This window comes from Miniopterus natalensis, chromosome 18, assembly GCF_054644295.1.
Source record: "Miniopterus natalensis isolate mMinNat1 chromosome 18, mMinNat1.hap1, whole genome shotgun sequence".
Classification (NCBI taxonomy): Eukaryota; Metazoa; Chordata; class Mammalia; order Chiroptera; family Miniopteridae; genus Miniopterus; species Miniopterus natalensis.
In genome coordinates, this window is record NC_142098.1 from 36,630,062 (window position 1) to 36,764,983 (window position 134,922).

Sequence of the window (134,922 nt, forward strand, 5' to 3'; positions counted from 1 at the left end):
GCACACCACTGGCCTGAGCCTGTAGCTATGTCACCAATGAGGAATAGGAAGCTACCTCAAGGGACACCTCATCATCCTAGGTCTCTGTCCCACTGGTGGGAGGGGAAGGTGTGCCAGAGAGGTAGAGTCCAGCCTAGGATAACCCTCATCTCCACCTGGCTCTGGCTCTGACTCTATGTCCTACACATGCTCCCGGCTCTGCTCAGCTTCCCTCATCAAGGGGCTCATCAAGTGGCCCTGAAATGACCCTAAGGCAGCCTTCCCTGTGCCAGTGAGACCTAATTAATTCATGCTGGGGGCGGAGCCACAGCAAGTGGAGTAGCTGGCTGAGGTTACCTCAGACACTGCCCTCGGAAATGCCAGCTCCTGCCCTGCCCACAGAGGTGCAGCCTTGGGTATGGGGACAAGGACCTGGATGCCCTGAGGCCTGGGTGTTCTCCATCACCTGAGTCAACGCAGCACATCCGTCCTTCATCTCCCTAACTGGGCCTCGCCCACCACCCCCGCAGCCCCTCCTGCCCTGGGGATGCCAGCCATGAGGCTGCCAGCTGATGCTGCTGACTCCCTGGGGAGAAAATGGGCTTGGCAGAACAGGGCAGGCCTGGTCCCCAGTTCTTGCTGAGCCAGGGAGACCAGGGCCTAAAGACCAATCAAGGGCTTTCACACTTTCATTTATTGCACTTGAACTCTTCAGTGGTCCTTTGGCCGCTTTCCGATACTGGCACTATTGTCAGCTACTGTCCACAGCTCTCGCTGGCTCACAGATTCACCTGGGGAACGCGGCCACCACAGGCCTCTTTCCCAACACTGGACCCTGGGCCTTGAGCCTAGTCGGGGCCCTACAGGTGTCCTCATCTGGAAAGAAGGGGAGCTGTTACCCTCTGCTGCCCCCAAAGTCCTTCAAGTCACCACCTCTTGCTTGGATTCCCTGAAGCGCAGGACACTCAAGCCACGGGTCTCGGCTTACTCCTCTGTGTCAAGTCTCGGGGACGGGGTACTTCGTTGGCCTGCGCAGAGTTGTGTCCCGCCGCTGGGTGGCCTGACCGGGCCGTACCAGCAGCCTGGTTGGCTCCGCTGGCGCTGGCAGAGTGGGCAGCCCGGGGGGCCTGGTTGGCTCCGCTGGCGCTGGCAGAGTGGGCAGCCTGGGGAGCCTGGTTGGCCCCGTCGGCGTTGCGGGCCGCCCCGGGGGCGTGGTTGGCTCCATTGGCAGCGTGGGCCGCCCCCTGGGCGTGGTTGGCTCCATTGGCAGCGTGGGCCGCCCCGGGGGCGTGGTTGGCTCCATTGGCAGTGCGGCGGACATCGCGCGCTGGGGACTTGGGCGGGCTGGGCGGCTTGAGCGCTCTGACCGCCCGGATGAGGCCCATGCGGCGGCGGATGGAATGGTCCAGGTTGACCGTGCAGCGCAGCAGGTTCTGCGCCTCAGCCACGGTGAAGGGGAAGTCGGCGCTCAGGAAGCGCTGGAAGAGCTCGGGGTCACCGTCCAGGTCGAGCACGTTCTGCAGCGCCTTGGTATTGGTGTGCAGCTCCTGGCTGTTGTCGCGGAACACATCCCAGAGGCGCGCGCGGGCCTCTGGCGCGCCCCCGGACTGCTGCCGGTCCTCCAGGCACTGCAGCGCCCAGCTGAGGCGGCAGGGCCACTGGTTGGCGAGCACGACCCAGGCCACGGCCTGGCGCGGCGTGGGGCCCTCGAAGTCCCGCTGCTGCTGTTGCAGCAGGCGCAAGGTGATGGGCACGGTGTTGACGATGCGCCGCATGGACACCACGTTGTCGGGCACGTACTCGTAGAGGCAGTCGCGCTCGTCGTGCAGGCAGAAGAGCGCCTCCTGGATGCGGCGGGCCGCCTCGGCGTCGATACGGCTCTGCGTGCGCTCGGCCCCCGCCTGCATCTCCACCGCCAGCAGCTGCGAGCCCTCGTCAGCGCCCGGGCTCGGCGGCTGCAGCTGGCGCGTCATCTCCCTGTACAGCAGGTCGTCGCGGCTCTGCACGGCGTCTTGCAGGAACTGCAGCTTGGTGCGGCGGCCCATGATGGGCACGGAGAAGGGCAGCGTGACCGTGCGGTTGAGGAAGAGGTAGCCGTTGTCGGCCATGCCCTTCATGGAGCCGGCGCATTCGAGGCACGCGGCCAGAATGCTGGGGTCCACCACCAGGATGAAGATGAAGGGTGCGTGGCTGTCAGACAGTAGCGTGTTGATGGCGTTGAGCACGCCCACCACGTGCTCGGAGTAGCACGTGTCCAGCCCGGTGACCTCGAGCACCACGCGCAGCCGGCGCCGCTGGTAGATCTCCAGGAAGCACAGGAAGTCGGTGAGCAGCTCCACCTCCTTCTTCACCTCGCACATGAAACCCAGCTGGCTGCCGAATTTCTCTTGCGACACTAGCCGCTCTATCTTCTTGCGCTGGCTCACGAACAGGTGCTTGCCCACCGAGTACACAGCCATGAGCAGGCCCGAGCCCGAAAGCGTGGTGGCCGCGCCACCGAACACCCGCAGCACGCTGTTGTTGGCGCCACTGTGGCTCAGCGCGTGGGCGCCCAGCGACAGGTAGAGCAGCGCCACGCCGAGGCCCAGCGCCGCCAGCAGCGCCACCAGCGCCAGGCACACGCGGCGCCGGCAGTGCCATTCGCGCTGGCGGAAGCCGGTCGACGTGGCCGGCTTGTTGCCCAGCACCGAGTATACGCTGAAGGGCAGCGCGCCGTAGTGGTGGCGGATGCCCTCGCACAGCGTGGTCACCAGGCCGGCCCACAGCTTGTCCGAGCCCTCGTACTGCCAGGCGCTGAAGCGGATGAAGAGGAACTTCACGTTCCTGCGCCGCAGGTGCACCTCGGTGATGACCGGCTGCAGGAACACCAGGTACCACAGCAGCTGCGGTAAGCCCCAGCCGCGCACCGCCCTCGGCTGCCACTGCACGCGCTGCAGCACCTCGGCCTCGCGCTGCGTCGCCTCCTGCTCCATCAGCGCTGTGGGGACAGAGGGGCGCGGGGATCGGGTCGGCTGCAGAGGGTCGGGGCCAGGCTCGGGCGCGCGCAGCGCTCGGATGTGGGCGGGGCTCGTCGGGGGCGGGGCTCTGGCGGGGGCGGGGCCTGGATATTAGGGTGGGCGGGGCTGAAACGGCCGGGCTGGCGCGGACAGTGTGGGAGGAAAGGCTTGGCTGCGGCTTGGACCAGGAAAGGTCGGAGGGCGAGGCCAGCGAGGGTCAGGGGTGGACATAAGTAGAGCCCCCGGAGGAAGAGGAACGGAGAGTGCAAGGAGGGCTCGAAAGAGTGAAAGAATGGATACGAGGTTCTAACGAAGACAAATGTTGGGCCGCAAGGGTACAGCCTTGATCTGGTTTTCCTGGCTTATTGCTCCTTCTACAGCTCTCAGCTCCGCTGCCTCCTCCAGGAAGCCCTCTATGATTCCCAGACTGGATTAGGCGCCCCCTGGCTCTCCTCCCTCCCCCACCTCCCTCCAAGTCGGCTCACCTACTTTGAGTTGTCACTAGGGACAGGTGTGTCGACCTCTCTGGCCTGTGAGCCCTTGAAGGGGAGGGCCCTGGTTGTCTTGGTAACCAAGAAAGTGCTGGAGAATGTTTGAAGGATGGATCAGGAGAGGCTGGGGGCAGGATCTGTCTGCTCTGAGGTCAGTCAATGAATGAATGGGAATGTGTCAGTCACCTAGCACAGAGGAGGTGCTCCATATGTCATATCCTTTTTCCTTATAGCCAAATCTGCTCTTCTCCCAGGACCCTATGTTACTCCAGGACAACACGGGGCAGAGCTGGGCCTGTTTATTAGGTGCTTGCCAGGCCTGGGTACAGGAAGGTGAGTCACCTCCAGCCCTTTTGGCCACAATTGGAGCTGGGGTCTGAGTTCCAGCAGGGTTTGAACCAGGTCCAAGCTGCTGCAGATCCTGACCAGGTTTCAGCTCGTGTCTTCAGTTGACACCTATCTGTTAGGGCTCTGTGGGCACCAGGCCATGAGCCAGAGCTGAGGAAAAGAGATGGATCTAGGGGGCAAGAGCCTACAGCCTCAGTGAGGAGGAAGCTGGGCTTTCTCCCTACGGTGCTAGGGAGCCATAGAAGGCTTTTGAGCAGGGAAATGATGGGGATAGATATGTATTTTAAGAAGATTCCTTGCAGTGGGTTTGGTAGGGGAGGGGGGCAGGCCAGGAGGTCAGAGAGGAAACTGGAGCAGGGATCTGGGGGCAGAGGCTGTGGGTATGGGTAGGAACCTGGTTAAAACTAAGTTATAGGCATCTGGCCTGGGGCAGGCTGGCCTCAGGGATGAGTGGATCTTGGGGAAGCCTGGGGCTGGGCAGAGACCAGAGTCTCTATTTCCTCTACCCTCACCCCCAACACACGAGGGATCCTCACCCGTGATCTTGTCCAGCATCAGGTGCAGGCGGCAGCCAAAGGGGGCGTAGAAACCCACAGTCACAGGCACAGGCACATGGCAGAGGGTCTTGGCCAGGCAGCTGCAGTAGACATCATCCTCTGTCAGAATATCTGGGGGCCAGGGTTGGGGAGGGGGTAGAGGTGGGGTGTCAATGAGTCTGGCGGGGCACCACCCTCCTCCCACCATCACCACCCTCCAGAGCACCCACTCAGCCCCTCCCTGCACCAGTATCCCCCTCCCAGAGATGACTCAGGTCAAACCTCAGATGGATGGAAGTTATGTGGCTGCAGGCAGCCCCTTCCTCCAGGGCTGCCCAGGGTGAGGTGACTCCAAATTTTCCAGGCAAAGGCAGGGAGGCTAGACTCCCCTGGCTCTAGCCCAGAGACCTGTGCTAATCCACCAGCCCATGACTCCCCTGGGAAAATCCCATGGCCCTTTCTTGGAACTCATGGCCCTTGGATGCTTAAGACACCGCTTTCTGTGCTCCGGGTGTCCGCTCCTGCCAGTTCTGGTAGCCTGGCTTCAGTGTGGACGGGACCCCTGTAACCAGATCCTCTCAGCTTCCTGTCCACTCTGACCCTGACCTCTCTCCCTCTCCATGACCCCATGCCCACAGTCACTCATCCTGCCCTGAGCCCAGGCAGACCTGCCTTTTGGTGCTGGCCCTGTCATCTTTCTCTGCGTGACCCGGGCAGAGTGATGCCTCTGGGAGTGACAGAGACACTGGGGCATGGGTACCAAAGGATCTGGCCAGGGACAGACCCTCAGTCAATGCCATGGTCTGGAATGGCCATTGAGGGCACAGACTTGGGGTTAAGTCCTGACACCATGCGCAAGCACCTGGAGTAGGGGTGTCAGAAAGGCAGGGCTCAGTCACAGGGCTGGGGGGAGTCGCAAGGCCAGCCTTTCAGAGAGGCCCGTGGGCTGTAGGCCCCATCCCTTGCCAAGGGCCAACACTGGGCCTGCAGGCTCAACTGGGAGGGTCAGAGGAAGATGTGCGACGAAGTGGGCCAAGGTGGTGGCCAGGACCAATCTGCTGCCCCTCTTCCTGATAGCTGGTGACCTCACCTCATTCAGCCTCTGCTTGTCTGTGTGTGAATTGCGCATCGTGGACCAGAGGCTCCAGTCACAAGGCTGCTCCTGATTTGTAGTCCCAGTCCCTGCTCAGCTGTTGCTCTATTTTCTAACCAGAGTTGGAAACCAGCTGTGTGTCCCCACCTTTCCCTGAGGTCAGGCCACCAGCACCTCTGGCCTGGACTCCTGCATCCGCCCTCGCCTCCCACAGTCCACTCTCCTGTTAGGTCCGGAGTCAGCTGCCATCCCTTCCACCCATCGATCCACCCGCCCTTTCCCCTCACTGCCTGTGCTGCAGGCACACTGTCCTCCTCGCTGTCCCCCCGAGTCTGCATTTGCTGATCCTGCTGCCACTTACTTAAGAGAACTGCCCCATCTTTGGTCAAATGTTGCCTTCATGATGACACTATTTAATTTGAAAACCTGGATGTTCTCCAGCTCCCCTCCCTGCTGTATTTTCCCCGAGTGCAGTGACACACCTTTGAACTTTCCTATTTCTCGTTTGCTGTACCGGCCTCCCCCAAACACCTGTAGAACTTGAGCTGTGGGAGGGCAGCGGATTGTCTGCCCTGCTCCCTTTGCCCGCCCCCCAGAACAGAGCCTCGCACCCTCTGTAGGCGGTTAATACCTAGTCAGCGAGAGAATGAATGAATGGATGGATGGATGGATTCCGCCCATCGCTGCATTGCTCTCTCCATCCCCCAGGCCACTCCCTACCTCTTGCTGCAGCCGCTCACTTGACCATGTTCCCCACACCAGAGCTGCCAGCAAGCTGGTGCTCGGCACCCTGCCCGTGCCCCTGTGGCCTGTTGGGCCAGTGAGACAGAAAGCAAAGCAAGGGAGTCAGCTCAGGCCCCTGGCCAGCCCAGGATGGAGGCACCATGGACAGGCCCTGCCTGGAAGCCTTGGATCCCAACAGATGAAGCAGAGTGGCCACCCCGAGGCCCAGGGTCAGGGACAAGCGCCCTCTCAGACAGGGGCCCCAGGGAGGGATGGGGACAGGCTCCAGGCCCGGGCAGAAGCGAGGCAGCAGGGACAGAGCCCCAGGGAGGCTGGGTGAGCACCAGAGCTGTAGGAGGCGAAGGGCCCGCAGGCTGCGGGGGAAGGCAGGGGCCCGGCGTCAGTGGGCCTGCTGGGCTCCTGGAAGCCGGTTGCGGAGGGCAGGGCTGGGCCGCTGCTGGCCATGACGGGTGCCTTGGTGGGTGCAGGGGGCAGCTGGGGGGCGCTGGCTGGTCCCATGAGGGCAGTGGTGGTTGTAGGTGGCCCCTTCTGGGCACCGGGAACAGGGCAAAAGCGCTGCCGCAGGGGACTAGGAGGTAGGGGCTGGGACTGCCGCTGCTGCTGTTGCTGTAGGATAGGGGGCTGGTGCCCCCAACAATAGCCCCCGACACCCCCATGGGGGCTGTGGTAGGCTAGCTGCCACCGCACCTGGGGGGGTGGCTGACAGGGCCTGTGGGCTCGAGGGGCCGCTGGGTCATGGTACCACTGGTGACAGCATCCTGAAAGGAAGGAAGTGGGGGTGACTGGGCCTGGGTCCCTGACACCTGGGGCCACTGGCAGGAACCAGGTTGGGTCTTCAGATGGAGGCTGGGGTTGACCCTCAGCTAAGGCCCAGGAGTCAGAGAGACAATGAGGACCATGGGTGGGGCAGGGAGAGGTACAGGGGCCTGGGCTTTAGCTGGGGGAGGGACTGGAGAGGGATGATACCCAGAGTCCCTGCCACCCCAAATTCCTTGGTCCCTAGGGGTCCTCCAGTGAGGTGACATAGGAATCCATGGGGAGCTGGCCTGGTTGGTCCAGAGGAGGCCAGAGTGATGGGAGATGGCCGTGGAGAGGGGACAGGGCAAGGATGGGGCTCGGGGGCCTACATCCAGTCTCCGGCCAGGCTGGTACCAATGGGGCTGCCCTGGGAGGTGCAGGTCACCCTGGGAAGCTGGCCCCTACCTCATTCATACACACTCAGTTGCGGGGGTCGCTTTCCTATCCCTCCCTCCCACCACACTGCTCCCACCAGGTTGAGGGGCAGCCCCCACAGGCCTGGCGACTTGGGGAGGAAGAATTCTTCCCACACTGGGAAGGGGCAGGCCAGGTGGGCCTCCTCTGCCGACAACCCCAGCCCAGGCTCCCAGCTTTGGTCCCCGGGTCTGTGGTCCCGCATGGTCCCAACTGCCAAAGCCTCGCCAGGGAGTGCTGGTGACTTCTCTCCTGGGGCCTGCGCTTCTGCTGCTCCACCATCCACCCTGCAGCCCCCCACTCACACACCAGAACCCCCCTCCAAACTGAACCCCTACCTTTTTGGTGCCCCAACTCTGGGTCCAGGAAGTAGCTCTCGGTGGGGTTCTGGTGGGGCAGGGTGCCCTTGGCAAAGTGGATAGTATAGTTCTGGTGCATGGCGGCTGGGGGCCCACTCCAGGATGGAGATGATGGGCTCAGTGCCCAGCCCCCTGAGGCATCAGCAGCAGGAGCCCACTTCCAGATCAGCTGCCTGTGACCTAGGACAGGTGAGAGACCCCATCCCAGACGTCGGGTCCCAAGTCACCCAGAGGTGCTCTTCAGAGTAAAAATGAGAGGTCAGGCCCAGGAGAAATGGCCAGATGTTGGAAGATGGGGAGAAGCTGGGGGTGCTAATTTGGGGTTGGCGAGATTTCCAAGGTGATTGGGTGTTTGGGAGTCCGTGGGAGTTTCCAAGAGACCAGGGCTATGGGTTGCTGAACAGATGTGGGCTGCGGAAACAGCTGGTGGGTGGGTGGGTGGCTGAGGAAAATCAGGGGGAACTAGGCACCAGGGGTGCGTGCTGTGGGAGGCAGGGGCTGATGCTGTTTGAAGGACATGAACCCAGTGTGCTGAGGGCTGGGGGGCAGGGAGCACTGAATGGCTGACTCTCAGGGCTGGGTCCATTTGGAGACTGAATAGGGGGCTGAAGGGAGGGGAATTCTGGGGAGCAAAAGAAAGTGGGTGGTTCCATTTGGGTCTCAGCAAGCTCAGGATGAGATGAATACCCTGGGTTTAAAATGTGAGGCACCAAAAACAGAAGGGAGGGAGGGATACTGTCTGGGGGGAGAGGGCTGGTAAAGCCCAGGGCTGAAGAAATTGGAGTGGTGAGAGTTGGGGCTCAGTGAGGGTTGGGGGCCAGGTGTGTGGCCCCTGCCCACTGCCCCCCAACCTTGGGTCCCCCTTACCTGATGGCAGCCTCGGCCTCCAGGCCCCAGCTCCCTGCCCAGCCACCAAGCTGCTGTGCCAGCCCCGCCACCAGCAGCGCAGGCCCAAATGGTGAGAGGCCCGGTGCTGGGAGCTGAGCTGCCTGACTGACCGGTTTGCCCGCCCAGTCCCCTCCCCTTCCCCCCAGCTTGCCAGGTGCTCTCTGCTCTCTAGGACTGGGGGCACTGCCCCTGCACTGTACCTGAGGTTCAGGGATGGAAATGGCTGGCCTTGGTGCTGCCTGGAAGGGACCTGCCAAAGGGTCTACGGGGGCCAGCCCCAGGGCACTTCTGCTGTGGGAGGGAAGCTGGGGCAGGGATTGGGTCCAGGCCAAGCCAAGATGCAATCCCGGGTTCAGATGCCAGTTCCACAAGGGCCCCAGCTGTGTGACCTTGGGCAAGTGACTTCACCTCTCTGAGCCTGAGCTTCCTCATTGCTGGGCAGGCCAGTGTTGGTGCCTGCCTCTCATGGTTGTCAGGAGGAGCCCTCTGAGCAGAGCGTGGTATGTAGCGATGACAGCAGCTAGCATGCTGGGGACCGAATGACCCATTTCCCAGGCTGCTCTAAATGCTTCTCATATAATGACCACAACACCACGCTATGAAGGCCTAGCAGGGGCCTCACATGGTCTACATGCCTCTCATACGCTAACCCCATTCTTCCTCATCACGCCCTGGAGGGGGGCATGATGCCCTCCATGGTCCCTCGCAGGGTCACACGGAGGCAGGGTGGGATCTTGAAAGCAGGCTCAGTGGTTTGTGCTCAGGCTCTGCCTCCTGCCTGCTGGTAGATGGGGGCTCCTTAGAGACATTCTTTCAGGGGCGCGGCTGGGGCTGGGCAAGGGGCCTGATGCCATGGGTGCTCTCTGCTCTCCAGGGTCCTGCTTCCTGCACCATCAGACAGTGGCTGCCCGGGGAGATGGGTGACCTGATGGGGCTGGGGGCGGCAACCACGGAACAGTGCCCAGGACAAGGGCGTTCGGGACAGAGAGGAGCCTGAGCTTGGCTCTCTCCTCCCCCAGGCCTTCCAGTTGCTTCTCCTGGAGGGTTTCCTCCCTGTCCTCCACCAATTCTGGACTCGGTCCGGATAGGGGGTGAGTCTGTGGGGGAACCTCCAGGGTGGGCCCCTAAACTTCTTAGAGGCAGGGCTGGATCAGTCCCCCTCCTGCAGGCCCACACACATGGTTTAGCTGAGTAATTATGATTCACCCGGGAGCACCCGCCAGGCTCTGTGCTGGGCAGGGCCGGCACAAACACGACTGGGTGGGCCATCTAGGAGTCTACCTGGGAGGGAGGGTTGGTGACTGTTCCAAGAGGCCTGGTGGCTACTGGATACCCACAAGGGAACAGGAGTTTGGAGGTGGCTGAAGGCAGGGCAGCCTGGGCAGGGAATGGCATGTGCAAAGGCAAAAGCAGGCCAGGGAATGTGGTGCTCAGCTTGTGGGCTGGGGAGGGCAGGCCGCGTCTCTGCACTGGACTCTATAGGGGTGGAGGGGCCCCACGTTCTGGGGTGTTTTAAGCAAGGAAACCCTTCCTTGTTCCATTTGGGTCTCACCCAGCCTCTGTTGGCAGCTCTGAGGTGGAGGTACTTAACCACATTGGGCAGCAGGTGGCAAGGCCTGGGCAACCCAGGTGCCTGATGCTGCCAGTGTTATGAATGTAAATGGGGAAGGCAGGAAAGGGAGGCAGAGCCAGGGCCACTGTCCTGGGTATGACTGGAGTCTGCCAGGCATGTGAAGCGTGTACTGTGTGTGTGGGGGGGGAATGAGGGTGTCTGGCCTGCCCCCACTTCCATCCATTCCCACTCTTGGCCACCTGCCCTCCCGGTGCCCCTGACCCTGCTCTCCAGGGAGAGGTCCATGCTCTGGGCTCACTGGGCAGAGGGCAGCCCCACACTTGCTGACACTGGTGGGGTTGCCGGGCTGGGGCCACCCTCCCATAACAGACATAGAAGCTCCAGGACTCACTGGGGTAAAAGGGGGCCCAGAAAGGGAGGTGATGAGGGGTGGGGAGCCACACAGGATGTTCTGCCCCCCCTCCTGCCACAGGCCCTGTGACACAGTCACTTTACAGACTCTCTTGTCCCCCCAGAGCTCAGAGAGTGACCCCAATCTTCCACTTGAACTTGTCTCCACACACGGAACCTTTATTGAGCATCTGCCGTGAGTGAGGTGTCTAATGGGATCTCTCCATACCAGGCCCGATGGTGGCTGGGATCACCCTGCCCTGCGATACCCCCGACCTCCTTGTGACATCCATTTGTTGAGCATGTATGATGCCCTGAAGTGACTGGACCCCCTGCCTTGCTTGTCACTGCCAGAGCCTGGGATTCCCTAGCAGTGGCCCGGCGGGGTTCGTGGGCCCGGGCAGCTGTGAGACTCAGCTGGGGCTGGGGGCCTGGGGCTCCTCAGAATCTCTGGATCACCACCTGGAACTTACCTAGAAGAGAAGAGCTGGCTTTAGCCTGAGGCTGGGATCTGAGGGGAGAGGCAGAAAGCACCTGAACAGAACAGGCCTTGCACCAGCAGACTGGGTGGCGTCACTGTGCAAAGTGGGCGATGTTCCCACCTACCTAGCCTGCGTCCCAGGGCTATGTGTGACTAAGGTACAAAGGCCAAGCATGTGGGGAAGGGCCTGGCACAGGCTTCTATGGCATGTATTGCCCAGGCCCTAACCACGTGGGCCCCAGGGCCCAGCCATGGGTGGGACTGGGAGCCTGACAGGGTGGGCCCCTAAACTTCTTAGAGGCAGGGCTGGATCAGTCCCCCTCCTGCAGGCCCACACACATGGTTGAGGGAGAATGGGGGAGGGAGAATGGAGGGTTGGGTGCAGGCTGCCCCCAGGTAGGAATGGGCTGCAGCCTGCCTGATGGAGGGCCCTGGGGGTCAGAACAGCCCACCCCACAGGCTGCAAGCTCCATGGGGTCTGGCTGCCTTTGGAGCCTCCATCCGGGTGACTTTTATATCTGCTGGGTTCCTTGCTGGGAAGAACGGTTGAAGCCACTAGACCAGGTCATCATGGGGTGCTTTCTGGCCTGGCACACATCCAGGAAGCAGGCTGGGGGACCTCAGGGGCCAGGGGCATAGGTGGGCCGTACCTGCTATGTGGCCTGGCATGTGACTTAAGCTCCTGGGGCCTCAAATTTCCTACCTGAAAAATGGAGCTCAGTGGCCTAGCCCAAGGGAGTAAGGACAGGGGAGCTCTGGAGTCCCCACCACACTCAGGGATGGTGGGGATCCCCCCACCCCCACGACTCACAGGCTGGCAGAGCTGCCACAGAGGCGGTGACCAGACTCTTGATGCCCAGGGTACTGAGGGTGCCACACAGGAGGCCGCAGGTGAAGGCCAGGAACTGGGGGCAGGGAGCACAGGTCATTGTGGGAAAAGCGGAGGCCGACACTCAGGACCAGGCCACGATGGGCGTCAGGCTTCACAGTGGGGTCCACCCCTTGGCCTGAGGAGAGGCCTCCCTTGTGTTGGGGGATGGATAAGTAGGAGAAGTAAGGCGTGGGTGTGGCCCAGCACTCCTACCTTAGGTGCTTCCTCCAGATACTGCAGGCCTGAGCCCATCCGGACGAGCAGGGGGAAGCTGTTGTCCTGTAGGACATAGGTCCCCTGAGGACAGAGGAGAGGCTGTGGGGGCTCAGGCAGTGCCTGTGCGTTTGTAGTGGGGGGAGGGGAAGCCAGGACTCTGGAAGGATCCTTCCCTCAAAACCACTGTAGCCCTGGCCGGTGTGGCTCAGTTGGTAAGAGTGTTGTCTTGTACACAGAAAGGTTGCATGTTTGATTCCCAGTCAGGGCACATACCTGATCCACAGCCCAGGTCGGGTGCGTGCAGAAGGCAACCCATCAATGTTTCTCTCTCACATCGATGGTTCTTTCTCTCTCTCCCTTGCCCTCTCTCTAAAAATCAGTGAAAATGTCCTCAGGTGAGGATTGAAAAACAAAAACAAACAGGCACCACTGCAGTCATGGCCCTGTCCTTCAGAGCTGCAGAAGGGCCCACAGGCCTCCTGGGCCTGGAGTCCCCCAGGGGTGTGCTGGCCCTGCCCCCCTGGCTGTGCGGTATCTGGGGTAAAAGGCAGACCAGCCTCCCCGGGTTGCGGTGAGAAGCTGCGGACCTGGCCTGAGAAGCAGCCAGTGGGGTGGCAGAGGGTGGACGGCTACTGGAACTCAGACCAGGCTGAGACAGGCAGTGTCATATGAGGCGAGACTGCCAGCCATGGGGTCTGCTGACTCTGGAGCCCCATCCTGGAGGCTCACGGACTCTGGCAAAGCCGGGCCCTGCCTGCTGGCACGGGGGTCCCCTTCAGGAGCTTCGGTCCCACCTCTGCCTGCAGCTCTGCTGGGCCCTCACCTGGTGATTGGTGCGGAGGCTGTCCATCTGCTTTTGGAACACGGCCATCCACAGGTCTTTGCACAGGAACTTGAGGACGTCCAGCTCCTCCCTGAAGGCCAACATCTCCCGGGGCAGCCTGGGGCAGTGGCAGACACTTGGGTCAGGCCCGGCCAGGGTAGGGGAGCCCAGGGTGTTATGGGGGGGGGAGCCAGGCTGGGTTCCTGCATGGAGTAATGCAACCTCCCACCTCGGGTCCCGGTGGGGTGGGAAAGCGCAGGAGGAGCTGGCTCACCTCTCACCCAGGGCTTGGCCCACTCGGAAGCCCATGCCCTCCAGGACCAACAGGTTCATCTTCTGTCCCTAGAAGGCCAGGGAAGAGACACTCAGGGGCACTTGGCCACCTCCAGTGGGGAGCCACCTGGTGAAGCAGCAGCAAGGGGACCAGCCATCTCTCCAGTTCAGCAGTGCCTGGCCAGGGCAGGCTCAGGCCTGGGGAGCAGCAGGCTGGCTTTGTCCCTCCACAGACCCCGGCAGCCCACAGGGCCAGCTCCCCTTTGCTCCAGGAAAAATGGGGATATTCCCCACATGCAGCATCACACCTGCTAGTCAGTTTTTCCTGAGAGCAGCACAACTCCCTAGGAGGCAGCTCTGCGGATCACCCCAGAAGTTCTAGGTGACCTGCCCAAGGGCTCATGTGGCAGCAAGCGTGGGCCTAGCCTGGCCAGCAGGGGGCTGCAAGAGTCAACTATGATGGCTGTGTCTCAAAATATCAGCCAAGAACCCTGGGAAGAGCTGTTCCCTCGGGTGCTGGGGGAAGGCAGTGGTAGCCAAGTGGCATTCTGGAGGGAGGCCAAGGTCTCCCAGTGGGAGAGGCCGAGGCACAGGGAGGGGAATAGCATGGCTGGAGGGCTGCCAACTTGTAATTTTCACTTGGGGAGAGAGCTGAGGGAGGTGCAGATGTTAGAAGTGTCCAAACCTGTAGTGAATTTTTATGAGTTTATTTGAGCCAAACTGATAATTGCCAGGAAGGACTCTCAAGGGGCTGAGAAAATGCTCCTGTCTTATCTTACACGTTACAGTCAAAGGAGGAGGCATAAGGAGGGTTACATGAAATCCATGGGTAGTAGATTTAGGGGGTGGGAGAAAACAAGGGAGGGATCTCTGGGATTGGATAAAAAGTAAAATGGAGACACATCTCTACATTCGTGGATACAGGATAGTCAACATTTACAATACACAGAGATGGTATTCGGGGAACAAGGTAACAATGAGGGGTTCCGTCCTCTCTGCTCTAGTGTGGTGGATGTGCCCTGGGGGGTCCAGTAATCTGGAAATACCAGATTACTCTGACATTTCAAAGGTATATTATCTTAGATGCAAAAAGATGACAGATTCACTTAAGGTAAAAATTGACCTTTGTCAAGAAATCTATAGGCCCAGGATGTGACTACCTGCCGAGCCTCATATTTAGTTAGGAACATGTATATTCAGACCACCCTGTGTGGTTACTCTCAGGCCTCCCCTGAGCTTCTCAGGTTTAGTATGTGGCCCCTTTTTCATCCAGAGGTGGGTCCAGGTTGGGGCATCAGAAATATGTCAGCCTATGGTGTGAGGCTCCAAACTTAAGAGAAAATCAGGCAGAGCCGAGGTGGATGCAGAACCCTGGGAGGGAGGCAGCTAGCTCCTTGGAAGGCTGCAGTGTCCAGGCCTGAACTTCTCCAACCCTTCCCTGCCTCCCCTCCATCCACCACCTTCTCTTGAGAATGACTGTGACAATCTTCTCTCCAGGCCCACACTGTCATGGAGCCCCCTGCATGGTGAATGGGACTTTTCTGCTTATATCCAGCTTAGATAATGTCCAGTCCTCCTCAGCAGGCCTCACACAGCCTTCTGGGACCCAGCCATCCCTCTGTCACCCTCTGCCACCCTACACCACACGCACTTCCACTTACTGTCCCCTCTGCCTGACTCCTGCAAGCCATCTTATCACCCGTCCCAGGGCAGGTTTGCAGTCGCAGCCCTGCCACTCTGCACTGTCACTGAGGACACAGCCGTGTAAGGGTGGGGACCAGGCTGACCCTCAGCAGCCAACAAAGGCTTTGGCACCTGGGAGGGAGGTGCTTAGGAAACAGACACTGGACTGAGTGAAGGGTCAGGATTTGGGAGTACACTGTGCGGGTTCTTTGCATAAACCCTACCCGCAAGGTTGGCTGTATTTCACATCCGAAAACAGGCTCAGAGGGGTACGGTGAACCTTGCCATGGGCACCCTTGGGTCTTGCAAACCTGAGCAAGTCTGTCTCCCAAACCTAGGTGACCAGATGGGTGGGTGGCCAGGGCCCCTGGTGGGGAGGCCCGAGCAGAGATCAGCTGAATTTCCAAGCAAGGTGCCCTCTCCTCTGCCAAGCCACCTGGCACCTAGGCCCTTGCCCACCACTCTCTGCTCCACCTGTGGGAACCGGGCGTGGGTCACGACACAGCTTCCTGCTGGGCCGTTTTGAGGGTGTGTACAAAGGCAAGGCGGCAGGAAAAAGCACGGAGAATGTAGCTTAGGCCACTGCTAACAAGGGACAGTGATGGGAGGCGGGGAGGGGAGCGGGCCCCTGTAGACCAGGATGAGGAGGGTGCGTTTTTCCCTGTGACAAATGCTGCCTGAATGGTCTTGATTGGGGACAGATGGAGGATGACACGGACAGCCCCTGCCCCTACAGAACTGTGCCCTAGTGCGAAGGTCCTAGCGGGAAGCACGCAAGAACCAGTACAATCGCTGGGCGGGTGCCCGAGGAAGCCATGTCTGCCCTGAACCTGAAGGAAGAGTTAAGCAGGGGAGGGAGCGGATGGGAAGGTTGCAGTCAGGACAGCAGCCCTGAGGAGGGGCGGCCAGAGTCAGTGGGGGGGCCAAAAAGGTTTCCACAAATTTGTTTCCCTTCAGTGTGCTTTTCGGACTGCCTGGGTTTGAACCCCGGCTCCGCCACTTACTGGATGTGCGACCTTGGGCAAGCTCATGGCCCGGTGCCTCAGTTTCTCCAGTGAAATGGGGCTGATGGCAGTTGTAACAGCTGAAGTGCAGAGACTGGGCATGGTGGGATCTGGGGAATGAGACAGGGAGGGGAAGAAGTGGGGAGGGACAGGCTGAGGATGGGCAGGCGACAGGTGAGCAGAGAGCAGGGGAGGAAGCAGAAGCTGTGCACCTGCCTTTGTCACAGCCTGTTCCCCACTTTATGATGTTTCGCCTGTGTCCCTGCAAAAGCTCTTCAGAGATTAGGGGTTTATCATTCCCAGGGAAGGCAAGGCAGACATTCATCGAATCCTCTGGAACCCGCCCAGAGCCAGTGTGTGTCTGGGCTCCCACGCAGGCTCAGATGAGTTTACACAACAGCCCCGAGAGGAAATGGGATAATCAGGAACAGAGGGGAACCCCTCGGAGCGCCTTATCAGTGTCGCACCAATGCAGCCACCACACAGCGCGGGTGCTAGGAGGAAGGGACAATCAGACAAAGGGAAGTTCTTGGAAATGAGAAAGATGGTAGCCAAAATAAACATCTGTTAACATGAGAGCTGAAAAACAGACAAATCTGTCGGGCAGATAAAGCCTCCCAGTTGTCCAGAAGAAACCTGAGGCAGGAAAAATGACAGAAAAGTTGTAAGACAAGTGTAAGTGATCCAGGAAGTCTAATATTCCTCTGAGTGGCAAAAAGACACATGTGGAACAAGGCGGGAGAAGAAATAATCAAAGAGAGCCCTGGTCGAGCGGCTCAGCTGGTTGCAGCAGTCCCATACACCAAAAGGTTGTGGGTTCAGTTCCCAGTTGGGGCGCATACAGGAGGCCACCAATCGATGTGTCTCTCTCACATCGATGTTTCTCTCTCTCCCTCCTTCCCTCCCTTCCTTCCACTCTCTCTAAATATGGAAAAAGTATCCTCAGGTAGGATTAACAAAAAAGAATCAAAGAGAGGAAAGGAAAATGTTCTGAGCTGAAGGGAGATTCAAGCGTTTACTCTGAGAAGGAGCGGCAAGGGCACCCACTGGGCCCGGGTGGGAGAAGGCTTGGGAAGCAGGGCTGTTCCTGGCCACCTGCTAGCCTAGCAGTAGATAACAGCTCATTACCTGAGTACACAGGAATTCGCTCCTTTGCCCACAGGCCCCCCTTATCTTCAAAGCCCCTGAGCTGGAGAAACCCCAGCCCCCCCCCCAGTTTTTCCTGCTTTGAGAACAAAGGCCCTTTGACCTGGCTCCTCTGGCCAGTCTTCCATTCCACCTGTAAGCAGGCAGGAGAATCCATTATTTGTTGCTGTTGAATGGATTCTCCTGCTCTCATCAGCACAGGGGCTGTATCCAGTTCCTCAATAAATCCATGCAGAGGACCTACTATGTGCAAAAGGTCTACTATGTGGTGATCAACACAGACCTGGTCCCAGCCCACAGAACACGCAGTCTGGCACAGGAGATGGATGTGAATCAAAGGGTCATACAGATACATAGCTCAGATATGCACTTATTGAGGGTGATGAGGCTGCCAAGGAAAAACTGAACATAACAAGGATACCTAACTTCTGGGGGCTCAGGGTTGGCTTCTCTGAGGGAGGGCCATTTGAGCCAAGATTGGAAGAATTAATAGGTGTGAACACAGTGAAGCTATGACAGGTGAAATGAGCTGGAAGATGAGGGAGGAGGCTGGGACAGGGGCGAAGAGGAGGGAGCCTGGACCAAGGCAGATGAGGGGACAGATGTGAAACATTTAGGCAACAGAATGGGCAGGTCCTGGTTGGCTGGAGGTGATGGAGAAACGACAGGTGTCGGGGACTACTGAGTTTCTGGTTTGAAAGCCAGGATGGATGGGCTGCTGGGACGCTGCAAACCCTACCCTCTCCATCCCCAACACACAGGCCAATGCATACTCCTCCCATGCTTTATCTTCCGCATAGCATTTTCCCAATGTACTACACACTAGACTCACTTATCTTATTTGTCTATCTCCTCCCACTACGACATAAGCTCCAGGAGTCCAAGGACTTTTATATGATTCACTGAGTTATCCCCAGAGCCGAGAGCAGGGCCTGGCACCTCGCAGGTTCTAGTTAATGTTTGTTGAACGAATGAACTCTGAAAACACTATGTTGGCATAACATGCAACACCCTCCCTAGGGCTCCTAAATTGGGAAGAAAACCTAAGCCAATAAAAACGTCTTACACATACATGACGATCATAGTAAGAATAATGAAAAAGTGAGCACAGCCCCCATTTATTAAGCACCCCCTCTCTCCTCCACCCTTTCTTCTTGGTAACAGATTTTGCAACCAGAGTTCCCATGTGTTGAGGGTTGATTATGTCCTAGATACTGCACCAAGAGCTTTAAAGTTGGAGCTTGTTTGTACTTCTTAAGGACCAACTTCCAAAATGCTAACCATGCTCCTACCTCAGGGCTCTGCACCTCTTCCTGGCATGCTTCTCTCCCATTTATCCCTGAGGCTTGCTTCCTTCCTTCTCTTCCTCAGAAATGCTCTCCTCCGTAATCTACCACGCCATACCTTTTCTTTCCCCGATTTTACTTAGGTTTCCTTTATAGGAAATTCTCACTAGTTCTTTATGGTGCCCATTTTGTAAAGGAAGGAACAGGCACACCGACAGAGTCACAACCCAGAAGTCCTCAGTACACACCCAGTAATAGTAATTATTGTAATTACTGCCCGCGTATTCAGTGCCAGAGCTTTACCCCGAGCTGTCTCGCTCATTTCTCGAAGTAACCAACCAGCGAGGCCGGCCCGAATGGGACCCCACGTTACAGGGGAGGAAGCCAGTGCCCCAGATCGCCCAGGAAGGCAGGGGCGGGGCCGAAGTTCAACCCGGGCCGCTGCCGCTCGCTCAGCGCTCCCCGCGACCTCTACCCCGTGACCTGCGCCTCCTCCCCGCCCCGGGCCCCGGCGCTCACCCCGGGGCCGGGGTCGAGGTCAGGGTCGTGCGTGCAGAGCTCCGCCACCATCTCGGTGTGTAGAAGCTCGAACAGAACCGTGTCCACCATTCGTCAGCCTCGCGCGCTTAACTACCACCCAGCGCTCCGTGCTCTCATTGGCCCGGCTGGACTTGCTCCGCCTCCTGCTTCTAGCCGCGAGCCCGCCTACTCTCGCTTCCCTTGCTCTTCCGGACGAGCCCCGCCTCCCTCCCCGGGCTCACGCGGCGCGCGCGTGAACTTGGGAGACCGCGGTCCGTTTTGGGGTCCTCCAGCATAGCCATTGGCCGAATCGCTGATTACACGTGACATAACTCGTTTTTTTTAAAACCCCTATTTGTCCACTTGCCTCGCAGCACAACCCGGAAGCGCAGCTAAAGCGCTTCTCTATTGGTTGTACTCCTTTACACCCGCCCACAAAGTGGGCCCCGAGGACGGCTTGCTGCCTGGTTGGTGGCCGACCGGCCCACGTGATTGGCCAACGTCCGTCCAACCTGCTGCCCTATTGGTTCGGGCTGCCACTCCTCCCTCCGTCCAGACGCCGCACTTCCTCTGGGTACCGCATCCCGCAGGCTCCGAGCTTTCTCGACCCGGTACGGTTTTCGGTGATAGCGCTACCGTCTGTCCCCACTAGTGAGTGCACCCTCCCGAGTCCAGCTGGGGTGTCACTCCTATGGCCCTGGCACAGGTCCCTGAGCAGTTCCTGGAGCCCGTGTGAGCAGCTTCCAGGTGTGGCCTCTGCTAGGAGGCAAAATCGGAAAGAGCCCAGTTTGGGACCCTGGGAACTGCGGCCTCAGAGTCTTGGTCGAGCTGGTCCTCAGTTTCCCTATCAGTGCACTGAAGAGGCGGGGGTCCAGTAGCCCCGATCAGCGCAGGCAGGGATGATGAGTCGCTTTCACAGAAGAGGAAAACAGGGCCCAGGCATGGGAAGCAGATGCTCCCAAATCGCTGTGATAGTGGAGGGGCTGGGAATCCAGAAAATGCGCCTTTTAACCACCGCCGGGCGCCGCGTCACGCGGTCCCTCCTTTTCTCCGTAGCTCTGTGCCATGGCCTCTCAGGGTCGTCGGCGGAGGCCGCCGCGGAGGCCCGAGACGGTGGTGCGGGGAGAGGCGGCCGAGACGGATTCGGAGCTCTCGGCGTCCTCGTCGGAGGAGGAGGAGCTCTACCTCGGCCCCTCGGGCCCGACGCGCGGCCGCCCCACCGGGCTGCGGGTGGCCGGAGAGGCCGCGGAGACCGACTCTGACCCGGAGCCGGAACCGACGGCCGCGCCAAGGGACTTGCCTCCGCTCGTGGTGCAGCGGGAAACGGCCGGGGAGGCCTGGGGTACGGAGGAGGCGCCGGCGGCCGCCCCGGCGCGCTCGCTGCTGCAGCTCCGGCTGGCCGAGAGCCAGGCGCGCCTGGACCACGACGTGGCTGCCGCGGTGAGCGGCGTGTACCGCCGCGCGGGTCGCGATGTGGCCGCCCTGGCGGCGAGGCTGGCGGCCGCCCAGGCCGCGGGCTTGGCGGCCGCGCACAGCGTGCGCCTGGCTCGGGGGGACCTCTGCGCCCTGGCGGAACGCCTGGACATCGTGGCCGGCTGCTGCCTGCTTCCCGACATCCGTGGCGTGACGGGGTCCGAGCCTAAGCAAGACCCGGGACCGCGGGCCTAGCCTTCACCTCACTCCCCACCTGCCTCTTCGTTCTCGGGGAGGCCTTGTGACCTGGCTCTGAACCCTGTATAGCCCCTCTCCCATCTTGCTGTCACCCTCAGGGCGGACCCCACCCCTTGGATAAAGGGGTGTGTGTGGGGGGGTAATGGTGCTCAGCCCGTCCATCCCCCCCTCCCACCTTCTGGTTCCTCCCCTTGGTCCTGGCCCTTCTCCTTGGTTCCTGGCCTGTATCTGAGGCTTGGTCCCAGTCCCTGGGTAACTGGCCATTCCTTGATCTGTCTCCATCTTGGGGGCTCACCGTACCCCATCTCCTTGCACTTGCCTAAGTTTGGTTTTTGCTCCCAGGGGCTGATGCTGCTTCTTGCCACAGGAGCCCCAGCATCTATTGATGGGGGCTGCCAACCCCCTCCCTCTGTACAGACACCAGACTTGCACTGGTAGCACATCCTGCACGCTCCCAGCTTTCTGGCACAGATTTCTTTACCTCCTTGGCTCCACCTCTATGCCTGGGACACTAAAGGAATTTTGACCTCCTGGGCTGGCCCTTTTTTCCTCTCCCCAGGGCTGGCCCTGGTTCCATCTCCTAGTTTTAGCCCTTGCTCTGCCATCTCTTGGCTGCTTCACCTGGGCTTAGCTCCTCCCCTTAGGCCTGATCTGGTCTCCTGGGTCCAGTTCTACCCTTAGTGTTGGTTTTGCTTTTTTGCTTTTCCCATCCTGTTTATACTGCCTGCCTGATCCTGGGCTCTGGAAACCCCCTATTTCTGTCATCAGGCCCTAGATGGGTCCCCCTCGTGACCCAAGGGGTCCTCCTCCCCACTCCAGGCTCAAGATGCACTTTGCCTGAGCTCCAGATACAAAATGGGCCTCCTTCTGACTCTCTGGGCGGATAGTGGCACCCTTCAGGATTGAACTTCGGGTTCAATAAAGACTGCCTGGTACTTTGGGTGCAATACGATACCACTTTGCAGATAAGGACCACAAGCATGGTGTCTGTTTACTGTTGACCCCTGGATGCTAAGAAGACTTGGATTTCTGTTCCTTCTTCTGGCCCAGCCCCAGTCCCTCAGTCCCATTCACATTTATTACCCCTCCCCACTTTTTTATCCCAACCTAAAGTTGAGATCTGAGTCCCCGGGATGGAGATGTGCTGGAGAGCGCTCTATGGCAAACTCATTAAAAGACAAAACATTTACTGAAATGATCAGTTCCTCTTGTCTCCCCACCTGTGCTGGGGGTGGGTTGGTTAGTGATTTCTCTGAGAATGGGGTCCTTCCTGCCTGGCCTACTGAAGGTGAAACTGCAGCTGGAAATGGAAACTGCAGCCTGGTTCTACATATTTTGTTAACATACATTTACTGAGCACCTGTTCTGTATCTGTCCTGTGCTGGACACGGGATGCAACAACAAGTATGGCCCCTTGCCGAGCTCACAGCCCACTGGGAGAGACAGATGTTAATAAAATATTCTCATAACCTAATGGATAGTTTTAATAATTATGATTTATAGTTTAGTTTTGACTTTTCTGGCACCGTGATTAGTGTCATAAAGAGGTACAGGAGTTTTGGGAGAGTGTAACAGATCTTGCTGACCTTGTCTGGGGAGACAGACCGGGGAGGTCAGGTGGCTTTGCTGAGGAAGCAATGAGTGAGTCTGAGCTGAACCCTGAAAGTATAAATAGGTGGAACTGGATTCGGGTGGAGAAGAGTTGGCAGGCAGGAGGAGTAGTATATGCAAAAGCCCTGAATCAGAAGGGAGCATAACCTATTTAAGTAACAGAAGGTGGTGACCAAGGACGAGGAAATGGGCTCTGAGTAGTATGTGGGAGGAGGGCATATAAACATTTAGCAAGGGCAGCAAAAATAGGAATCAGCTGGTGGCAATGGCCAGCTGCCCCTGGAGATTTACAGAGCTGCTTTTTGGAAGGCAGCTGTGCTCACCACTGTATTACCAACATTTATTTTGGGGAGAGGGAGAGACAGAATTGACTCAAGGTATTTTGAGGTGAATTTTTGACTGTCCTGAGATATGCCCCAAGTGGGTGACAGTTGTTTGCACCCATTTAGATCTGGAGACTTTATGGCCTCCAGCTAGTGCCTTGAGAATGAGCGAGTCTATAAGATCACCCTGTTACTGGGAAATTTCAGTAGGGCTCAGGCTGCCTGTCGCTGTATCCAGTTCAACAGAGGCGGGGTTGAATCATATAAGGCATTTATTGGGAAGGCCGCCAACCAAGAAGACAGGGAGCCTAGGAGCATCCAAAACACGTCTTAAGGAGTGGCCTGAGAGATAAGGTTATTCGGAGCAAGCTGAGGCTGGGAATGGAATGCAGCTATGTGCAGCCATGGAAGTCATTCTTTTGATCTTGGTCACCTGGGGATGTCTTGACTCACTGTTAGGCCTGCCGGGCCATGCATCAGTCTTGATAAGACAGTATCTTAAGCCATTGTTCACAGCTGCGCCACCTCCTTAACTGCTTCAGCCCAGGATCACGGGGACTGTAGGGTGCAAAGGCCTAGGAGAAAGAAGCCTAAGGAAAAAAAACCTTAAATCCCTGCTTACATAAGTATATGTGCTCTACAATTTTATAAGTAATATCATTATATTTCAGATTAACCCAGGTGCTCAATCTTTGGAAATTATAAGTGCCCCCTGATTAGGTAAATTAGTTGATATCTATCAACCTTATACTCTGCTAAATCTTAGTCTTAAATCTGTCCTATTGCTGTAGTGCTAAAATCTTTGCTTCTGCCACACAGCGCCTGTCCGTCTTGGGGCAGACAAACCGGCAGGGGCTGGAAAAGAGAGGCAGACATTGCTGACAACTACACGAAATCAGACAAATGACTCTGAAAAGTAAAAAGACCAGGCAGGCTGCCTTTATCCCAGCCCAGCTGGGCAGCCAGGAGGGCGGGCGGCGAGCTCCTTAGTAAAGAAGCCTTCCCCTTGTTTAACATGGGAAAGAGCACCTTTGACTTTCTGTAACTTATGCTCTGTGTGTTCAGAGTTATCAGTTAGACTGAAGCGGCTCCTACCCTTAAAATCATCACACCCCTGACTGTGCCTGAGTAACAGGTAATCAATGGCGGCTCCACGTTCCCTGACCCGCCCTAGTTCCCTGCCCTCACTGGAGTGACAAATACAGTCACAGAGATATATTCAGCCTGGCTGGACAGATGGATTCCCCATCGCAGTTCTCATGTAGTGAGCTCCCGGAGCCTCCGTGGGAACAGGCTTCTGGGTGACATGAGTCAGGCACCGAGGGCACACAGGCTCCAGGGCTGTTCGTGGGTACATAAGAGATGCTGTTATTCCACATAATAAAACCGACCGGGGCAAGCCGTACATGGCCATTTCCATAGGATGCGGAGGAATTCTCCTTTGAGCAGTTCAATTATCATTCACTTTGTAACGACAGACAATTTCTCGGGCATCCTGGAAAATAAACACATTCTCCAAAAGAGGCTACTCCTGCTACCTTAACAGACAACATAGTGCCGTCTTTCTTAGCGACTACCGGACCCAGGCCGTATCAACCATCACAGGTTATATCCTTTGGTAAATATTGGAACGGGGTAGAATTCCTAAGAGTCTCTAGTGGGGTCCCGACCCCTACTACACATGAGGCAAAAGTCTGCTCAACACAGTTTCCTCCTGAGGTACAAAAGTCAGATGCATTCAGTATTTTCCTGCCTGGGAAACCCGAACATCTCACCCCGTTGAAGGGGCCTGAGTCTGCCCCGACAGGGACAGGAACACAGAGGAAGCGGCACATCACTGTTTCCTTAACACGGTCTCAAGGGGCGCGGTGGCTGGGCCCGCAGGGCCTTCGGAGCCTCTGCCCCGGGTGTGATGGAGCCAAGGCCTTATCCCGCCGGCTCCACGGCCCAGCTAGGGGCTCAGTGTTGCGTGCCAGGGTCCGCTCCACTTCTCTTCTAATTCATCTCCAGGTGACCCGACCTCCCACGTCTACAGGAGAACTCGGTCCCCAGCCGAAAAGGAATGAAGAGAACCTGGCAGGGGAGAGACCCGAGGGGAAGCAAGATTGCGAGCAGTTGCTAAGTGTTTATTCAAATGCTCTGCATATTTCTGCATAAGCGCACCTTGGTCTATGCGGGTGTTTCCTGTCTCAAGGAGGGTCTGAAACAGTGGGCCAGAAGCAATTTCATAGGGACTTAGGGCAGCCCCGCTTCGGGGGGGGGGGGGGGGGGGTGGGCAGCTCGGACTGGCAACCGGGCCATCGGCAGCGTCTGGCCCCAGTGTCGGTGAGTTCCTTTGCACAATTTTGCAATTGTCCTTTTCAGCGTCTGATTCATTCTTCCGACCTTTCCTGAGGCCTGTGATGTCCATGCTGAATGGAGCTCCATTTGGTGCACAAAGGCTCCTTACTTTCTGGTTACTCCGCTACAAAGGCAGGCCCCTTATCACTCTGCAGACGGCAGGGAGCCCACAGGGGGATTCTCTCCTGACCGAGCACCTTCACTCCTTCACTTCGGAAGCTCGCTCGCTTTAAGCGGGGAACTCCTCTCCCCCCGAGAAGGTGTCTACCAGATCTTTCCATCATCCCCTTGCTGGCATCTGAGTAAAATCTATTTGCCAGTCCTCCAAAGGGACTTGTTCGTGGTACTGGTGTCCCAGATGCGGTGCATTAGGAAGACTCTTTGGGTGGTTCCTCTGGCAAGTGATACAGTGTGACAGTTTGTCGCACGATCTTGTTCAACCTGGGGCCCGTTATCCGTGGCCTTGTGTGCTCTAGAAGGGCATCCCTTCCATAATGTGATGACCGATGTCCATACTTTAGCACCGGTTCTACTAATTTTTCTGGAAGGAGGATAACTCCGTTCTGATTCCTCCTCCAGCTTTGACTGTAGTTGAGTGTAGCCCCACCTTTGGGCTCTTTGTAAGTCCTGGTCCGAATAGTCTGGATTGAATTCAGTTAAATCAACAGCTGGAAGGAGGGGCAACAGTTTAGACATGACGACAGTCTTAGCCGTTTTATCTGCAAAATTATTACCTCTTGGTGGCCTGCACAATGCATGACTGCTACTTGAGCCTAATAATCAAATAGACATGAGACAGATTAGCAAGAGAAAATTACCAAATTTAATACATTCTCGCGTATGGGACCCCTGCATACCTGTGAGAGTCAGAGAGCCCATACTCAGGAGTAGCTTGGAGATAAAAAGGGAACATCTGGAGCCAGAGAAGAGGTAAGTTGCCTTGGGGCTTCAAAAGGTCATTGCAGGATAGTAAGAGCAGATCTTTAGTAAACATGTCAAAAGAAGTTATCCTCTCTCAAGGGCAAGGCCTCCAACTCAAATTCTTGTAGGTAGTTAAGGTGGGAGGCAGAGCCTTACCTGTTTGTCTCAAGACAATGAAGATGCTGTCAAAAGCCCAGACATTGGCCCATAAGGTGTTTATTGAGGAGGCCGCCAACCAAGAAGACAGGGAGCCTAAGAGCATCCAAAACATGTTTTAAGGAGAGGCCTGAGAGATAAGGTTTTTCGGAGCAAGCTGCAGCTGGGAATGGAACACAGCTATGTGCAGTCCTGGAAGTCATTCTTTTGATCTTGGTCCCCTGGGGATGTCTTGATAAGGTGATATCTTGACACTGTTAGGCCTGCGCTGCCAAGCATCTTAGTCTTGATAAGCCATTGTTCACAGCTGCGCCACCTCCTTAACTGCTTCAGTCCAGGATCAAGGGGAGTGCAGGGTGCAAAGGCCTAGGACAAAGAAGCCTAAGGAAAAAAGAAACTTAGATCCCTGCTCACATAAGTGCATGTGTTCTACAATTTTATAAGTAATATATTTCAGGTTAATCCAGGTGCTCAATCTTTGGCAATTATAAGTGCCCCTGTCAGTATACCTCAGAAAGCATGGGAAGGGCACTGGCAACCCCACCTGGCAGCCGGTTGGACCACATTTTGGCTGTTTGGTCAATTTATGCTTATGACTCTATGACGAAGAAGAAGATGGTTTTCTATTGTAATACTGTTTGGCCTATGTCTGATTTAGATTTAAGGGAAAGATAGCCTTTGTTTGGATGTCTGAATTATTATACTATCCTACAGCTTGAATTGTTTTGTCAATGATCTGGAAAATGGGAAGAGATCCCCCATGTACAGGCTTTTATGGCTCTCCATAACACTGAATCCAAAAAAAGTGCAACAAAGTTAATGGTAAAACTGGTCAGCTGGCCTGCCAGTTGCTTATCTATCTGGAAACTTAGACTCTACTGCCCAAGGCTGACCACCCTGCCTGAGGGTAGTAGCAGCTATTTGCCAGTTATTACAGGACAAATTAGCCAAGGTTCATGTTCCTCATCAGGTACTCGCACTTCTACAGCAAAAAGGAAACTTTTGGCTAAGTGCAGGAAGGATGGGGAAATATCAGGCATCCTCTTAGATAAGCCCAACGTGACATTAAAAGTTGTTACTACGTTGAATCCAACCACCTTACTGCCAGAGCTAAAAGAACCTATCTTAATGCATGACTGCGTAGAAACATTAGGGGAAGTATTTTCCAGCAGACCTGATCTTGAGGACTCTCCCACAGATGGTGCAGAATGGACTCTATTTGTAGATGGCAGCAGTTATATTCAGAAGGGTGAGTGACAAGCAGGGTATGCGGGGGTGACCAGGGGCTCAGGACCAGAAGCCCAGGCTTTACCGCCAGGAACATCAGCCCAGAAAGCAGAACTGAATGCCCTTCCCCGAGCACTTGAGATGGCTGGGGTAGGACTGTCAATGTGTATGCTGACCCCAGGTACGCCTTCTTAGTTTCACATGCACCTGGCTCTATTTGGAAAGAGAGGGGACTATTAACTGCTAACAAGAAAGACATTAAGAATTCCCAAGAGATTCTACATTTGCCAGATGCCGTACACCTTCTGGCTCCAGTAGCAGTCATGCCTTGTGCAGGCCACCAAGAGGTAATAATTTTGCAGATAAAACGGCTAAGACTGCCGTCATGTCTAAACTATTGCCCCTCCTTGAGACAGGAAACACCCGCATAGACCAAGGTGCGCTTATGCAGAAATATGCAGAGCATTTGAATAAACACTTAGCAACTGCTCGCAATCTTGCTTCCCCTCGGGTCTCTCCCCTGCCAGGTTCTCTTCATTCCTTTTCGGCTGGGGACCGAGTTCTCCTGTAGACTGGGAGGTCGGGTCACCTGGAGATGAATTAGAAGAGAAGTGGAGCGGACCCTGGCACGCAACACTGAGCCCCTAGCTGGGCCGTGGAGCCGGCGGGATAAGGCCTTGGCTCCATCACACCCGGGGCAGAGGCTCCGAAGGCCCTGCGGGCCCAGCCACCGCGCCCCTTGAGACCGTGTTAAGGAAACAGTGATGTGCCGCTTCCTCTGTGTTCCTGTCCCTGTCGGGGCAGACTCAGGCCCCTTCAACGGGGTGAGATGTTCGGGTTTCCCAGGCAGGAAAATACTGAATGCATCTGACTTTTGTACCTCAGGAGGAAACTGTGTTGAGCAGACTTTTGCCTCATGTGTAGTAGGGGTCGGGACCCCACTAGAGACTCTTAGGAATTCTACCCCATTCCAATATATACCAAAGGATATAACCTGTGATGGTTGATAGGCCTGGGTCCGGTAGTCGCTAAGAAAGACGGCACTATGTTGTCTGTTAAGGTAGCAGGAGTAGCCTCTTTTGGAGAATGTGTTTATTTTCCAGGATGCCCGAGAAATTGTCTGTCGTTACAAAGTGAATGATAATTGAACTGCTCAAAGGAGAATTCCTCCGCATCCTATGGAAATGGCCATGTACGGCTTGCCCCGGTCGGTTTTATTATGTGGAATAACAGCATCTCTTATGTACCCACGAACAGCCCTGGAGCCCGTGTGCCCTCGGTGCCTGACTCATGTCACCCAGAAGCCCGTTCCCACGGAGGCGCCGGGAGCTCACTACATGAGAACTGCGATGGGGAATCCATCTGTCCAGCCAGGCTGAATATATCTCTGTGACTGTATTTGTCACTCCAGTGAGGGCAGGGAACTAGGGCGGGTCAGGGAACGTGGAGCCGCCATTGATTACCTGTTACTCAGGCACAGTCAGGGGTGTGATGATTTTAAGGGTAGGAGCCGCTTCAGTCTAACTGATAACTCTGAACTCACAGAGCATAAGTTACAGAAAGTCAAAGGTGCTCTTTCCCATGTTAAACAAGGGGAAGGCTTCTTTACTAAGGAGCTCGCCGCCCGCCCTCCTGGCTGCCCAGCTGGGCTGGGATAAAGGCAGCCTGCCTGGTCTTTTTACTTTTCAGAGTCATTTGTCTGATTTCGTGTAGTTGTCAGCAATGTCTGCCTCTCTTTTCCAGCCCCTGCCGGTTTGTCTGCCCCAAGACGGACAGGCGCTGTGTGGCAGAAGCAAAGATTTTAGCACTACAGCAACAGGACAGATTTAAGACTAAGATTTAGCAGAGTATAAGGTTGATAGATATCAACTAATTTACCTAATCAGAGGGCACTTATAATTTCCAAAGATTGAGCACCTGGGTTAATCTGAAATATAATGATATTACTTATAAAATTGTAGAGCACATATACTTATGTAAGCAGGGATTTAAGGTTTTTTTTCCTTAGGCTTCTTTCTCCTAGGCCTTTGCACCCTACAGTCCCCGTGATCCTGGGCTGAAGCAGTTAATTAAGGAGGTGGCGCAGCTGTGAACAATGGCTTAAGATATCGCCTCATCAAGACTAAGATGCAAGGCCGGGCAGGCCTAACAGTGAGTCAAGATATCACCTATCAAGACATCCCCAGGTGACCTAATAATCAAATAGACATGAGACAGATTAGCACGAGAAAATGGCCAAATTTAATACATACTTGGGTACGGGACCCCTGCATACCTGTGAGAGTCAGAGAGCCCATACTCAGGAGTAGCTTGGAGATAAAAAGGGAACATCTGGAGCCAGAGAAGAGGTAAGTTGCCTTGGGGCTTCAAAAGATCATTGCAGGATGGTAAGAGCAGATCTTCAGTAAACATGTCAAAAGAAGTTATCCTCTCTCAAGGGCAAGGCCTCCAACTCAAATTCTTGTAGGTAGTTTAGGTGGGAGGCAGAGCCTTACCTATTTGTCTCAAGACAGTGAAGATGCTGTCAAAAGCCCAGACATTGGCCCATAAGGTGTTTATTGAGGAGGCCGCCAACCAAGAAGACAGGGAGCCTACGAGCATCCAAAACCTGTCTAATGGAGTAGCCTCAGAGATAGGGTTCTATGCGGCAAACTGAGGCCGGAACGGAACGCAGCTATGTGCAGTCCTGGAAGTCATTCTTTTGATCTTGGTCCCCTGGGGATGTCTTGATAAGGTGATATCTTGACTCACTGTTAGGCCTGCCCGGCCTTGCATCTTGGTCTTGACAAGATGATATCTTAAGCCATTGTTCACAGCTGTGCCGCCTCGGTAATTGCTTCAGTCCAGGATCAAGGGGGTATCAGAAATACAAAGCGAGTGCCCCCCAAATCAGCGATATTTGAGAATTTACACACCATCTCAATGTGGAAAGGGAGGGAGAGAGAGGCCACTTATGGGAGAAAAAATAATCTTTTGTGTGAAAGAGAAATGAGCCCTTAGGGACAGGTTATTTGAGGGACAATGTCTGTCTTGGGTGTGCTGCTGACTGCTAGTCTCGTCTCCTGGGATGAGAGTCAATCTTCCCTGGGCAATGAAACTCCTAGGGAGGCTATTTATGACAAGTGAGTTATTTATTTTATTTTATTTTATTTTTTTGAGGATCTGTTTTTAGGCAGATAAGGGAAGTTCAGAGAAAGCCTCGCCCACATTTGTTGATTCTCAAATGTTTTGTCTCAAAATAATCTATGTTAGCACCCACTCTCCAAGCGCCCTTCTCCCTAACACAGAGGAACCACTAGCCACCCAAATAAACAAAAGTTGAGGGAGTTCATTACCACTGGACCTGTACTACAAGAAACGATAAGTGGAGGTTCAGGGTGAAATGAAACAAAGTTAAACAGTAACTCTAAGGTATGAAGACATTAAGACCTGCCAGTAAAGGTAATGCATGGGCAAAGGTAAAAGCTGGTATCATTTTCATTTTAAAAAATGGTTTTAGAAAGAGAGAAAGGGGGAGAGAGAGAGAGAGAGAGAGAGAGAGAGAGAAACCTTAGTTTGCTGTTCCACTTTATTGGTGCATCATTGGTTGGTTCTTGTGTGTGCCCTGACCAGGATCAAACCCACAACCTTGGTGCTTTGGGATGATGCTTTACCCAATCAGGGCTGCTTTTTAATCTTTTTGAGGGATGCCCTAAGGCTAGTTGGAGTGCTCTTTTGTGTCACTCTTTCAATTTGATATAAGGTTCCAATAGGACACTTAGTTAGGATTAGAGCTCTCTAAAACATAGTTCAAATGTAAGAGTTTTTTCCAAATGAAAAGACCCCTCTGGCCATTGAAGAGTAGGACCTTCAAAGGCATTTTCATTCCAATGGAGACTCCATCTAATAAGCCTTTTCACGGAAAGACCAAGGGGTAATTTTCCTGGTTTAGAATACATTTTTACCATGGGTGCGAGAGCATCCCCGAAGTGGGTAGTGGATATAGCCCCCATGAGCTAAAGGCTGTAACCACAGAGCCAGGCCAAAGTCCTATCCTGTTTCTAAGGTTCTGAGTTAGTTGCCTTTCAGAGTCAACAGAGAAAAACTGCAAGGCATGAAGCCCAAGCATGTACAGAGGAGAGAAATCTGACCTCCAGCTGCATCCCAAACCAAAGCCTCCCCCTCCCCTCATGGAACCAAAGTGTAATGAAGTAGAAACTTCATTTTTAAATTTTTTTAAAATATATCTTTATTGACTTCAGAGAGAGGAAAGGAGAGGGAGAGACCTAGATAGAAACATCGATGATGAGAGAGTCATTGATCGGCTGCCTCCCGCACGCCCCTGACTGGGGATCAAGCCTGCAACCCGGGCATGTGCCCTGACCGGGAATCGAACCCCAGTCGCCTGGATCCTAGGTTGACGCTCAACCGCTGAGCCATACCCAGCCAGGAGAAACTTCATTTTTAAATATGATCTTTTCTCCTTTCCTTTTGGCTCACGCTGGCCTCATCCAGCGCCTGACTCACTGGCCTCCTTCTCCCGGGCACCAGCACTCCTTAATGATCAAGCCCTTATTGTCAGCATCCAAGAACCTAGAACAAAACAAGGGCTTAGGTCAGACTAGAGATAACATCAAGGCCTAGGTTGTGTTTTAGCTCCAGGGCTGGAAAAGCAATGGAAGGACACCGTGGCTGACATCAGGGCCAGATGCACTGACCAGCTACCCCCCTGCCCTAGCACCAAGCAATCAGTAGAGACAACGACCTTGCCAGTGACCCTGACTCCTTTAGTCACCACGATGAGTGATTTTCCCCTGTATAATCCATGCCCTGGAAGCCATCGGCGAGCCAGGTCTTCGAGCATTTGCTCATCTGTCTCCAGGCAGGGCCACTTCCTGAAATAGGCCCTTTCTTTCTTTGCTGCAAAAGCCCATTCCCTGCGGGGCTCTGAAACGCACACGCAAACGCACTCCTTTAGTTCGCTACCAAAAGGACCAGAGCATGGCCGGAACCCTTTCAGAAGTAAAGGGTCAATTTTCCAGGAAGATCCGGTGCTGAAGCCCCTTTCCTTAATGACCAAGTTCCAAAGTTCTGCAAGCAGCCCTGGCTGGTATGGTCCAGTTGGTTGGGTGTCCTCCGGTGGGCTGGAAGGTTGCTGGTTCAGCTCTGACCAGGGCACATGCCTGGGCCCCAGTAGGGGGCCTGCCAGAGGCAGCTTATCAAAGTTTCACTCTCACATCAACGTTTCTATCTCTCTCCCTCCCTCTCTCTAAAAATTAATAAAATCTTAAAAAAAACACAGTTTTGCAATCAAAGCCTGCAGAAGCACATACCAGCCTCTTCCCCCTAACCCCAAACCTCAGTCTTTGCCATTAAAAACTGTTTATTAAAAGCCACTGGGGGGGTTGGGTTTTAAGCTATAGCTTCTCATTCTTCTTGTTTGGCAACTTGCAAATCAAATGGCTTCGCCCTGGCTGTCGCTCAGTTGGTTGCAGCATCATACCTAGTACACTGAGCTGTCACTGGTTTGATTCCTGGTCAGGGCACATACTCAGGGTTGATCCCAGGTTGTAGTGTGAATGGGAGGCGACCGATGGATGTTTCTCTCTCCCTCTCCCTTCCTCTCTTTATAAAATTTTTTAAAAAAGATTACCAGGACCTGGGGGGAGGAAGGATGGAGAGGGATGTTTTTAACGGGTACAAAGTTTCTATTTGGGATGATGAAATATTTCTGGAAGTGGTGGTGGTGGGTTGCCCAACATTGTGACTAAATTTTATGTTGTGTATATTTTTATTATAGTAATGTTGTGCATATTTATGTGGTGTATATAATAATAATAAATATTAAGAACAAGTAAAAAAAAGAGAAACAGAATTTGTAAAAGGGGAATTTGAGCGAGGTCATGTAAAGGCATTGTAAGGGCTTTGGCTTTAGTCTGTTTGAGCAGGAAATCCGTAGATCAGGGTATTCTGACAAACTCTGTGTATTGACAAAACCCAAATGAGGCTCCCACCAGGTGCTAAGGTGAGTTCAGTGACCAAAACAAAGGTCACCTATGGGCGTCCTTTACCCAGCTCTGTGGGAGGAGAGCCGAGGCTGTCCCTGGGCCTGCAGGGAAGGGGCGAGGTGACATTCTGCATAACGGTGACTTAAACAGATCGCAAGGCGCGGTGCTAGGGCAGCTGCCCGGGTTTGGCGGGGAGAATAAAGCTCGGGGCCTGGCCGGGGGGCGGGGCCAGATGCTGGCGGAGTGGGCGGGGCCGGCGCGGGCGGGCCCCGCGGGCGCGGTGGAAAGGGCTGCGCCCCAGCGCGGGCTCGGGACTGGACCCAGCCGCCGGGATGGAGTGGGACCCGCTGAGAGCGCTGGGCGCCGTCACCGCCGCGAGCCTGCTGCTGTGGGCGGCCTGGGCGGTGGGCTGCACGGTCTACGTGTACCTGCTGCCCCAGGTGCGCCGCGGTGCCCCTTGGCTCAGGGCGCACGGAGCCTGGGCAGGTAAGAGGCAAGGGCTCTGTGCCAAGCGGGTAGCGATGGGCATCGCAGGCACGAGGACAGACGACAGGCGAGGGCCCCCAATCACGGCAGAAAGCCCCCAATCAAGGGAGTTCTGGAAGCAAGAGAAGTGAAGGCTGGGTCAACCAGGACAAGGGAGGCGCCGAGTCCCCGCAGCTGCCCAGGTGAGGGGAGCAGGTGTCAGACCCCGCAGGTGAGGCATGAGGGGCCCGTGCTGTGTGCGCGTGGGTCTCAGCGGCAGGGGCTGAGGGGGGGCTGCGGCAGAGTGTCAGGCCACCCCTCCTGCTTGTCCTTCTTCTCTCCTCTCCAGTGGTGACAGGAGCCACCAGTGGCATCGGCAGGGCCTATGCACATGAGGTGAGCCGGGGCCTGGAGCCCGTGGGTGGCGGGGGCTTCCCCGGTCTGTTTGCCTGTTGTCAGCTGCGCCTACTAGACGGGGAATCGCATAGCTCGTCTGGTTCCCTCAGACACCCTCTCCCTCAGGAAGCCTTCCCTCTGCTCCCCAGCCTGGGTTCACGCCTTTACACTGGGCTTCTACAGGCTCTTGACATTCCCCCATCGCCGCCCTGCTTCATTCATCCAAAGCATATTTATCGACCACCTCTATTGCCAGACGTCTTCCAGGTGCTGGGGGAAAGCAGTGAACAAAACAGATTTTCAAACTTGCCCTCGTGGAGCTTACGTTCACTAGAGTGAGGGGAGACAGGTGTAAAAAAAAGATAAATAAATAAAAGGTAGTGGGTCAACTGGCTGTAAGGGTTAAAGAGAAAATTAAATCACAAAAAGAAGAACAAGGAGCCCTGAGGATGTGCAGGGCTCCAATTTTTATGTAGGGTGATCGAGAGGTGTCACTGAGAAGGCAACGTTGAGAAAAGACCTGATGGAGGTGAGGGTCACATGGATAATTGAGACATGACTTCCAGGGAGAAGAAATAGCTCATGCAAAGGTTCTGGAGTAAAGGAGCATTGTTACTGAACCAAAGAGGACCCACCCACTTGACTAAACTTTAAACACCAAACTGTGTGGTGGAAAAATTAAATCAGTTTATTAGCAGGGCACCAAGCCAGGAGAATGGTGAGCTATCACTCAATATCCAAACTCCCTGATGGTTTTTCATCAGGGTTTTTAAAAGCAAAGATTGAGGGGTAGGGGTAGGGCTTAGGAGTCAGGGGCAAAGCCGATTGGTTAGTTTTTGTGCAAGCTTCAGCGGTTTTCCTTTGTCTCATTAATTCAGTTCCTGAGGGCCTTTTGTCTGGTGCTTTCATCACTGTGGTTGATAGACCTAACTGGGTTGAAGAACCAAGATTCTGCAAGATATCTCAGAATTGTGTGTCAGCGTGGTTACCATTAAAGCAAAAGGCAGAAACTAACTCCCATCTTGTGACCATTGTTATGGTTTAAGCTATCATTGTTTTGGGCTTAACTAGCTGTATTATCTGTTATCTCACGCAAAGTGTACTTCTAAGCATTTTTCCTGGAAGTTGATTTACAGGCAGGCCCCTGGGACATGACTAACATAACCTTATTAATCTTTGACTGGAAGCTACATGACAACCAAAGCACTTGAATCATTTAGTTAAAGCCTATGCCAGTATCTCTAAACTCTGTGATCCACATACCTAAATGTGTTTACTGTGGACTGTTGTTTTCAGCATTGCTTGTTGGAGGAGCAGGAAGGCGGCCACTGTGATTGTATCAGAGGGAGAGGGAGAGGGGAGCAGATGAGGAGAGATGCAATTTCAGGGCAGATCATGGAGAATCTCGTGGGTTATTCTGAGGATTTTAATACTTACTGAGATGAGATCCTGGGAGGGTTCTGAGCAGAACAGGAATATTATACTGCAGGAAGTGAGGGTGGAAGCAGGGACATCCGCTGAGAGGCTGTTGCGAAAACCAAGCAAGAGATGCTGGCAACTTAGACCAGGGTGATAACACTGGAGGTGAGAAGTACTAGGATTCGGAATTGATTTTGCTGGTAGAGCAGATAACGCTAAGGAAGGTTCCTCTATACCTCGGTTGCTGAGAGGTTTTTGTTGTTGTGTTATTGTTGTGTGGGTTTTTTTAATCATGAATGGAGGTTGAGTTTTGTCAAATGATTTTTCTGGTCTTATTGAGACGATCCTGTGGTTTTTCTTCTTTAGTCTGTTTATATGGTAAATTACATTGATTGATTTTTCAAAGGTTGAACCAACCCTGAATTCTTGATATAAACCCCACTTGGTCATTATATATATATATATATATATATATATATATATATATATATATATATAAATATATTGCTGGGTTTGATTTACCAGTATGTTGTTGTTGAGGGTCTTTGTATCCAAGTTTATGAGAGATATTGGTTTGTAGTGTTTTTTTTCTTGTAATATCTTTGGGTTTTGGTACGAGAGTAATGCTGGCCTCATAAAATAAATTACTACAAGATTTTTTACCAGAGCACCTCAAAGAATGGAGCTGCAGTTACTGAGGTGGGGTTGAACTGAGGGAGGAACAGGTTGCTGGGAGACAGACAGGAGTTTAGTTTGGGCCATTTTAAGTTTGAGATACCAATCAGGCGTCCAGGTTGAGAAGTATGCAGTTGGGGGGGTGTTCTGGAGTACAGAGGGAATGTCCACGTGGAGATAAACATTTCAGCATCATCAACATCTCAATGCCGTTTATTTATTTATTTATTTTAGAGAGAGAAAGGGAGAGAGCGAGAAAGGGGGGGGAGAGAAACATGGATGTGAAAGAGAAACATTGGTCAGCTGCCTCCCATACACACTCCAACCGGGGATCGAACGCACAATCTGAGTATGTGCCCTGACTGGGAACCCACCACCTTTTGGTGTGTGGGATGACACTCCAACCAACTGAGCCACATCAGCCAGGGCTCAAGGCAGGTTCTGAGCAGCAGAGGGAGGGGCAGGTTTGTGCCTTAGAAACAGCCCCCAGGTGGGTGGAGGGGTGAGACTGAGTCTGTCACGGGCACCTGTGTCCCCAGCACCACCCAGCAAAGATCAGGTGCCAGTAAACACATTTCGAATAAATGTATGAATGAAGAAAGGAGCGAACACTTGAATGATTGAATTTTTTTAAAAAAATACGTTTTGCCCAGCGGGGTGTAGCTCAGCAGTTGAGCAGTGACCTAGGATCCAGGAGATTGGGGTTCGATTCCCGGTCAGGGCACAGGCCCGGGTTGCAGGCTAGGCAGCCGATCAATGACTCTCTCATCATTGATGTATCTATCTCTCTCTCTCCCGCTCCTTTCCTCTCTCTGAAATCAATAAAGATATGTTTTTAAAAAAACCACATTTTTATTGATTTTTTAAAGAGAGAGGAAGGGAGAGGAAGAGAGAGAGATACAGAAACATCCATCCGCTGCCTCCTGCTGGGAGCCGGGCCAGCAGCCCGTGCATGTGCCCTGACCGGGAATCGAGCTGGTAACCTACTGGTGCATGGGGTCGACGCTCAGCCGCTGAGCAACACCAGCCCGGCGAATGATTCACTTTTTATATCACCGAGAACAAAAGCCAAAGTCCTTACGGGGGGCATTTGAGGCCCTGTCTGGTTCCTTGCCCAACTCATGAGCTGCTCCACAACTGGTCGCTTCGCTCAGTGCTGGCGGCCCGGTGCCTCCCTCCAGGCTGCCACCTTTGTGCGGGGCCTTTGCACTTGCTGTTCCTTCTGCCCGGAATGCTCTTTCCCCAGAAGGCATGTTCCTGAGAGCAGCCTTCGTTTTTCTCCTTCGTTCACCTCGGCAGCCAGCGCGCAGCACATATCCGTGGAATTAATGAGTAAGCAAATTAAATTCCCCGCAGCTCTCCCGGAGAGGCCTCAACATCGTCCTCATCAGCCGAAACCTGAGCAAGCTGGAGCATGAGGCAAAGGAGATAGGTGACAGCCCCCCCCTCCGGAGGCTGGGCAAGCTGGGGATAGGGGCTGGGCTAGGTTGGGGCGAGGGCTGCAGCCTCCCCTGGGACTGGGCTGGACCTGGGCCTGGTGAGGGGGGGGGGTCGGGGGGGGCGGAGGGGGGGCTTCCTCCGGGGAAGGGAGGATGGGGCTGAACGCGGACGGGGTGGCCGAGCTGGGGCTGGTTCCAGCTCAGGCCTGGCTCCCGATGCCACTGTCCCCAGAGCGGCTCCATGGCAGGCTCACTCGAATCATCCAGGCTGACTTCACCGGGGGCTTGGAGATCTACGAGGCCATTAAGACCGGACTGAAGGACCTGGAGATTGGAGTCCTGGGTATGTCCCCAAGCTTGCTTGGAGCAGCCGCGCCCTCAAGTGCCCCCACGCTCACCCTGACCCGAAGCCCTCTGTGGCCGCCCTCCCTCTGCCCCAGTCGGTCTCTCTGGGACTGTTGGAGGGACAGAGACATCTCATTTCCTCTCGCTCAGTGAACAACGTGGGCATGTTATATGCTAATGTCATGATGAAGCTGCTGGACTGTGAGAACTTCGAGAAAGTGAGTGAAACCCACTAGTGCCCTCTCGGCACCTCTTGCTCCCACTACTGCCCTCTGTGGGAAAACTCACGCAGCTCCTGGCTTTGTTGGAAGAAGGCACTCTATTGCCTCCTGTTGGAAAACTGTTTTCAAAGCTGCGAGTCTGATGTCTAGGCCGTGGAGCAGGTCCCGTGATGGGGCGCCTTCTGCACTGCCAGCCAGTACAACTGTTCAACCTGTCTGGTTCTGCCCTTTTCTGTTCTCTGGTGCTAACTTTAGGGGGGGGGGGGAGACCTACATGGGAAAACCAGTGCCTGCCATTTAGAGTCTGTGGTTTTTATTTTTTTTTAAATATACCTTTATTGATTTCAGAGAGAGGAAAGGAGAGAGAGAGAAACATCAATGATGAGAGAGTCATTCATTGAGCCCACAACCCGGGCATGTTCCCTGACAGGGAATCGAACCCTGATCACCTGGATCCTAGGTCGACGCTCAACTGCTGAGCCATGCCCAGCCGGGCTAGAGTCTGTGATTTTTAAATTTTTATTTGGGATCATTCTTGAACCCATGGCTTCTTTTTTCTTAATCACCTGTAGATATATCCCCATACTTCCGATGGGAGTCACATGGTCTCTTGTACCTCAGTTTCAGGTGCCTGCCTCTTTTGTTAAATGAAATATTATCTATAGGGTTTTTAAAAAATCAAAGTTATAAAAGTCACATAGTTCTACAAGAGTTGTTTAAGATACCTGATACTTTTTTTCTCTCCAAAAATTGCACCCAGGAAAAGCAGAGCTGTAGCTGATGTGAGCGTGTTGTTTGGGCATTAGCAGTAGTGCCCTCCCCACAGGCCCAGTGGGCGTCGTGCAGCCCCGAGAAAAGGATGGTCAGATATATATTTATAGTGTACCTTTTGATGTCTCAGGGTCAGCCATTATTTAGGGACCGCCCACAGTGGAAGATGAGGAATAGTTCCAGTTCACAGACACCTGTGTCCACACCACACACATCCTCCCAGGTTCTAGTCCCCAGCTGATATTTCACAGATGTGGCTACAGAGCCACGTTACTGTGCATATGAGAACGCTGTCCACAGCTGAGCCATGTAGTAGACTAGGATGAGTTTTCCTTTCTTTTTTTATATTTTATTGATTTCAGAGAGAGGAAGGGAGAGAGAGAGAAACATCAGTGATGAGAGTCATTGATCGGCTGCCTCCTGCACGCCCCCTACCGGGGATTGAGCCTGCAACCCAGGCATGTGCCCTGACCGGGAATCAAACCGAGGTCTCCTGGATCCTAGGTCAGTGCTCAACCACCGAGCCATGCTGTTCCTTTCTTGGACAACTTTATTCTCCCTGGAGTGAGTCATTTTTGTCTTGATTTTGCACTTCCTTGAGTTTCCATGTACTTATCGCTACTTCAACTCCAAACTACAATCCAAAAATATGAAAGAAGTTCAAGCCATTTCATCTTCTTGCTGAACTTGTTACCCTCTTTTCCACAAATCCTGGGACCTCCCTTAATCTTTCTCCTAAGAAGCCCCCGTTTTCTCTATCATGTCATAGCATTGTTTGGTTTACTCCTTCATTTTGTTGAAACATATCCTTTAGTAGCTGCCTGATAAAGAATGCATGGATGGGTCCTGGCCAGTGTGGCTCAGTAGGTTGGAGCATTGTCTGGTACAATGAAAGGTTGAGGGTTCGATTCCTGGTCAGGGCACCTAGTACGTAGGTTGCAGGTTCGGTCCCTGGTTGGGGCGTGTATGAGAGGCAGCTGATCCAATGTTTCTCTCTCACATTGATGTTTCTTTTTCTTTTTCTCTCTCTTTCCCTTTCTCTCTCTCTCAATCAGTAAACATCTTCAGGTGAGAATTAAAAAAAAAAGAATACATAGATGGTAAAATTTCCAGCTTTGTTTTCTATCAGTTATGTGACTTTAGATAAATGACTTCATTTCTCTGGGCCTCAGTTTCATATCTATAAAATGAGAATAAATACTTTTCCTGGCCTCACAGGGCTGTTATCACAATGGGATGAAGTAACACACATATATCTAGGTTGTGTGTTCCATAAGTGTTAGCCTTTACTATCAGACAGACAAAACAGAAGATCGGATGGCTTTTAAATGTTAAATATTATTATTTCAAAGTTATGCATATGCTTATTTTATCAAATTTAAAGAGAGGCTAGCTGCATATTCTGCCTCTAGTATTAGAGGAGGTTGTTGTTTGAGACTGACTCTGCAAATGAGAATGGAAAAAAAAAATTTTTTTTTTAAATATTTTTGAAATAGTTGTTCGAGGGCATTATACAACCCCTAAAGAAAGGAGGAATTGTAGCACCAAGATTTGAGGGAAGGGAGAATCCAAACAGGAAAATTTGACATTTGGAGCAACATTTCCCTTCAAGTGGCTGAGAGACATTGATTTGCAGTTCCACTTATTTGTGCATTCATTAGTTGCTTCTTGTATGTGCCCCCACTGGAGATCAAACTGGCAACCTTGGTGCACCAAGAGGTTGCCGGTTCGATTCCTGATCAGGGCACATGCGTGGGTTTCGGGCTCGAGTTGTGGGCTCGATCCCATGTGTGGGGCGTGAAGGAGGCAGCCGATCAATGACTCTCTCATCATTGATGTTTCTACCTCTCTTCCTTTCTCTTCCTCTCTCTGAAATCAATAAAGACATATTTAAAATAAATAAATAAAAATATAATAAAATGTGGTAGGTATTTTTCCTGTATGCATATGAAAGCATGTATGTGTCGGTTTTGTCCGGATGTCAGGCAGCCTGTTCGGTGCTGTACCTTTTACAAGTAGCCATGTATCTTGGAAATTATTCCAATCAGAAGAAATAGCTGACCCATGCTTTTGACTTGCTGCACAGTGATGCATCTGGGCTACACTGTGTTTATTTAGCCACATTCCACCAGTGACCAACGTTGGGGAGGTCTCCTATTACATGCGACTACAGTGTTGCAACCAATATCTCTGGACATAACTCATTTCCCACATGTGTGAGTATCTTGGGAAGGAATAAATATCCAGAAGTGGAGTTGATGGGTCAAAGGGTGGGTGCATTTTAAATTCTAGTAGCTCTCTTCTACTTAAAAGAGAGAAAAACAAATGTGTTCCATCTTAAAAGAAAAGTAAGCTAGGAAATAAAAGGTGGGACTTGAGGCAGGGTTGGTGAAGGGAGGGACTGATGGTTCTGTTTTCTTCCCAGCGACTCTCGGATGTTATAAATTGCAACATCATGTCTGTGGCCCAGGTGAGACTGGGCTAGGGGGAGCTAAGTCCACTCTGGGTGATCCCCAGACACCCCTGCCTCTGGGCCTGTCCGGTGGAGAAGGTGCTAGGGGAATACTCCCCAAGGGAAGGTAGGGGGTGGGAGTGAACTTGAGGATGGGGCAGGTGAAAGGGTTGGAAAGGGAAAACGAGGCCCTTCCCGCTCTTCTCTACAGATGACAGCAATTGTGCTGCCCCAGATGGTCTCCAGGTAAGAGGCAGCCTTTTTCTCTCCCACTCCGGGTCCTCCCCCATCCAACCTCCAGGCTTTTTCCCTTTCCCAGTTGTCCCACCTACGTTTCCAGCTCTTCCCTGTCCCTCTGACATTTCTCAGATTAGGACATGGCTCAGGGGTGGAGGGGTGGGAATCACCTGGATCCTCTCCTCCCCGCCTTTCAGCTAATGCTTCCCTCTCCAGGAGCAAAGGCATCATCATCAACATCTCTTCAGTTTCTGACAGTAGGCCCTACCCATTTTTAGCAGCGTACGCAGCTTCTAAGGTACCCAGACCCCACAGACTGGGGCGAGGGCTTGTCTTGCCTGGGATTCCTGCCATAGCCCCGAATGCATGTGTGTGAGAGAGAGAGACAGAGAGGCAGAGAGACAGACAGACAGGGGCATTGGGACACAATCCAGCAGTTTTTTAAAAAAAAAAAAGAGAGAAATGGGCCCCGCGCACGCCCAGGCCCTTTGCATCTGCGTCCTTGGGCCCAGGCCCAGGGCCTCGGCGGTGCACGAGGCAAGATGCTGAGGCACAGCTTGGAAAACCCGACGCTCAAACCAGACAACTGCAAAATGCTGTCACAATTGTGGAGAAGCATTTGGGACAGCTGTGCCAAATATTTGCTGCTTGTGTGCGGAAAGCTGCCAGACTGCGAGACAAAGCAGACCTCCCGGCGAATGAAATAAACGTGCACGCCTCCACAGGGACCCCGAATTTTAAAGCAGGGCCTGCAAAACGTCGCTGATGAGTTTGCCACACTTCAGGGTTATCGACAGGCAGAGGCTGAAAGACCTGAAGCCAAAGTAGTTGACCCATTGAAAGCTTATGGAACTATTGTAAAAATGAAACGAGATGACCTCAACGCAACATTAACAGCCGGGAATCGAGAAGCTAAACAGTTAACTCCGTGAGAAAGAACCCGGCAGCCAAACCCATCTGACCGACGTGTCAGTTCGCGGGCAGAAGCCGAATTGCAGACGGCTGCCGTGGATGCCACCCGAAGGGCTCGTCGGCTAGAGGAAACCACTGACAGTTTTGAAGAGCAGAAAATAAAGGATATACGACCATATTTTCAGAATTTGTCACCATTGGAATGCTAGTGCATGGCAGAGCTTCAGGAGTCGTCACTGCCGCCTGCCGGAGCATACAAAAGGCTGACCACGACGACCACCTGGAGGCTCTCCCAGCCTCTCCGCACGGCCACATTGCTCATCTCGCCTCGATGCTGCGAGAGCAAGCTCAGTCGCCTCTTCAGAGTTACTGTCAGCTAAGTGTGTGCCGGGAACAGGTCCACCTGTCGACTAAGAGAGGGTCAGCAAGCAGATGATGATGATGATGATGATGACGAAGGCAATTTTTTTAAACTTCACATTTCCATTTTTATCTTAAATGACTTGGAATCCAGAATTACTAAACTGTAAAGCTTTATACTGGCTTGATACATTAAACTTCAAAATGAAACCCTACTGGAAATGGAAAATAAAGGAAATTTAATGCTAACTAAATAAATAAATTAATTAAATAAATAAAATAAGAAAAGAGAAACGGAGGCTAGGGCAGGAGAGCGCAGTGAGGTGGGGAGATCGGAGCCCGGCCCTGGGGAGAGCGCGTGTGTGGGAATCGAGGGAGTGCTTAGAGCTGGAAGCCTTCGGGGGTTGCGGTGAGGACTTGGGGCGGGGGCTTGGGAGCCTTCGGGGGTTCTAGGAGCAGGCTCGGTGCTGGGGCAGGGCAAGCGGGGGCTGGGGGGGCTGCACACAGGCTCCCGAGCCTGAGGCCCTCCCTCTCCTTCCTCCACAGGCCTTTGTGCGAAGCTTCTCGCAGGCGCTGAGCGCAGAGTACCTCTCCCACGGGGTCACCGTGCAGGTGCCTGGGGGGGGGGGGCACGGATAGGACGGGGGACTGGGGGGCTCCTGGGGACCTGACCCGAGCGCAGCTCCGAAGGCCAGGGGCTGGGGGGAGGAGCTTAGAGACAGTGGGGCTCACGGGGGGGGGGGGGGCGAGGCAGGGATGTCCGACAGGACCCCGACTCTGAAGGCCTCGCAGGGGGCGTGGCCTGGAGGCGCGGGGGGGGGGGGGCGTGGCCTGGAGGCGCGGGGGGGGCAGAGGGCGTGGCCTGGAGGCGCGAGCAGCAAGTGGGTGGGACTCAGATCCTCAGAGGTCCTAGGAGCTTAAGCTGGGGCGAGAGGGGAGTTCTTCTCCTTACCCCCCTCCTTCCTGCAGACCGTGAGCCCCTTCTTGGTGGAATCAAACATGACTGATAACATAAAATACCGGTCCATGGTACTGAATGCCCAGGACTTCGCTCGGCAGGCGTTGGACACCCTTGGCCTCGCCTCCCAAACCGCTGGGTGCTTCACACACGCTGTGCAGGTACGTTCGTGGGGCACCTATGAGCCAGAGCCGGAAGGGACGCCCCCTGGCCCAAGGCCACTAGTCCTCCCTCTGAAGGGAGATGTCCAGGGGCGGGGAGGGCCCCCACCTTGGGCTGGGGAGACAGAAGAGGAGATGGGGAGGGGACCCACGTGTGGGGTGTATCCTGATTCCTGGTACCTCTTCTTCCCAGGGTGCCCTGGTGGCTCTCTTCCTGCCCAAGTGGCTTTGTGTCAGTCGCTGGGGACCAAAGTTTTTATTTCTGCTGAGCAATATCGCAAAGACAGAGCCCTCTGACAAAAAGCCTTGAAAAGGTGTGGCTACTTGCCTGCCGGACCCCCCCCCCCCCAATCCTGGGCCAGGGCTGTTGACGTTAGCAAAGATGCCCCATACCTGAGAATAAATGACAAGCAGACCCATGGAACAGAACTGGACATCTGAACATCTGGATATTTGGTGACAACTGTGTCATCTCAAACTCCTGACAGAAAGATGGCATTTTAAATATGTACACTGAGACAACTAGACAGCTATTGGGGGAATATATATGTAAATGTACATAGACTAGGAGGATACGTGAATGAAAATTCCTTTCCATTCTGGGGTGAGAGAATCTTCCTAATACAGAAGGTGAAAAGCAACAACAGAATCATATAGAACCCTAGGTAGTGATATGTGGGACTTACTTTTAAGGAAGATGTACCGATGACCACAACTTACTTTGAAATGCATTGAAAACCCATTTGATGGCCCGGCCAGCATGACTCAGTGGCTAAGCATCGGCCTATGATCCAGAAGATCTCAGTTTGATTCCTGGTCACAGCACAAGCCCGGGTTGCAGGCTCCATCCCATTGGGAGTCGTGCAGGAGGCAGCTGATCAATGATTCTCTCTCACTGGTCTTTCTCTCCCTCTCTCTGAAATCAATAAAGATATATTTTTAAAAATAATATTAATTAAAATGATTCTGAAGTAGCATTTCTCACCTATAAAATTGGCACAAATGCATAAGCCAGAAAACAGCTCTCATGCATTGCTGGTAGGCATGCAAAGTGGTACAGCCTCCAAGGGGAGAAATTTGATAATAGCCGATTAACAAAGCAATTTAAGCTCTCAGACCTAGCAACAGCCCCTTCCAGGAATATACCTTAAAGGCCCACTTCCATGCTCAAACAATCAGGGCTGAGAAGACCTCACCTTGGGGTGAAATTTGCTACCTGCAGAGAGCAGAAGGGAAGCCCGCATCTCTGGAACAGGTGGGGCAATTTTCTCTTGAAGGTTTTTAAACCCATAGAAGTTATAAGACTAGTATCTGTATACCCATCATCTGGATTCCCTGCACATTAATCATTGCTTAATTTGCTCTTATATCTTTCCATGTTTATGTGATGGTGACAAATGGACCATTTGAAAGTAAGTTAAGACATTGTGATCCTTTTTCCCTAAAGGCTTTAGCAGGTAATTCCTAGGAAGAAAGGCACCCAAATAACAACAATGCAGAGATGGAATTGAGGAAATTTATCATTGACATGTACTATTTTTAATACACAATCCATATACAAAAATTTTCCAGTTGTCACAGTAATGTCTTTTTTAGCAATGTGTTTTCCTGTTTGGGTTTCAATCCAGAAGCACCTATTGCATTTTTATTTACTTTTTTATTTTTATTTTTGTTCATCTTCACCTGAGCTGATTTTTTCTTTGGTTTTTAGAGAGAGTGGAAGGGAGGGAGTGGAGGGGGGAGAGAGAGAAACATTGATGTTCTTCTGTTGGTTCTCTCCCGCACGTGCCCCGGAATCAGAGACCTTGGGGGGGGGGGCACGCTCTAACCACTGAGCCACACTGGCCAGGGCCACACCTATTGCATTTAGTTGTCATGGTTTTTTAGTCTTCTGATCCTTGTCTTTTCTTTGTGCTCCATGACATTGACAGTTTTGAGGCAGAAATATTTTGCACTTGAAATACACTGAGTTCTCTGGAGCAAGAGATTTATTCTAGGAATAAGACCTTACACAATTGCCTATAGGATCTATGGTGACGTCTCCTTCAATTCCTGATACTGGTAATTTGCTTTCTCTTTTATTTCTTCATTGGCTTTGATAGGAATTTGTTGATTACATTACTATTTTAAATAACTTTTGGGTTGTTGATTTTTATATTGTATGTTTGTTTTCTGTTTCATTGACTTCTGCTCTTACCTGTATTATTTGGTTTTCTACTTTGTTTTTAATTTGTTCTTTTTCTTCCTTATTAGATATTTGTTTAAAATTTTTACTTTTCTGCCTTGGCAGATGTGGCTCGGTTGGTTGGAGTGTCATCCAGTATACCCTGAAAGGTTTCAGGCTCAATTCCAGGTCAGAGCATATACATAGGTTGTGATTTGATCCCCTGTCAGGGCATGTACGGGAAGCAACCAATCGATGTTTCCCTCTCTCCCTCTCTCTCTTTCTCTCTCTCACATATCCTTGAATGAGGAATAAAAATGTTTTCTTTTACTTTTCTAATATATACATTAAAGCTATACACTTCCCTCTAAACATAATGTTTACAGCATCTGCAATTTTGCTAGCTTACATTTTTACTGTTCTTCAGTTTAAAAAGATATCTTATTTCCATTTTTATTCCTTTGACTCAGGAATTATTTAGATGTTGCTTACTTTCTGAGTAAGATATTCTACTTATTAACTCCTATAGCCCTCTAATTTAATTCAAAAGTGATTGGAATCTTGTCACATAGAAACCCACACCTGAAACCTGTATGTTCATATTAACCATTGTCACCCAATCAATTTAATTTAAAAAATAACAATAACAATAATAATAAAGTGGTTGGAGCCCTGGTCAGTTGGTTGAAGCATCATTCCTGCACCAAAAGATTGCAGGTTTGATTCTCTGTCAGGGCCAGGGCTGTACAGGTGGGGCCCTAGCACCTGCTAGGTGGGTGACTTTGGCTGCATTCCTTCCCCTGTCTGGGCCTCTGTTTCCAAGTCTGCAAGTTTGTTGAGCAGGGGCACTGAATAAAAACCCTGGGTGCATGGGACTTGGAATGCAGTAAGTGCTAAATTATTGCAGCTGTTAGGACCTTTCCCCCATTTTACAAAAGTGGAAACAGGATCTGGATAAGGTCAGAGCTTCTAAGGTCAGACTAAGAAAATATTTGCAAAGCCTGAAAAGAACAAACCCAGACGAGCACACCTGGAACGAAATGCCTATGAACTCTATGTCGTTAATTCTTCCATTCCGTTCATGTAGCAATGACGCTGAAAGTGTCATTTTAGGGTTGAAGTGAGGAGGGTATGTCTCACCTTGTCCTGGGCAAAGACAGCTTAAGCAGTTCTGCAGAGACAGACAGGAACCACAGCCCAGAGAGGGTCAGCTTCCCACCCCAGGTCACACAGACCCGGGGGCTCCAAGGACCCTGAGTTCCCACCTTCAGAGTTCAAATGTGCGTGAGGTTCCATCCCAGCCCCAGTGCTGACCCCTGGCTGCCTCCTCCTGACTTCTCAGGAAAAAAAAAACAACCACACACACAAAAAAACCATGCCAGGAAGCATCCATCATAGGCTGTCCAACTGAGCCGGAGGGGCACCGGTCAGCAGGGAGGTGACCTCAAGGTCTCCGTGGGGACCAGGATCTGGCAAGGCTGGGGGTGAGAGTCTGGAACTTTTCCCACCCTGAGATTTTCCTGCGTCAACCCAGGAGGGCGCCCTGGATGCCGCAGGCCCTGCCCCCAACCTCCTTCCTCTCTTGACACAGCTTCCCGGCTAAGGATGGATGGGGAGGGCGGGCCGAGGTGAACTGCCAGGCCCAGGAAAGGAGAGGCACTTGAGATTAAGGAAATGGAGGAGTCTGGCTCCGAGTGGCCAAGGGCTGGCTGCGGAGTCACGCAGCCCAGGGACTCGGTGCAAATGGGGCAGCCTGTAAGCTCCTGGCCCACCGGGCCTCAGTCTCCACTGTGCTGCCCAGGAATTGGACCCTAGCCCGGCCTGGGCGTGTGAGAAGCCCTTGGCCCTGGGCCCTGCCTCTGGTCCTTCCTCCCCCCATACACTGGAGACTCAGCCCTTCCTCACGTTAAATAGAAACCTCTTTATTCTAAGTATCGTACATTCCTTAATACATTGGATTGGGGCCAGACCTTGAGGTGAGGGGGGGGAGGGGGGCTGGGATATTTCTGCAGAGCCTTCCAACGCCACCCGTGTGCACCAGGCTGGGAGCTGGTGCTGGGAGCACGTCTCCTGGCCTTGGGAAAGTCCTTGCTCCCTCTGATCCCTGATTCTCCTCTGTACAGCGAGTTTGGAGGTGAGAAGACCTCCATCCCAGGGGTCTGTGGTCCGAGGCAGGGAGTCAGGGGGACGGTGTGTCAGCAGCAAAGATGGGGCACTGAGGCAGAGGGCTGGGAGTCTCAGCGCTGGGCCCGGGGCCGTGATGGAGGCGCAGGCCGAAGCCTGGGCAGACGGGCCAGACTGGCCAGACTGGGCCTGGCCAGCCGGGAGGCCGGGAGGCAGCCCAGGGAGAGCGGGAGGCCGAGGCAGAAGGGTGGGCGGGGCACGGGGATGTCTGCGAAGAAGGCGCGGTCCCGGCGCGGTGACAGCGCTCCCCCCTCGGATTGTTCCAGGTCCCGGGCCACGGCCAGGATCTCCTGGCGGGCTGCGGTGTTGTGCAGGCCGCGGATGTCGAGGAGGGCAGCCACGTGCTTCCGCCTGGATGCAGAGGAAGGGACAGGGATGGGGGTCTGCGCTCTGAGCACACCCGGCCCACCTGTGGCCCCACCTGACTCATGTCCCTCCCAGAACCTGCCTTAGCTCTGGAGTCCCTTTTCCCCTCCAGATACCTCCAAACCAGTCCTCTCAGACCCCCCCCTCACCAGCCACCCAAATCTCTCCCTTCACATCAGCCCCCCTCCAGATCCCCTCTGGCACCGACCCCCAGTCTCCCCCCATGCCAGGCCTCTCCAGAACTTCACTTCCAGCCATTTCCAAATCCTCCCATTCATGATGGGTTCCAGAGCCCTCGCCTCCAAACCCAGTCTCAGCTCCTGATTCAAATAGCCTTCAATCTTCAGCCCCAGCTTAGCTGAGGCAGCTCCCAAATTTCCATTCCGGCGCCCTCACGCCTATTTCAGCTCTGGCATCTACAGCAACACTGAACTTCGTCTTCTCTTTTATCTCAAACGGCCCCACTTCGTCACTTAGCTATAGCCTGGAAGTGGCCATCCACGTTCCCCTCTTTACCCTCACCTTGCCCCAAGGCCAGTCTGGAAGTTTCTCACCAATGCGGCTCCAAAACTCAGCTCAGGATCGCTCAACACAGATCCCATTCTAGAAACGTCATCCCCAAATTCCGCCTTGGAACCCTCACTCCACCCCCAATCCATTCCCAAATTCCAGTTCAACCAAAATTCCACTCCCCGGACTAAAATTCACTTTGGGGACCTTGATTTCAGCTGGAAACATCATATTCCAAACCAACTCTACTCTACGACCTTTGCCCCTAAACCCACACAGTGGACCCTTCCCCTTCACCCCCACCTCAGCTCCAGATCACGGTCCAAAACAGCTCCAGAACCACCACCGTATTTCAACTCAAAGATGCTGAGCCCCACATTCATTTCCAGAAGTTTCATTCCAAAGGGCTCTGGGGCCTTCCCTGCTCCCTTCAATCCCGCTCAGTGCCTATACCTCCCCACATCCCTGTTTGGAATCCCCAAAGCTCCAAAACACCTACAATGTGGCTCAAGAACCGCCCAGCTCAGGTGAACTCCAGAACCCAGCCCCCAAACTCAGCTTTGGAACCGCTCCTCCCAGCGCGGCCTGAGCCCTCTCAAGCTGAGCTTCAGATTCAAGTTCAGAAGCCCCAATCCAGCAGGAATGCTGGGTCCCCCAGCCCCATGAGACTCCGGGGCTCTCTGTCCTCCCAAGGGCATGAGCTCCACACCCAGAACCAGAACAGCCCATCCTGAATCAGTTCCAAATCCTCACCCTCAACCTCTAGCCCTCAACCCTGGCACCCAGACCCCGCAATGTCTCATTTCCTGTTAGTGTGGGCTTTGTCTCTCTTGGGTACAGAATGTCTGTCTGTCTGTCTGTCTGTCTGGATAGCACTGTGGTCTCCCTGCCACCACGGTCTGAATTTACAGGTGGCAGTGTGGTGTGGGGACCAGGTACTCCAGCTTTAGAGGCAACCTGCTGCCTGGGTTCATCTCAGCTTTGCCACTTGCTACTTAGTTTCTGCCCCCTCAGATGGTGCCAGGTACTTAGGCCAGTGCTGCCTTTTACGTACAGAGTGGTCATGTAAGATGCCTTCTTCAGTCGGACTTCAGGACTCAATAAACAAGAACTGGTATTGTTATTGATGACGATGATGATGATATGATTTCACAGTCTTATGAAAAGAGTACTATTATCCTCACGGAACAGATGAGGAAACTAAGGGTCAGAGAGGACCACGGAGAAAGGAAATGGTCCACTGGGACCTGAACGGCGCCTGCCACTGTGGCAGTGCGTGTGTGCCCGTGTGCCCGTGCATGTCCCCGTGTCCCCTGCGGCTCCCCTGTTGGGCCAGCCCTTCCTGCCGCCCGGCGGCCCTGAGCCCCCCTGCCCTGCGCTTCCTGTGCTTGCCTGTTTGTTTTCGAGCCCTGGTGGCTGCGGCAGCGACCTCGGCGGCGGCAGTCGAAGGAGGGAAATCGTGTTAATAATGCCCTGGTTCCAGCAGGAAACGGCCGTCAGACACGCTCGCCGCCTCCCTCCCTCACCGCAGGGGCAGGAAACCCAGGGACGGATGCCAAGGCCGTCGGGAGACCTCAGCCAGGCTGTGGCGCGGGGATGGGCGCGCTCACCTGATGTCTGGGTAGTCCCGAACCAGCACCCCCACCTCCACCTGGATGCTGGGCGTGTCTTCCAGCTGCAGGACTTCAGCCAAGTGGGGCACCACGGCGTCCAGCCATGAGGCCTGGGACTCCTGCAGGACAAGACCCAGGGCTCACGCTTTGCCCCACGGCCCTCTCCCCAAACCACGCTCTCCCGAGGCCCCAGCTTCCTCATCTGCAGAGGACAGGCCCTGGTCAGAGGTTATCTGGAACCTTCGGAAATTTGAAGAACTATCCCACTTTTTGAAGCTATTCCCACTTTTGCAGATAATTTGGGTTACGGGGGCACCCCTCAGAATCTAGTCCACATTTGCAAACTTTAGAGGGGGAACTGGATAACATGCACAAGGGCTTGCTCTACGTTCTCAATAAAATTTGCCAAAAAATAATTGTTTTTTGTTCCAAGGACTCCAGACCAGAAACTGGGATTGCGGTTGACCAGGCCCTTCTGTGATTTAAAATTCCTGGGTTTGGGCAGGTTAAGATTCTGAGTCTCTGTTGCATTTGGCTCCTACCTTAGTGCTCAGAATAATAGCTAGTGTTTATGAAATAGCAACTCTGTGCCAGGTAGGGGCCTAAGCACTTCACGGATGTAACTGATCTAACCCCCAACAATGTATCGAACCGCGATTCCCGTAGGCGCGCGGAGGGAGCCCTAAGAAAGCCGGATTTTACCCGGCGAGGGCGAGGATCGGAGCGCTGCCGGTGGCTGTGGGCTGAAAGCTGGGTGAAAGTCTTATTCTAAGACCCCGCCCCGGCTATCGAGTTGGTGATATCGGAGCCCTTGTCCCCCGGGCCAAACTGACCAGCCGCCGGAACAGCCTCTGGAGCTGCGCCGCGTCCTCCCGGAGCCTCCCGGCCACGCGGCTGCGGGTCCGAGCCGAGCGGCAGCGCAGGCGCCCGCGGAGCAGGGGCCTCACGTACTCGACCAGCGCCCGCCGGTGCAGCTCGACCACCAGCGCCTGGGGACCCGGGACACGCGAGGGGTGAGAGCCGCTGGTGAGCCCCCTCTCCCCGCTCCCCACACGGCACCCAGTGGGACCCTCCCCCCGCCCCGCCCTGCCCACAGGGCGCGGGGCCCCTCCCAGCCCCCGAGGGTGACCCCTGACCTGTCTGATGATACCCTCTTCTGCCCCTAAGCGGACTGTAGATACCCACTACCGGTCCCCAAAGGGTGCCCCATCCGCGCCTTCTCCCCATTCTCCGGAGCCCCAGCTCCCAGAGGCCCCAAGCCAGCCTACACCCACCCTACCGCAAATACCTGCGGGCTCGCCTCCCCGCAGGGCGCAGAGCCCAGGGCGCAGGGCGCCACCTAGCTCGCCCCGAGAGAGCTGCTCCCCGCCTTGAGGGGTCTCCCACAGCACAGCGCCCTTGCTCCCCTCTCCCGCGCCCCACCCCCAGCAGGCGCACCTGGTAAGGCTCATCCTGCATCCTGCGCAGGGCCAGGGCCTGAGCTCCCAGCGTGCCCACGATGCCATCCAGGGCCTCAGTGCTGCTCAGCCACTTCCTGCGCATCAGCTTGTTGAAGTAAGGCTGGAGGGACAGAGCGGAGGGAGGGTCGTGTCATAGCTCCCCTCCCCGCCACTCTCTTCACTTAGTAATGCAACATATGTTCCCACACGCTGCTCTGAGCTGAACCAGGATTGCCCGGTGCTGGGACCACAGCCCACAAGCCCTGACTGAGACAGCCCAGCCCTGCCTTCCTGGGGATGAGTCCAGAGAAGGAGACAGACCCCGTTCCCGGAGAGTGATGACCCAGGGTGTGCAGGGCTGGGACCCGGGAGCCCAGGCAGGGGTTTAGGAAGCTCAGAAAGGATGCCCAAGTCAGCATAGAGTCAAGGAGGACTTCTTGGAGGAGGAGACACCAGAGCTGAGGCCCTGATGATGGTCATCGTTAGCCAGATGGAAGAGGGAGTGGCTCAACCAGAGGGAAGTGTGAAGAAGGTTTGGATTTCAGACCAGCTTGCCGGTCAGAGGGCCAGGATGCAGGGCAACATGGCTGGCAAGACCATCTGTATAATTCCCGGGGCCCAGTGCAAATGAAAATGGGCGATACTTATTCAAAAATTATTAAGAACTGCAAGACAGAGACAGCAGAGAATTAAACCAAGCTCTGGCCCTTCTAAGCAGCGGGGCCCTGTGTGCCTGCTCAGCTCTTCAGGTCCCTAAGGCCATAACTAGCGAACCAACAGTGGGTCAAGGGGTGGAGCCGAGCACACAGGGCAGAAATCAGGGGGGAGGCTAGAAGGAGGGAAAAGGGGGAGTGATGGGGATCAGGAGGAAAGAACAACTTCGGTGGTATGATCAGAGGGTGTAGTGAGTGACCACCTGTGCAGGGAGGGGGAGGAGGCATCTGGATGAAGTGCAGGTGGAGGGGCAGTGGATCTGTCCCTGAGATGCCCTCTGGGAGGAGTGAGAGGAGACAGGGTCTGGGGTAGACACCAGGAGAGGGAGGTACCCGGGAAACTCCGGGGTTGGTGTCTGTGGGGGTCTGAAGTAGGTCCCTACCCCAATTGGCCCTGCACCCCTTTCTGCTCTCTTATCCTGACAGCAGCCCTGTTTCCAGAACCTCTAAAAACGGGGCCTGTGGGCTCTGGTTGAAAATCTGGTGGGAATGAAATGAGCTGATGTTCTGGGTACCGCGCCTGGCTCAGGACGGACACATTCCTGTTGCCATGAAGTCTGTACATTTATGAAGATAACAATGGCAATGGCCAATCTCTGCGCCTGGACCCAGGCTAAGCACTTTGTGGCCACAATCCCATTGCTTCCTCGCAGCCCCTGAGAAGCCTGGAATTCCTGTGCCCTCTGTCTACACAGAGGCCCTGAGAGGACAAGCGGTTTACCAAGGCCCCCCTCCTGGAAGCGAGTAGCGAGCAGCAGGCCTGGAACAAAGACTGTACCCCCTTCCCAGCACCCCACCCCCCAACTCAGTCACCTCCATTTACATACTTATTCAGTCACTCAAGAAACACTCTCTGAGCCTTCCTGTGGGCCCAGCCTTGGGTGGGTCGCTGGGGAAACATCAGGGAACACTTGGGGACACAGCCCAGAATGAGACAAACAACATTTGATAATCTTAAGCAGGCCAGAGGAATCTACATGCCGACATGATAGCTGATGATACTGAGTCATTGTTCTATGTGTCGGGTATAAAAATGGCATTTAGTTATGTTTGTTTAGAGAGGAGTCCTTATCTTCTGGAGATGCAGGCTGCAGTGCTGATGGATGGTGACAGGATGTCAAGGGTCTGCTCCAAAGTGATCCAGAGGGTACGGGGTGGGGGGGGTGTGGGGGGGAGATAAACAAGACTGGCCCCGAGCTGACTTGCTGGAGCTGGGTGATGAGTCCACAGGAGGTCAATCTGTCATTCTGCCTAGTTTTGTGTATGTTTAAAATTTTCCATAATAAGAAGTTTTTTTAGAAACATTCCAACAAATCCTTGCTCTTGAGAAACTAACATTCCAGTGGGAGGAGACCGATGTAAAAAAGAAAAGTGGCAGGTGGCCGCAGGCGCTCTGGCGACAAATAGAGCAAGGAGTGAGGAAGGGAGCCTATTGTATTATGTTCTTTAAATTTTTATTTATTGACTTTAGAGAGAGGAAGGGAGACGGTGGGAGGGGGAGAGAGAGAGAGAGAGGGAGGGAGGGAGAGGGAGAGAGAGACACACATCGATTTGTGTTCCACTTATTTATGTGTTCATGGCTGATTTTTTTACACGCCCTAACTGGGTGTGAACCACGGCCTCCAGCCTACTGAGCTACCCAGCCATGGCGGGAGTCTGTTTTAACTTGGACAGTCAGAGGAGGTCTCACTGAGAAGGTGACATCTGAGTCCAGACTTCAGAGAGGTGAGAGAGCGGGTGTGTGGCCACTGCAGGGAAGAGTGGCCCAGGCAAAAGGCAAAAGAAGTGCAAAGGTACAGAGGCTGCCTGCCGGGAGCAGCGGCTAGAGTGGAGTCGGGGAAAGTGGGAGGAGGTGGGGTCAGAGAGGGGAGAGGTGGACTGTGCAGGGCTCGGGCCACAGCAAGGACTCTGGCTTTGGCCCTGAGTGAGCTGGGAGCCACAGAGGCTTCGGAGCAGAGGGACATGATCTGATGTACAACACGGACTGAACATGCGTTACAACCACACAGCTCAACCACACACCTCAGTCTCATTCCCCGTTTTCCCACCACCCTCCCCGCATGCTCTCACCCACCTCTGAACCCAGCCGGCTCTGGGCGTGCACAGGAGCCCAGTGAAGGTGACCAGGGCAAGCATTTGGGGGACCTCAGTGGGGAAGGGCTCCACCCAGTCCCCCAGACCCTTCCTGCTGGTGGCTCTCTGTGCTTACCTTGACCATATCCTCCCACCTCTTCCTTCCTGTATCCCCTCTGTCCCCCAAATAGCCCAGATGTGGCCATCAACCCCCACTCTCCACCCCCGCCTGCTTCCCAAACACTGAGTCATGGCTGAAGGGACCGGGCTGAGGGGCAGGTGTTCGCCCCTGTCCCAGCAGGGCTCCACCCAGCCCTCGCTTCACTCACCTGCAGCTCCTGGAACAGGAGGTCAGCCAGCACACGGTGGCAGAGCCGGGTCACTCGGTCCAGAGCGCTGGCTGCCGCTTCCCGGGCTGGCTCACTTTCAGGGGGGCCCACTCGGGCCAGGCGCTCTGCTAGAGCCCTGTGGGGATCAGTGAAGCCAAAAGTCAAGGAGCCCCAACATTCAGCCCACCTTCCTGGACCTGTCTCCCTCCTTAAAGGGACCCTATTTTGTGGGACATAGGGATGACAGGCCAGATGGGGTGCTAGGGAAAGCGAGGGGCTCCTTCCCCCCCAGAATGGCCCTCTTCCCCACACACTGTGGGTGCTCTCACCTCAGGGGGGGCCCACAGTTGACCAGGATGATGGTCCTGCTGATATAGGTGTCAGGTGGCAGCTCCCGGACTCCTGGGTTCTCATGGAATCGCTCGACTCGCTGCTGGAAGCTGGGGGGGGGGGCAGGAGAGGGCAATATGACCGATGACAGTTGGAACGCTGCTAGATAAGGGTCCCTGAGCCCAGCAAAGCCTGTGACTCCCCCTGAGGCACCCCACCCAACCTGCCTCCTCCCCTTCATCTCCCCCCTCCGTCAGGTCAGTGCAGCCCAGCCCCTGCTGCACCCAGCCCCCACACCTCTGCAGGAACTCTGCCAGCCCCCCCAGGCAGCAGTGGGCCATCCGCTCCCCAAACTCCTGGCTGATGCGGGGCGCTCGCTCTGTGTGCTCCTCCAGCAGCTGCAAGGTGCGGGGGATGACAAGGGGTGAGGAGGGGGCAGGCCCCACTTTCCCACCCGGCACCGTCCAGCTGATTCTCCTTCCTCTTCCCCGCACCCTACCTCACACACATCCTGGGCCAGGCTGCTGGGCAGGTCCTCGGGGCTCCCCCAGTGCTCCTCGTCTTCCTGCAGGGCTCGCAGCAGGGCTGCCCGGGTCTGAGCCTGCGGGGAGGGGAGGCGGGGCAGAGGCAGGAGTCAGGGGCTCCTGCGAGCCGCTCCCTCGCTTCCTCCTGCACCATCCCGGCACCTTCGCCCCAAGCAGGTCTGGATTCTACCAGTGAGCACCTCCAAGTTACGCTGGGGACCAAGGCTGGGCCAGAAAACCTCCCAGCCCTTTCCATTGCTCAGTCTACGATTTGGAGCCTGATACTGAGTCTGGTTTTAGTCCTGGCCGGTTTGCTCAGTAGTTAGAGCATCAGCCCGTGGACTGAAGGGTCCCTGGTTCAATTTCGGCCAAGGGAATGTACCTCGATTGCAGGCTCAGGCCCCGGTCAGGGTGTGTGCAGGAGGCAACCAATTGATGTCTCTCTCTCACATCGATGTTTCTCTCCCTTCCACTCTCTCTGAAAAGCAATGGAAAAAATATCCTCGATTGAGGATTAAAAATAGGAAGAATTAACAACAAAAAAAGAGTCTGGTTTTAAGCTTCCTCCATCTACTACCCAGAGGGTTTAAGGGCCAACTCTCCTTATTTCATGGCCCTAAGACTGTTCTCAGATTCGACAAAAAGCAACAAATTCATTCAAAATTGTCAGATTCTGGAATTTTAAAATTCCCAGCATCTGGGATTCTAGGTTAACCCATTTCTGATTCTCTGGTCCAGAGTTGCCTTTAGCTCAGTGACCCTGAGAATCTAGACATATTCAAGTCCTAAGATTCTCTGCTCTCAAGTTGCAAAGACTCTGATTTTCGTGGCTGAGCAGGACCAGCATTCAGGTAGGAAACCCCTGTGGCCAAGCCAGCTGTTTATGGCTGGGCCACTGTCCTCTGTGGGGTCCATCCCAGCCAGTCACTAACCAGGTTTACTGTCAACCCTGCTTATGCACAGAGACGCCCTGATGCCTCCCATGAGTCTGGCTCTGTGAGGCGAGGTTCCATGTCTGACTTTCTCTTGCTCTAAGATTTGAATGTCTGAATGTATTGAACCTTCTCTGAGTGTCTCTGTGCCCAGCCTGGTGCTTACAATACAGCTCTGAACCTAAGACAGAAGGAATCAGTATGGATTTACATTTCTATGTCTTTTGGACAGAACTCAGAAGCCACAGAGGGACAAGAAAAATGGAAATATTGAAAGCGGAAGGGGAGAGGCCCCAAGCCCAGTGTGACCCCCTCCCTCCTGAATCACCAATGCCAAGTCTCAGGTACCTTAACATCTGTGACACATTCATCCTCCAAGCCCCGAACGGTGCCAGGCGACAGAAGGGACCCTAGCTCCCCGTTCTCCAGGGCGACCATGTCCACCAGCCCCAAGACTTCTCTGAGGGTGGGGGTAAGAGACAGGGAAGTCTGTGAGAAGTGGGGCAGAGCAACTGACCCCTCCCCATCCCCATCCCTATCCCTTCACACCCAGCGTGTGACCCTGGGCCACTCCCTTCCTCTCTTGGGCCAGCTTTGCTCATCCCTCAGAGGAAGTCTGCAATGTGGCTCCCCAGCTCTCTGAGTCAGCTCCCTGATGGATGACGTCCGGACAAGACTTATAGGAGTCAAGTCCAAGCTTGACTACCTGGCACACAAGGTCTCACCCATGATCAGCTTGACCAGACAGAAGCTCCCTTCCACCCCCGCTCCTCCCTTGCCTGGCCTTGGAGGCCTCTCCAGTCCAGCCCTCACTCTTTGTTTCAACACCCCTGTGCGCCCTGCGCTGTGCAATCCCCCACTCTCCCCACTGCTCCCCACCACCCCACGCGCACACTAGGCTTTTGCTGGTGGCATCTTGTCAGCCAGAAGCACCGTCTCCCTACAGATCGGACTTAACTCATGTCCCACTGTTCCAGGAACTTTTCCAGACCCCCTCTCCTGCCTCCATCTCCATGGACCGTGTGAGAGTGTCATTAACACATATTCCCAAAGGGGACCTAGGGGTGGGTGTTAGTAGCTGTCGCCTCCCCGTTTTTCTAGTGGCAGCATCCTGATTTTGTCTGAGGAACCACCCACTCTCTTCACTCTCCAGTGTGTGGCTTAGGTGTGGCCAACTCCCTTTTCCCTGGCCTGGGGAGGTGACCCAGCCATGGCTAATCACCATTTTCCACCCCCCAGCCACAATAATGGGTATTCAAAGGCTTGATAGTTATAAGATTCTAGGACTGGGAGGGTCAATGGTGCCAGGTTCTAGACGCTAAAATTTCAGAACTCACAGGGCCAACAGTGCCACCGTCCTCAGACTGATGGATTGACAGTGTTATCCAAAGAAGGGGTGAGGCTAAGGCTTAGGGTTTGAAGGCTCATTGGTACTAAGATTCTAGTTTTGAAGCCTCATCGACTCTAAAGTTCTAGGACTGGAAGAGTCAACAGTGCTCATGCCCTAGGAGCTAAAGAGGGAGCAGTGTCAGGGTTCTAGAACTCCAAGGGTCAGCAGTGCCAAGACTTTAAGACAGGAAGGGTCAGTGGTGCTTTGGTTCTAGGCCTGGAAGGGTCAGTGGTGCTTTGGTTCTAGGCCTGGAAGGGTCAGTGGCGCTTTGGTTCTAGGCCTGGAAGGGTCAGTGGCGCTTTGGTTCTAGGCCTGGAAGGGTCAGTGGTGCTTTGGTTCTAGGCCTGGAAGGGTCAGTGATGCTTTGGTTCTAGGCCTGGAAGGGTCAGTGATGCTTTGGTTCTAGGCCTGGAAGGGTACACAGCGCGGAGGTTCTAGGCCTGGAAGGGTCAGTGGCGCTTTGGTTCTAGGCCTGGAAGGGTCAGTGGCGCTTTGGTTCTAGGCCTGGAAGGGTCAGTGGCGCTTTGGTTCTAGGCCTGGAAGGGTCAGTGGCGCTTTGGCTCTAGGCCTGGAAGGGTACACAGCGCGGAGGTTCTAGAACTGGGGGATCCATGTTCTAACGTTCTAGCACTGGGAGAGAAGACAGCGCTACGACTCTGGGATTGAAAATGTCACCAGTGAGGAAGATCAGAAGCGTCACCGGGGTTAAGGCTGTAGAGCTGAAGGGTGGGCTGTTCCGAGACTCCCAGGAGCTGAACAGGCCAGACCGGGCGGGGTTGGGGGCGGTTCTACACGCTCTGGGAGCACCGTTTCTGGTCCCGGGCGGTGCTGTCTGCGGCGGCGCGCTCACCTGGGGTACACCTGGTGGTGCCAATGCAGCAGCGCGTAGCGGTCGGCGAGCGGCAGCCTCCGGCGGGCGGCGGCGCCCAGCCACTCGGCCAGCGCGCCGTGGTAGCCGCGCAGGTAGACCCCGAAGGCGCCCAGGCCGGCGGGGTAGGCGGGCGCCAGGCGGCCCCGCACCACGCCCATGTCCTCCAGCAGCCGCGCCCGCAGCGCCTCCAGCTGCGCCGCCAGGCCCCCGGGCGCCCCGGGTGCCGCCGCCTCCAGGCGCTCCCGTGCGGCGCGCGCCACCGCCTCGGCCCAGCGGGCGCGCAGCTTGCGGGCCGCCCCGGGGCCGCGGCGCCCGTCGGCCGCCTCCTCCTGCACCAGCACCTGGCCCAGCTGCGCCACGGCGCCCGCCCCGGCGCCCACGCCCGGCCCGGGGCCAGCCAGCGTCTCGCGCACCAGCGCCCACAGCTCGCGCTGCAGGGCCTCGTACAGCAGCGCCACGTCCCGCGCCCGGCGGCCCGCGCCCGCGCCCTCGACCTTGGGCGGCCAGGGCGCGCCGCCCCCCGACGACGCCAGCTCCTCGGCCTCCAGCTCCAAGATGTGCTCGTCGGCCCGCGCGAGCTCGCGCTGCTGGATCAGACTCAGGATTTCCAGCACTGTGGGCGCAAAGCGGGAGTCAGGGGAGGAAGATGGTCCGAGGGGGCGGGGGAGTCGGTGAGGGGGTGAGGGGTGGGAGTTGGGGGAGGAGGAAAGGTGTGGTGCCGGGAGGGGAGGCCGGGGAGGACCAAGAGAAGGGGGAAGAGCCCGGCCCAGCGTGGAGCCTCGACCTGTGATCCAGGAGTTGGCGGTTCGATTCCCGCTCAGGGCAGTTGCCCGGGTTGCGGGCTCGACCCCCAGTAGGGGGCGTGCAGGAGGCAGCCGATCAATGACTCTCATCATTGATGTTTCTCTTTCTCTCTCCCCCCTTCCTCTCTCTGAAATCAATAAAGACATTTAAAAAGAGAGAGAGAGAGAGAGAAGGGGGAAGAGAGAGGGTGTCAGGAGAGGGGTTTGTGGGGAGGGGGTGGGAGGAGGCAATTGAGGGCTGGTGGGGGAGCTTGGAAGAGCGGGACTTGAACGGAGGAGGGGGTTCAAGGGAGGAGGGTGAGGAGACTGGAGCGAGGGGGAAGACTAGGGGGCGCGGAGAATGAAAGAGGGGGAGGGGTTAGTTGGGGGGGGGACAAGGAGAGAGCCAGGACGAGGGGGAGGAGCGGGGAGCCGGAGAGGTTAGGGAAGGGAAGAGAGGGTTTGGCAATGGGAGAGGGTATCTGGATATGAGAAGTAGGTTAAAGGACCAGATAGAGGATGTCACCTCAGTAAGAGGATTGGAGGGGGGGCTCAGAGGAAATGGGGGATAGGGGTTGGGGAAGAAGGGAAAGGGCTGGGGCATGAGGTAAGGGGTCAGGGCCTGGAAGAGAGCATCGGGGAGTGGGTTAGGGAATGGGGAGAGCGGGGAGCTGAGGGTTAGGATAGAAAAAGGGCGTCGGGGCAGAGGACATGGGAGGGCTGAGGCACAGCGATGGAGAGAGCCCCTGGACCAGCGGCAGGGTGGAGGCTTGGGCTGGGGAGAGGGCAGCAAGGCCAGAGGTGGGTCTTTTGGGGGTGGGCACAGCTGTGGGGTGATCTGGGACTCTGAGGAGTTCAGACTGCCCCAAGAGGGGAGTCAAGGGGCTGGGAGGCCTCTGAATGAAGGCAGAGAGAGGGTCCCAGTGGCCTAGGGTTACCCCCGACACCTCCACCCCCCCTCCACTTCCTCCCTGGCAGAGAAACTATTTCCTGGCCAGCGCTATTTCTGCCCATCCGTTTCCAGAAGGCGGGGGCTCCAGTCACCCCCTTCTCACCTCCCTGCAGTGCCCTCCCAGTCTCCAGGGAGCAGGGGCTGAAATAGCTCTGGGCAGGATGTGGAGGGCATCAGAGGACGCCGAAAGGGCTCTCCGGAGGTCCCAGTGCTGGGCCAGCAGGCCGGAGGGCGAGGAGCTGGGATGGGGCGGAGGGAGGGCGGAGGGCGCGGAGACAGGGATAGGGGAGGGGTGGGTTGAAACCTGTAGAGGGTGTGGGAAAGGAGAATACCATTTGGGGACGGGGTAGGAACTGGCTTGGAGATGTGGGTGAGATTAGGCAAGAGTAAGGATGGAGAGGAGGCAGACGTGGTTGAGTCTGAAGATGGAGGTGAACGTGTGTTGGGACTGTGAATGGATGACGTTGAAGGTGGAGGCTGGGAATGGGGGTTAGGGTTGGGACTCAGGATAGGGGTAGAGATGGGGTTCAAAATGAAGGAGGAGGCTGAGTGTGGGGTTGGGGTTGAAATTGGAGGCTGGGGAGGGACTAGGACTGAGCGAAAAGTTGGGGAGGGGAATGGGGCTGAAGGTGGATGCGGAGATAGACCTGGGATTGGGGATGCGGAGTGAGAATGAAGAGGGGAGAGGGTGGAAGTTGCACTTGGGGGAGCGTAGAGAAATGGGCCAAGGGATGGGGCTGGGCCAGTTGGCAGTTGCCATGGCGTTGGGCAGAGTGATCAGGTTAAAGATGGCATTTGGAGAAAGGGATAGGTTGGGGATAAGCATGTAATATGTCTCAAGGTGGAGATTGCTGCTGGGGTTGGAATAAATATGGGGTGGAAACCAGAGGCATTAAGGAAGACACTAGGGCTTGGGTAGGATTGGGGTTGAGGATACCGATGGCAGTGTTATGAGTTGAATTGTCTTAGGGAGGGACATAGGGTCAAGGTCGAATGTGGGTACTTTGAAAGGAGATGGGACTGAGGTTGAGGTTGAGGGTAGGGAGGGAAAGAGGGTTGAAACTGGGGATAGAAGGGGGTTGGAGGAGGTAGGAACAAAGTTGGTGATTCACTTGTCACTGGACATGGGTGAGGTTGACGATGGCAGGTGGAGAGAGGGAGGGCCAGGGATAGGCGTGGAGATGGGGTGGGATCTGGAGCGAAGTGACCCTCTGCTGGCCTTGTCCACAGAGGCGGTCAGGGCTGGGGTGGAAATGGGGTCAGGACTCACCTGACAATGGCTCCTTCATTTTGGGGGGCTCCGGGACCTTGGGCGGGGGCTCAGGAGCCGCCTCGCCTGCAGGCACCACCCTCTCGGCCAGGGAGGCCCGCCGGGGCTTGGGCCCTCGCCCCAGTCTCAGGAAGGCCAGTCTCCTGGCAGCATCCCCGGTTGTCTCCTCATCACCCTGGGCTCGGGTCCCCTGAAACCTGGCCAGGAGGCCAAAATCTGCTGAGCTCCTGCGGATGCCCGGTGTCAGCACCCGGCCCAGGAAGGAGCGGGACTGCCCGTTGCTGGGGCTGGCCCGCCGGCCAGGGGTCCAGCCCAGCCGGAAGGGAGCCAGGCCTGCCAGCTTCTCCAGGGTGGCTCGGCGGCCACATGATGTTCCGTTGGGTAGGGTCCCCAGCCGCCCAGCTTCCTCTTCTTCCAGACCTGGAACTTCCTCAAAGGGGTTCCGAGAGGACCTCTGGGGCAGGGTTCCTGCCTTGGGCACCTTGGAATCTGCCACCCCTAGACTCTTCAGGATGGGCATTTTGACTGGTGGGGGACCTGGGGAAAAAATAATGGGCCATGAATGGTGTTGATGACAGTGGTGATGTCCATGACAATCCCTCTGTCCCAGGCACTAGGCTGAGCACTCACTAACTCCTTGAATCCTCACTTCACACTAGGTGAGCACTATTATTGTGTACATTTTGCAGATCAGGACACAGGCTCAGAAGAGCAAGAGCACTTGTCTAAGGTCCCCCCAGTGATTCAGGGACAAAGGCAGGATGCGCACACACCCAGACCCGTCTGATTCCAGAGCCGCACTCAGACCCTTCCCCTATCTTATTCTCAGGCCCTTCCCCCACTTTACTCGCCTTGGGGTGTTTGTCATCTTAGTTCACCCTCCTACTCCATGAAGAAACAGGCTCAGAGAGGCACAGGGTCTCTCTCACAGTGGCACAGCGGCAAAGGGCAGAGACTGCTTGGGACCCAGGACCCATCATTATCCAGGTCACACACCTGCTTCATCTCCCCTCTCACCTCTACCCCATTCATTCCTCCAGCAAAACCTTACTCAGAAATATCCACAATAGGCAAATCCACAGAGACAGAGACAGAGACAGAGATGTTAGTGGTCACCAGGGGCTGGGAGACCCGACTGGGGAGTGATTGTAATGGATACAGAGTTTCCTTTTAGGGGGATGAAAATGTTCTGAAACTAGATAGAGGAGATGGCTGACCACACTGTGAATGTACCAGATGCTACTGAATAGGACGCTTTGAAATGGTTAATATGGCCCTGGCCAGGTAGCCCAGCTCGTTAGCGCACCATCCTCATATGCCAAGGTCACAGGTTCAATCCTGGGTCAGGGCACGTACAAGAAAACCAAGGAATGCATAGATAGTGGAACAAGTTGATGTTTCTCTCTCTCAATGAAAAAAATCTTCTTAGGTATTGTGCAGGCATTGGGGACACAACAGTGGCCAAAGAAGACCCCATTTGTACCCTCACGGGGCTCGAAGCTTCCTGCCCATTTAATCTTCTTAGTCCCTGTCTCCCTCCCTTTCCATGGTCCCTAACCCTGTCCAAGCCCCTTCCTGCTTCCCTGCCTTTTCCCTGATCTCTAGACTCTAGTCTTGGCCCCTCCAGTCCACCTTTGAGGATCTTATTAAAGTACAAACCTGTCCCTCCCCTTCTCTTAACCTTCCATGGCTCCCTAGTGCCCTTGGGACAAAATTCAGGCCCCTCACTTGCCAGCTGTGTGCCTCACCAGTGCTATCCAATACCCTCTTCCTTACTCCAAACTCCTCTGGGTTTCAGCATCTGTTGATCTTTTTACATGGAAGCCTGTTCTCCATGTTCCACTCATGTTTTAGGACTCAGCTTCAACTCCTCCTCCTCCAGGAAGCCCTCCCTGATGCCCAGGCTGGGTCAGGTGTCCCCCTCAGGACTCCCTCTACTCTGGGTTGTCACTATCTGGGGATGGTTCTGTGTCTGCCACTGGACTGTGAGCCCCCAAGAGGGCTAGGTCAGGGCCCTCTCTGTCATCACTGTGTCCCCGGCTCCCAGGGCAGACATTTGGGGAATGAATGGGTGATAAACAGGAAATGAAGGAAGGAGGCAAAAACTTCATTCCTTGCGGAGAAGAGGAACGATGAGTCATGCTGGAGAGGTCAGTAAGGAGCAGGCCACGCAGAACCCTGAATGCCGTGCCGGGGACTCAGGCTTTCTCCCGGGGGCCTTGGGGAGCCTTGAGAGGGTGCTTTTTAAAATGATGAAATAGTCCAAACATTCAGAAAAGTATAGAGGGCAAACTTAATGAGCAGCTCTTTGCCTACAATCCTAGTGCATCTAAAGCAAACATTGGCTCGATTTGCTCCGGCTTTTTTAAGAATCAAGCATGACAAATGCGCTGACCCCCGGCGCCCTGCCTGATCTTGCTCGCCCCAGCCCTCTCCCAAGGAAAGCAGCTCTTGTATCCAGAAATAATCATATATCGTTTTACATGGTTTCAAACTCTCTATAAATGCTGTCATTGTATGTGGATCTGGCAACTTGCTTTATTTGGGGAGCAGGGGAGCTTACTTATCCATGCCTATCTCTGTGGCTCTAGCGGATTTATTTTAAGGGCTGCATAGTATTCCACTGTGTGACTTGGCAAAATTGTGTCCGTGTCCGGTATTCACACGTTTCCTATTGCAGGACATGTGGGTTGCTTTGAACTGGGTCTGAGCAGGTGAGGGATGGGGTCAGGACTGGGGGGCCGTGTGGGGGTACATGGGGGCCTGGGGGCAGGCTGATGCTGAAGGGGCCCCGAGTTGGCGGGACCATGGCCCTTTTCTGGTGGGGAGCTCCCTTCTTTCCTCCACACTTCAGTCTCTAGACCTCAGCTGGCCTTTCTCAAACCTCCTGTTCCTAGAAATACCCTCCCAGCCTCTCTCCAGTCTTCATTGTTCCTGATCCCCCAGGGAGGCAGTAACCATGGCAACCTCTTGCCTGGAGCCCCCATGGCTGAGGGCAATCGATACCACCCCCCAGACACACACACTGTTCATACACGGATTTCTTATCTTTCGTCTTCCAAACAGGCTTCTATGCACCTCACCCCCCAAATGGCTCTGTCATCCCCCAGAACTGACTCCAACATCCCCCCAACTCCACCTCCCCTGCAAAATGGAAGCTCCAATGTCTCTCCAGTTGAAGTCAACACTGTCCAAACTAGATTGGACATTTCCCCACTGGCTTCCATGTCCACCCCCAAACCGGATCCAGTACCCCCAAACCAACATCCTCAGACCTGGCTGCAACATTTTTCCAAAACTCGCCCCGACGTCTTTCCCCTTCCTGGCTCCAGCACCCCCCTCTGCAAACTGGCTCCGACATCCTGCCCCCTCCAGCCCCCTTGTCTGCCTCCTGGTGCCAGGCCCCTGACTCACTTCCGAGGCATCCCCAAGCCCCCAGCCTCCCGGCTCCCGCAGGATGTCTTGGCCACCAGAGTTTCCCTCTTTGGGCTCCTCCTCCTCTTCCTCGCTGCCAGCCTTTCCCCAAAAACCCAGACCCTCCCCTGGCCGCCTGACCTGTTTGCAGAAGTCCTCACCTCCAGTCCCCCGGGCCTGCACCAGAGAAATGCCCTTACAAATTGTGCGTCCAAGCCAGACCCTAACGAATACAGCCCCTGTCCAGTCTTGCCCCCAAACAACCCGTAAGAGCCCAGGCTATTTCAAGTTCATCCACATCTTCACTCCCAACCCGTCCCATCACCGTCCCCTGCTCCATCTCCATCCCAACCCTTGTACCTTCTCCCATCTCCAAGACCCCATCTCTTGGGCCTAGAGCAAAACACCCATCCCTTCTGGCCTCAGTCTTCCCACCTGAACCCAAAGGACGTCAGACCCAGCTGCATCTTGCCTCTTCTCCCTTGGCTGTTCTAAGCTCTGCACTGCCTCGCAGCCTCTCTGGACCCCCAGTCTCCCCTGCACCCTTCTCCTGCTCTCACCTCTCCCCGCCCTCTCGGCACCCTGCAGAGGTCGGCCCCCAGCTCCACTCTTTGCCCCCAGCTTCTCTTGGCTTCAGGACACATGTTTTCTCCAACCCTGGTCCAGCCCAACTCTGGGCTGTGCCACTCCTGGAGGGGCCGTGAATCCTGCCCTTTCCCCAGCACCCCAGCACTCTCACCTCTGTCCTCAGTGCCTCGTCCCTCTGTCCCTGCTGCTGTCCTGTCCTGAGGCTACTTCGGCCAGGACTGCTAAGAGCTTGGATCTGAGGAGGGGGGGGTTAGAGGAGGTCAATTTCCTGTCAGGAAACCCCTCCCTCTCTGGGGCCAGGGGTGGGAAGGACTCGCTATCTGTCTGCCCTTTTAGGCCAGGCTGCGGTTTGGCCCCCACCCTCACCCCCACCCGGCCGGAATCGCACGCCCCCCCTGCCTACTCTTCACGCCTCCCAAGGTGACAACACCATCCTAGGCGCCTGGGGAGACACCCCCTGCTGGACATGGGCCCAAAGCTCTCTCTTGGTTCTCTGCTGTGAGCGGAAAACAAGGAGGAAGGTTCTGCTGGGCCCACATGCCAGAACTGGAGGCCTAAGGGTTGGCACTGGGCATGGCTCTTGAAATGGGCCTGTTTTCCTAAGAGCCCCTGTCCTCAGGTCTCTGCACGGCCCCCTCCTTTGTTACCATCCCGCTCTCAGTTCCAGTGTCTCTTCCTCAAAGAACACATTCCCCGGTGCAGCCAAAGTTCTTCTGCTGGCCTTCCCCCCCCATCAAGGACATGGCTCTAACAGGTCAATTCCTTCTTTGCACCTTCCGCAGTCTGATCCAATCAGACTCCTCTGTCTCCCCTGTAGATTCTCTGACTCTCCCACTCGAATGTAAATTCAAAGCAGGTTGTTAGGGTGTCCATCTCTATGTCCCTAGACACATGCCTGTCACAGAGCAGGTGCTCTGTAAAGATTCATTAACCAAATGCACAGTGGGGATAGGTCAGAGCAGAAGTTGGGCATGGAGGTGGCTGGTGCAGTGGGGGTTGGGAATGAGTTGGGTGTTGGATGAGGTTGGATGCAGGATTGGGGTTACTTTTAAGGCTGGGTTTTAGGCTTACGTGGCCTTTCAGGGGCTCAGGCACAGTGTCCCAGGTGTTGGGCTGGGATGAGTGATGAGTTGCCTAGACAAAGTTGGGGCATTTTGGTCACTGCTCCCCTCGAGGCCCCAGCTGTGAGGGCTCCGTAGACAAGTAGGCTGGGAGAAGCAGGCCAGAGGTTAAGCTTCCAGGTCTGAGTTTTCCCAGACAGTGGGCATTGGGGTAGGCGCTCTTTGGGTGGTCAAGAGGAAAGAAGGAAGGACAGGTTTTGTCTTTCCTGGTCAGCGTGGGCCTGTGGTGATCCGAGGTGGCCCAGGCTGGGATCAGGTGACCTGTTAGGGGTGTGATCACTGTCAGGTCTCCCTCTTTTTTTTTCAAATTTTATTTTATTGAGATATAATTCACATGCCATGAAATTCAAGTTTTTAAAGTGTACATTTCAGTAGTTTTTAGTATATTCAGAGTTATGGCAACCATCACCAGGATCTAATTCCAGAACATTTTCATCACCCCAGAAAGAAACCCTTGTAACCCATTAGCAGTCACTTTCCATTCCCCTCTCCACTCAGCCCCATGGATTGACCCGTTCTGGCCATCCCATATAAATGGAATCATACAATAAGTGCTCTTTTTGGGTCGGGCTTTTTTTTGCCAAGTAAGCTGTTTTTGTCCATATTGTAGCTTCCTCTTTTTAAAGCCTCAGTTCCCTCATTGGGAAATGGAGTGGGGACAGTCCTTGGACCTGGAGCCGGGCTGGAACCTTTTATTTGTAGAAAGGCGATCTGCTTCCCCCGTGTGGTGCACGGAAGAACTGCAGCTCCTTGTGCCAGGTTTGGGAAGGGATTAGGGGTGACTCAGCTTCCTCAACCCATCCCCCCAAGACCTCACTCCTCACCAAGAAGAGCCCTTGTGATCTCAAAGCTTCTAAACCATCCTGAACTCTTCCCTCTCTGCCTCCCACCATCTCTGAGACTCCTCGGGCCCCATTTGCTGAATAATAATAGTAATGTCGCCCACTTACAAAATTCTAATCGGTTCCCATGTGAAGCGCTTTACTTATATAGTCTCATTAATTTGTTACAGACCGAGGTTGTTCCTATTATTATTATTCGAGGGCAGGTAACCATAGTGGTTAAGAGCCCAAGTTCTGGAGTTTGGAGGCACTTGGATTCAAATCCCAGCCCTACCACTGACCAGCTGTGTGATGAGCATCTGATTTTTCTCCTTTGGGCCTCCTTTGCCTCATCTGTAAATGGGATTCGTAATGATAGCTCAACATCATGGAGTGCAGAAATGATAAAGTCCTCAGAGCCTGGCACAGAGGAAGCCTCTGAGTCTATGTGGCTGATAGTATCCACCAGGGATATGCTGGTAAATGTTTAACAACCAGCCCTCTAGGGGGTGGCAGTGGGGAGCCTCAATTCGTAGCATTTGCCAATTTCCATGGTATAAATGAAATTAGCTAATTTCAAGGTGACATAACTGAAAGTGTTTATTTTTTGGTGGGGAAGAGATGCTCAGTAGCTCATTATATAGCACTTTCACTATGCAGATACAATAGATGTAAATGACCTCAGTGTCACAGGTAATAGTAAAATAATTAAGATGCGATGAATATGTATTACCTTTGTTTTAAATATAATTTATTTAATTGTATGTTTGCATAATTTAATTTTGAATAATGACTATGTAACAACCAGTTCCAAAATTCCTGAGACTTTAACAATCAGCTCGCTTGAGCCAGCTCCATCATATTGCTGTTACCACACCCATTCTTTAGAAAGGGAAACTGAGGCTCAAGAAGGTCAGACAGGGACAGGGCATGGACCCCAACCAAGGGCTGTGTGATTCTGGGGCCAGGACTGTGCAACGTCCCTTTCTCTTTCATCCCATTCTGGTCTAGAGGTCATGCGTCGTCCTCACACTGCTGTGTGACCTCAGGGAAGCCCTTGCCCTCTGCGGTTTCAGTTCAGCCGCCTGGAGCCCGCAGGTTCCCTCGCACCTGCCTCAGCAGGCCAGGCAGGCAACGTGCGGCTCCCCTCCCTCGCTTCACAGACTGGAAACTGAGGCCTGAAAAGCCAAACGCCTGCCCTGAGTGACAGCCTGACAGAGTCCTGAGACCCTACGGAGCGCCGAGGAGGGGAGGCTGCGGCCCACAACCTCGTGTCTGTTTTCTGGGCGGTGGGAGGTTACTCCTCCGCAGTGGCTCCGCCCAGGACGCCAGCCCTCCAGCACCCGGAGCCGCGTGTCGCCCAGAGCTTCCTGGGCCCCAAGGCTGGGAGGGAGGAGGTGGACAGTGCCATCTGCCCGGCTCTTGCCTCTGGGGGCTTCTCTGCCTCTTCATCTCCACTCTCTTCCCAGGTCTTAGCGCCCCTGCGTGTATCTTTGTCTCTTCCTGCGTCCCCGCGTGTGGGTCTCTCAGTCTTTGTTTCTCTGCGTGTCTCTGTTCGCTCTTTGTATCTCTGTCTCTGTGTGTCTCTCGTTCCCTGCGTTTCTCCCTCTTGCCGTCTCTCTCTTTTTGTGTCCGTCTCTGCGTTTCTCCACGTCTCTCCCCGCGTCTCCCGCGCTCCGCCCCGGCGCTCCGCGCCCCTTCCCTTCCGGGGACTCTCCCCGTGAGAACGCGCCAGCCTCGACGCGCTCAGACCTGCCCCCGCCCCCGGAGCCCCCGGCCCGCCCCGACCTGCGCCTTTAAGGGCCGGCGGCAGGGGCGGGGCCTCGGCGGCCACGCCCTGCCCGCCCCTCCTCCTGACGTCCCTTCCTCCGCGGCCCCTCCGCCGCCTCCCTCCGCCGCCGCCCGGGCCGGCTCCGCGCCCCCTCCCCGGCCCCCGCCCGCCCGCCCGCCGCCCGCCGCCCCCATGGCGCCCTGGGCCCCCGCTGCGCGGGGCCACTAGGACCCTCAGCGTCTCCTTCCTTCGCCGTCCCTGACCCCTCTCCGGCGGCGTGAACCCGGGTGTTCACGGCACCCAGCTTTTGAGCTCGCGTCCTCAAGCCGGCGGGGGGGGAGGGGAAGAGGGGACCCCGGCACCCCTGCCCCCCCCACCCGGCCGCCCAGTCCCCCGGGACCCGGAGAAAATGTCTTCGCGGACGGCGCTGGCCCCGGGCAGCGATCGGAACTCGGACACGGTGAGTAGGGCCCGGCCCCTGGGGGAGCCCCGGCCAGGTTGGGCCGCCGAACCCCTCGCCCTGCTGTGCCCCTCGCCGCGCTGGCCTTTGCCCTCATTTCCGGGCCCTGCCCGGCTCGCCACCCGCGACCCCCGCCTGGACTTACGGGACTTTGGACCCTCCCCCACTCCCCAGCCCAGCCCGACCCCTGGGGGCGCCCCTCTCTCGGGACCCCTCTCTCGTCCCCCTGCAGACCGCTTCCGCTGGGGTCTCTTTCCTCCAGGAAGCCCCCTCCCCTGCCTTCCAGGAGCCCCTCCCTTCTCCCGTGTGTTCCTAAGCCCCTTCCCCTTCGGGCCCCCTCCTCCGACCATCGGCCCCCTCCCGGATTTGCAGGGCTGCTGACCCCGAGGCCCAGCCCTGGCCCTCTCGCAGGAAGGCCGGGCCCAGTCCTGCCTCTGGCCCCGTCCTTTCCGGCCGGATCTGGGTGCCGGGCTCCCCAGGAGCCCCCCTCCTCTCCTTCCCAGCTCTCCGCCTTTCCTGGCTCCTGTGGGCACCCCCTCACAGGAAGCAGGTTTCCACCTTTCCTGGGCCCAGGGCCCTTTCCAGCTTGTTCAAGGTCTCTCTACTCCCAGGCCTGGGCCCCATCTTCCAAGCAATCCTGTTCCCTGCATTCCCAGCACCCGAGGTCCTCCCAGGTGCTCCTGGACCCTCTCTGGTCTCTTCCTCTCCCAGGAAGCCTTGGCCTCCAACTTCCAGGCCCCCAGCCCAGTCCTGGATTTCTAGGCCCTGAACCAGTCTGACTCCAGGCCTCATCCTCTCTGTGTCAACTCCTCAGCTTCAGGCAAGCCCCCAACCCCGTGATCCCCACTTTTGTCCAGGCCCTTCCTGCGGGACACCCTCTCTTCCCCTAGATCTCCAGGCCTCTATCCTTTTTCCTGCCTCAGGGCCTCCCTCTTCCTGGCAGGGGGTCTGGCCTCCCAGGGAAGCCCCCTTCTCAGCTTCAGAGGTCTTCCCCAGCTCACAGCCTGACCCCAGATCCTCCTTCCAGAAGACTCCTGGACTCCAAGCCTCTGGACTTGCCCTGGCGCTCAGGACTCTTCTGTTGTCTTCTGGAAGCCTTTTTTCTTCCCAAGTTTCTAGCCCCTTTGCCCCCACAGGCTCAGCCTTTATTCTTTGGGCTGCCCCTTGCCCGGGAAGCCCCTTTCCCAGGACTTGTAGGCCCCAGACCTTGCTATGGTTCCAAGGGCTGCTCCTACAAGACCCCTTCTTTAATTCTAGGAGTTTTCTCAAGACCTAGGCCCCTGGCCCAGGGATCCTTGGCCCCTGACTTCCATTGCCCCATGGCTTGGACCTTTCCTGTCATCCCCAGGCCCCCCATCCTTATACTACAGCCCAGGACAATCCTGGGGATACTCCCACTCCCCATTTCCCTGGTTTCTGATTGCTTTCAGTGTTTGTAAAGGCCCTCCCACCAACCAATGCCAGACTCTCCCCAGCTGGGATGTTTGTCTCTTTCCCCCAGGCCTTCTGCTAGGTCCCTGCTCCCCACCAGAGAGATTTATCTCTCCTCTTTCATCTTGCAGGACCCTCCCTCACAGAGATCACTACCACCACTGCCACCCATCATACCGTAGGCCAGACTCTGATTTGGAGTCTCTGATGAGATACCCCTTCATCCCCCACCCCCACCCCACCCCTAGTCACTATAAAAAGTGCCAGGGAGCCCACAGGCCTTGGTACAAATGCTGGCTCTGCCAGCCGGTTTGCACTGTGTCCTCAGACTACTGGTTCTCCCTCTCTGACACTTAGTTGCCTGCCCTGGGAAATAGGGATGATCACTTGAGTCCCTGAGGATTACTTGGGATGAGACGGGTGAAGCCTGGCACGCAGGACGCGCTCTGCACGTGTTCACACTATTGTGGCTGTGGATATGAGTCAGATGGCCGTGGATTCTCAGCCCAGGGCTGTCATAGTTGTTGCCTGAGCTTACAGATCCACTCCCTGCTCAGAGCCTCAGTTTCTTCTGTTTTAAATTTTTATTTATTGATTTGAGATAGAGAGAAACATTGATTTGTCCCAGCCATTCATTGGTTGCTTCTAGTATGTACCCTGACTGGGGATCAAACTCGAAACCTTGGTGTATCGGGACAACATTGTAACCAACTGAACTACCCAGGGCTGAGCCTCTCTTTATCTCTGTGTGGGGTTGTTAACAGTACCTCCCTGTTAGGGATGTTTTAAGGAGCCAAGGAGATTATGTGAGTGAGATGCAGAGGGTCAGGCATATTATAACCACTATTATTATTATTGTTACTTTGATTATTCTGATAAGGGTGGGTTCAAATCTAGTTTCTATCCCTCCCTAGCTGTGTGACCTCAGGCAAGTGACCTCTCTGAACCTCAGTTTACTTGTCTGTGAAATGGGACTCATATAAGCACTTTCTCTTTTTGTTATTCAGATTTGTGCATGGGAGGGGGGATTTGGGGAAGTCTAATCCCCTTCTCTCCTCTCCTCCCAACTCTAGTGTCCTGGCTGGGTCACCTCTCCATCTGGAATCTGAGGTTGCAGCCCCCTCTCCTGCCACCTGGTTACCATGTTGACAGCCATGTGGGGTCATGCTACCTCACCCCAAGTTCCAGGCCCCCCACCCCCAGCCTCTCTGGAGGTTCCCTAGCAACAGGCCCAGTGTTGGGGCGCCAGCCGGCGGGAGGGAGCTGGGCCAGCTGGTGGTGCCAGCCAATTTTAGCTCCCGCCCCCGGCCCCTGGGGGCTTTGTCACCCACTGCCCCAGCTGCCCCTTGCAGGGGTCCCTCAGCCACACTGCCTTCAGTGGGGTGCCAGCCCACACCCAGTTGGCTCCCCTGGTGCCACCTGATGGGGATTCTTCTTCAAGCTGTTATCTCAGTGGGGATCAGGGGCCTTATCAGCCAGGATCTCCACTTCCCTTCCCCTGGAGGAGGCCTGGGGTTGTGAGCAGCCAGTGGGATGTGGGAAAGAGATCAGCACCCAGGAGTCTGCAGGCCCAGGTTTGAATCCCAGGCCCCCTGTTCCACCTGCCCTGTGACCTTGGGCAAAGTATTGACCCTGCCTCAGCCTTGGGGTCCCCATCTGGAGAATGCAGATCATAATTGGATCCACATTGGAGGCCAGGGCTTCAGCAGGGGTGGTTCTTTCTGCACTGTGTGGGGAGCATTATATTTCTACTCCTTGTATGACCTTGACAAGGCACCTTCTCTCCCCAAGCCTCAGTTTCTCCTCTGGAATAGGAGGATGCAGGGGGCCGTGTCATGGGCTCTGGGAATTAATGTAGATGAGGTGTGTGTTGGCCCAGGACAGGGCCCTAGTAAAAGCTGCTTAATAAGGACAGCGTAGCAGTGTGAGACACATGGCGTGGTGCTGGAGAACATCAAACCTGGGGAAACTGTCGCTGCTCAGATCCCGGCTCTGGGCCTCAGTTTCCCCACGTGTAACGTAGGGATGAAGATGCATTAATGGCTAGCACTCATTAAATATTGGTCATCATTGCTGTTAAGTGGCCTGGCAGATTCCCTGCAAGGAGCAACACAGGGCCCTCACCTGGCCAACTACCTGTCCTCCTCTCTTCCTCAGCTTTCTGAGCAGGGCACAGGGTCTGAGCAGAGTCGGCTTAGCTGGGGCCTGTGGCTGCCTGGGGCCCAGCCCTGAAAGGGAGGCCCAGTCCCTGGGGGCTCACAATCAGGACGGGGCAGCCTGGAGCAGGCAGGTGACCTGCAGGGGAGAGAGACAGGGCAGCAGGAACAGAATTTCGGGGACAGATAGGCACAATGGTGGGGAAGACAGCGGACCAGGGCTCAAATGGAGCCACAGTGTTTCGTGGGGGATGGGGGTGATCGAGGGAGCAGGAATATCTTCAAGGAATGTAACAGTGGTGCTAGAATGATGTCAGGACAAAACAAAAGACAGTTGGGGACTCTGTTTGGAGTTGAATTTGAGATCAGAAGAGATTGTTAGGGTCACTAAACTGGGAATAAAATAATTGACATTTGGGTTTGGAATAGAATTTGGGCGTTGAGAATGGAGACAGTGATAGAGAAAATAGGATGTTGGAGGCAGTGAGGGTTGGGGTGCAGTGTTGAGACCAGGTTGAGTCAACGTTGATTGGGGTTGAGGGAGGGCTGTAGCATAAAATATTATAAAGCTGATGGACGTCCCAGTAATTAGCAAAGGAAGTTGGGGGTAGATTGACTACAGGGATGGATAAAGAAGAGGTCTGATGTCTGGGGACCTGGATGCTGCAGAGTTGGCAGGGGCCCAGCCTCTTTGTCCTTGGAGGCATCTTTTTGTAGAGGGAGACCCAAAGGCATCTTGCTTCTCCGTGGCCTGGGCTTGAAAAGTGGCTGTGGCTGGAGTTGACTGCCCCAGCGCTGGTTCCACTGGAGGCGGGACAGGATGGGCGCTGCCCACCAGTCACGCTCCGTCTCCCCCACCCAGCATGGCACCTTGGGCAGTGGCCGCTCCTCGGACAAGGGGCCCTCCTGGTCTAGCCGCTCACTGGGCGCCCGTTGCCGCAACTCCATCGCCTCGTGTCCGGAGGAGCAGCCCCATGTGGGCAACTACCGCCTGCTGAGGACCATCGGGAAGGGCAACTTTGCCAAAGTCAAGCTGGCCCGGCACATCCTCACCGGCCGGGAGGTGAGCGAGGGGATGGCTGCGGCTCGAGGCCAAATCCTGCAACACCGGCATTTTGTGGGTGGTGGGGCGCAGTGGGCTTGACCCTCCTTTTCCTTGGTGACCTCAGGTAAGTCCCTGCCACTCTCTAGGACAGATCAGAGCATCTTAGATTTTTCCAGAACAACCCAACTAGGAGAAGAGAGCCAATGTCAGACATCCCTGCAATTGTCGGGAAATCTCAAATCACAGGCAGAGCCACGTGTTGTGTTTCTAAGAATTTGTGTGGCTTTTGTGCCTAAACCTAGGCCACCTCCCCATTTTAATGGTTCCAGTAAATCTTCCAGTGATCCTGAGGGGAACACAGAGTTCATTCGCATTCTTAATTACACCCTCCCCACCTCCCCTTCCAGAGCGGGCATGTGTCCTGAGTATGGCAACATCATTGCAGAAAGGGCCCAATCAGACGGTAGAACCTAGATCTGACGCCTCTAGGTGGTGGGTGGGTTCGTGACTCCTCTGCACCGCCTTCATTTTTAGAACAAATGACGGGAATGATTTCTCCTGCCTTGGATGAACCTCTCCTGCCCTTAAACTGTCTATGCTGTATACACGAAAGACACTGGGCCCCAATGGTTTATGGGCAAATTCTACCAACCACTCCCCCTTTATGCCAGTACTTCAGAGACTAAAGAAAGAGATTCCACTGCCCAGCTGTTGTTCAGTGCTAGTTGGACAATGACCTCAAAAGCAGCTAAGAAAGAAATGTATGGGCTGGTCTTAGGTGTGAATGGAGATACGAAAATCAGAGGGAGCCATGTGATGCATAGTTCTTTGCAGATTCACAATTTATTCATATATTTCACCACATGCACAGATTCAAGGAGAGAAACCATATGATCGTCTCAGTATTGGCATATAGAGTGCCTGACAAAATTAAAAACCCACTCGTAAGAATGTGAGGAAAGCCAAGGGACCCTGTCCCCCACAGAGAACACATCGTTTCCTGTATGTGGATCTTGACTGTGATTCCAGGGATTTCTGAGAGGACCGGCTTCTGAGGGAACTGAGCCTCCCAGGGGAAGACTTCTAACCCAGTGGATCTGGGGGTAGCCTCAAAACCTTTGTAAAAACTACGGACTTAAAGCTGGATTAAGACTTAAGGGCTTCTCACTATGGCAAAACTTATGGTGCTCTACCCAAGTGTAATTCAAAATAAAATCTTAACTACAAGATAAATATAAGGAAAGTTTAATAACATTCTGATCCCCCTCGCCTTGATGACTACCTCAAAGTTCTTTTAAAACTGTATACATAAATATTTTTAGGTTTTGTGTTTAAGAGGTAGACTCCATCAGGCTGCATAAGTTCAGATCCCAGCCCACAAACTTACTGGCCACATAACTTTGGCCAAGTAATGAATGGCCCTGTTCCTCAGTTTCCCCATTTGTAAATTGGGGGAAATTCTAGCACTCATTGGAGTATTGTAAAGATTGGAAGAGTTATTGTTTATAATGCACGTGGACTGGGGCTTGGCACATGTGACTAATCAGTAAATGTTAGCTACAATTATTATTTATTGTTCTGCAGTTTGTGCACTTAAAACAAAAATGTGGTGGATGAATGGTCTGAAGTACCCTCACAGAGGACCCCCTCAAGGTCTCGGTCACCCTCACATACACAGACCCCTGGAGCAACCCCACCAAGGCCCCACTGCAGAGCAGGGAATATATATATATTTTAAATAAAAGTAAGGGTAGCACTGGACACGGTGGGAAGAGCATGTGCAAACGTCCTGAGGCCCAGATCCCCATCCACTAGGAATGGCCCAAGTTGAGGGTTTTCTGTGAGAGGGGGAAAGGAAGAACATCCCAGGTGATCTGAGCTGAGTTACCTTGACCTTCCCCGCCTTCTTTCACCTCCAGGTTGCCATCAAGATCATTGACAAAACCCAGCTGAACCCCAGCAGCCTGCAGAAGGTGAGGCCCAGGGAGGGGGAGAAGCATGGGGGTAAGGTTGGGAAGAGGGTCCTCATACCCACCCTCATCTTTCTTTCTTTCTTCCAGCTGTTCCGAGAAGTTCGTATTATGAAGGGTCTAAACCACCCCAACATCGGTGAGGAGGGGAAGGGAGTGGGCTCAGAGGCTGCCCACCAGGGCACTTGGGAAAGGGGAGAGTCAGGGGCATGGGAGAACTGGCAGTTATAATAGTTAGATGTTTTCTCATAGCAGTATCTCTGCTCACTGGCTCTGTGACCTTGGCCAAGTCACTTAACCTCTTTGAGCATCAGTTTCCTCCTCTGCAGTGGGGGTGATAAGAGGGCCTTCATCAAGGTCATCGTGAGGATTGGATAAGATCCTGCATGCAAGACACTTGGTTCAGAGTTAAGCTGTGGGAGCAGGTCTGATTATTGTCATCAGTAGCAACCATTGTTATTATCATCAGGCAAAGGAGAGACAGGGCTCTTTACCAAGAGAAGCAGTATTTGGCCTGGCCCAGATATAGTCGCACCATTTATTCATTCTTTGTTAATATTTATTGAGTGGCCGTTACGTGCCAGATGCTGGGGACACAATGGTGTAGAAGACAGGCACGAATCCCTGGCCTCATGGAGCCGAGCTGACATTCTTGTGAGAGAGAAGATAGAAAAGGTTGTGCAGTGGGACTGAGGAGTGGAAAATCTTGCCATTAGTAGGGAGCCATTGAGTGTTCTTGAGTAAGGGGTGTCATGGTTCAGCACATCCACATAGTTACCGAGTCGGGGGGAGGGTGTCTGTTCCTGCATAACCCTCGCCCTGGCCATTGCAGTGAAGCTCTTCGAGGTGATCGAGACCGAGAAGACGCTGTACCTGGTGATGGAATATGCAAGTGCTGGTGAGGCCCGCCCCGCCCCGCGCCCTGTGTCCCACCCCCACGCACCCCACCCTCACCCCCTTGGCCTCTGCCCTGCAGGAGAAGTATTTGACTACCTCGTGTCGCACGGCCGCATGAAGGAGAAGGAAGCTCGAGCCAAGTTTCGACAGGTTGGGGTTGCAGCTGTGGGCGGGGCGGGGTGGGATCCCTGGGTCCCTGGAGACCGAGTCTGATTGCTGGGCGTGGGTCTGATAGTCCAATGACCGGGGAGGCGTGGCTTAAGTCTGCGTGGGGGGCAGGGAGTTGGGTGTCCACGGGTGTGCAGATGCCCCGGTGTGAGGATATCCAGATGTCGGTGTGCAGGTGCCCAGTTCATGGGTGAGAGGCAGGCAGGGAGGTGCCGGGTGTACAGGTGCCGGGTATATGGGTGCGAGGCTGTGCCCAGCGTGTAGGAGTGTGGCTAAGAAGACTGGGGCTGCCTGAGTGCCCAGGTGTGAGTGTAGGAGTGTGGATTCAAAGATGTGTGGGAAATAGGGGAGGATGCACAGGTGTGTGAGAGGGCAGGAGGGGGCCAGGTGTGGGTGTATAGGCTGGTGAACTGGAGTGTGTGGTGCAAGGATGTCCAGGTGCATAAGGTGTGTCGCTGTCCGGGTATGTGGCATTGAGGTGTGTGTATGAGGGCATGTGGTGTGAGGATGCCCAGGTGCTGAGAAAAAGACATGCAGGTGTGCGGCTGCCCGAATGTGGGAAAGGGGACAGATGTGAGGGTGCCTGGTAGCTAAGCGTTCAGCAGGTGTGAGGTTTCATGGGTATAGGGATCTGAGTAAGGTGTTAGCCCATGACTCTCCAGTGGCTCTGACGCAGCTGTCAAGGGTGTGGGGGGCCTCAGCCCTGGCATGTTGGGACCACGGGTCCATCTACAGGTATGCGACATTCTTATGCATGTGTCCAGATGTGAAAGCTGGGAGTATGTCCTGATCTGGTTGTGAGGGTGCCTGGGTGTCCAAGTGGAGGTGTGTGTCTGTGTAGGTCCCACAGCATTTCCTGCCGTGACCGAATCGGGGTGTGAGGCCCCAGCATCTCGGTCTGTGCCTAGGGGAGGCCTGGGGTCCAGGGGCTCGGTTGTGCGTGGGCTCACAGGGTCTCTGAGGGAGGTTGAGAGGTTTGGGAGCCACAAGTAACTGACCCTCCCTCCCCTCCCCCTAGATTGTATCGGCTGTGCACTACTGTCACCAGAAAAACATTGTACACAGGGACCTGAAGGTGAGTTCCCTGTCTCCCCCCACTGTGAGCTCCCAGCTCAGCCCACCTCTGGTCCCCCAGGGTTCATCTGTACCCTTTTCTCCGCATGCTCCTCCCTCAGCGCCCGGGTCCCCTTGGCTTTCCCAGCTAAGCCTTCTGTGGCAAAAGCAAGGCCAGCAGGTGGGGGAGCAAGTCAGGGCTGGGGACAGGAGGAGCGAACAAAGAGGAAGAAACAAAGTGTCCTAGAACAGCCCCGACGGTTACATGTGTACTGGACAAGGACACTGGGGCACGATAGAGTTCGTCACTCTCAGAGCCTCCAGAGCCTTGGTGTCTCTCAGAACATTCAGGAACCTTTTGAGATTTTAGAGCCCCAGAGTCACCCCGCCTCCAGGGTCTGAGTCTCCCAGGCATCTTAAGACTTGAGAAGGACCTTGAGCAAGAACCCTCAAGGCTAACGCCCAGCGGGGAAGGGACTCAGTGGCTGAGCAGGGGCAGTTCCCTAGAGTAGCTTCATGTCCCAAGTCTCCATTCCACACATCCCACTGGAGACAACCTCACATCTCAGGACTTCTCGCCTTAGACCAGAGAGAGGAACATTTGTCTGGCTTGAATGAAGTTGTTTTGCTTGTGATTTCTTGAGCACCTACTATGTGCCAGACCCTGTGCTTTATGGAAGTGCTTCTCAAGTTCTTCAGTGAGGGACCAGGTTTTTTTAAGTGTTTTCAATTCCCTGTCGGGTGTGGACAGGTACTTCTGTAAAGTATAATAAAAGTGAAATGAAAAAAGATGTACAAAATACAAGCCCAGTTTTTAAAATTATTATTAGATTCAAAAAACATAAAATCCCACCGTCAAATGGCTGAAGTTTGTAAACCCCTCCCCCTGCCCCCCCACTGCTCTGACTCTCTGCTGCCCTCTCCACTCTCTGAGAGAGCACCTCTAAGGTGCCCCTTGAGGGTAACAATAATTATGAAGATCAGCTGGAAGCTGCATGCCCCCTGGTGGAGGGTCCTGGAAGTGGCTAAAAAAGGGATTTCAGGATCTGGTTAGCCAACTGCTGGGACCAACCCAGATGTGAGGTTGGGGCTGGACTATGGAACTTCAGATGCCACAAAGGGAACTGTCACTGCCCAGGGTCACACGGGGAGTAAGGGCCTGAGCCACAGTCAGTCCAGTGGGCCAGCTCCAGGCTTGTGCTCCTGTCCACTGCACACGTCCACACTCTGCCTCCTCCCTCCCTCCCTCCCTCCCTCCCTCCCTCCCTCCCTCCCTCCCTCCCTCCCAGGCTGAGAACCTCTTGCTGGACGCCGAGGCCAACATCAAGATTGCTGACTTTGGCTTCAGCAACGAGTTCACGCTGGGCTCGAAGCTGGACACGTTCTGCGGGAGCCCCCCATATGCCGCCCCAGAGCTGTTCCAGGGCAAGAAGTACGATGGGCCGGAAGTGGACATCTGGAGCCTGGGCGTCATCCTGTACACCCTCGTCAGCGGCTCCCTGCCCTTCGATGGGCACAACCTCAAGGTGCTGCGTGGGGCTGGCTTGGGCGTCTTACTCTCCTGGGGAAGAGCTCCCTGCGCCTCGGCCCCAGCACAGCTCCTGAGCAGAGGGGCGGGGCTGGCCTGAGGTCATAGGGCAAGATGAGGGTCAGGCAGGACACTTGCGGCCAGCCCAAGTGGACCTGCTGTGTTGGGGCCCAGGGTATGAGCTCTGCAGCTGGCGGGCTGGGATTCAATTCCCAGCTCACTCAGTACGATTTTATTGCCCAGCATCCATGGGTCTGGCTGTTTTAGTAGGTTTTGCAGATACTCTGTGAACAAGAGATGCAGAAGCCCCTGCCCTCACATGCCTCACCATGGGCCGTCCTCGAAAACACACTGAGTGGGAAAAGCCAGTCGTAAAAGGCCGTGCGTTGTGCGATTCTACTCTTAGGAAATGTCCAGAACAGGCAAACTCATTGAAACAGGAAGCAGATGACTGTTTGCCTCAGTCTAGGGGGGATGGGGAAGTCGGAGAGCAGGGTTTCTTTTGGGTTGATGAAACGGTCTAAAATTGATTGTGGCGATGGTTGCACAACTCAGAATATGCTAAAAGCCACTGAATTGTGCACTTAAAATAAAAAAATCCTGCCTTCCTGCACCGACATTCCAGCAACAGAGCCAGGCCGAAAACCAAATAAATAAGCACAATATATTATTTCAGACGCTGGCCAGTGCTGCGGGGAATTGTGGGGTGAGTTTTAGTGCTGTGGTTTTCTTTCCTCTTTGAACTTTTTATTCTGAAACATGGCCAATCTACAGAAAAGTTGCAGGGCTAGAACAAATTTCAGGAGACGCGCCAGTAGCTAGCATTTGGCCACATTTGTCATGTCTGTATATGCTCATGGAATATTGTTGTCATTGTCATTATTGATGGAACGTTTGGGAGTTAGTTGCAGACACGATGTCCTTTATCCCTAAAAGGTGACATACAGCAGGTATCTCCTGAGACCGGGGCATTTTCCCATCCACCTTCACGCTCAGGAAATCCAGCGACCGTGCGTCCTGCCCTCTAACCCCCGCCCGGGTCCATGCTCAGATTTCACTGGGCGTCCCAAGAGCATCCTTGGTAGCTCTTTCCTGCTCCAGCATCCACTCAGCTCCTGCGTGGCCTTCACTTGTCCTATCACTTTACTCTCCTTTCATCTGGATCATCCGCCTTTCTTTGTCCTTCATGACATGGCGTGATGTTGCGTTCAGGCCAGTTGCCTTGCAGAACCTCCCTCAGTGGGTCGCTCGGTGTGTCCTCACAGTGGGATCCGGGTGCGGATTCCACAGCAGAAGTGCCCAGCCCTTCTGGACGTGGCCCATGAGGAGTGGTCAGGAGGTCAGGGAAGTCCTTGCTGAGGACAGGCCATCAGACAGAGACCTGTGTGGTGATGAGGAGGGAGACCCTTCCTTACAGTGGTCTTGGCTGAGCAGCCGGCACTCTGAGCTTCAGTGTCCCCTCTGTTCAGTGAGGACCGTAAGGTACCAACCTTGTAGCGATCCAAGGACTGGCTGAGATGTGGCAGGGAAGTGTTTGCTATCACACAATAATCTTTCTGAGCCCCAGGCATGAAGCCAAGAGACCTTTTCAAGGGACCAGGCCAGTGTGTCACCTGCCCCAGGCCTTTGTTAAAACCTCACTTGCCCCAGGCCCTTGTCACTTCCCTTTTTTACTTTTATTTTTAAATTTATTGATTTTAGAGAGGAAGGGAGGGGGTTTGTTGTTCCATTTACTTATGATCATTGGTTGAGTCTTATATGTGCCCTGCCCGGGAACTGAACCCACAGCCTTGGTATATGGAGATGATGCTCCAACCAACTGAGCTACCTGGCCAGGGCCCTGGCTACCTCCTTGCTTGGCAAAGGAAACACATAGCTGGAGACAGCAGGGGACAGGTCCTGGCTCTGTCATTTCCTTGCTGAAGGACCTTGGACTCATCCCTTTCTGAACCTCAGTTCCTCCACCTGTAGGTGTCCACTTACAGCCACACTGGGTGTATAAAGCCCTTCACCGGAACCTGGCATCTGGTCAGGGCATCACATTCGGGGCAGCTCTGGTGGTGGTGGCAGTGGCCCAATGGCTGCCTCTGGCCATGCTGTGACAGGTGGTATGTTGCAGTGGTTACATAGCATGGGCTCCAGAGCCTGGCTATCTGGGCTAGAACCCAGACCCTGCCATGTTCTGGCTGTACAATCCCATGGCAAGTGACAACCTCTCCAGGCCTCAGTTTCCTCATCTGGAAATTGGGTGTCATGACCCTGCTTCGCAAACACGGATGTAACGTGTGGAAAGCACTTAGCATACTGTGGCACAGGGCAAGTGCCCTGAAAACAATACTCAGGATTATGAAATATTCACGACCCTCTGGGCTATAACGATCTGCAGACCCAGGAGGCTGCCCAGGCACACGCCTCTTCCAGCCCAGTCCCTGGCAGATGGCCTCACCCCAAGAAACCCCTTTCCTCGCTCACTCCCTTTTCTCTCTCCTTCAGTTTTTTTTTTTTTTTTTTTTTAATGCCTTTATTGATCTCAGAGAAAGGAAATGAGAAGGAGAGAGAGATAGAAACACTAATGATGAGAGTCACTGATCAGCTGCCTCCTGCACACCCCCGACTGGAGATCGAGCCCACAGCCTAGGCATGTGCCCTGACAGGGAATCAAACCACAATCTCCTGGATCCTAGGTCGATGCTCAGCTGCTGAGCCACACCCAGCTGGGCATCCCTCAGTTCTTTATTCAGGATGGAAGGGGCTCTCCCTGGTCCATGCCATGGAGCATAGAATTTATTTGCTCCTGAGCAGCCTTGGCAGGGCTCCTCATACGAGACCCTGGGGAAAAAAAAAGGTGAGCATAGCCCTGGCCAGGTACCTCAGCTGGTTAGAGCATATGCCAGGGCTGTGGGTTTGATCCCCGGTTAGGACACATACAAGAATCAACCCAATGATGCATAAATAAGTGGAGCAGCAAATCAATGCTTCTCTCTTCCTTTCTCTCTAAAATCAATAAGTAAATAAATTTAAAATTTTTTTCTAAAAGGTCAGCATATAAATAGTGCTTGCTCCGGGCCTGTTATGTATCCTAGGCACGCACTTCTGTAAACTCTCACTCTGGCCCATGGGGTGGGTGCTGGGATTCCTGTTTACAGATAAGGAGACTGAGGCCCAGAGGCTAATTCACTTTCTCTGTGAGATTTCCTCCAAGTGAGAAGTGATATGGCTTTAAACTGGTATATGTATTTTTGAAAATCGCGTTTACCGCAATATTCCCATTTTACGGATGGGCAACTAAGGTCAGGAGAGAGTGGTGTGGTTTCACCTACCTCATTCAGCGCTGGGACTCCAGGCTCCTGTCACTTCTGTCCGGGGTTTGGGACAGAAATGAGAGTGTGTGTGTGTGTGTGTGTGTGTGTGGTGGGTGGGGAGGTGGGGTAGACCCCCCCCCCCAGTAACCCCATCCCCTCAGGAGCTGCGGGAGCGAGTCCTCAGAGGGAAGTACCGGGTCCCTTTCTACATGTCAACGGACTGTGAGAGCATCCTGCGGAGATTTTTGGTGCTGAACCCAGCTAAACGCTGTACTCTCGAGGTGAGCCCCGGCCCACACCCCTCCTGTTGCAGGCTTCTTGTCCTGCATCTGTCCTCTCCCCTACCCACCTGCCCATGGTCCTCTGCTGGAAGGTGTGGGGAGCCAGGCAGCTTAGGAAAAGGCGTCCGGACCCATCCTGACGCTACCCCCCCACCCAACAGCCTCACCCACTTCCCACCACGCCAGTAATTAGCTAATGAGCTTCTGGGATGATTACAGGGTGTTGGGGACCCAGATGATACGGGGGTGGAAGGGTGGCATCTGGAAGCTCCAACGGGGTGGGAGGCTGGGGCAAGGAGGTGCTAGCTCTCAGGAAGCCCTCAATTCTGGGTGTTAGGCCTTGGGGGTAGGAAGCTGTGTTTTTCCTGGCTTCTCCTGACATCTGTCCTCCCCCCTTCCCTGTCCTCCCATTCCTGCAGCAAATCATGAAAGACAAATGGATCAATATTGGCTATGAGGGTGAGGAGTTGAAGCCATACACGGAGCCGGAGGAGGACTTCGGGGACACCAAGCGAATTGGTGAGGGTCAGGGGGACGGGTGCTCTAGCTCCTCAGAGCCAGGGGTAGGAGCTTTCCAGCACTCACCACTTTGGTTAGTGCATCAGAGACGTTTGCAAGGTAGTTAGGGAGGGCCGAGAAGTCTAGGCTCCAGTCCCTGTGCTGCCACTTTCTAGCTGTGTGACCCTGGGCAGGTGGCTTCCATTAGCAGTGCGTCTGTCTCTTCATCTGTAAAATGGCATATTCATGGAACCTATCTTACAGGATTGTTATGAATATTAAATGAGTTAACCTACATACACCACTTTATATTAGGCATGTAATAAGGGCTGATGTGTGTTAGGTTTGACTATTGAAACACAAAAGGATATCACAGATTACTTGCAGAGAGCTTAGGCACAAGTCATTGGTGATCTCCATGTTGGGGGAAAGCCCCCATCTTGGTATGTGCCTCACCCTCCAATCGTTTGGTCCCAGTCCCTCCAGCCCAGACCCTTCGAACACTTGACCCCTAAAGCATCAACCCTGGAAGAGCCCCTTAAGGACCATGTAGTAACCCTGCTTTCTACAGCTGAGGAAATGGAGGCCACCATCAGAGGTAGCTGACTTAATCAGGACTTTCCTGGTTGCAAGTAACAGAAAACCCAAGCCATTCTGGCTTAAACCAGATAATAATAATAAGAGGTTGAACCATATGAAATTGCCATATGCTTAAAAATTGTCAATACCAGCAATTTAATATGGCTTACTGTAATAGTGGTAAGTTATTCACATAACTGAAAAGGCCAGGGTAGGTCAACCTTCAGACACAGCTGGATCCAGGTGCTCAGAGACAGTTGTAAGGAGCCTCCAAGTGGTGGCTTTTTTCCCAGGCAGGCGCCCCCTCCCCCCCCCCAGGAGCAAGCTGGCAACAGCATATCCTAGTGGCCTGGCCACCTCATCAGGGAGAGAGCCACTCCCTAATGTTCCACTAAAGCACTAGGCTGGTGCCCGTTGGCTACCCCTGAAGCAGTCAGTTTGGCCCTGGGAATGGAGGCTCTGATTGGCCAGACCCCCATTATGTGCCTGCCCTTGGGGCCTGGAGAAGGCAGGAATCAACTAAGTGATCTGAGCAGGAAAGGAATGTTCTACCAGGGAAGATCAGGGTCCTCCTGGCAGAAGGGGGAATGGGTACTGGACAGGCCAAAGAGCAGGCATTGCTAATGTGGAAAGGAGGGGTTTGGGGAGACTGAACCTTCTCTCCATGTCCCCTCCCAGAGGTGATGGTGGGTATGGGCTACACGCGGGAAGAAATCAAAGAGGCCTTGACCAGCCAGAAGTACAATGAAGTGACCGCCACCTACCTCCTGCTGGGCAGGAAGACTGAGGTCAGAAGGTGCTAGGGGTGTTTGGGATGCGCGATTTCTGGGGTGGAGGGACTTCTGGGGCAGAGGGAACATGGGGCTGAGGCTGTCTGTCGTCCTCCTGTAGGAGGGTGGGGACCGGGGCGCTCCAGCGCTGGCCCTGGCAAGGGTGCGGGCGCCCAGCGACACCACCAATGGAACAAGCTCCAGCAAAGGCACCAGCCACAGCAAAGGGCAACGGAGTTCCTCCTCCACCTACCACCGCCAGCGCAGGCATAGTGACTTCTGTGAGTATGGCCCCAACCCACATGTGCTGTCCCGGTTCTCTGGCTAACAAGCAACAGAAACCTGCTCGAGCCAATTATACAGAAGAGAGGACTTGCTTATAAAGATGCAGGAACGTTGCATGGAACTTGCAGGCAGGAGTGCACAGCCAGTCTCAGGGGAAGGGTCAGAAACTGGAAAAGCAGCCAGATCCAGAGCAGACACTGTCTGTGTCTTGCTTCCTCTGTTCCCATTTGTTTTTTCCTTTCTCTCTTATCTCACCTTATCTTTACCCCAGTCTCTCAGTTCCTTACATGTTGGTTTTAGAGACCAGCTCAAGTAGTACCCGGAAATCTCAGTCCACTTGTCAGGGATAGAGCTCTAACATCAGGGTCCCGCTGGGATTAATCCACTGTGATTGGAACAACAGGAGGACACGTTGTACAAAGTAGCTGCTGAGAGCTTGCCCTCTGGTGTCTCTTCCTCACTGAAATGATGGGAACCCCCCTTCCTTACTAGTGGAAAGGACTGAGCAGACACCTAATTGTACCCCACGTTCTGTAACTGAAAGATACCTCATCCATCCCCTGCAGAAAATAGACACTACCACCACAGGTCAGGCATGGGAACTTCTGAGAGGTCTCTTACCTGCACCCTTATCAAATGTTAATTCCTCTCCACTATTTTTTAACAACTTTATTAAGATGTAATTCACATACTATATAATTCACCCATTCAGAGTGTACAATTCAGTGGTGTTAGTATATTCACAGAGTTGTGTGTCCATCACCACAACCAATTTTAGAACATTTTCATTAGCCCAAAAAGGAACTGCACAACCCTTAGCGGTCAAGCTCCAATCCCCACTCCTCTCTACCCCTGAGCCCCTGACAGTTAACCTGTCATATTCTGTACAGATTTCCTTACTCTGGACATTTTGTGTAAGTGGAATTGTACAATATGTGGCCTTTGGGTCTGGCTTCTTTCCCTTAGGATTATGTTTTCAAGGTTCTTCTGTGTTGTAGCATGTATTAGTGCCACATTCCTTTAATTGCCAGATATTAGTCCATTGCATGGATAGATCACATTTTTTTTGTCCATTCATCAGCAGATGAACATTTGGACTGTTTCCACCTTTTGGCGATTATGAGTAATGTGGCTATGAACATGTACAGTTTTTTGCGTGGATGTGTTTTCATTTCTCATGGGCATACACCTAGGAGTGGAATTGCTGGGTCACATGGTAACTGTATGTTTAACGGTTTGAGGGACGACTAAGATGGTCTCCAACTCTGCGTTATAGTCCAGCTCTTCTTCCCCCCCAGGGGTGAAGCTCTTCGCTCTGGGACAGCCCTCGCATGGGGAGAGGAGTGTCAGGAAGCTTAGCCCAGCCTGAGCAGGAATTGTGTGGTCAAGCCATTCCCCTCCCCTGGGTCTCCTTTTCCCCTACCCCTTTTGTTGTGTGTTTTTTTAAATTTTTTAAAGATTTTCTTTTACTGATTTTTAGAAAGAGAGGAAGGTAGAGGGAGAGAAAAGGAGAAACATCGGTTGGCTGCCTCCTGCACACCCCCTCCCGGGGATCAAACCGGCAGCCTGAGCATGTGTCCTGACCCGGAATCAACTGGCAGACCTCTTGGTCACAGATGACACTGGCCGGGTCGCAGTCTGCCTTGAGGATCACTCACTCTTTACGTGAAGAGCTTGCCCGTTCTCAGCAGCTGCGTAGTATTCCATCATGCGGAAGTATCGGCACTTATTTAGCTGTCCCCATTAGGAGGCATTTAGTCTGTTCCCAGTCTTTGGGCCTTAAAAGAAAAGAATGATGCTGTGCATAACCTTCCTGCACGTGCATGGTGTCACATATGTGCATGTCATTTTGTGTGTGTGTCCTTTTGACAGATACTGTCAGAGGCCTACACAGAGATTGTGGCCTACGCGGCAATTCCAAGGTTCCCAGGATCACCCAGAGTAGGTTCTGGCTTTTCCAGGTGATGCCAGCTCTAACTGTCCCCTCCCTCCACCAGGCGGCCCGTCCCCGGCACCCCTGCACCCTAAGCGCAGCCCAACCAGCACCGGGGAGGCGGAGCTGAAGGAGGAGCGCCTGCCAAGCCGAAAGGCGAGCTGCAGTGCCGCAGGCAGCGGGAGCCGAGGGCTGCCCCCCTCCAGCCCGATGGTCAGCAGTGCCCACAACCCCAACAAGGCAGAGATCCCAGAGCGGCGGAAGGACAGCACGAGCACCCCTGTGAGTGGCTGGGGCTGGGGGACAGGGCACGGGTGTGACCTGCAGATGCCTGCAGGTGCCACTGGGATCACATTTTTTCAGACCCCGGCATTTCTCATCCTGTTCCCTAGACCACCACACAGGACTCTTTGTTACATCTGTTCATTCATTCATTCATTCATTCCACAGACATTTGTTGAGATTCGTTTTGTTTGATCTCATCCTTGATGCTAGTGTGTAAATTAGCATTCAGTGTTGGAAAGTAGCAAACAATATGCTTTGGTCAGGAAGGGTTTAATACAGGGAATTAGGTGTGGTGCTTTCAAAATTGTAGGAAGGGCTGGAGGAGCAGGCAAAAGACTAGACCTATAGGAATGACACCTTGTCACAGCAGACCAGACCCACCAAAGGAGCTGCCACCTCGGAGGCTACCTCTAGCACTATTGAATTCAAGAACACACGGCCATGGCTGCAACGCAAGACTCAAGAACTTCATCCTTGACCAGAGGGCCTCTTGACACCCAGAGGTCTAGAGAATGGACGTTGGGCCCCTGCTGAAGCAGAGACCCTCGTGACCTGGCCTGTGTGAGCGGAAGTCAGAGGGGAGGGGAAGGCGGCCACAACCCCATTCCCACCTTCCAGATCTTCATGAATATAGAACCCATTCCTGTCCAGAACCTGAGCTGCAGATGAGTCTGAGGGGTGTAGCATTTGATTTGTCCTGCCTCTGCAGCTCCTTAGAATGGCATGGTGCAGGCTGAGGGAACCAAAATACACTCAGCATTGGGAGACAAGGGTGGAATCAGGTTATAGGAAAGTGATCAGGAGTCTGAAGCCATGTAGACCAAAGTTTGAATTATATTGATGAGCTGTGTGTCCTTGAGCAAATAACTTTACCTCTGTGAGCTTCAAAACACCCTATGAAATGAGCTCATTAAAAAAACTTAGGTCATTATGAGATGAGAATCTTGTACATAAAGTACTTCACACAGCGTCTGGTTCAGTAAGCACCCACTGAGAGCTATTGTGTTTGTTCAGATAAACCTACAGCTTAAGAAGCTAGAAAAGGAACAGCAAATTAGCCCCCACAAAAAAGTAGGAGGAAGGAAATAATAGAAGCCAATAAAGGGGAAAACATATGTACACAAGAGAAAATCAACAAAGCTGAAGACTGGTTCTTGAAGAGATTGAGAAAAGCAGTGGACCCATTACGAAAAAAATAGTAAACATGAATTATCAATATCCTAATAAAAAAGGGAACTATGTTGTAACATAAAAAGAAAGAAGGTAGTAGGAACTACTTTAAGCCAATAAATTTGACAAGTTGAGTGAAATGGACAAATGCCTTTAAAGAGACAGTGAACCAAAACTGACACAAAAAGAAATGGAAAACCTGAACAATCTTATATTCTTGTTATAAAGAGATTGGCTCTATAATTTAGAACTTTCCCATAAAGAAAATTCCAGATCCAGATGGCTCTAAACTGGTGGAATTCTTCCAAACATTGAAATAAAAAATACAATCTTAGACAAACTACCTGAGATGAGGAAAAAAGGATTCACTTCCCAGCACAGATTATGAGGCGACATAATCTTGATATGATATTTCCTGTCCTGAGCGCTCACAGTTCTGTGCGTGATAGGGACGTATATGTGAACAGATGTTGACAATACAGAATGATTAAGTCTGCCTTGGGGAGGCCAGAGGGGGTACCTGACTCAGTCAGAGGCTGGGGGTCGGGGTAGATTATGAAGTGACACCTCAGATGTACATAGGAGTGACTCAGGGGAAAGGTAGGAGGAATATTCAGGCAGGTGGAGAGAGACAGTGTGGCATGAATATGTTTTTGAAAGCTTGATGGACTGTACCGAGGGGTGGTGGAACAGGGAGAGAGGTGGACAAGGCTCTCCCCTGGAACCTTCCCTGACCCTTTCCTTTCTCCTCTCAGCTCCCATGGCCTCCTGTGACTCTTAACCTGGATTGCTGGGATTGCTTTTGGTTCCTTTAGCCCAGGGTAAACCATCGGTTTACACACAGGCCTCTGCCTTGTTCATAATGAGGGAGGCCAGAGAGGGTGAAAATGAGGGTTTAAGGGGTGTCCCTCCATCCCCTCACTCCCCTCCTGGCCATGTCCCCCACAGAACAACCTCCCTCCCAGCATGATGACCCGCAGAAACACCTACGTTTGCACAGAACGCCCAGGGGCTGAGCGCCCGTCTCTGTTGCCAAATGGCAAAGAAAACAGGTATGGAGGGGGCGGCATTGGAGAAGGGGGGGCAGAGAGGGGGATATAGTGAGCAGGATCCCCCTTGATCTAAGGGGATAGATGTTGGGGAGAGGAGTGCCATTGGGACTGGGGATTGTATGTATCTGCCCTTCCCTTGGCAGAATCTACTTGTGTCCTCCCCTCCCAGACCCCCCTGAAAGTCCTCCCCCCTTAATTAATCTGTCATCAGCACAGGGAAGCAGTCTGCCCTGTTCTCTGCCTACGAGCCTTAGAAATCTGAGTTGATTTTTTTCTTGAATGATCCATTTTTAGAACTTAGAAGCCCCAGAATGTCACAGCTTCCACATCCTCTGGTTGGCTTGTTTTCAAACTTACTTGCTCGAGTCTGTTCAGTCTCTTAAAGCTGGCAAGTGAGGGGAACCAGTGCAGACTGGCTGGAGCATACACAGGGCATGAATTTGTTCATGTCAGAGTTCAAGTCTAGGAGTGGGGGCCGGGTAGGGGGATGTCAGGATAATGACACCCTTGCCCACCAGGACTGTAGGGATATAAAAATAATAACTCATCAAGCAGGAACCATGTGCCAGGCCTCTGTACCTTAGCTGGTTGAATGCCCCTAACAACTCTGTGAGGTAGATCCTGGTATCTCCATTTTACAGCTGAGAAAATGAGATACAGGAAGGTTAAGTAAACTGTCCAGGGCCACACAGCTAAATCAAGGAGCAAAGATTCGAGACTGACTCTAGATAATCTTGTGTTTGTAAGCACTGTGCTGCAGGGCCTTCTGGTTCTAGTCAAGAGGCAGTGTATAGTTTGGTTTTAGACTCAGCTGCTGAAATGAAGAGAACCCAAGGTATCGCGGCTTAAATGAGATGGAGGTTTAATCCTCCAAAGACCCAGATTGATTCAGCCAGTCTCAACAGGAGGCTCCAGATCTGGGTCTCAGGCCGCTGCAGCAGTTGCCACCATTTCCCAACCAGCCGGAAGGTTGGAAAGAAAGTAGGGGGCAAGCAGCCTTTTTTTAAGACCCAGAAATAGTACCAAGCATTTTTGCTTGTATCCTATGGGCCAGAGCGTGGCCATATGACCACCCCTAGCTGGAAGGGAGGCTGGGAAATGTAGTCTCTGGCTGGGTGGCCATGTGCTGTGCTTATACTCTTAGGGGGTTGATGACTATAGAAAAGCAAGAAGGATGGATTCTGGGGGAGAGGTAGTAGCATCTGCCACAGTCAGGGTTTCCTCTTTGAGACCAGGCTGGTGCTGGGGTCCCTGGAAGGATAGAGATTGGAGGCTTGGCGCCTGCTATCAGAACTGGGAGGGTTAGAGGGGCTGGAGGAGGGTCCTGGGACAGTGGGGCCACCACTGCCCACACAGCATCTTGAGAGAGTTAGGAAGAGGGTCCCTTCCTTTTTATTTTCACCTGTTGAAAAATCGTTAGAATGAATATAGGTGCTCTTGACATTCACATCTATTCCTTTCCCAAGTTTGGAATAGTGGAAGTCGGGATAGCAAAGTATTGCAAAGTTTATTTGGCTCCTGAGGTTTGGGTGGCAAATAGCAAAGGATTCATCTTAAAACATGTCTGAATCTATTCAGTAGCTGAGTTTGGAGAAAGGAGAGCGGGATGGGGGCAGTTTGGAGGGGGTAGACTTTGAAGACAGGACCGTTGGGGGAAGACTTTGGAGGGGGCGGTACAGTGCACAGCTTGCACAGCTCACTCTCTGAGCTCTAGGTCGGGTGAAGTTTCTGATCTCAAGACAGGAGAGTGAAGAATCAGAGGGACTGGGATCGTGGCCTGCCTCTGGGTCCCACCCTCACTCGTTCCTCTTTGTCCACAGCTCGGGTACCCCACGGGTGCCCCCCGCCTCCCCTTCCAGTCACAGCCTGGCTCCCCCATCAGGGGAGCGGAGCCGCCTGGCCCGGGGCTCCACCATCCGTAGCACCTTCCACGGTGGCCAGGTCCGGGACCGGCGGGCAGGGGGTGGGGGAGGCGGGGGTGTGCAGAACGGGCCCCCTGCCTCTCCCACACTGGCCCATGAGGCCACACCCCTGCCCTCCGGGCGGCCCCGCCCCACCACCAACCTCTTCACCAAGCTGACCTCCAAACTGACCCGAAGGTGAGCCCCACAGGACATGGGGGACAAGGGCGGGGTGTGGGGCTGATGGGGCCTAACCTGTCTTCTACTCAACTCTGCCTCCTTTACCTCGACATCTCCTCCTCCTCCTCCGTCACCCTTCACTCCCTCCTCACACTACAGGGTTACCCTCGATCCCTCTAAACGGCAGAACTCTAACCGCTGCGTTTCGGGCGCCTCTTTGCCCCAGGGATCCAAGATCAGTAAGTCCTGTCCACCCTGCACTCTCACTGGCTCTTCCTGCCTGTCTGCATGTCTGAGTTGTGTGTGCAGGCACGGGGGGAGGGGGCTTTGTGAGTGGGAGGGGGGTCTGTACATGGGGCCATTTACTCATTTAATAAATCATAGTCTGGCCTTCAGAACCAGACTCTTGAGGTTTAGACCCCAGCTCTTCTGAGTGACCTTGAGCAAGTCACTCAACCTCTCTGGGCCTCACTTTTCTCTTCTGTGAAATGGGATGGTAGTAACAGTTGCTCCCCATAGGGTTGCTCTGTGGACTAAGTAAGGTGACATATGAACCAAGCTTAGAGTGCTGCCTTGGAACGTGCTTTATAAATGTTTGCCATTATTACTCACTGAGCACCTGCTGTGTGCCTGGCGCCCTCCTGGGCCCTGGAGTAGAGTGAACAAGATGTACTTTGCCAAGCCCTTCCCAGGCAGAGCCAACGTTCTACCAGGGGGCCCAGACAGCAGTAAACAAGTAAAATATATAGACTGTCAGGTAGTGACAAATACTAAGGAGAAAACTAGGGCAGGGAAGGGGGGTCAGGGTTGTGGGAAAGGGCAGGTGCAGTTTTACATGGGGCAGGCCTCATGAAGGAGGTGTCATTGGAGCCAAGACTGAGGAAAGGGTACGTGTGTGTGTCGCCCCTTCTATATGTGGGTGGGTGTCTGTGCCCACCCTCCTCTTTCTTTTGTCTTCCAAATCCTTCAGTATCTTTCCTATGACCTACACTAACCATTTCAGGATGGGCTCCCATTCTGGGCATGGAAAGGGAGATTAAATCCCTGACTAGGCCTCACCTGCCCGGCTCCAGTCAGCAGAGAGGAACTGGGGCCAAGTCAGGGGCTTCCCAGAATCTTGAAGGCAGTGGGATGGGGAGGGGCCTTCCTATGTTCAGATTAAACACTCTGGCCCCCCGCCTCCTCTAGGGTCTCAGACGAACCTGAGAGAATCGGGGGACCTGAGGTCACAAGGTGAGTGTATGTGCCCACCCCTGACTGCCACACCAGCCCCTCCTGTTAACCTGCCTCAGACCCCACTTGTCTCAGCACCTATCCCTGCTCCCCTTTGGTCCTTAAATGGAACCTGATTCTTTAAGGCCAACTTCCCGAAATGCCCTGTGACCGTCCCTTCTCTACCAGCACCTCTTCCTCTCTGCTCTGCCGATAGCACCTCATTTTCACCCGCTCCCTGAGCATCTGCTCTTGACATTCTTTAACTTTAGCCTCTTCTATCTGTAGCCAGCCCCTCCCCTGTTGACACTACACCTCCTTTCCTCTCTCATCCAATGAGGAATGGTGGCCGGCAGCTCTGGGTCAGCCAGTAGCAAACATTATCTATGTAGCCCCAGGTGGAAAATAGTTTAGGCTTTGAGGGCCAGACAGTCTGTCATGCTTATTCGGCTCTGTGATTGTAGCACAAAAGCAATTATATTCAATACAAACACAAATGGGGTGGCTAAGTTTCAATAAAACTTTATTTACAAAAGCAGGAAGCACTGTACTTTGCCAAGTCCTGCTTTAGTTTGACACAGTATCAGTTTAGAGACCCCCCCCAGTGGAAATAAAGAGTTGCCCCAGCAGTTCCAACAAAGTCCTAGGACTGAGTCTCATTGGCTGCGACTTGGTCACATGTTTAACCAATGCCTGTGGCCAGAGGCGTGGAATACTCTGATTGGTCAGATGTGGTCATGTGCTCATCCTTGAGCCAATCACAAGGCCAGGGACATGGAATGCTCTTGTTGGCCAGAACTGAGTCTGGCTCAGCCTTGACACTAAGAGGCGGAGTCAGCCCCACCTAAACCAGAAGGACTAGATCTGCAGTGCTTCTCAAAAGGAACGGCCTTGGTACTTGAGGCAGGACGGCCCTTTGTTGTGCAGGGCCCTCTTCCCATTGCAGAACATGTAGTGTCCCCAGTCCTCCCCTTACACAGCCTAGTAAATGCCCATGGGTGTACCCATCCAGGACATTGTGACAATCAGAAAGCCCCCAGAAATTTCCAAGTACCCCCTGGAGGATAGTACAGCTTCTAAGTGAGAACCCCTGGTCTAGAGTGGGGAAGGTTGGTCCTCCAAGGGAAAAGTGACTGTTCTCACCAGAAGGATGATTAGTTAAGAAGCAAGCCTAGCGGCTAGAGCAGAAAGACGCCAAAATACAGACAGGAATACATTTCTCCTTCACACAAACCATGTGGCCAGGCTAGGCTGGCAGGGCCACTCTTCCATGAGGTCATTCAGGTGCCCAGGTTCTTGCACTGCTGTCCCTTAGAGCCCTGTCGCCATCTTCACAGTTGAGTACAGCTCACAGGACGTGGGGCACAAGAGGCCAGGCAGGCAGCGTCCTCTGAAGGTGGCGCGTGTGGAGGTGCACGCATGTCACTTCCCCTTGCATCCTGGCCCATGGAGACAAGGCCATGCCCAACTGCAGGGGAGGCTGGGAAATGTTCCCAGCTGGGCAGCTGTATGTCCAGCTGAAACTTTGTCAGTGGGGTTAAAAGGAGGAGACAGGTTCAGAGGGGACAGTGGGTTGCCTTTCTTTCTTGTCCGACCTGTGACCTCTACTATCTTCCCACCTCAGTTGCCATCTACCTTGGGATCAAACGGAAACCGCCCCCCGGCTGCTCCGATTCCCCTGGAGTGTGAAGCTGACCAGCTCGCGGCCGCCCGAGGCCCTGATGGCAGCCCTGCGCCAGGCCACCGCGGCCGCCCGCTGCCGTTGCCGCCAGCCGCAGCCGTTCCTGCTGGCCTGCCTGCACGGGGGTGCGGGCGGGCCCGAGCCCCTGTCCCACTTTGAAGTGGAGGTCTGCCAGCTGCCCCGGCCGGGCCTGCGGGGAGTCCTCTTCCGCCGTGTGGCGGGCACTGCCCTGGCCTTCCGCACCCTCGTCACCCGCATCTCCAACGACCTCGAGCTCTGAGCCACCACGGCCCTGGGTCACCTCCTCTTCCTCTTCCTCGCCCCCTTCACTTCTACAGGAGGGAGGGGGGTCCGGGAGGGGATTCTCCCTTTGCCGTCCCCTCGGCTGCCCTGGATTGGATTTGGGGGCGAAGACTATGTCCTCTACTGTACCCTGGGGACGCTCAGCGTGAGAAGAGTGAGCGGGCTCAGCTGGGGGAGCTGGCACCTTCCTGGAGCCGCCGGCCAGGCCTGTCCCTCCTCGCCCTGCCATGGGGCACCTGAGGAGACTTTGGGGGCAGGGCAGAGGCAGGAAGGAAAACTGAGGACACTTTTCCATTCCTCCCAACAGTTCAAGAATTAGGCCTTGGGCAGGGGCAGGCAGAGTTGCTGAGCCTAAAGACTGGAGAATTTGGGGGGCTGGGAGTGGGGGATCAGAGAGGCAGATTCCTTCCCTTTCCCTGCCCCTCATGCTCGACCCCCCTCCCTGCCCCAGGCTGGTGCGGGGCACTTTGTACAAATCCTTGTAAATACTCCCACACCCTCCCCTCTGCAGAGATCTCTTGAGGAGCTGCCGCTGTTGCCTCCGGTTTTTAAGTTATTACACCCCCACCCTCCTCCTGTCAGCCCCCTCACCTGCAGCCTGTCATCCAATAAACTTAGGAGAGTCCCCCTCCCCCACGCTGTCCCTGGGGTTTTCCTTCCCTGCCCTCACCTACAAGTGAGATGAAGAGGAGGGGTGTGACTTTGGGCCAGTGGTTTCTCCTTTCTGAGCCTCGGTTTCCTCGTCTGCAGAATGGGAGTAGTAGGGGTGTGAGGGTCAAGGATGATTGTGGAAGAGGGCAGGACGGCACTCAGCCTCATCCACAAGGCTCCCAGTTCCTATGTGGGACCCCCATTCATCCACTCACACTCCCACCCACGTGTTATACTGGACCCTAAGCCACTTCCTACTCCAGTAGTACATTTATTCAATAAACAGTCATTGACTGGTGCCTGTTCCATGCCAGGCCCAGTGCTGGACATGGAGACAGAAGGTGCCCTGTCTACAGGGGACATGGGTTAGGACACAAACTAGAGAAACCATTGCTTTAGGGGCCCAGGAGAGAAAAGAGGTTGAGGAAGGTACTCCAGAGGAACCAACGCCAGAGATGAGTTTTAAAGGATGAGTAGGATTGGCCAGGTATTAGGTATGCCCTGGGCAGAAGCCTGGAAGTGGGGGTGCATGGTATATCTTCAGAGAACTGTGGGTAATTTCAGTGTGGCTGCTATGTTGGGGGTGGGTAGAAAATTAACTAAAGATATGCTAAATTAGGACTAATAATCCATCTACACTTAAGCCAAAAGCTATCTGTTTGCTTGTTATTTAATAGTCTGGGCGCCTGACTTCAGGTATGGCTGGGTCCAGGCAGCAGGCCACCTCATCTCTGCTTCCCCCCCCCCCCAGCATGAGTTTCATTCTAGCAGTTTTATCCAATAGACACTCCCTGCTGGCAAAGTGACCCCAGCAGTTCCAACTTTCATTCTTCCAGCTTAGTTCCTGCAGCAGAAAGTTCCTTATTGCCAACTGCCAGCAAAAGTTCCAAGCCATATTGTAATTGGCCCAGATAGGTCATGTGACCATCCCTGAACCAATTGCTGAGATTCAGGTGGCCAGGGCTGTACCTAGAGCTGCACTTAATGGGGTTCCCCAAAGGAAAGTCAAGGATTCCTGAACAGCAGGGAAATGAAGCTCAATAGACAAGCAATTGAGGACTGTCCAGTACAGGAAGGCAGGTCTTGTTCACCCAGCACCTTGTGGCCCAAAGTGAGTAGGCTGGGTTTATATCCCAGGGCACTGAGGAGCCGTGGAAGATGGTATGCAGGGAAGAGCCTTAACTGTGCCTCAGTTGCCCATTTGGGGCATGGTAGGGTCACCCTGGTGTTCCTCATGAGGCTGATAGGAAAGTCACGTGAGAAATGAAAGCTAGTAAAGATTTAAAATGATCAGTGTTGAGAAATTCAGGGGCTGGGGCACAGCATCATTCCTGTCTAATGAGGGAGGCCAGAGTAGTGAACTGCTGAAGGGCCTTTATAGTTGAGGCCAGAAAAATGGGGGTGTGGGTGTGGGGAACCAGCCCTGTGCTAGGGACACATTGGTCCACTGAAAGGAGCAGCTGTGTCTTCAGTGCTGACCCAGACTGGGCAGGTTGTGGAGAGGGGCCTGGACCTTCTTCCAAGGGCACTGGGGAGCCATGGCAAGGTTGTGAGGGAGAGGTAAGGACAGGTTTATGCTGTGAAAGGAGGGACAGAGATCAGAAGAATAGGGAAGAGGTAGGGGCAGGACCGAAGGTGGGGGAAAAAGGGGTGGATTTAAGGTTTATGAGGCAAAATGGGCAGGATGGGCATGGTAGCTGATAGACACCTGGACTGCAGGTTTGACAGCCCGTGCCCACTGCAGTGCTGTCTATGTGACCTCGGGGGGTGGAGCTGGGATTAGTGATGGGATCTTCAGTTGGGGACAATATTGTAAAGGACATCCTGGCATCTGACAGGCCCTACATGGCTTGACCTTTGGGGTCCCTCTTAACCTTCCTATTTCAGTAACCTCTCTGGGAATTCTTGGGGAATCCTTGAGCCTCAATTTCCCCTTCCTGCTTCCTCCTGAGACCAAGCTTTCCAAAAGACCAATCCCTAAAGACCACGGGGATGCTCTGCCCCAAGCCCTTGCTGGAGGAGACAACAGCTTGCACAAAGACATTAAGGTGGGAGTTGCAGGGTGTAAGGAGCCAGAGTATATAGAGGAATAGTGGGGAAAGAACTGGAAAGGTGAGCTCAGCAAATGGTATGCATTATGGTTTGACTAAATAATAAATAATAGGAATGCTTTTTAGGAGATGTAGGAGCTATGGCAGGTTTTTGAGCAAAGTAAGTGAAGTTGAAAAGACTGGTAGCAACTAGAGGGATGAAGTCAGACCTCACAGAAGGTCAATAAAAAGCATAATGAGGTACATGAGATGCATATGAGGTCTCAAACTGAGAGCCTGTGGGCCAAGTTCAAGTCTCAGACGCCTTGGCTTGCATTTCGCCCTCACACGCCCCGTGTTTGAGACCTGAACCGAGTGTGATCAGAAGCCAAGGTTGAGAAGGGCCCAAGCTCGGCTATAGGACACTGGGCCACACCTCTCTGCGTTTCGGATTCCCCATAGAGCCTTATAATTTTTGGCGTCTATTTTTTTTTTTTAAATATATCTTTACTGATTTCAGAGAGAGGAAAGGAGAGGGAGAGAGATAGAAACATCAGTGATGAGTCATTGATCGGCTGCCTCCTGCACGCCCCGACTGGGAAGCCACCCCACAACCCGGGCATGTGCCCTGACCAGGAATCAAACCCGGGTCGCCTGGATCCTAGGTCGACGCTCAACCGCTGAGCCACGCCCAGCTGGGCTGAGCCTTATAATTTTTGGATTACACTCTGTACCCTAACTTTGCCTCATATGGGATAAAACGTGGCTAGCATGTGCCTAGAGAAGGCAAACCACTTCAAGGTCACACAGCGGCCAATTACTAAAGCCCCTCCTCCTCTCTCAATAACTTGCACGCAAAGTTAAGGCCACCATTGCTTTTATTTGTTGCTTTGAGTGGAGAAAAGCTTGAATGAGCCCCACGTGCGTGGGACGCTCCCCGCTGCGGAGCTCAGTAGGGGAGAGGCGGGCGTGAGGGAGGTTTTCCATTGGCCGGAACCCAGAGGGAGGAGCCCGTTGGTTGGAGCTCCGGGTGGAATCGCACCTCCGCGAAGGGTGGATAGAGCCGGGGGTGGGCCTCCCGGGGAGGGGCGGGAAAGGGGAAGGGGCGAGTCTCCAGGGGGTCCGGCCTTCCCTTCGGCTGGGGCTCCCGCAGGCGGCGGCGGCCCGGCTGGGCGTCTACTTCTGGGCGGGGATCATGTCGTCGATGGACTGGCCCTTCTCCAGCTTCTTCTCCATCTCCACCATGAGCTTCACACCGTCCACCACCAGCTGCACCTGCTCTACCTCGGACGAGCCCAGCCGGTCGGCGTTGGACACGTCGAACACTGAGCCCACGGCAGCTGTGTCCACGCCACCTGAGGGAGCGGAACGCAGGGGCCTGAGGAGGGGGCAGAGGTGCAGGAGCGGGCCGGACGCCGCCCCCGTGCCAAGGCCCACGGCCGCGTGTGCTGAATGCCTCCTGGTGACACGCTCACACACGAGAGCCTCCCAAATGGCTATTCGCGGGCCCACATGCCCGGCTTTAGTTTCCTCACCCCTCTACCTCCAACAAGAAAATATAGCGTAGTGGGTAAGAGCGTGAGCTATGGGGACGGGCCGAGTGGGGTCTAATCCGGGCCATCTCCCCCTTTACAGTGGGGAAACTGAGGCCCATAGGGGGCCGGGGACATACATAACGAGCCACACAATATGATAGTATATTGACCCCTCTAAGGTAAGGCGTTTTGATGCCCGTTTGCAGAGGAAGAAACTGAGGCTCAGAGGGGCAGCCCTTGCCGACTCCCAGAACTCGCGGGGATACCCCACCCCCTGATCCGCCACCGACGTCGCGGTGGGGGGGGGAGACAGGGCCTCACCTGTGCCCCGCTTCTGCAGGCGCAGGCGGCTTAGGATCTCCTCGAACTTGGGATGCTTGCTCAGGTGTGCCAGCTTCACGTGCACGCCTCCGCGCAGCCCGGTGCCCAGGTTGGATGGGCAGGTGAGCACGTAGCCCAGGTGCTCGTTCCACATGAAGGGGTGGCCGGCTTTCTTGAAGATCTCCTCAATCTGAGGTGGGTGAGAGGACCGGAGGTCAGCGCCAGCCGGCGCCCCCAATACACCCCGAACCCGACGGAGCTCCAAGGGACAGGGTTTGAGGATGTGCGTGAGGGCGAGGTTCTGAGGGGCGCGGCTGGGCAGCAGACGGATGAGATTCTGAGGGGAAGGGACCGAAGACACGGAGGACAGCGGGACTCTGAGGGGGCGGGGCTTGAGGGCGCGTGGAGTTCGTAGGGGCGGGGCTTGAGGGCGCGTGGAGTTCGTAGGGGCGGGGCTTGAGGGCGCGTGGAGTTCGTAGGGGCGGGGCTTGAGCGTAAGGGTGGAGCCCGAGGGTCCCCCCCAGAAGGCGGGGCTTTGAAAGCGCCGGGGCTGGCCTGAAGGGGCGGGGCTCGGGCGGGATGGGGAGGAGCCGGGTTGCAGGTGGGCGGGGCCTTGGCAATCGGTTGGGGTGTCGGAGGGTGGTTGGCGTTTGGGGCGGGGCCAGGCTCCGAGGGGCGGGGCCTTGGGGGCGGAGCCCGAGGTCGGCGGCCAGGGGCAGGCACCTACCTTCTGCAGCCCCACGCAGAAGCGGCGGAAAACCTCCTTCATGTTGCCCCCCTTCTCCATGGAGATGACTCGGAGGTGGTCCTCCTCGTTCACCCACACCAGGAAGCTCTTGTTGTCGTTGTGCCTGGGGGGTGCAGCAGAGGCCAGGGTCAGCTCCTGTCCCAAACACCTGCCCACCGCCAGAGGGCAGCCGGCTGAGGGGCAGGAGGTGGTGGCATCTGCTAGGGCAGAATCGCCGAAACTGACGCCTGCGGACTAACGTCACAGGATCTGTGACATCTCGATCCTGGGAACAAGGACTTTTAGGGTCTTAAGTCTCTGAACAGCATTAAATGACAGACGCTTAGAATCTCAGAATCAGAAGCTTAGAGTCAAGATGGATAAATCTTGGAAATTCTACATCTGGTCTCCAGACCAAAGGATCTTCCTATCACATCGTGACATCTCAGACACAGTCTTGGTTAGAACCGTAGCATTTCGGGATCTGGGAATGTTTGAAACCGTGGAATCGCAGACTCTGAAATTAGTGGAATCTCAGAACCTAAAAATCTTTAAAAGCTTGAAATCTTAGAATCATCCTATCTGTAAATCTTGGAACCTATGCTCTCCAAGTCATTTGAAACCTAGGTTCTAGAAACCTTTTTAAATCTTTGTCAGAATCAGGGATTCGAAGATTTATAGAAAGCCTAACTCGCAACAGAAGTTAGTAATACAATCATCCTAGCAATAAAATCATACTAGCCAAGATGTACCGGGTACTTACTATGTAGCAGGCACTGTTTTCAATACTTATATGAACTCATTAACCCTCATGAGAACTCCAATAGCTATGAATTATTGTGGTCTCTATTTTATAGATGGGGAAACTGGAGCAGAGACACATTAAATAATGTGCCCAAGGTCACACAGCTAGTCAGTGGCAGCCTTGGGATTTGAACCCAGAGTCTCATTCAAGTCTAACTTCCTAACTGCCACTTCTCTGGTCCAAGTTTCCCAAAATGTGACACAGACCACAGGGTTGGCAGGGGTGGGGAGTGAGATCGCTTTCTGGTTCTTGAAAACATAATTACTTATGGTCTTGACTTTGGTGGAGGAATGAGGAGGATCTTGGGGGGACTGGAGGAGGCTGGAGGGAGGGGAGGCCTTGGGACAGGGGGGTCTCACCAGATGCCACGGGCGTCGGGCCAGTCGCGGGCCATGCCTGAGGCCAGTAGAAGCGGGGACACGGGCTTGTCAAACAGGAAGTGGTCGTCGATGAGCTGCTGCTGCTCCTGCTCTGTCATGCTCTTCAGGGGGTAGTATTTCCCCTTGAACTCACCCGTCAGGCTGTTGAGGGCTGAGAGGCCACATGAAGGAGTGGTCAGCAGCCTGTCCCTCCTGAAGCAGGGTGTGAGGCCCCAGAGACCCACCACTGCCTCCCCTAGCTGGCTTGGGCCTTTGCCCCCATGTGTCCTAAAGGCGCCTGGATACTGGGTCTAAGCTCAAATTCGTGACCCCCAAGCGTGCTCCTCCCCTGTCTGCCCAGGCCAGAAAATACGATTCTCCCCTTCCCTGGACCCTCACATCCAGTCCACCTGCAAACATTAGCGTTCTGGGGCCCGCTCCCACTAGCTGGCAGAACAGACAGTCTCAGGAATTTGGGGAGTCATTACTAAAAATTTTTATAATATAGTATAATTACTTATTTATATACATTTTATACATTATTTGTATCATATACTATGTGTTATATATCATATACCATATACTATATTAAAAATAAATTATGTAATATTACAAATTAAATTAATTATATTTAAAACAAAGGTAATTAGTACTCAGAACTGTCACTTTCTAATTATTTTGCTATATTTACTATTATCTATGTTCTTGAAGTTATCTTCATCTATCATAGCTGTGTGGTGGAAATACGATGGATGATATGCTACTGGGCATCTCTTCCCATCTCTGTATGATGTCATGTCACAGCTTAAAATTAGCCAGGGTGAGGGAATTTATACCACAGAAATTGGCAGTTGCTGCAAATCAGGGCTTTTTTGGTTTTTTTAAGGGCCAGTTGTTAAACATTTATCAGAACAACATGAGTTCTGATGGTCCTACCTCCAAAACTTCTCTTTTTCCCCATTCCATTGCTATCCCTCACCCTCCACCTGGACCACTGTGGTTGCCCCCTCACCGTCTCTGTGCTCCTTTTTTGTCCACAGTCTGTCCCCCACTCAGCAGCCAGAGGGCTCCACGTAAGTCTGAACCTGTCCTTCCTCTGCTCACCACCCTCCCATGGCTTCCACCTCCCTCAGAGTCGAAGCCAAAGCCCTCTTGACAGCCCACAAGGCTCTGTGCACCCCGCTCACCCACGCCCCTCTGACCCCACCTCCTCGCCTGCTCAGCCCCAGCCACAGTGGTTTCCTTGCTACTCCTCCCCACCTCAGGGCCTTTGCTCTTGCTCTTCTATCTGCTAGAATTCTTCCTAAGGTTGGCTCCTTCTTTATCAGGTCTCAGCTCCCTCACAAGGTAGCTCTCCCATATGCCCAGCCATTCTCTGCCACACCTCTTGTTTCTTGGCTTCATGGCATTTTGGAACCGCCTTGCTCTTTTCTTGCTTTCTGTGTTTCTTCTCATCTCCCCACCAGGCTGACAACTCTGTGACAGCAGCGACACTGTCCGTCTTATTCACCTTGGGAGCCCCAGCTCCCCACACAGGACCAGATTGACCATAAATATTTGCCGCATGGATGGATGGATGGATGGATGGATGGATGGATGGATGGATGGATGGATGGATGGCTGTCAGGACCCTGGTACAATTAAGGGTCTGCATGGATCTGCTCAGGGTGCCTCAAGACGACAGCCACCCCCAGACTCCCACCAGGAGGAACGCTGCCAGCTGGCACTCACCAGGAACCCATGACTTATCAAGCAACTTCCACTGCCACATTTTAGAAAATGGGGGCCCGAGGGGGCCCAGAGATCCGCCCACGGAGGAGCAGAGGCAGAGCTGGTGCTGTGGGGGCTCTCACCTTCCACGGAGAGCTTCTCCACGGCTCGGCGCTCGCCACGGGAGCAGTGGGGGGGCAGCGTGTAGCCCTTGATGCTGCGGCCGGTGCGGACGCGGCTGCTGAGCACGTAGTTGGGGTCCAGGTCATCTCCACCCTGGGGGGCAGGTGGTGCGTCAGGTCCTCCCAGTCCCCTCCGGCTCTCTGCTGCTTCCTTGGACTCTGTCCCCGCTAGTCCCTCACCCACCTCCCTCCGTGGCTCTGTCTCTCCTGCCTCTGTCTCTCCCTGTCTCTCCCCCCACCTCTGACTCTGTCCATCCTCTCTGTCTCCCTTTCTACCTGTCTGCTTTGTGCCTGCCCCTCCCCCCTCCCCCTCCTGCCCTCTGTCTCCTTGTCTGTCTTCTCTCTGCCCTCTCCCTGTGTTTCCCTCCATCTATTTGTCTCTGTATCTCTGAGTCTCTCTGAGTGCTCTTCCCACCTCCACCCTTCTCTGTCTCTGTCTCTCTCTCGCCCTTCTCCCTCTCTCCTCCCCAGCCCTCCCCCGTCCTTCCCCATCCCTCCCCATCCCTCCCCCATGCTCCCCCCATCCCTCCCCCACCCCCTGGGGCAGCCAACCTTGAGGTTCTCGTGGTTGAGGTCGGTCTTGTGCTTGTCGGTGGGTTTGTAGCCCCCATGCCGGTCCTGGATGATGGGGTCAAACAGGTCCTTGAACACCGAGTAGGACTCCTCATCGCCAGCCACACAGCCCACGGTCATGATGAAGGGGTGACCTGGGGGTCGAGTGAGGTTAGAGGTGCTTGTCCCCAGCAAGGAAGGCCTGGGCTCCTGGGTACAGTTTAGGCTGTGCATGCAAGTGTGTGTGTGTGTGTGTGTGTGTGTGTGTGTGTGTGTGTGTGTGTACCCACATGGGTCAGAGCTGAGAAGGGTTGGTGAAAATGGGGAGGGGGGTTGGTGAAAATGGGGAGGGAATGTTGGGAGAGGCCAGGGAAGGATGGTAGGGACAGGGCAACGGGGAAGTCTCAGGGGGCCGGTTGTAAGGTATGAAAAATATTACTGCTTCCGAGTCTCAAAATCATGGAATCCTCCCCTGGAATTTTTCAGAACCTTAGACTATCAGCTTTCACGCATAATAAGAGACTTGCAACACCTCTGACTTCCCAGGTGGGGAGAGTGGCCCAGAGACAGGGCCTCTCCTGCATCACAGGACGAGTTGGAGGCTAAGGCTGGGACCTGTGCTCCTGCCTCCAGCCCACTCGCCCTGCAGGTGTCCTTGGAGAAGGAACCACAGCCCTAGTAACACCCCTCGTCAGATGCCGACAACTCACTTTGTGCTGGGCAGGGCTCCAGCACTGTATCGGTGCCCATTTTTCAGGTGAGGAAACTGAGGCCGGGGGGAGTAAAGGACTTTCTGGGGGAGTCTCACATGACACTCACGTGCATTCATCAGGTGGCTAGCTACATTCTAGGTCTTGTCCCAAGCCCTTCCCACACACGGACTCTGTTTCTCACGACAGCCCCATGAGTATGGTCCCCACTTTACAGGTGGGAAAGCTGAGGCCCGGGAAGGTAGGATGGAGGCCTGGCAGGCAGCCTCCGAAGCGCCGCCCCTTCGGTCCCCGCGATGCCCCGCCAGGAGGGCTTACCTGGGTTGTCCACACCTGTCTGGATGACATCGTCCAGAGTGAAACCAGATGGCGTCTCCTTGTCCCGCAGCTTCTTGTACAGGTCGAGGGTCAGCACCTTGGCCATGTGGTTGTTGTGCTTGCTGAGGTCGGGGTACTCATCCTCCGGCTTGTAGTTCAGCTTGTACTTGTTGTGGGTGTTGCCGAAAGGCATCGTGGCGGTGGGGGGGGCCTGGTGGGCGCAGGAGGAGGGGAGGTCAGCCTGCCGCCTGCAGAGGTCAGCGAGGGGGCGCCAGCGGGCCTCAGGGCCAGTCCTGGTGCCTGTGCTGTGTGACATGGAGCAAGGGGCTCCCCTCTCTGAGCTGCTGCATCGTGACAAGATGCATGAGGAGTCTTGGGTTAGAAGCCCAGCTCTGCCACATCTTGGCAGGTGACCCTGAACTTAATAACCTTGCTAGAGACTCAGTTTCTCCAGCTGGAAAATGGAGGGGTGAACCCTCACGTTGGAATAGTAACGGGCATGGATAACAATGTAGGTTCTAGAATCAGATTAGCCTGGGTTTGAATCCCAGCTCTGCCACCTACAACAAGCTGTGTGACCTTGGGCAAGTTGTTTAACCTTTCTGTGCCTCAAATTGCTCATCTGTAAAGTGGGGGGCATAACAGCACTTACCTCAAGGGGATGTTGGGAGGACTAAAGGAGCTGATGTATGTAAAGCCCTGGGAATGGTGTCTGCCACACAATAAGCCTTATTTTGCTCAGTTATTATTGCTATTGTTATTTTAAAGGTCTCAGTGAGGAGCTGGTGAGAAGGTGGAGGATGTTTCTGGAAATGAGTGTGAGTAGAGAAGGGAGAGTCTCTGCCCAAAGGTTCTTGGGCGCTCAGTCAAGGGATGCGGGGCAGGGAGAAAGGGCGGCTGGGTGGCTGCCCCCACCTCTGTGTGCTGACGACACTCCTGCAGGGCTCAGTTAGGAAGAGAAGTTCAGCCTCTGGGGTCAACGGAACTGGGTTCAAATCCCACCTATGCCATTCCCCTGCTGTGTGACCCCGGGACGGTTGCTCAGCCTCTCTGAGCTTCTGTCACCTGTGAACTGAGCCTTCCCCAGGGGGTCGTCAGGAGGATTTTTTGAGCTTGGGCATATGGCCAGCTGAGCACAGGCCCTGGTGCGGAGTTGTCCCTAGGGGGATGGTTGCTATTATTGTTATTATTACTTTTGTTCACAAGACCCAGAAAAGAAGGGCCCTTCAGCAGCGGTTGTGGGGGTGGGAGGCAGATAGGACGGTAGGAAGACTGGGACCGGGGTAAGCTGAAGGCTGAGGCATCAGGCCGGGGGCTGTGGGTTGGGAACCCACGAAAGACCTTTGGAGCTGCTGTCCAGGGTTGGAGATTATTTTTAGAGCCTGGCAGACTCCTCCTCCCCCGACCCAGCTGCCACCCCCCTCTCCTCTCGCCACATTCCAGGGGCTCGGCTTGCACCAAGTCAGCAGGCTGGGGACAGGTGGGCCAGGGTGGCCGGGAGGACACCCATCCTGGCCTCAGGGCTGAAGGGCTTCCAACCCAGAAATCCCCCTTCAGAGGGTGTAGCCACCCTCCCCTGCTTAGGGCCATGCCAGGAGGAGGCACTGAGGCAAGGCGGGGAGCCCGAGAAACATGAGCAAAAATAGCCCCAGAGCCATACACACATCACCATGGACCCCAGATCAACACCATAAACAGTCACCAGATCACACCATAAACAGTCACGCACGCACACCTCCAAGCTCAGGGACACACCCAGGATACGGGCACCCACGCAGGAGCCACAGAAAGGTAGACACAAGGTCGCACTGTTGTGAAACCCAACAGGGACCCACATGGTCACACATGCAAAAGACCCCGCCGCATCTGCTTTTACAGACCCTGACAGGTGACACTCAAACACCCCCATGGCTTGTGGTGCTCAATTCTGGTGACAAACCATCATGAACGCAAGCCAGGCCCACAGCCCCTCACACGGGGGACAGCTGGCAGCTGTCACAACTCCTTTCATCTCCAGGATCCCCCCAGGACCCTGTGCCCCAGAGACCACAAGTCACAGCAGGAGTTGGGGGCTCACAGGCGGAGGGGCCTCCCAGACGCAAGGTCAACCTTCCCACACACTGTCCCTCTCAAATGCATGAGGATATGGGGGCAGACAGGCAAGCCCCCTCCAGGGCCAGGCTGGCCTCCAGTCCCCAGGGGCCCCCACCCGGATCCCCGCGGGCAGTACCTGCTGGGCTGCGCTGAAAGGGACTGTCTGTCTCCTGGAGGCAACACTGACCCAAGGGAAGAGCCTGCAGCCCTGGCCTTATATAGGTGGGGCTTGGGCTGTGCTACTGGCTGGGAGGGGCTGCCCCAGAGAGGGGGGCCGAGGGCAGCTGAGCCTCTCACCTCGCTGCCGGGCACCGTGCCCACCCTGAACCCAGGCAGGCCCTGCGCCCAGCCCCAAGGCCTTCTATGGGCCTTCCCAGGGCAGCACCACCAAGCTGATCCCCTGCCCAAGTGCTGAGTCGGGCTGGCGCGAACAGCTGGCCCCCTGCCAGGGACACAGGACAGTGGCAGGAACCATCCCAGGCACGTAGAGGCCACCCTCCCCTGGCCCTCCCCGTGGCCACCAGCCCCTCCAGTGCCCAGGCCTCTCCTCAGCCCCCAGTGGCCTTGACCTGAGCCCTGCCCCTGGGGAAGCGTTCCCACAGCACAGGGGGCCGGGGCCCAGCTTTCCAGAGGCGGGCTGTGCGCCTTGCCCGCTGTCACCCAGCTGCAGAGCGCGGCCACAGCCGGGCTGGAACTGAGGCGGCGGGAAGCCTGCACCCAGCTCTGCTCTGCTCCCTGCGGGGGCCGCGGGTGGAAACTGAGGCTTGGCCCCGGTGAGATTCAAACTCCAGGCCAGGGTTGGAGGCCGTGGTCACCCTCCCCAGTCTGGCCAGCCTGGTGACAGTGACGCAGGGAGATTTCCGCTGTGGAAGGGACCGGGAAGGACTCGCCCAGGACGGGGGTGTATTTTTAGAACCCGTTTCACGGCCTCCTCTGCTGAGGCCCAGGCCTGGGGCCTGGGGATGGGGGGGCCGGGGGGCGGGGGCAGGTGTTAGGGGGTGGGGTCGCCACGTGTCCGAGTTAATTATAACCAGTCGTCTCGGGTGTCCCCCGGCCTCGCCTCCTTACATGGGCAGGCGCGGGCCGGAGGCTGTCCCCACCCCCAGGGGGCGGCGGCCACTCCGCGCAGACCTGCGGCTCCGCTCGCTCGCGGGAGGTCTGGGCGGAGCAGGGGCCCCGGGCGCCTCCGCGGTGATTGGGCCCCAAGGTCTTAGGAGAGGAGTCCGTGGCAGCGGGGGAGGCACGGAGGTAGCTGCTTCCTCGGCCTGGAAGGCGCCAAGATTGCAGGTCGAGCGGGGCCGAGGGCTGGGAGCACCCAGGATGGCAAACAAGAAGGGAATGTTCCCTTCCCTCTGGGGTTCCTCCCTCCTCCCGCATTTCCCCCACTTCTCCCCAAGAAGGTGGGGACTGAACTAGGGAAAAGGGAGAAGGGGTCCTCTGTCTCTCCCCAGATTCCTGGTGGGGAGGGGGTGCTTAGAGACTTTTCCTTGAGGCCCAGACCCTGACCTGTCCACCCACCAGTCCCTTCCCAGCCAAGGCAGAGTGGCAGAGGTCTCCTTGGGGGTTAGGGAATCGGAGGCCCACTGGACTGAAAGGAACTGGTCTGGAATCATTAGGCGTTTATCATTTTAACATTTATGGACCCTTACTGGGGACACAGTGGAAAACAGCCCAAACCCCTGTCCTCATGGAGGTGACATTTAGTGACAGGGAACACGTAAATATGTGTCCTCGTGTCATGAAAGAGGGTATGGGATGAGTGATGGCACAGCAGGGGAGGCAAGGTCAGGCCTCTCTGCGGAGGTGACACCTGTGCAGAGGCCTGAGGGAGGGGAGGGAGCCAGCCATGTGGGAAATCTGGAAGGGAAACAGCAGGTGCCAAGGCCCTGAGGTGAGAGTGGCTTGGCATATTTGAGAGATAAGGAGGGGGTTGCAGGGCTGGAGCAGGTAGGGCAGAGGGAAGAGTGGGAAGAAGAACATGAGGCTGGAGAGGGGACAGGAGCAGACCCGTGTGGCCCTAGAGGCTGTGGAGGAATTTCCATCCCACTGTGAGAGGGATGGGAGCCACCGAGGGTTTGAGCAGGGGAGAGATGGGATCCAGCCACGTCGTACAACTGGGGGGTGGCACATCTCAGCCCCCTGGGCCACGAATAATCCCTTATGGGGACATTTGACATTCCTTTTTTTTTTTTTTTTTTTAAATATATCTTTATTGATTTCAGAGAGAGGAAGGGAGAGGGAGAGAGAGAGATAGAAACATCAATGATGAGAGAGTCATTGATCGGCTGCCTCCTGCACGCCCCCGACTGGGGATCAAGCCGGGAACACGGGCATGTGCCCTCACCGGGAATTGAACTGAAATCAATAAACTTAAATAAACTTAAATTTTTGAATATGCCTCAGTTGATCTTTCAACAATATGCAGACAATGTGGGGTGTGGGACGAGGTAGGAGCAGCCACACAAGGGAAGATTTTCCCAGGCCTGTGCCCAGACACAAAAGGAAATGTTCAAAGCCTCTTAAGGTCTAAGCTGGGAACTGGCCTGACTGCGACCTGTGCCCCTCTGCCATTGTCCAAAGCAAGCGACATGGCCACACCCGAAGTCAAGGCTATCATTCAGTCTTCCTCTGCGGGTAAGATTCTTCCCATCTGTGATTTTCTTAAGTGGGCTCACACTCATACACCCACATGCGATTCATACCCATGGACTGTCCCCGGACGGATATTAGAAACCAGTAATATGTTTGCTTCTGGGAAGGGTGTCTGGGGATCAAGGAAAACAAAGACTTTTCACTCTTTGTCTTTTGTTTTCTATGAATATTTTTTTCTGATAGTGCAATACTTTGTAAATTCAAAAAGGGGGTGCCCTGGCCAGGTGGCGTAGTTGGTTGGAGCATCATCCCATACACCCAAGTTTGTGGGTTCAATTCCTGGTCAGGGCACGTACCTAGGTTGCAGGCTCGATCCCTAGTTGGGGCACGAATGGGAGGCAACTGATCGATTATCTCTCACATCAATGTTTCTCTCTCTCCTCCTTCTCTCTCTAAAATCAATAAATGTATCCTCAGGTGAGAATAAAAAAAGGGGGTGAGGTTTTTTTTAATTGTGGCCAAGAGGTGAAAAGAGAAAAGCCCCCTGACCCATCCACCCATTTCTCTGACATGGCAAACTGAGGCCTTAAGTGACAGGATGGAGGGTTTTATTGAGCGCCTTCTTGGCTGTGGTCTTGGGCAAGGGATTTCCCCTCTCTGAGCCTCAGTTTCTCCCTCTTTATATGGGGCCTGTAATAGTTCCTCCTCCAGGGGGTAGTTGTATGGATTCAGGGACTCTGCTACTCCTTGGCTGTGTGATCTCACACAAGTCACTTGACGTGTCTGAGCCTCACCTTCTCCTCCTGTGGAATGGGGATAATCATAGCACCTTATCAGGTTGATGTGAGGATTAACAGAGTTCATTTACAAGACTTGGCACAGGGCCTGTCCTGGGTAAGAACTTAATACACTCCAGCCCTCGACGGTGTGCCAAAGTGCTTGGCGCAGGCAGGCCTGGCCTAAAGAAATGGTCACCTTAGTTAGCATTCTCTTCTTTCAGCCTTTGTCTCAGTTAATATTCACCACTGCGCTGTGTAATGAGTGTGAGCCCAGTTTTATAGATGAGGAAATGGGTGCTCAGAAGAGCACTGCTTGCCCCAGGTTACATGGAAAGGAAACGGCAACAGTAGGATTTGGACTCAGATCTACGTGGCTCCAACTCCCTCCCACGGGCCCCGACCCGCACCCACACACAGTGTTTCCCACGGGCTACTCTGAGCCAAGCCTTTTACGGGAATTACTCATTAATCCCCATGACAGCTTCACAGAGTAAGTTAGTCTCGTGAGTCCCATGCTACAGATCAGGAACCTAAGGATCAGAGAGGTTAGTTCCTGGCTCAGGGGTCACACAGCCAGCAAATGACAGAGCAGGGATTTGCACCTGGGCTTCCTGGCTTGGTCCCTGCGCTTCCTCTGAATAAGGGTGTGGCAGATCCAGGATCACCATCCAGTGTCCTGAGGCCAAAAGAGTTGGGTGGGGGCGCTCAGCTGCCCCCTTACACCCTGTCGCCTAAAAACAATCTGGAGAAGTTGGAGTGTGAATTTGAGTTTTATTTTCCATCATTCAATCACCACCCACTCCCACGAGTGCCTTCTCTGTGCTCTGCCCGCATTGGGTAGCACAATAGCAAGTCTGGTGCGGGAGAGGATGACCCACAGTGGGCAGGGCTGGGATGTGGGAGCCCAGGAGGCTGCAGGAGCCCAGAAGGGACGTCTCATGCAGCCCGGGGGGCGGGTCAGAGAAAGCTTCCCAGGGGAGGGAGCATTTGCACTGGGGCTTGGAGAACAGGTGCAGAGCTGCTCGGAGTCTGTGGTCTGGTCCACGGGCGAGCAGCGCCCTCTGCTGGATACAGTCTATAGTGCAGAGACTGGGCACCGCAGGGGTTCGGAAAAGCTCGTGTTGAACTAAATTCTATGATGCTAGAACCTGGGAGCCCAGTTTTGGCCGTTTTATGTTTCTAGGACTTGATTCAGTCAGCCAGTCACGCAACAAATATATATATATATATATTTAAATATGTCTTTATTGGTTTCAGAGAGAGGAAGGGAGAGGGGGAGAGAGAGAGAAACATCAATGATGAGTCATTGATCGGCTGCCTCCTTGCACGCCCTGACTGGGGATCGAGCCCGCAACCTGAGCATGTGCCCTCACCGGGAATCGAACCGCGATCTCCTGGATCCTAGGCCGATGCTCAAGCGCTGAGCCACGCCAGCTGGGCTCAGTAAATATTTATTGAGCACCTACTTTGCGCCAGCTTTCTTCTAGTGCTAAAGATTCAGTGCTGGCGCTGGCGGGGTAGCTCAGTTGGTTAGAGCGTCATCCGGAGAGGCCGGGGTTGCCAGTTCTATCCCTGGTCAGGGCACATGCAAGAACAGACAAATGCGCTCTGACCAGTGTGACTCGGTTGGGTGTCACTCCGTGCAGCCAAAGGTTGCATGTTTTATCCCCATGGATGTTTCTCTCACACATCAACATTTTAATCTCTCTGTCCCTCTCCCTTCCTCTTTCTCTAAAAAGAAATCAATAAAAATATTTTTTTAAAGAGAATCAACCAGTGAATACATAAATAAGTGGAACGACAAATCACATGCTTCTCTCTCTCTGAAATCAATCAATCAAAAAAAAAAAAAGTTAGTCCTAGCCGGCTTGGCTCAGTGGCTAGAGCGTGGGCCCGCAGACTGAAGGGTCTCTGTTGGATTCCCGGTCAAGGGCACGTAGCTCAGTTGCAGGCTCAGTCCTGGCCTGGGTGGGGGAGTGTGCAGGAGGCAACCAATGGATGTGTCTCTCCCACATCTAGGTTTTTCTGTCTCTCCCATCCGTTCTACTCTCTAAAAAATCAATAGAAAAAATATTGTCGGGTGAAGTTTAACAACAACAAAAAAATACAGTACTGACCATACAGAGCCCTGCCTTCAGGAGCCGACATTCTAGTGGAACAACCAATATAATTCATGCAATCGGTAGCTAATATTTGCTAAATGTTTCCTATCCATTTATTCAGTCAATCCCCACAGCCTTTGACCATCCTCCTTTTACAGAGTAGGAAAACTGAGGCACAGAGAGGTTAAGTTACTTGCCTAAGGCCTGCACAGCTAATAAGTGCTGAAATGAGATTTGAACCGAGAGCCCAAATTTTAGCCATTACATTACCTTGCCAATAATGTGATGTAACACAATAAGGTGATATATTACATAAAGTAATTTTAGGCCCTGAGTAGTTTGTGAACCAAATCAAGAAGGGAAATGAGGTAGTGTTTTGGTGGGAGGGTGTCATTTAGAAGGGGCAATCACGGAAGGCTTCTCGGAGGAAGCAGCCTTAGCGAAGCGCCCAGACAAATGTGAAATATGTGAGAAGAGAGGTCCAAGCAGGAGGCACAGTAAGGCAAAGGCCCGGAGGCTGAAACTACAAGAGGGCCATGGGTCTGGGATCCAAAGTTTCCAAGATTCCGAGTTCTTAAGGTTCTAGCCCGCCGAGGGCCCCGTGTCCAGGCTTCGCTACGCTGGGCTCGTCCTCAGATTCTGCGGGCTCCGGGGGCCCGCGCTCCGCGTCCCAGGTGCTGCAAGTCCCGCGGGGCCCTGGCCGCCGGGCTAGACTTTCCCGGGCGGTGGGCGGGGCCGACCTCACCTGCGGGGGCGGAGCGCCTGGATGCCCCGCCCCTTGGGTGACCGGCCCGCGGCCCGAGACTCGGGGCACAGTTGGCAGCCGCGGGGTAGGGACGCGGCCCGGTGAAGCGCGTTGGGAGTGGGTCCCGGAGCCGGCCGCTGTCAGGTGGGCGCCGGGAGTGCGGGGCGAGGGTCCCGGGGCCGCGAGGATGGAGGAGGGGGCGGTGGGTGAGGGCTGGGCCTGGGGCACCCCTGGGCCCGCTGGCCTGCCCCGCCCTGGGGCTCCCCCGGCTCTGGATCCCAGCTGGGGCCGCGCCCCCTCCCCCGTGCGCAGGTAAACAGGAGCGAGGGCGGGGCTTAGGGGAAGGAGGGGGCCCTTGTGACCGCAGCGGGGAAGCTGGGGTGCACCCGGCTGGGCAGGCTGGCCAGGGAGGGGTGAGTTGTGGGCTCCGAGGCCTGGCCATGATGGGGACCTCTTGCCTGCGAGTGCACGGAGACAGTGTGTGAGTGTGTGTGAGAGGCGGTGTACAAAACTGAGGTGTGTGTGGTGGTGTAGGAAGCTCAGGTGCGTGCAGAGAGGGAGTCGGGCTGTGGGCATGGGTGTGAAGGGCAGATGGACTCCCGGGGGGCCTGAGGGGGTGCACAGGGACTGTGTGATGTGGAAATCAATTCGGTGATGTGCAAATGTGGGCTGCCTCTGATTGTGTTTGTAATGCGCATATGTGTGTGTGGCTGCGTGTATGGGAGGGAGCTGAACCGTTTATAGTTCTAGGTGTGTGATCAAGAGGCTGCAGGGTTGTGGTTGTCTTTCTGCGGGTAGGGTGGGGGGAGTGGCAGGGAGGTAGGCAGTGTGCGCAACAGGATGGCTGTGCAGGGTATGACTACCACTGTCGGCTGTGGAGTTGTACACCCAGGGCTAAGCCCGTGAAGGGGAGTTCGCTGCTTGGAGGACTGTGTGAGTGTGGGAGCTGGTGTGCATCGGGGAACAGTCCCAGTGCTGTGCGGCTGTGGGTGTTGCCGTCTGAGTTGAGGGCCATTTGCACACCCATGTTTGGAGCTCTGCGTGTGTAGCTGTGTGTGCGCCACATGCGGGTATGCAAATCCTGGCTGGCACGGAAGGGGGGTGGAGGAAAGGGGAAGACAGTGACAGGTCCATCGTCTGGGAGCGTGTGCACTGGGACGGGCGCTGGGCATACAGCTTGGGGGACTGTTGAGTGTGGGAGAGGGCGTGTGTGATGAACGCAAGTGCAAGGAGACAGCCTGAATGTGAGACATTTGGGATCTGGTTATATTTTTGTGGGTGAGAGGGTTCGTTTCTGTGTGTGTTGTGTTGGCTTTTATTTCTGAGAGGAAAATATACCTGTGTGTTGGGTTGTATTTCCAAAAGGGGAGTATGTGTGTGTGTGTTTGCCTGAGTTAGTGTGTTGCATTAGGTTGTATTTTGGAAGGAAAGTGTGGATGTGTGTGAGTGTGTTTATTGAGTTTTATTTTCTTTTTTGTCAATCCTCACCTGAGGATATTTTTCCATTGATTTTTAGAGGGAGTGGGAGAGAGGGGGAAACATCAATGTGAGAGAGACACATCGATTGGTTGCCTCCTGCACGCGCCCCAACTGGGGCTCAAACCTGCAACCAAGGTCGGTGCCATTGACCAGAAATCTAATCCATGACCCTGACCCTTCAGTACACGGGCCAACGCTCTAACCACTGAGCAACACCAGCCAGAGCGAGTTTTATTATATAGAGGAGGAAGAGTGTGTCCAGAATGCGTTGTATTTCTGAGAGGAGAATGGGTCTTACTTTGTATTTCTAAGAATCCATACTGAGGGTGTGTGTTTCTGTGCGAGTGTGTATATGAGGGCTCCAGAGGCACCACCAATTGTGTCATTGACTTTGTCACCCACGTACAACCACATGAAGTCCCGCATGTAAGACTCACACCTGTTATGATCTGGGCCTCAGACCCTCAGCTGTCACATGGCCTATGACATCCATGGGCCACGCCTGTCACACGTGTGTCCCAACACGCCTTGGGCGGGCTGGGCCTGTCTGCATTGGAGGGTGGAGCCCGTGTTCCCTTAGGGTCTGTCAGCTCCTCAGACCCCGGGAGCCCACACATGGGGTCCCCCTCGCTGACCCCCATCTAGAGGCCTCCTCTGCTTCTAGCATCCCAGCCCCTTGGCCCTCTCCTCCTGTCCCACCTCCCAGCCCCAGTGGTCTGACTGGTTCCCAACAAAAACACCCTAAGAATGAGCTCACAGAAAGGCTGCCGCCTCCACACACCCCGCCCCACACACCCATCAGAGGAGGGCGCCTCCGGTTCCAGGTCGCACAGCCAGGAGGTCTGGGCCAGGGTATCCCGAGCCCTTGGGGTGGCAAGGGCCGGCCAGGTGAGCTGGGGCAGGTGGGAGGCACAAGCTAGCTGTGTGCCCTCTTTTGGTTAGTCGGACATGAGGTTTTAGAGTTGTTCTCAGGGCTGGGAACAGGCACAGGTAGACTAGAATGTTCCCAGTTGAGGTGCTGGCAGGATGGGTGTGGAACAGGGCGCTGGCTGGAAGGAGGTACGGAGGCAGAGGGCCGGCTGGGATGGCTAGAAAGGGGGATAGCTGGGAGGGGTCCTGCTGGCCAGAATGGGTGGAGGCTGAGGGGCTGGCTTGCCTGGACTTGGCAATGATTCCCCAGTCCTGGCTGCCTCCCAGGAGCAGCAATGTCCGTGCAGGTGGCAGCCCCTGGAAGCGTGGGGATGGCCCCAGAGCGCCTGAGCCCTGAGGAGCTGGTGCGGCAGACACGGCAAGTGGTGCAGGGGCTGGAGGCCCTCCGTGCAGAGCACCGTGGCCTGGCTGGGCACCTGGCGGAGGCCCTGGCAGGACAGGGCCCGGTGGCTGGCTTGGAACTGCTGGAAGAAAAGCAGCAGGTGGTGAGCCACTCGCTGGAAGCCATCGAGCTGGGGCTGGGCGAGGCCCAGGTACGAGGGGTCCAGCTCTGGTGGGGAGACTCAGACCTAGGGGTAGGCCCAGAAGGGAGGCCCAGGTATGCAGGGGGTAAACCTGGGGTAGGTGAGACCTAGGGGAGCCAGGTCTGGGAGGGGAAGGCTCTAGGCCAGAGATGAGGTTCCTGGGCAGCACTAGGGGGCCCTTGAGTGTAACAGGTACTCCTGAACCCAATGGGATTCTTCCATAGAACTATGGGTCCTGGGGGGACTTTTGGGTGCATGGGTGAAACACGCAGTCCCTGGGCATAATTTGTGTGCCTGGGTGAGATCAGAGGGGTCCCTTGGCAGGATTCGGGTCTGGCCCTGGGGCCTTTGTGCATCCTTGGAGTCACACTGGAGGGCTCTCTGCAGAATCTGGGGATCCTGGAGAGGACAGGGATGCCTGGCTTGACTTGAGGCCCTGGGCTCGGGAGGGGCTGTCCGGCAGGGTAGGGGCCAGGCCCCTGAATCTTGACCCCCCAACCCCGGCAGGTGCTGTTGGCCCTGTCGGCACATGTGGGCGCACTGGAAGCCGAGAAGCAGCGGCTGCGAGCGCAGGCCCGGCGGCTGGCCCAGGAGAACTCGTGGCTGCGGGAGGAGCTGGAGGAGACCCAGCGGCGGCTGCGGGCCAGCGAGGAGGCCGTGGCCCAGCTGGAGGAAGAGAAGAGCCACCTGGAGTTCCTGGGGCAGCTGCGCCAGTACGACCCGCCTGCGGAGGGCCAGGTGTGCTGGGGCCCGGCCCTCCTTAGATACCCCAGGGCCCCCAACCCTCCGAGGAGCCCAGTGCCCCAGGCCCCCAAAGAACCCCCAACCCGCTAGACTTCCCAGAAGGCCGCAGCTGCTCCACAAAACCCCCAGGTCCTCCCCAAGCCCTCAGGAGACCCCTGAGGCCCTGACCACCGCCCCCTCAGACCCTGAGATTCAGGACCCCCATCTCTGAACCCGCCCAACCCTCATGACCCCTCTTTCCGGTCCTCTCCGCAGCAGCCTGAGTCCCCCCCTCGCCGAGACAGCCTGGCCTCCCTGTTCCCCAGCGAGGAGGAGGAAAGGAAAGGTGGGCGTGGGGAGCGCGTGACTGTGGGAAGCTCAGCCACGGACGAAGGCTGAGGCTGGGGAGGGACGGCTGGAGCCCACGGCCTCAGGGCAGGGCGTCAGGAAGATGAAGCAGGTGCTGTGGGGGGTGACAGCAGGCAGGTGAGGCTGGGAGGTGTGAAGCCAAGCAGGTAGGTGCCTGGTGTTCACATCCCCTGGGCCCCTGGGCCCCAGGGTCCCAGGGTCCAGTTGGACGGCAAGGCAGCTGTAGCCTTGGGGTGTAGGGTCCCCTCATGTGAGGCTGGAGGGGCAGGAGACCTGCAGTGACTGGGTACCTGCCACCCCCAGGTCCTGAGGCAGTGGGGGCCGCGGCGGCTCAGCAGGGTGGCTACGAGATCCCGGCCCGCCTTCGGACCCTGCACAACCTCGTGATCCAGTATGCGGGGCAGGGCCGCTATGAGGTGGCTGTGCCACTGTGCCGCCAGGCCTTAGAGGACCTGGAGCGGAGCTCAGGCCACTGCCACCCTGATGTGGCCACCATGCTCAACATCCTGGCACTGGTGTACCGGTGAGGGCCGCAGCTGGCCATGGCTGGAGGGGCAGCAAGGGCGGGAGCTATTGCTGGGTGGGAGAGAGGGCAGGGGGATGGTGGGGGGGGGGGAGAGATCTGGGGAAACCAACCCAGGGAAAGGGGAGTCAGGGAGTGTGGATGATAAAGACCCCAAAAGTGTGGGGACGATACCCGGGGTGGCCAGAGGCTTGGCAGTGATCTGAAGGTGTTAAAGACTTAGGAGGCGTGGGAAGACCCAGAAGGGACCCCCAAGGGATGTCACCCATGCCTGGTTCAGCCAAGTCCCTGAGCCTGCTGGGATCGGCCCAGCCTCTGCTACCCCACCCTGGCCGACCCCCTCCATCCCTGCGCTGCCCCACAGGGACCAGAACAAGTACAAAGAAGCCACAGACCTTCTCCACGACGCCCTGCAGATCCGGGAGCAGACGCTCGGCCCTGAGCACCCCGCGGTGAGTGCGCACGCGGATGGAGGGAGGGCTGGGGGCTGTGCCTGCCTACCCCTGACCCGCCTCTCCCGACCCGCAGGTGGCTGCCACCCTGAACAACCTGGCTGTCCTCTATGGAAAGCGTGGGCGGTACCGGGAGGCGGAGCCCCTGTGCCAGCGTGCCCTGGAGATCCGTGAGAAGGTCCTGCCCCCTGCGCAGCCGAATCCCCCGTCCTGGGAGGCCCTTCCCATTTGATCCTGAAATGCTCAATTCTGTGGCTCTCACAGTGACCCTGATCCTGTGCTGCCATTTGTTCTTGTGACCCCTGACCTTTTATGCCCTTCTCACTGGATGGGATGTCGTGAGCCAGCAATTTAAGCCTAGAGCACCCATTCCCATGAGCCACCACACTTGACCTCCATACTTGACCTTCCCTGATCTCCGTTTGATCTTGACTCCTGACCTCTTTTTTTTTAAATATATTTTTATTGATTTCAGAGAGTGGAAAAGGGAGAGAGATAGGAACATCAATGATGAGAGTCACTGGCTGCCTCCACGCCCCCCACTGGGGAGCAAGCCCACAACCCGGGCATGTGCCCTGACTGGGAATCGAACCGCGATCTCCTGGATCCTAGGTCAATGCTGAACCGCTGAGCCACGCCAGCTGGGCTGACCTCTCCTCTTATAACTCACCTCACATGCCCCCAACCTGGTACAACCCCCACCCTCATCTACCCATTTAACCTTGCATCCCAAGGCCAAGGTGGTTTCTGGACCACCATGACCTCTGATGTGACGAATCTTGTTTGATGTAACTTCTGCCCTCCAGCACAACCTCCTGCAGTTCTCCACTTTGACCCTGTAATCCCTAACTTAGAACCCCCTATGGCCACTGGCATCATGTGGCCTGCCAATCCTGGAAGACCCCAGTGACTTGTGATCCCATGATCCCTAGGTCCTGGGCGCCGACCACCCAGATGTGGCCAAGCAGCTCAACAACCTGGCCCTGCTGTGCCAGAACCAGGGCAAGTTTGAGGAGGTGGAGCGGCACTATGCCCGAGCCCTGAGCATTTATGAGGCCCTGGGCGGGCCCCATGACCCAAACGTGGCCAAGACCAAGAACAACCTGGTGAGGGTGCCGTGGGCCCTGGGGGGGACTGACATCACATGCTGGGAGGCACCCTGGGCTCAAGGGGGGGATGCCAGGAGCACCTCCATCAGCCCTGTGGGGAAGCAGTTCCCTGAGACGTGGCCTCCCTGCTGGGCCTGACTGGTGACACTTCCTAGCATAGTGGACACGAAAGCGGCAGCAAATAGGCAAGTGGTGGTAGCCAGAGAACAACCCCAGTGAAAGAAGCTGGAGACTGGCCGGGAGCAGATGACAGTGTCAGAAGTTTATTGAGCTCTAGATCCCCTGCTTAGTACTCTCCTTGTACCATCCATTTCTTTTTTTTGTTAATCCTCACGTGAGGATATTTTTCCTTTGATTTTTAGAGTGGAAGGGGGGTGGGGCAAGAGAGGGAGACATCAATTGTTTGCCTCCCGGGGCTGGGGATTGAACATGCAACCCAAATGCACGCCCTTGACTGAGAATCAAACCCGAGACCCTTTGGTGCAGGGGCCGAAGCTCTAACAACTCAGCCACACCAGCTAGGGCAGTACCATCCATTTCCTAAAGGGCCCTGTGAGGTAGATGTTCTTGTGGCCCCCATTTTGCAGATGAGGAAACTGAGGCACAAAGAGGTTGTGTCACTGGCCCAAGGTACAGCAGGAAACAGGCTGAGCCAGGAAGTCCCCTGCCCTGGGTCACCTAGGCAGGAAGTGGTGGGTCGGCTCCAAGCTCTGCTGTAGGCAAGGCATGCAGTGGGAGTGAGAGCAGGCCGGGGAGGATGTGCCTGGGAGCAGTGCTGGGGACTTCCCAGAGAGCCAAGATCACCAGACCATGCTCTCCTGTAGGCCTCAGCCTACCTGAAACAGAACAAGTACCAGCAAGCGGAAGAGCTGTACAAAGAAATCCTCAGCAGGGAGGACCTGCCCGCCCCACTCGGTGAGCCCCCAGTCCTGCCCCTCCCCGCCAGGTGGCTTCTCAGTGTCCCCACCACAATGTCCCCCATCTGTTCCCCAGGAGCCCCCAACACAGGCACAGCTGGTGATGCAGAACAACAGGTGAGGATGGGCTTTGCTTCAGTTCCCAGGGTGGGAAAGGAGACTAGGTGGGATGTGGGGACTGAATGATGTCCCCGGGGCCCTCCCCAGATCCGTCGTCGGAGCAGTTCATTCTCCAAGTTCCGGGAGTCTATTCGGCGTGGAAGTGAGAAGCTGGTCTCCCGTCTCAGAGGCGAGGGGGCAGCAGGAGCAGCCGGGTGAGTGTTGGATCAGGTCAGTGAAGAGCCCTGATACCTGCAGATCCTCCCCTAATCCTGCTCAAGAACCTTCCATGGCTCCCATCTCCCTTGTGACACACAATCAAACCCGGTGCTGCAGAGGTCCCCAGGGTGGGAGCCAGGCCCTCCTGGACTCACTTGTTCCCTTTGCAGGATGAAGAGAGCTATGTCGCTCAACACACTGCACATGGATGATGCAAAGGCTACTGGGACCCAGGTGAGGGGGAGACAGGAGCACCTAGGTCAAGGATGGAGTGGGGGGCCCAGGGACAAGGGAAGGGGACAGGCTGGTGTTGGAAGTCAGGGGGGGAGGGGAGGTTGGAATGGACCAGAGGACAGAATGGATGGGTTTTACTTGGGGATCAAGGTAGGCTGCTGGGGTAGCTGCTCTAGTGGCAGCTGGGGCAGGTGTGTCCTGCCCCTCACTCACCCATCAGCCATCCCTTGTGCCTGTCCCCAGTTCCCCAACCGGCACCTGAGCGAGGCCTCTCGGACCCTCAGCACCAGCACCCAGGACCTGGGCCCCAGATAGTCAACAGGACCACGTGGCTGCAGCTTTTGGGGAAAGGGGTGGGCACAGGGGATCCTTCCATTTCCCTGCCTGGTGCCCCACCTCCTGGGGACACCCGGTGTATTGGGCTGCCCTCCCCTCCTGCGATTAAAGGCTGTAGGTTTGGTGCCAGGAGTGTCTGCCTGAGGTCTCCTTCCTGCAGGGACTTTGCAGTGCCTCCCTGAAGCCCCCTTCAAGCCCCGGGGACCCAGGGCCAGGTAACACTCTGGAGTCACAAGGAACACCTTTTATGGCCCTGCCCCCACCTCACGCTACAGCTGCTGTGCAATCTGCTCAATTCTCCGTAGCGTCTCCTCCGACTCCAGCTGCTCCAGGCTGAGCAGGGACAGGCCCAGCTGATCCTCCTGGAGGGAGAGACAGAGGGAGGGGTCAGGCCAGGGGCTGGGGAGACAGCTGCTGCCCTTCCTCACATGCCCCCATGAGGAAACGGAGGTCCATAGTGACAGGAGGTGGCTCACACGGGGGCTAAAGGGCAGCATGCTTGAATTGGAAACACCCGTAGGACACAGAGCTACTATCCTGTAACAGAAGGCGGGCTAGGAGGGAGGTGGCAGCCAGACAGCTGTGTCCAGGCTGGAGAAGGATCAGTTTCCAGAGGCTCCGCCTGCCTGCTCACCCCAGTTCTCTCGCCCTTCTTCCTGGGGCTCCCACGCACTTGCTCGGCTACTGTAGACACACGCTGGCGTCTGTAGCCCTTGACTCCCACCAGTTCCCAGGCTGAGCTCGTGGGCACACACAAACCTCCCTTTGTCAAGGGCAGGCTGGGGTTAGGGCGTGGGGAGAAAGCCAAGAGACCTTCCTGGAGGAGGAGCTTAGCTTGGGAGGTTCAGGGGAAGTCAGGGCGGGCCACCTCCAGCTCACCCTGTGGAATGGCTGTGCCATCTGCCTCAGGAAATACTTGGCCACCTGGACCCCCTCGTCCACGGTCAGGTTGAGGTTGGCGTCCGTGAGGTGTTCCTGGATCCAGCGGGGCAGCTTCCCCCGCTTGTCCGCCCGGGCAAACCGCTTTGAGCAGGAGAGAAAGGGAAGGTGTCAGGACCCTGGGGTGGGGGCTTGGGCTACCCTGCCCAGTCCTCCCCATCTGGATGATGATGGCCAGGGGGGGGCGCGCAACGACGACAGGTTGGCAGGGCCCCTGAACCCACACCTTGTCAGCGAAGACCATGAGGCCGTAGTCCGTCTTGCCCCTAATGGCCCGACCCACACACTGGGCTGCATGGCGCATGGCGTCAAAAGTGAGAAAGTCATTCTCACGGATCTGGAACTGGTCCCGCAGGTATTCCAGCCGTGCCTGTGGTGAGATGGGGGAGCAGTCTGTCCCTCACTGCCTGACCCCCTGCATCAGCCCCCTCCCTGCACAAGTCCTAGCAGGAGGGCCCAGGCACTGCTCACCTTGAGAATGCGGCTCTGGGTGTAGACGTAGGGGACACCAAACATGATGACAGCCCTCCCGAAGTGGTGCACTGTGTGGGTGGGGGCGGTGGTGAGTGATTTCAGATGAGACCAGCTGGAGAGAGCCACCCTCACGCAGCCCAGGAGTGGGAAGAGAGTGAGTGTGCTGAGGGCCCTACCCGGCACCCAGGGATGGAGGGAAGGGGAGGCCCCTGTGCGTGCCCAGGCTGTGGGTGGTCCCCTGGGGGAGCAGAAGTGGCCAGAGCTCTGGAAGGCTCTTGGAAGAGGAGAGCATAGTCTACCCACCAAAGTCGATTCCCTCGGACACTTTGCCTCGAGCCACTGAGAGCAGGATGGCCCCACGGCCATTCTCACAAGCCTGTGGAAGGGAGGCCAAGACAGAGCTGAGGCCCCTCAGAACTGTCCCCTTTGGCCCATCTCCAGCTGCTCTTTCAGCATCCTCCACCCCCACCCTGCATATTCACCTCCTGGTACTTCTCCAGGGCGACACTGGTCTCAGCCCCATCCTGGGTCTCAATGAAGAGTAGCTTGTTCCTCTGGATGTTCTCGAGGATGCCCTGGGGAGGGACACTGGGTGGGTCATGGGGTCGGTAGGAGGGTTATGCTCAGGGGTGTCCTGGCTAAACTCAGCTCCGACCCTGGTTCCCAGGCAGCAGACCACTCTCTCCCCAGTGGAGACTCGGGAGGAAGGATGGTAGCACAGGCCAGCTTCACTTCTTTTGGGATATCCTGTGATCCTGGTAGGGAACTGATCCCCACGCCCCAACTTTCAAACAAGTGGGGCAGGCATGTGACCCAAGACAACCAATTGGGACACTCCCTGCCCAACCAGTGACTGTGGAGATGAGACTTCATATGTGACACTGTAGCAGAGATGTGTGACAAAGGACAGACACACAGACCAATAGGACAGAACAGAGGGTCTAGAAACACACCCCCTCGGAGATAGTCACCTGTAACCTCCAGAGCTCTTTTCAATACATGGGGCTGGAGCAACCGGATTTCCACATGGGAAAAAACTGAGCCTTGACCTCGACCTTACTGCTAACCTAGATGTGAAAGCTAAAACTACAGAGCTTTCTGGAAGGAAACGCAGGAGACGACCTTTGTGACCTTGGGGTAGGCAAAGGTTTCTTAAATAGGACACAAAAGGCACTGAGGATGTGGGGCTCAAGTGGCCAGCAGCAGAGGTCTTGGCCATGAGTGGATGAGGCTCTCATCCCACCGCCCCCCGGTGTTTGGATCAGGCAGTTCGCTGATCTCACCTAAAGGAGCGCTCGCTTTCACCCACCCAAGAACTGGGCCATGGGGCGCTCAGCAGCAGAAAGGACAGAGCAGCCCCCACCCCACATCCTGCCGCTGGCTCCCCATTTCCAGAATGCCCCGTGACCTCGCTCACACACTCCCCGGCGCAGACTCTTTGTCCTGAGTCTCTGTCCAGCATTAATTCTCCAGAACCTTCCTCTTAACAGCACAGCACCCAGCTAGAGTTGTGCCTGCTACCCAGTGTCTCCATGTCAAGCCATAGATGTGAGGGGAACACAGTCATGGTGGCAGCCCCGAAAAGAGCAGGAAGGGAACAAGGAACCAGGAAGAAGGGCTGTGGTTACTTCTCCTGAGGAGTAGGTCTTTGAGAGAAGGGCCCAGAGGCTGCTAATGTTAGTTCTTAACCTGGACGTGGGGGAGGGGCACAGGGATACACACTATTCTTTAAACTGTTCATGTATGTCTTATACTCTCTCCTGTCATCTATGACACATCACCATTTATAACATTCAGAGCCAAGATCTGAGAAGCAAGGGGCCTTGCTGGGTGTGGACAGTGGGGCGGTGGGCGTACCTGCTCATACCAGGAGGCCACGGTGCTCTCCATGTACTGGTAGCTGGTGAAGAAAGCCACAATGCCATCGGGGACCACGGCAGACATCTCCAGCAGGAGGTTTCCATAGTTCCGGATCACCGCTGTGAGGGCCAGAGGTTGGACCCTCTGCTGGCCTGGGTCCTCTCCCTACTCCCTATCAGGGTGTTCCTGTCTAATGCCTGGTCTTGAACTTGGGGTTCCTAGGGACCCCAATGAGCCATCTGTAGGGCTGTTCACACACACATTCTACTTGCAGGCCGGTGGGAGGACAGCACTCCCCACTCCCAAAGTTAGGAGTGGCCATGTGACTTGCCATAGCCAATGAAAGGAGCGCAGGAGTGGCTGTGTGTCACTCTCAGATGAGCACCTTGGTGAGCCAGTGTGCAATTCACCATGATCACCATGGCCCCTCCCATCACATCTTGCCACAGCAGTGATGTGTCCAATGCTGGAGGTTCCCAGAGAGGCGACATTGGGCAGGCCCCCAGCATGTACCGGGACAAGAAGCAATCTCTGTGTGAAGCCACTTTGACTTGGAATATTTTTTACCACAGCAAGACTTAGCCATACTGACTGCTAAACCTCTCCTCTCGGAACCCACACCAACCAACCCCTTGGGCAGCATACCAATATCTTCCCGGGTCTCAAACTTGGAGCTGATGGCCACCTGATCGTTGCCACGGCCGATGATCTGGAGAGAGAAGATAGCATAATAAGCGAAGCAGCAGCAGCCACTCCGATGCGTGAGTGCCCGCCGCCAGCTAGTGCTGTTCGAAGATCTTTATAGACATGGTGTCATTGAATGAACCCTCAACTACCTTGTTATCTGTACTGCACAGAAAAATGACCTAAGGCTCAGAAAAGATGAGCCGCCTGCCCAAGGTCACATGGCAAATAAATAGCCGAGATGGAACTGAACCTGAGTCGGCCTGTGTTCCCAACCAGCAAGTACACTCCCGCCAGCCCTAGCCTCCAGCCAGTCGGTTCCGGAAGACTGCTCCTCACCATGACCTTGACAGCCACTGGTGCACCCCCACCAGCACCTCCCAAAACCATGCTGCAATGCATGGTCAGCACCAGTCCACAACCCCTGAAAAACAATTCCCAAAGCTGCAACACCCTGGGAAGTCCAGAAATTTAAGTCTGTCACAAACTAATAGAGTAGCAAAACCTGCCCGGCCCTGAATCCATCGAGTCCAACTGATCTCTTTTTTTGACTCTAAAATGTTTCACGCTGAAATAAACAACTTTGACCAGAGGCTGCTGCTCAGATCCTGTGGGGAGTGTTACGCAGCACACGCCTTGTTTCTAGAAAATTCTCAATTCTTAAACACACGTGGCCTAAGAGCTTCAGATGAAGGACCGAGGGCCCGTGTTGTGAAGCCCAGCTTACAGAGGAGACTGATGCAAAGCAGAAGGGTCACTTACCCAGGTCACAGCCAGACAATGAACCAGGCAAAACTATGTTAACCAAGAGCCCAGTCCTGGGCCACATAAGCATTTTACACCAATTAGCTCACTCTCCCCTCCACCGCCTTGGGATGTCACAGAGGGGGCATTCCCATTTTACAGATGAGAAAACTGAGACTGGGAGAGCACACCCATAGGGAGCAGCAGCATTATGCCCAGGTGTGTGTGAACCCAGAATCTGTGCCCTGAGCTGTAAAGCCTCCTGCCTGATCAGTGGAGGGAGCAGAGGGAGGAAAGAGCCCCCACCCCGTAATCCAACCCTCTCCCACGCACCATGGGGCACAGGCAGACCCGGGCCAGTGTCATGGTGAAGGTTGCCATAGTGACAGGGTGGAAATCCAGGATCTTAGGGTAGATGTCCAGTGGGGACAGCGTCTGTAGTGGGGACAACAGGAGGGATCTCAGCAGGACTGAGCAGGAACCAGGAGTCCCACAGGGGAGGGCTGAGGGGCAGAGAAGGTCCTCACTCCAGATGTGATGATGACCGACTGGAAGCGCTCGAAGACGGGTTTGATGGCCAGCGAGGCATCCATGCAGCTGTGGGAAGCAGACAAGAGTGGTGAAGGTCAGGCCAGGGGCTAAAGTCCTGGAGTTCATTCATACCCCTGCTGGGGTCAGGGCTCACCTGAAGTGCAGGACGGGGTTGGAAATGGTTGGGGTCCTGTCATCAAAGGGCTCGATGATGATGGTGAAACCTACAGGGGGCCGGTGAGAATGCTGGAGTGCCAATGATAAACATGCCCCCTCTCCCAGTCCCTACCCCCAGAGTGAAAGGGACCAGCCACCTGCAGCCCAAGCCTAAAACCCAGGCACCTGAGTCCAAAATACACTGGAGCCTGCCTGCTTCTCCCAGGACCAACACCCGTGCAAACATTCACAGAGGATCCTGAGCAGTGAGCACCAAAGATTCGCCCCTCAGTCTCTTCCAGGCCACAAGGGCCTGCCCTGCCACTCAAGCCTTCTCCCTGGACCTCTCTAAGCCATCAGGAGGCCATTGGCTCTGCCTCCAAAGTCTGTCTGCAATTTGACCACTTCCTCCACCCCCACCCCAGTCCAGCTGCCCTCTTCTCCTGCCTAAACCACTGTAGTCACCTCCTCAGTGGGCTCCCAGCTCCCACCCTGCTCTCTTCACAGCAGCCAGAGGGACTCTGTAAAATTCTGAGCCATGTCACGTCTCTTCCCTGTTCCAAAGTCCCTCACAGTTCCTCCCATCCCTCCTGGGGTCCAGGACTTTGCCATTCTGACCCCATGTCCTCCTTGCTCAAGGGCCTCCTGCCTAACTTTCAAAAACCAGGCTTGGTCTACCCCAGGGTCTTTGGACTTGCTGGTCCCATTGCCTGGAAAGCTTCCCAAAGCAGCTAGTCCATTTGGTCATTTGGGACTCAGCTCAAATGTTGGCTCCTCAGAAATGCCTTCCCCAGCCACCCTGGCCACTGCTCCACCATGGCGACCTGTTTGTTTCTCAGGAAAACAATCACTGTAATTATCTGGAATTAGCTTCCTTGTCTGCTGTGTCTTTGCTACCATTCTTTCCCTCAGAATATAAGTTCCAAGAGGTCAGGAATGAGGTTTTTCTTGGTTCCTGCAGCTTCCCCAGTGCTAGGCTTGGCCAGTTAGTTGAACAAATAGATAAACGGATTCACATATACAATTTCACTTAGTGAAACAAAAAACACAAAACAAGTCCTCTGTGCCCAGCCCTGTGCTGGGGATACAGCAGAGCCCAAGACAGCTCTGGCCTTGCCCTCTCAGGGCACACAGTTCAGTGATGGGGACACAGGCCTGTCTCTAGACAGTGACCACCTAGAGTGGCAGGGCTGGGATGGGAGAGCGCAGAAGAGGGGGCCAGACCCAGCGGGGAAGTCAGAGAGGGCTTCATGGAGGAAGGGACATTTCGACTAAGCCGGGAACGGAAGGATGAGGAGGCAGTTGGGAGCTGAGGATGGAGAAGGTATTCTAGGTAGAAGAAAGGGAGCTGTTGGCATACGGCGAAGTGGGGAGAGAAAGGCAGCCCAGGAGGGAAGACAGTGCGGGGCAGAGGAATGGGTGCAGAAGGAATCTTCCAGTGGGACTTGCTGCTGCTGGGCCCCAGGGTGGGAAAAGGACTCTCCGGCCTCCCGCTGAGGCCGGGCCCAGGCGCAGGACATCAGGCAGGCCTGACCTGGTTTCCTGGATAGAGGAATAATCCCCAGGGATCGGGCTGAGCTTTGGGCCAGCTTAAAGCTGAGGAAGGGAAGGGAATGCTGACTGATAAAGGCAATAAAGCCTCAGGAACACTTCCCCTCTCCATGGTAAACTGGAAATCTTTGCATCCTCCTCAACTCCCCCCCCCCCAATGCTGCCCACACCCAGGTCCCAAGTCCTGGCCTCTACCTCCCACATCTCTCCCCAACCCCTCCCTTTCTCTCATCCAGCCCTGGCCCAGGCTCCATCTATCCTGCCCCGTCCCTGAGGGAAGAATCTTCCTAAAGTGCAAATCTGCCCCTCCCTTGCTCAGAACCTGCCTTGGCTCCCTAGTGCCAACAGGGACAGAATGCCCAAGTCATTACCACAACCTACGTGTGGGCTGACCCCACAGAGCTTCTCTGGCCTCATCTCATGCCATCGCCACCCATCCTTCTCTACTCTGCAGCCAGAGAGAGCCTCTGAAAGCACGAATCTGAGCACAAGTTTCGCTCACTCAAAACTGTTGGTGGCTCCCCAGTGCTCTCAAAGCCCAAACTCCTGAGCCCTGCAAGGTCCTGAGTGTCCAAGTCCCTCAGACAACCCTCCGGACTCCACTAGGATCCTGACTCCAGCTGCCAGGGGTCCCAGCAGAGGCAGGAACAAGTGCTCTTACCCTTGGCATAGGTGCTAACTAGAGTGGCAAAGTTAGCCAGGAGGGTGAGAGGGGAGAAGTCGGCAAGGTCGGCGATCTCCAAGGTGTGTAGCAGGGAGCGGAGGCGTTCAGCACAGAACCTGGTGGGGAGGCCAGGAGGGGTTAGGGGAAAGTACAGACAGGGCCAGCAGCCCCTCCTCTGTCAGAGCACATGGTCCTGCACCCATCTCCACAGTGAGGGCAGGGGCTGGGGCTGTTCCGGTGACTTCTGTGTCCGCACATTGTACAAGTGCACATCGGGCAGAGCCGACTGCATGGTGGCACACAGAGCAATAAATAATCACACACCCAAGTCACATGGTCCCACTTCACACATGGTCTCACTTCACACATGGTCCCACTTCACACATGGTCACACGATCTCATACACAGGTTCTCCGTCAGAACAGGAGATCCACAACCATACCTAGAATCCCAGGCACATAAATCCTGCTCGGCCACACAGTCACACACACCCCCAGAACCTCAGACTCAGTCACACTCAGCCACCCCCTCTGTAAACAGTGTCTCCATCAAACTCTCTTCAGGTAAATTCTCTGATTAGGTTATGTGCTGCCTGCCAGGTCCCTGCCCTAGACAGGGACCCAGTACCAGCTCTGGCCTTGCCCTTGGACCTGCCTGCTCTGGCGACAGGTGTCACACATGCTCCCCTCCCCCCACTCTTCGCTTACTCCTGACACTGGCAACATGGTGACCCAAGGCCATAGGCGCAGAGGACAAGGCTGCCAGCAGGGACCTGACCCCCAGCCATGTGGTGCCGCACCTGAGGGGCTTGCGCTGGATGCACACGCGCTGGGCCAGGCCGCTCAGGAAGGCCGGGGGACTCTCCTGCACCACGTGCTGCACGCGCAGCCGCCACTTGACATACTCCAGCAGCCGCCGCAGGAAGCCCAGGAAGTGCTCGGCTGTGCGGATGGAGCCTGGCACCGCCTCTGCAGGGAGAAGGGGTCAGTGGCCCAGCCACCGTGAGAGTGGGACAGGGTGCCAGCTGGGGCGCGGCAGCAGCTCACCCTGCAGCACCTCGTCGGGCAGCACGGGGTTGGCCAGGTGGGCGTCAGTCTCCCGGGCAGCACTGGCCTCCCGCAACCCTTCCACCAGGCGCCGGTACTCGTCCCGCAGACGCTGCTCGTCCGTCTCCTTGATCCTGTGGAAAGCTCACATGTAAGAAGAGCGGGGGACACCTGAGGGGACACTGGGACAGGGCTGGTGTTCCTGGAGGCAGGTCAGGCAGAGAACAGGGGCTCGGGAGAGGCAGGGGCTGGATGGCAGGGGCAAGGCGGGCATCAGGGTCACCCAGCTGCCCACACCCGCACCTGAGCACAGTCTTCTGCAGGGTCTCCAGGTTGCCCTGGCATCTGTCGAGGGTCCGGCGGGTGAGGTTGACACTCATGGAGTCGATGCAGACATTGTCTAGAGAGGAGGGGGAGAGAGGGGGGCCAGGCTCAGGTAGGCAGACTGGGTGGCAGCCTGAGGGGCTGGTGTCACCTCCCTGGCCCCCTCCTCACCAATGTTGTGGGCCTCATCGAAGACCACCACAGCCTTGCGGGCCAGCTCCTTGGACACCAGGTCTGCAATCTTGGGGTCCAGGAGGTAATGGTAGCTATAAACCACCACATTGGCGTGCAGGATCTGGGGGGCAGGAGGGGAGGGTTACCCCAGCCTGCCGCCTCTAATCCCTGAACCCTGCTACCTCCCACCCACCTACAAAACCACGTCACTCCTCACAGGCCTACGGAGGGGAGGCAAGGCCAGAGACGCAGACAGACAAGACAAAGGCAAGGCAAGCTGACAGAGACAGACAGACCCTTAGGGAGATACAGGCAGACAGACAGACAGACAGACAGACAGACAAGTGGTCCAATGGGCAGGCAGCCTACAATCCTCACACATGCCTTCTGCCCACTCCCTGCCAGCCTCCTCACCGAATAGCGGGCAAGGAAGTATGGGCACCAGCCCTGGCGCCGCCCCACGGCCTTCAGGTCATCCAGGTTGTAGATGCCAGCAGGGAGGGGCACCTGGCGCCCATGAACATCGAATTCCTGGGATGGGGCGAGAGGGTGCCTGGGGGTCAGGGAGGTGGACTGTCACAAGCTGTCTGCCCCCCCTCCCTTAGCCGTGTCCTGCAGGCACCTCGTAGAAGCGGCAGTGGGGCAGGCTGGCGTCCCGCTGGTACTGTGCCCGCACGTAGGAGGCTGTGAGGCTGTGGCATTTTCCATCGACGTCCTTCCCAAAGCGCAGGGGCGTTACCTGGGGAGCAGGGCAGGGATGTGCCTCTCAGCACTAAGATAGGCCGAAAAGCCTGAGCACGCCGGAGCCTGGGGCTCTACACCTACCACTGGGTGGGATGGGAGGCTGTCCTGGCTGGGGTGAGACTAGGAGATTTTTGGAAAACTCAAACCTCAACCTATTTCAATAATGAACAGTTCAGACACTTGGGAACTTACCGCAGGGGTGTAGGAGTGGCAAATTGTTGCTCTTAAATTATCATTTTTAAAACGTTATGCCTTATATACAATGGAGTATTATTCAACCATGAAAAAAAAGGAAATATTGCCATTTGTGACAACATGGATGGACCTTCAGGGCATTACGCTAAGTGAAATAAGTCACACAGAGAAAGACAAATTACATATGCCCTCACTTATATAGAGAATCTAAAGAAAAAGAAAAAAGCAGCAGCCAAGCTCATAGATACAGAGAAGAGATTGATGGTTGCCAGAGACAGGTTTGGGGGTGGGTGAAATGGGCGAAGGTGGTCAAAAAGTATAAACTTCCAGGTATAAAATAAATAAGTCATGAGATGGAATGTGCAGCATGCTGACTATAGTTAACACTGTACTGCATACTTGAAAGTTGCTAAGAGAATAGATCTTAAAAGTTCACATCACAAGAAAAAAAATTTTCATAACTATGTAGAATGATAGATATTAACTAGATTTATTGCAGTAATCATTTTGCAATGTATACAAATATCGAATCATTATGTTGTACACCTGAAACTAATGTGTCAATTATACCTCAAAAACAAAAACAAAAAACCACTAAGCCTTGAGGATTTAGTGTGTAGATTAAAGATAACTGCTTAATCTTCTTTTTTATTTTTATTTTTTAAAGTTTACACTTTATTGCTTTTCAGAGAGAGTGGAAGGGAGAGAGAGAAATATCAATGTGAGAGAGACACATCGATTGGTTGCCTCTCCCGCTCGCACCCAAACCAGGGCTAGGGCTGATGCCTGCAGCAGAGGTATGTGCCCTTGGCAGGAATCGAACCCCAGGACCCTTCAGTCTGCAGGCCAAGGCTCTAACCACTGAGCAAAACCGGCCATGGCAACTGCTTAATCTTTTAAAATGCTCAGCCAACCAGGACCTTGGCAAGGTCTAAGAATCAGAAGAGGGTCTGATCACACAGCATGGCAAACTGCCTTGCCCTTGCTCTGCTCTGTACCCTCCGAGGCTCTGTTGGCAGAACCGTCACAGCCCAGGGCTGCCTTTCCCCAAAACAAAACCTTTCCTTCACCAACGGGAAGGTGCCAAACCTTCCCTCTCCCTTCCCCATTTAACCAGTTGCCTAGGCCTGTGCTACTAATTATTATCCGACACATGTATTGGTTCCCATATATTCTTACAAAGAATGTTATAGAACAATGCCTGGTACGGTGAGCCCTGCGGCTCTGTAACATAATTTTAAAATAACAACTAATATCCTATGTGTCATATATCTATTAATATCATGATAATTTCTAATATTCTTTTAGCTTTTTGTACATGCTAAGGGCTATACATAATCTCACCTAATCTTACCAACTGTATGAAGCAGGTACATTTTTTTTTTTTTGAGGGAGTGGGTGGGTCTTCTTCTTTTTTAACATGTTTTTATTAATTTCAGAGAGAGAAAGGGAGGAGACAGAAACAGCCATTGGCTGCCTCTTGCATGCCACCTACTGGGGATCGAGCCCACAAACCAGGCATGTGCCCTGACTGGGAATTGAACCGATGATCTCCAGGTGCATGGGACGACACTCAACCAACTGAGCCACACTGACCAGACAAAAGTAGATAGTTATTTATCCTCACTTTACAGAAAGGAGTCTGAGACCGGACTGCAGAAATCACCTGTCCAAGAGTACACAAGTAATAAGCTTCAGAGCCAGGAAACCAGGCCTGCTAGCCTATAGGAAGTACCTTTTAACCTCTCCCAGGCTAGGAGGAAAGTAGGAAAGCTCCCCAAGGAGGCGTGCTTGCCTCAGCCTTGAACAACGAGTCGAATTTGAGAAGTGAGAAGAGAATTGAGTGCGTGGCCCCTGCATATTTCCCCCAGAGGTCTGGTCTGGAGCGCTAAAACTCCTGGTTGGATGGGAGAGTTTCCTCAACCCTGGGCTTAGGGCGGGGTGGGGGGGGAATGGTGCTCACCTCAGGGTGAATGCACAGGTTCTTCCGAGAGCTCAGAGCCAGTCCCAAAAATGGCAGCTTCTCACCCTCCTGCTTCTCATAGAAGTTGAGCAACTTCCGAAGCTCTTCAATCACCTATCAGTCGAGGAGGGAGGAGGGACTTGGCCTCATTGAAAGCACAAGCCCTTGCCCAGCCAGGCCCCAGCCCCTTCCCCAATTTTCCAAACACCCCCTCCCCAAGCTGTGATGGCAACTACCAGGGGCACCATGAGGTGCAGGGAAAGTGGGGGAGCATGAAGATTGGCCCCAGCTCACCTTCTCAATCTCAGGCACGGTCCTTGAGCAGTAGATGAGTTTAGTCACCTCCAGTGGGTATGCCTGTCGATGACAATGGGCTCAGCCCGTCTGGCCCCTTACCCTCTTCCCCTTCCACAGGCCCAATGGGTCACTTACCCGCTGGTATGCCATGATCAGGGCCAACAGGGACACTGTCTTCCCAGTGCCTGAGGGCAT

At 54.9% G+C, this 134,922-nt stretch overlaps 9 protein-coding genes, 1 non-coding gene and 1 pseudogene across 17 annotated transcripts in view; 5 read left to right on the plus strand and 6 right to left on the minus strand.

The window, feature by feature from the left end:
* Nucleotides 1-525: 525 nt before the first annotated feature.
* Nucleotides 526-8,039, minus strand: NKPD1 (NTPase KAP family P-loop domain containing 1). 2 transcript variants are annotated; one of them, XM_087827256.1, is made up of 5 exons: nucleotides 7,738-8,039; nucleotides 6,511-6,945; nucleotides 4,351-4,482; nucleotides 1,299-2,956; nucleotides 526-1,151 (listed from the first exon to the last, which is right to left on the minus strand). In XM_087827256.1, the coding sequence occupies exons 1-5, from the start codon at nucleotides 7,835-7,837 to the stop codon at nucleotides 945-947; spliced, it is 2,532 nt and encodes an 843-aa protein (XP_087683382.1). In that variant the 5' UTR covers nucleotides 7,838-8,039; the 3' UTR covers nucleotides 526-944. The 2 variants fall into 2 exon arrangements, with proteins under 2 accessions (XP_087683382.1, XP_016068038.2); XM_016212552.2 differs by lacking the exon at nucleotides 6,511-6,945 and having other exon boundaries at nucleotides 526-2,956.
* A 2,088-nt stretch (nucleotides 8,040-10,127) lies between these two features.
* Nucleotides 10,128-19,001, minus strand: TRAPPC6A (trafficking protein particle complex subunit 6A). Its single transcript, XM_016212608.2, has 6 exons — nucleotides 18,912-19,001; nucleotides 13,275-13,342; nucleotides 13,001-13,118; nucleotides 12,175-12,258; nucleotides 11,902-11,995; nucleotides 10,128-11,082 (listed from the first exon to the last, which is right to left on the minus strand). The coding sequence occupies exons 1-6, from the start codon at nucleotides 18,999-19,001 to the stop codon at nucleotides 11,051-11,053; spliced, it is 486 nt and encodes a 161-aa protein (XP_016068094.1). The 3' UTR covers nucleotides 10,128-11,050.
* Nucleotides 19,002-19,454: 453 nt separating this feature from the next.
* On the plus strand, nucleotides 19,455-22,056 carry BLOC1S3 (biogenesis of lysosomal organelles complex 1 subunit 3). The gene is made up of 2 exons (XM_016212551.2): nucleotides 19,455-19,522; nucleotides 19,968-22,056. The coding sequence occupies exon 2, from the start codon at nucleotides 19,977-19,979 to the stop codon at nucleotides 20,577-20,579; it is 603 nt and encodes a 200-aa protein (XP_016068037.2). The 5' UTR covers nucleotides 19,455-19,522; nucleotides 19,968-19,976; the 3' UTR covers nucleotides 20,580-22,056.
* Nucleotides 22,057-33,479: 11,423 nt separating this feature from the next.
* LOC107536738 (very-long-chain 3-oxoacyl-CoA reductase-B-like) lies at nucleotides 33,480-44,301 on the plus strand. The gene is made up of 11 exons (XM_087827257.1): nucleotides 33,480-33,633; nucleotides 33,962-34,008; nucleotides 37,459-37,534; nucleotides 37,774-37,884; nucleotides 38,037-38,104; nucleotides 41,304-41,348; nucleotides 41,542-41,576; nucleotides 41,784-41,865; nucleotides 43,386-43,451; nucleotides 43,809-43,958; nucleotides 44,152-44,301. The coding sequence occupies exons 1-11, from the start codon at nucleotides 33,480-33,482 to the stop codon at nucleotides 44,266-44,268; spliced, it is 951 nt and encodes a 316-aa protein (XP_087683383.1). The 3' UTR covers nucleotides 44,269-44,301.
* On the minus strand, nucleotides 38,847-38,971 carry LOC148091070 (U4atac minor spliceosomal RNA). The gene has a single exon (XR_015716057.1). It is a non-coding gene; the product is annotated as a U4atac minor spliceosomal RNA (small nuclear RNA).
* On the plus strand, nucleotides 42,110-43,009 carry LOC148091071 (CBY1-interacting BAR domain-containing protein 1-like; annotated as a pseudogene).
* Nucleotides 44,302-48,041: 3,740 nt separating the features above from the next.
* EXOC3L2 (exocyst complex component 3 like 2) lies at nucleotides 48,042-64,247 on the minus strand. Its single transcript, XM_087827258.1, has 13 exons — nucleotides 64,177-64,247; nucleotides 64,060-64,073; nucleotides 62,401-62,937; nucleotides 59,376-60,009; nucleotides 57,484-57,595; nucleotides 56,179-56,280; nucleotides 55,977-56,077; nucleotides 55,679-55,789; nucleotides 55,350-55,485; nucleotides 52,233-52,355; nucleotides 51,629-51,784; nucleotides 50,793-50,914; nucleotides 48,042-48,657 (listed from the first exon to the last, which is right to left on the minus strand). Exons 1-13 carry the CDS (start codon nucleotides 64,245-64,247, stop codon nucleotides 48,360-48,362), a joined length of 2,517 nt encoding a protein of 838 aa, XP_087683384.1. The 3' UTR covers nucleotides 48,042-48,359.
* A 6,063-nt stretch (nucleotides 64,248-70,310) lies between these two features.
* Nucleotides 70,311-97,556, plus strand: MARK4 (microtubule affinity regulating kinase 4). 3 transcript variants are annotated; one of them, XM_087826768.1, is made up of 18 exons: nucleotides 70,311-70,575; nucleotides 75,025-75,225; nucleotides 77,127-77,180; nucleotides 77,268-77,316; nucleotides 78,010-78,075; nucleotides 78,154-78,224; nucleotides 79,261-79,317; nucleotides 80,585-80,821; nucleotides 84,287-84,406; nucleotides 84,826-84,925; nucleotides 86,162-86,271; nucleotides 86,375-86,534; nucleotides 88,536-88,753; nucleotides 90,875-90,978; nucleotides 92,799-93,077; nucleotides 93,219-93,298; nucleotides 94,248-94,292; nucleotides 95,896-96,046. In XM_087826768.1, exons 1-18 carry the CDS (start codon nucleotides 70,525-70,527, stop codon nucleotides 95,958-95,960), a joined length of 2,067 nt encoding a protein of 688 aa, XP_087682894.1. In that variant the 5' UTR covers nucleotides 70,311-70,524; the 3' UTR covers nucleotides 95,961-96,046. The 3 variants fall into 3 exon arrangements, with proteins under 3 accessions (XP_087682894.1, XP_087682893.1, XP_087682892.1); XM_087826767.1 differs by lacking the exon at nucleotides 93,219-93,298 and having other exon boundaries at nucleotides 95,896-97,556; XM_087826766.1 differs by lacking the exon at nucleotides 93,219-93,298 and having other exon boundaries at nucleotides 77,127-77,316; nucleotides 95,896-97,556.
* A 2,556-nt stretch (nucleotides 97,557-100,112) lies between these two features.
* On the minus strand, nucleotides 100,113-106,348 carry CKM (creatine kinase, M-type). Of its 2 annotated transcripts, none has more exons than XM_016212597.2 (7): nucleotides 106,156-106,348; nucleotides 105,128-105,282; nucleotides 104,537-104,669; nucleotides 102,684-102,855; nucleotides 101,520-101,643; nucleotides 100,793-100,982; nucleotides 100,113-100,291 (listed from the first exon to the last, which is right to left on the minus strand). In XM_016212597.2, the coding sequence occupies exons 1-7, from the start codon at nucleotides 106,346-106,348 to the stop codon at nucleotides 100,113-100,115; spliced, it is 1,146 nt and encodes a 381-aa protein (XP_016068083.1). The 2 variants fall into 2 exon arrangements, with proteins under 2 accessions (XP_016068083.1, XP_087683385.1); XM_087827259.1 differs by having other exon boundaries at nucleotides 104,537-104,706; nucleotides 105,111-105,282.
* Nucleotides 106,349-117,151: 10,803 nt separating this feature from the next.
* Nucleotides 117,152-122,360, plus strand: KLC3 (kinesin light chain 3). 2 transcript variants are annotated; one of them, XM_016212584.2, is made up of 12 exons: nucleotides 117,152-117,409; nucleotides 117,908-118,138; nucleotides 118,400-118,469; nucleotides 118,796-119,015; nucleotides 119,380-119,467; nucleotides 119,544-119,645; nucleotides 120,400-120,573; nucleotides 121,401-121,491; nucleotides 121,570-121,610; nucleotides 121,701-121,807; nucleotides 121,982-122,045; nucleotides 122,289-122,360. In XM_016212584.2, exons 1-12 carry the CDS (start codon nucleotides 117,152-117,154, stop codon nucleotides 122,358-122,360), a joined length of 1,518 nt encoding a protein of 505 aa, XP_016068070.2. The 2 variants fall into 2 exon arrangements, with proteins under 2 accessions (XP_016068070.2, XP_087682896.1); XM_087826770.1 differs by having other exon boundaries at nucleotides 121,401-121,610.
* The window catches only part of ERCC2 (ERCC excision repair 2, TFIIH core complex helicase subunit), a 15,857-nt gene continuing 1,758 nt past the window's right edge, over nucleotides 120,824-134,922 (minus strand). Inside the window, exons 2-23 of one of the 3 annotated variants that reach the window (XM_016212566.2) lie at nucleotides 134,863-134,922; nucleotides 134,725-134,787; nucleotides 134,431-134,544; nucleotides 132,151-132,267; nucleotides 131,943-132,059; nucleotides 131,526-131,649; nucleotides 131,334-131,430; nucleotides 131,031-131,164; nucleotides 130,784-130,952; nucleotides 129,982-130,100; nucleotides 127,768-127,837; nucleotides 127,610-127,679; nucleotides 127,416-127,517; nucleotides 126,300-126,363; nucleotides 125,652-125,773; nucleotides 124,277-124,369; nucleotides 124,098-124,170; nucleotides 123,792-123,862; nucleotides 123,547-123,690; nucleotides 123,261-123,404; nucleotides 122,645-122,743; nucleotides 120,824-122,383 (exon numbers count right to left, since the gene is read on the minus strand). The exon at nucleotides 134,863-134,922 is cut by the window's right edge and continues 18 nt beyond it. In XM_016212566.2, the coding sequence (XP_016068052.2) occupies nucleotides 122,651-122,743; nucleotides 123,261-123,404; nucleotides 123,547-123,690; nucleotides 123,792-123,862; nucleotides 124,098-124,170; nucleotides 124,277-124,369; nucleotides 125,652-125,773; nucleotides 126,300-126,363; nucleotides 127,416-127,517; nucleotides 127,610-127,679; nucleotides 127,768-127,837; nucleotides 129,982-130,100; nucleotides 130,784-130,952; nucleotides 131,031-131,164; nucleotides 131,334-131,430; nucleotides 131,526-131,649; nucleotides 131,943-132,059; nucleotides 132,151-132,267; nucleotides 134,431-134,544; nucleotides 134,725-134,787; nucleotides 134,863-134,922 (2,160 nt within the window). In that variant the 3' untranslated portion in view covers nucleotides 120,824-122,383; nucleotides 122,645-122,650. Of the gene's footprint in view, nucleotides 122,744-123,260; nucleotides 123,405-123,546; nucleotides 123,691-123,791; nucleotides 123,863-124,097; nucleotides 124,171-124,276; nucleotides 124,370-125,651; nucleotides 125,774-126,299; nucleotides 126,364-127,415; nucleotides 127,518-127,609; nucleotides 127,680-127,767; nucleotides 127,838-129,981; nucleotides 130,101-130,783; nucleotides 130,953-131,030; nucleotides 131,165-131,333; nucleotides 131,431-131,525; nucleotides 131,650-131,942; nucleotides 132,060-132,150; nucleotides 132,268-134,430; nucleotides 134,545-134,724; nucleotides 134,788-134,862 lie in introns of all 3 variants that reach the window. The other 2 variants (XM_016212564.2, XR_001603170.2) reach the window with 2 other exon arrangements.

Bases quoted from the DNA above. Each gene is read 5' to 3' on its own strand.
- MARK4 (XM_087826766.1), top strand. From the start codon at position 70,525: ATGTCTTCGCGGACGGCGCTGGCCCCGGGCAGCGATCGGAACTCGGAC. The intron at 70,576-75,024 runs GTGAGTAGGGCC...TCCCCCACCCAG, and splicing joins GCGATCGGAACTCGGACACG to CATGGCACCTTGGGCAGTGG. The intron at 94,293-95,895 runs GTGAGTGTATGT...TTCCCACCTCAG, and splicing joins GGGGGACCTGAGGTCACAAG to TTGCCATCTACCTTGGGATC.
- CKM (XM_087827259.1), bottom strand. From the start codon at position 106,348: ATGCCTTTCGGCAACACCCACAACAAGTACAAGCTGAACTACAAGCCG. The intron at 102,856-104,536 runs GTGAGAGCCCCC...GTGGCCTCTCAG, and splicing joins GGAGAAGCTCTCCGTGGAAG to CCCTCAACAGCCTGACGGGT. The intron at 101,644-102,683 runs GTGAGACCCCCC...TGCACCCCCCAG, and splicing joins CCCGACGCCCGTGGCATCTG to GCACAACGACAACAAGAGCT.
- TRAPPC6A (XM_016212608.2), bottom strand. From the start codon at position 19,001: ATGGTGGACACGGTTCTGTTCGAGCTTCTACACACCGAGATGGTGGCG. The intron at 13,343-18,911 runs GTGAGCGCCGGG...CTGGCCTTCTAG, and splicing joins ACCTCGACCCCGGCCCCGGG to GGACAGAAGATGAACCTGTT. The intron at 13,119-13,274 runs GTGAGCCAGCTC...CCACTGCCCCAG, and splicing joins GGCCAAGCCCTGGGTGAGAG to GCTGCCCCGGGAGATGTTGG.
- KLC3 (XM_087826770.1), top strand. From the start codon at position 117,152: ATGTCCGTGCAGGTGGCAGCCCCTGGAAGCGTGGGGATGGCCCCAGAG. The intron at 120,574-121,400 runs GTGAGGGTGCCG...GCTCTCCTGTAG, and splicing joins CCAAGACCAAGAACAACCTG to GCCTCAGCCTACCTGAAACA. The intron at 122,046-122,288 runs GTGAGGGGGAGA...GCCTGTCCCCAG, and splicing joins CAAAGGCTACTGGGACCCAG to TTCCCCAACCGGCACCTGAG.
- LOC107536738 (XM_087827257.1), top strand. From the start codon at position 33,480: ATGGAGTGGGACCCGCTGAGAGCGCTGGGCGCCGTCACCGCCGCGAGC. The intron at 37,535-37,773 runs GTGACAGCCCCC...CACTGTCCCCAG, and splicing joins GCATGAGGCAAAGGAGATAG to AGCGGCTCCATGGCAGGCTC. The intron at 41,577-41,783 runs GTAAGAGGCAGC...TTCCCTCTCCAG, and splicing joins CTGCCCCAGATGGTCTCCAG to GAGCAAAGGCATCATCATCA.
- NKPD1 (XM_087827256.1), bottom strand. From the start codon at position 7,837: ATGCACCAGAACTATACTATCCACTTTGCCAAGGGCACCCTGCCCCAC. The intron at 4,483-6,510 runs GTGCTCACCCAG...CCTGGCCCCCAG, and splicing joins CTTCGCCTCCTACAGCTCTG to ATATTCTGACAGAGGATGAT. The intron at 1,152-1,298 runs GTCCGCCGCACT...GGGGCCAACCAG, and splicing joins CCAAGTCCCCAGCGCGCGAT to GCTCCCCAGGCTGCCCACTC.
- EXOC3L2 (XM_087827258.1), bottom strand. From the start codon at position 64,247: ATGAGTGGAACATGGAGAACAGGCTTCCATGTAAAAAGATCAACAGAT. The intron at 57,596-59,375 runs GTGAGCGCGCCG...CCCCACCCTCAG, and splicing joins CACCACCAGGTGTACCCCAG to AGAAGTCTTGGGGCTGGTGG. The intron at 55,790-55,976 runs GTGTGGGGGCTG...CCCCCCCCCCAG, and splicing joins CTGGCAGAGTTCCTGCAGAG to CTTCCAGCAGCGAGTCGAGC.
- BLOC1S3 (XM_016212551.2), top strand. From the start codon at position 19,977: ATGGCCTCTCAGGGTCGTCGGCGGAGGCCGCCGCGGAGGCCCGAGACG.